This window comes from Taudactylus pleione, unplaced genomic scaffold, assembly GCF_031769625.1.
Source record: "Taudactylus pleione unplaced genomic scaffold, aTauple2 ptg000019l, whole genome shotgun sequence".
Lineage (NCBI taxonomy): Eukaryota > Metazoa > Chordata > Amphibia > Anura > Myobatrachidae > Taudactylus > Taudactylus pleione.
In genome coordinates this window covers 18,598,782-18,718,298 of record NW_028284421.1, presented here as the reverse complement: position 1 = coordinate 18,718,298, position 119,517 = coordinate 18,598,782, and the positions used below count along the sequence as shown (strand labels likewise).

Below are 119,517 nucleotides of genomic sequence, written 5' to 3'. Positions count from 1 at the left end.
CCCTGGGGAGATTAGGGTTAGGCACCCCCAGGGGAGAGAAGGGTGAGGTTAGGGTACTTACTCACCGCTGTCGAGATTCTGCACCAGGCAGCCTTCCAGTATCGGGATTTCAGCCAGCGGCATTCCCACTAGGGTTCATCTTTTTAAAAGCCTATCATGCCAGTATGTTTTTGGATTGTGAGCGTGAATCAAAGTGCCTGGAAGAATCACAGGGAGAGCATGCAAACTCCACATAAATAGGGCCCTGGTTAGAATCAAACCCATGAACCCAGAGCTGTGAGACAGAGTAACTGTGCTGCCACATCACACTGTAATATCCACTACCTGCGCAGCTAGTGCTGGTATCACTTTGGTTGGAAGTGGCATGTCATTACTTTTTTTTGTTATTATTTGTTTAAAACTTAAAAAAAAAAAAAGTAAATATTTATGCTGCTGATTATGTAGAGCACCCACAACATATACACCTCCTCATAGATGTGTTTGTGTGGCTGTCTCTACCTACAGTGTAATTAAAGTGCACGTACGAGAACAAGCATTTACTAGAATTTGCCTACGTTAACAAGCCACTTCACACAAATGATAATTGTGTCTATAGTCCATATTTAACACCTAAACATAACATATAAATCACCATAGAATTTGGTAGCAAGTTTGTTCGCGATGGTAAAATACAACACAATATAATGTCTGATTTCATGTCTCCAAAAACTAAGAAGAGTCTCCAAACAGAACACAGTATTCAAAGTTTACCCTATGTGTACAATGCAGTGACATACAGCAATGGTGTAGGATTTCAATATCACGATGAATGCCATGCACACCAGACACGTTCTCGGAATTGAAAAATTAGAACCATTTATCTCGGATTTCATTCAATTTAATTAGGCTGTTGCTTTATACAGTTTAAAAAGCCTCTAAACCTAATATAAGTGTGTTAGTATGGAAATGCATCTTGACATTCACAAATATACTTGATGCGCACAAAACCCCTTACTACAATAGGAGTTAGGATTTTTGATCTTTTTATTAAGTTTATTGAAAAATAAAGAATATTACACAAATATTGGCTGGTACAGATTTAGCTAAAAAGAATATAATAACAGCACACGTACAGCAAAGATAATGCATTATGAATATACATGGGTAATCTTGCAAGCTCTCATTTTAAAAGAGTCACGTGAAGAAATTGGAAATGGAGTGTGCAGGAACCACGGCTTTGTGTGTGTGTGTCTGTGTGTGTGTGTGTTCATCCAAGTAATGGCATTTCTCAAGTGGAATGAAGAAACCAAGGATCCCAACACATATTAAACATGAGCTTTTATAATGCAGATAATAAACTCCATCCTATATACACCAAATAGCCATGCCATTAAAACCACTAACAGGTCAAGTGAGTAACACTTATTATCTCATTACAATGGTATCTGCCAAGGGGTGGGGTATATTAGGCAGCAAGTGAACACAGTTCTTGAAGTTGATGAGTTGGAAGGAAAAATGGGCAAGCGTAAGAATCTGAGCGACTTTGACAGGGGCCAAATTCTGATGACTGGATCAGAGTATCTCCAAAATGGCAGTTCTTGTGAGGTGTTTCCGGTATGCAGTTGTTAGTACCTATCAAAAGTGGTCCAGAAAAGGACAACTGGTAAACCGGCAATATGGGCACCCAAGGCTCAGTGATGTGCGTGAGAAGTGGGCTAGCCGGACTTGTTCTATCCCACAGAAGAGCTACTGTAGCACAAATTTCTGAAACAGTTAATGCTGGCCGGGCGCATATGCATTGTTTACCTGGGGAAGAGATGGCACCAGGATGCACTATGGGAAGAAGCCAAGCTGGTAGAGGCAGTGTGATGCTCTGCTGGATAAGCTTGAGTCCTGACATTCGTGTGGCTGTTACTTTGACACGTACCATATACCAAACATTGTTACAAACCAAGTACACCCCCTCATGGCAGTGGCCTCTTTCTGCAGGATAATGCACCTTGCCACACAGCAAAAAATGTTCAAGAACGGTTTGAGGAATATGACAAAGAGTTCAAGCTGTTAACTTGGCCTCCAAATTCCCCAGATCTCCATCCAATCGAGCATCTGTGGTATGTGCTGGAAAAACAAGTCCGAGCCTTGGCGTCCCAACCTCTCAACTTACAGGACTTAAAGGATCTGCTACTAACATCATGGTACCAGATACTACAGGACACCTTCAGAGATCTTGTGAAGTCCATGCCTCAATGGGTCACAGCTGTTTTGGCAGCATGAGGGGGACCTACACAATATTAGTCAGGTGGTTTTAATCTTATGTCTGATCGGTGTACATGCCCAGGCTTTTTGAAGACATCCAGCTGGCAATTGCAGCAGAGGCAATGGGTCTAATAAAATTATTAACTTAAAGAAACACAGTCAGAAAAATACCCCAACCCGCTGCTGTAAGCAAGTGAAAAAATCTGCCATAACATATATTTCAAATATGTGATAGCCTGCTCACTTCACAAAGCTTTTGCTAGCTGTAAACAATGTGAGTATATTTGGTCATATATTCTTATTAAATTGAGTACTAATTTACCAAGAGATATTCGAAGACCCTCAAAATGTAATACAAGCACTCCCTGTCAGCTACAGTACTGACCCTGTACATGTCTAACAGAAAATGATACACTAAATGGAAGTTGATCAATATATAAGTGATAGTTGGTGCTATAAAAGGAAGGGTTATTTAGAAAATAAACAGAAAAATCTCCCCGCACACTGCTGTAATGGAGCATAGACACGGTCAGATTTGTCAGATCTGTAGGATGAACGATTTTTGACTGCATTAAAATGAATGGAATCGTCCAAGTCTGACTGCAAACACATCAGATGTCAGATATCGTTATCTGACCATCTGGAACGCGCATCGTTCAAATTGTTCATCTGACAGATATGTCAGATTTTCCTTCAGATATGAACGATTGAACGATTTTTTAAATTGTTATCATTCAGATCTGAAGAAAAATCTGACCGTGTGTATGCTCCATTAGTCAGTAAAAAAGCTGCCATTCTGTGCTAGCAGTTTGTGTGCACCTGGGCTGGTAGAAGAAAGCATTTGGGTGAATGGGGAGGTCAATCTGTAAGAAGGTGCCTATCAAGGGGCTGGTAACGAGCTGAAAGTAAAATGGAAGTACATTAGCAGATTAGAGAAACGTTGCCTGGTCTGATGAATCTTAGTTTCTGCTATGACAAATAGCAATATAAATATTTTGTGTAAAAACCATGAATCAATGGATCCATCTTGCTTTTTATCTATGGATCAGATTGGTGATGGTGTAATGATGTTGGGAATATTTTCTTGGCACAAATTATAAATAAACAGCAATAATAATAATACTGTAATAATAATAATCCCCTAAATACCAATTGAACATTATTTAAATTTCTCATCCTACAAGAGCATGTAATATCGCAAAGCAAACATTACCTCAGGCTTGTTTTATGAACATGACAATGAGTTCAGTGTACTCCAATGGTCCACACAGTCACCAGACCTCAGTGCAATGGAGCACCCTTGGGATGTGGTGGAATGGGAGAGTCGCTGATGAATCTGCAGCCAATAAATTTGCACCAGCTGTGTGTAGCTGTCATATTAACATGGACCAGAACCTCAAAGGAATGTCTCCAGCACCTTGTTGAATCCCTTCCCCCCAAAAATCAGGCTTTCTGGGGTCCTAAGTTATACTATGAAGGCGTACCGAATAAATTGGCCCCTGAGTGTAACTTTTAAAACACCAATCCCTGACTGCTGATGACAGGTTCTCTTTGCAAGTAAGCCTGTGAACTGGTATGTAATTTGGGTTATTTGGGGCTCTGTATGGTGTTCTATCTGTATAATATAGAAGAAACAATCCGCACAGATCAAAAATTAGTAATTGGTATATTGTCCCTTCCCTATCAAATTCAATATGGAATATTACTCCAATACCAGTAGGGAGGTGCACCCAGGAATAATTATAACATATGGAAAGAAGAAAGAAGAAGTATTCCTGTATTGAGGCACTCACAGACTCATATTAACTCACTAAATGTAAAAAAATGGAATTATTTATTAATGTCCCATTATTCACAATAAATGTAAATTAAAATATAACTTTCAATGTTTCCTCTAAAAATAAAATATTTTAGCGAAATATTTTTTATGTTCTTTTTGTATGTTTATTTATTTCAATAAAAACAATTCTTGTGTTACTATTAATATAATGTCTGTTATATCAATGTAATAGTTATCTCATAACATTGTATATTATATATATCTGAAACTGGTAGGTGTCTGCAGAACAAGGACAACCAGTACCAATTTATTAAAATTTAATATATATCCTATATTTCAGGATCTGATGTTATGTCACTGCTATCGGGTATTTATAAAATATCACAGCCCTGGTAACTGAAATTCACTATTTTAGAGCGTCATTCACTCACTCTCAATATCTTAAGTTACTAAATAATTTCTCTTAATGAACATGATTTATTACATAAAAGTATGCCAAGAGCACTTAGGGATTAAATTGATCCCATATTTTCCCATATCTCCAATTGTCATAGATAGATCATAATGTACACGACTCTAATAATCTGTGGTTAATAACCCACATATAACGTACCATCGGGTTCACTCATTAGGAATCACGATAGATCCCATAAATAATGTCTTAGATAGAGCCCAAATTATCATGAGTTAAATCTCACATACATATCCTCATTAATAAATTGACAGCCAGGTTTATTATATCATCCCTTTAGGAATTACTGTGAATCCCATACATAGTACATAGGGTGAAACCTGTATGCACAATATCTGATGGATTACTTATTTTATTATTAGGAATCACAGCAGATCCCATATGTTACATTGAACCCGAGTTGTCTAGGTAATATCAGGAATAATCTGTGGTTAATAACCCACATATAAAGTGCTATCGGGTGCACTCAATAGGAATCACGGTAGATCCCATAAATAATGTCTTAAATAGAGCCCAAATTATGATTAGTTAAATCTCACATACATATCCTCATTAATCAGCGACCCCTAGGACAGAAGGATCTGTTCTGCATATGTGATCACTTTACTTGTCACCAGGGACGGTGATCGGAGCCTCTGTCCCGGCGACTCAGTAATGGTACATTTTAGGTTCCTTATTGAGGCAATAAGGGATCTTAATTTTTTGGTATTGACTGCAAAAAATAAATTAATATGCCCCATAATGTAAATTGAGGGTAATGTAATGACAAAATCTCTCCTTGAAAATAAACTTTGTGTGGGGTAGTTGGCGGTGCATTCTTGGGGCCTGTAGGGAGGTTAAAATTTTTGCTTACAGTACTGTTTTTTTCATTATTTCTCTCAGACTATTTTAGATTTTTAGCCACAACTTACATTATGATTGGACTCAGAAATAGTAAAATAGGAACCTGTTATAGATGTACCCAGTAAACCGGAATCCACAGAAAGTTTTACCTGGAATAATGTCAGCAGGCAAGGAAGGGGTTACTACTGAGGACTGAGTCTGGAAGCAAAGGTATACAATGGCAGGATTCTGGACACAGGAACAAAGGTTCAGGAGCAAGGAACTGTACAGCGTGCAGCGACCACGTGAACATCCACTAGGTGCAGAAACTTAGTAATATCACCGGCAGGCAGTAACTGACTTGAATCCCTCATGAAGGGAGATGTCTCCTGTGATTGGTCCATCAGGCTGAGGTCAGGTAAGTAGACTTTCCAACAGGTGAGTAGCTGCACGTAGCAGCCAGAGTCCAGGTAGTTAGGATAACAACTGAGAGCCAATCAGGCAGAGAGCTGCAGCGGCACATGCAACAGAACCAAAATTTCTTACATAATGGGTAACTGGGACGGGATATAGTCAGGATCCCGGCAATGGCCATCCCGACGGTCACAATACCAGCAGCAGAATCCCGACGGTGAGTATTAGGATTAGTTCTAGAGTTTGGGTTAGGCACTAGTGGGAGGGTTAGGCTGTGTTAGGGGACAGTTAGGGTTAGGCTGCCATAGGGGGAAGCTTAGTGTTAGGCTGCTAAAGGCGATGCTTAGGGTTAGGCTGCAGGAGGGGTGTGTTAGGGTTGCAATACTCATTAAAATTCTTCAGGATTTTGATTGTTGGGATTTCGCTGCTGGTATTGTGACCGTCTGGATGGTCACCGCCAGGATATTATACCCAACCCCCTAGGACCCACATACTTTTCAACTCCGTACGATCACTGGTGGCAATAGTTATTTACATACTCTCTTTCTCCAGAGTAGGCACATCCTCTGACAACCTAAAAGATAGGGGCTAAGGACAAACAGAACAATACATTACACCTAAACATCATTCTCTTTATACTTACAGATATGCCCTCATACACTGTGGCTTCAGACGCTCTAAACGTCTAAACAGAGCCTCTCAGCACACCAGGTCCTGGGCGACTCAGCCGTGCATCTTATTCGCCCAAAATGCGCGGCTTATATGCAAAATAAAACAGCTGCAAGTGACAGTCTGAATCTGTGTATGACGTGCTATGATGCAGCAGCTGTGACTTTTTCTCACGCCACGTACCATTGTGCTTCATCTGTGACCTTGTACGTGTGTTTAACACTAATTCCTGTGCAGTTAAAGTCGCAGTACAGCATCTCTGAAACACTGTGAGTGGTGTTTTGCTGCATCTGTGATGCAAATAGGATACAAAATTGAAAGAAAAATTTGCTATGCTTCGCCGCTCAGTGGGGTTCAATTCTGTCGACGTCTCGCGACATATGGCGTATTGAGGCTGATTACCTGCTCAATAACCATAAACACCTTGCCTGCTATTGTGTAAGGTACCTAAAAATATCTATTGCATTATTGTTTGTACAAATACAATTATTTAAACTTACATTTTAGGAATAAACAGAGACACCATTTAAAAATCCATCACAATTTCTTAAATTGACCTGAAAACAGATTTTACTGACTAGTTTGACATGTTGTTTTATAGTCTGGACTCCATCATGTATCATTTTAGTACAGTGCTAAAATATATTACTCATCTTCGTTGTCATTTTCTTCCCCAACATTTTCAGGTAAATATTTTTCTTCTTTTTTAGAAATATCGTCAGAGGTTTTTATGTTTTCTGAAATCAGTTTCCCAGGTTTTACATTTACATTCAAAGATTTTCCTCTGATCTCTTTTTATTTGAGTTCTTATCTTCTAACAAAGTAAAGTTTTTTGTTGTTTCATCAGCAACTTTTACAGATGTGCTCCTGTTAGATGTTTTGTTGTTTTTGTTAATTAGTTGTAGACTTCCATTTTTTAATGCCGTCACTTTACTGTCACTGAAGTTTTGTACTTCGCTGCCTTTTCCAAGCTTAGTTTGGTTTGTTTTCAAAGTCTGAGCCAAATCTGGGATCTTTTCTTGCTTTTCAGGGTTTTTAGTCAGTTGTTGGCTGGATTGTTTTTGACCTTTTCCTGTATTATTTTGAAGTAATGTTTCTATTATCAGTGATTTCTTACTGGCAATGTGGTCATCATCCTCATCTCCTTGTGAGTCCTTCTTTTGTGATTCAGGAACATTCTTCTCTGCTGGGCTGGGTATATTCTCCTGTAATATTTCATCCTCTTCTTCATCATAATCTTCTTCATAATCTTGACCATCCTCAGTACTTGTAGTGTTCTTGCCTTCATACCTTAGTGCTGGTAGTTCCTGCTTTAACTTTATGCTGCTTTGTTTGTCATCTAAAAGTATATACATTAAAAAATCATTACTAGTTTGTGCCTGCTTCAAGAATCAGTGTAAGAGTTACTGTTTTCACCTATGGTTAGCAATATTCATATATTTTACTAGCGTAAGAGCTGTTCTCTGTGTATACCTACATTGATTAATCTAAAATGAACACACTTGATTGGATTTTCCATTTTTCCGTGGGGAGTCTACACTACTGTGTTGGATTCCCCTCTTCAATTTGGAAAACCTTCTTTATATATCATTGGACTTTAGACTTGTTTACCGATGAGTTTTCACAAGTCATTATGAATGTAGCCCTTGTATTTAATCACATTCCATAATGTCAAGCCTGACATGATCGTACTGCTCACGTGGATATCCATGTTGTTCGGAACATCCAAAAGGGATTAGATTCCCATTCTCTATCCGCTCACTTTAAAGATGCACACATTGTTCCGTAGAGGGTATTAAAAACTTTTATGGTATAAAAGCTGTAAAAAATTTGATAAAACATGAAAAAAAATATCCAATCTTTTTTAGCAAAAGAGGAGATGAAGTATATCTTCAACTACAAAACACTAAAACCTTCAGGGCTAACTCAAGATTTTGAAGTAAAATGGTTCCTTTAAAGATTTTTGATATTGTGACTATTTTATTTGCTTATTTTAGACCAATGAGGGGATTTTATATATGTCCTAGATTTTCTAGTTTTATAAATATGCTGATTTTTTAAGTAACGTAGATATAGGATATCTTGTTTTCTTATTATATTTTTTGTTATATGTAACCTGTATTATATGTCTTATTATGTAGGTATGCTTCCGTTGGCCACTCAAGTTTGAATTATACACCGGATGATCACTGTATGGGAAAAAAGAAACCTATATACACTTCATACAACCTGGCACTGAGTGAGTGGGTTAAGCTGTACACCTAAAGCATTTTTGAATATATTTTGGGACTATAAAAGACTATTGGTCATTACAGACTTTCATATTGTCACTTTTTCTATATTGTGAACCACCATCCATATGACTGGAGACTGATATCGAAGTGTTTCTCATCAAGGATATCCTCATTGGGATCATTTTAAAAATCGAAGTATTTTAACCAGCGCCATCTTATGTTCTATTTTTTATATTATAAAATGTGAAATGTTTTTACATTTTGTCAATATAGATGTAAAATGTGAACTTTCATTTGGTCAGTATAGAGGTAATACTATATATATATGGGTGTGGCTCACAAGCCAGCACCAGTTTAGATGTGTCCCTCTGTATCTGGGAGGTGAGTACATTTACCTGCAATGGAATGGTGTGCTGGGAATATATGCTAGTGTAAAGCCCTGCAGAAAAATAGGGGTCCCTTACCTCTGGGCTGCAGGCTCATATGCTTTGATCAAACCATGATAAAATCCTCTTGGTTTTATTTTCTGCACATTGCAGTGTATTATTGTTAGTGCTGATAGCAAAAGTTTATCTGTTCTGTACACATTTATGGAATTAATATTGTCACATTCCTAGCACCATGTATAGTATGGGTAAAACCGAGCACAGACATTTTTCTTTTCATATAAAGATATGCAAGGAAAGCGCACAACAGGAAAATGTTATATAACAGGTGCTGGGCCAAAGTAATCAATATTTCAAACCGTCCACTTGTAGAGTAATCCACCAGGGGCTCAAACAGAGATGAGGCCAGCACTCAAACTTCAATGATAACAGTATATAAATACACATACCTATTAATGAAAGAAAAATGCTCACCTTTATGGCCATCAATGGAGAATGCGCCAAACAAGCATGAAGCTGCGATGAACACCGTCACCTGTCAGTGACGCTGGTTGGAATCCCTACCAGACACCACTCGCGACCACATGACACAGCAGCCGCACAACAAGCCGGACGGCCAGGAAGCCGCTCAACATCCCCATGGTGACCATCCAAACAAAACAACAAAAATTAGTGCAACAACAATAGACAGCTAACTGATATCAAATATTTACAGGCTGTCACAAATAATGCTCATAGACCACCACACAGGATCATCCAGTCCCCAAAAAAAGTTACAGACAAGAACAATCATATGCTGTAATAATCAAATGAAAACATTGGTAAGGAGTTATCCAAAAGAACATCAAAAATCATACATAAATAAGTTGGCATATGATGGGGCCATATTAGACCCCATCGCGGTGCCAACTAGTGGTGGTGACAGGAGTAGAACATTACTCAAACAGGAGTGCCGATGGATTTACCAACTTGCATGTATGGCACCGGTGGTACTCAATGAAGAGATATCTTTTTCGTCCTATCTGTAGTGTATTGAGGTATTATATGGTATATACCTTATGTATTATGGTGGTCAGTGACACTATGTTTCCGCGTTGGTCCTTTTTAATTGTGTATTTTGTACTATATTGTTCACATGTTTTTTCTCCTCTTTTGATGTTACTTTGGATAACTCCTTACCAATGTTTTCATTTGATTATTACAGCATATGATTGTTCTTGTCTCTAACTTTTTTGGGGAACTGGATGATCCTGTGTGGTGGTCTATGAGTGTACAGCATTATTTATGACAGCCTGTAAATATTTGACATCAGTTAGCTGTCTATTGTTGTTGCACTCATGTTTGTTGTTTTGTTTGGATGGTCACCATGGGGATGTTGAGTGGATTCCTGGCCATCCAGCTTGTTGTGCAGCTGCTGTGTCACGTGGTTGCGAGTGACATCTGGTTGGGATTCCAACCAGCGTCACTGACAAGCGACGGTGTTCATCGCAGCTGCACGCTTGTTTGGGCAGCTGGTTTGATGCATTCTCCATTGATGGCCATACAGGTGAGCATTTTTTTTTCATTAATAGGTATGTGTATTTGTATGCTGCACTTTGCACTTTGTTTTTGCTATCCCATGACTATGGTTGAGACCGAAACAGCTGTTGGGATTAGGCACTTGGAGATGGACCCCAGCTATGCTGACGCTCATGACATTTGTAATGTATGATATGCTGAAGATGCCCTACATACTGCTTACATCAGTGTCGCTATGAATTCTACCATTGGATTAAAACTTGTTGATGTTATCATTGAAGTTTGAGTGCTGGCCTCGTCTCTGTTTGAGCCCCTGGTGGATTACTCTACAAGTGGACAGTTTGAAATATATATATTATCATAATGGATCACTGTAGATTTTGCTTCCTGTTACATTGCTGGCTGCAAAAACTAGTGACCTAATGAAGCCATCATGGTTTTCTCAATAGAATATTTCTTTTTATAATTATTATGTGTTTCACAAAATGTGCAAAAATTCAGCTCTTACCTGACTCTAAAATGCTGCTGCCTGCAGTCTGAAGTGTAGCAGAGCGCTCAGTGCCAGATTTCTGATTTGCTTTAGAAATATTTTCACGATTTGAATTTAGAGAAATTTCTTCAGTTTTATTTTTTCTAGTTTCTGATATATTACCAGCCATATTATCTTCTTTTTCACTTTCTTCAGACTTTTCCTTTTGTGATTTAAGTTCTTTCTCCTCTGCAGGTCTGTCTACTTTGTCCTGTGTTGTAACCTTCTCCTGATTATCACCAGTGCTCGTAGTGTTCTTGGCTTCATGCCCCAATGCTTGTAGTTCCTGTTTGTCAATCTGGCTGCTTTGTTTGTCATCTAAAAGTATATAAATGAAAGAATTATAATAGTTCTTACTTGTTGCAAAAATCATGGTTATAGTTACGGTTTTCCGTAATATCTATCTATGTTACTTGTGTAAAATCTATTCTCTGCGTATAGTTACACAGTAAGTTATTCTAAAGCAGTGTTTCCCAACTACAGCCCTCAGGGACCCCTAACAGTGTGTAGTTAACAGATTGCCTAGTTGGTGCAAGGTATATTAATTACTGGCTGACACTTGTGATACCGAGGAAACCTGTAAAACATGCACTGTTAGGACCGGAGTTGGGAAACGCTGGTATAAAGTAAGCACAGTTACTGTGTAAGAGTTTCTCTAGTTTTCGGTGGGGAGTTTGCACTACATACAGATGTGTTCTCATTCACTATTGCTGCAGTAGCGCCAAAAAGCCCTTATTGGTGCACCAGGTCCCATGCGACGCCTCTTTTGTCAAACGTCTTTTTTATTTCTTTTTCACACAGAAATGCGTTTTAAGCTGGCCATACACCAGACCAGTCCTCCAATCATCAAACTAGTTGGTTGGTTGGTTGGTTGGTTGGTTGGTTGGAATGAAAATCTGGTAATGCATGGAAGCAAATGACAATCAGCCATTTGCTCCCAAACATCAAATAGATTTAACCAACTTGCCTGAATGAACCTTTTTGAGTTTTTGTTAGTGACAGCTGTTATCTTAATGGGAAGTCCCGCAACAGCCTTGAGGGCTGGAATACTTGGCTTCTGTTATGGATAGAAGTTCCTCCATGAATTAGTCCCGCAACAGTCATGAGGGCTGGATAACTTGGCTAGCTGCAGCCATGTAGCAGCCTTGAGGGCTGGTGAATCTTGACTAGTTGTGGCCAGTGGGCCATAGAACAAGATGCGGCCTTTGGCCCATGAAGCAGCCTTGAGCACTGGTAAGCCTTGGCTAGTTGTGGCCTGTGGGCCGTAGAACTAGATGTGGCCTTTGGGCCATGAAGCAGCCTTGAGGGCTGGTAAGTCTTGACTAATTGTGGCTGATGTGTGGCTTGTGCCGCCGGGTTGACAGAAATGGTAGTATGCTGGATTGCGTACTCTGGATGCTGGAGTGTGGCCTGTGCCTCCGGGTTGATGCAAGCAGCTGGACGCTTGATTGTGCACTCTGTGTTGCCTGGATGACACAAATGGCAGGAAGGTGGTATGCAGACCGTGCCGCCTGGTTCACACTAATGGCAGGAAGTGGTATGCGGACCGTGCCGCCTGGGTGATACAAACGGCAGGAAAACAAAACTGACAGGAGAACTGGGTACTCGACTGAACAAACAAGAGACTGAGCCAGAACTGGAAACACGTGAAACGCTGTCACCAGAGCAGCCTTCTCACCAGAAGGAAATAGCCGCAGGAGCCAATCAGAACAACTCAGGGATGATGGACAGTTGGTAGGAGGAGTTTCAGCGAACGATCCCCCAGCATTCACATCAGCGGCTTGTGACAGTTTCCAATGTTTGGGAGCAAGTGGATGATTGTCATTTGCTCCCATACATTACTGGATTTTCATTCTAACGAACGAACTAATTGGATGGTTGAAGGAAAATTGTTCTGGTGTATGGGCAGCTTTAGTTGCAATCATGATGAGACAAACTGTTTCACGAGACTTCACTGATTAATTTAGTATGCAACACTTGTATATCTGGGTGTGGCTGAGTCTGTATATGAAGAGCAATGTTGTAGCAGCTGCTGCTTTCTTCACACCAAGTTCCGTTGTGCTTTGTATACAGACTCAGAAGCACAAAGATATACAAGTGTTTCATATCACACTAATCAGTGCAGTCTCGTGAAACAGTTTGTTACAACCAGTTGTGACTAATGCTGGGTACACACTAGACGATGTGTACCTGAATGATATGGTGGTCGACAGGCAGACATATCGTAACCGTGGTACACATGAGAAAGCTGTAATGAAGGACGGAATGATCCCTCATTCTATCTTTCATTATGTTGCTGGCTGGATTGTTTTCGACCTTCTGCTGTATTATTTTGAAGTATTAATGGTTCTTTTATCAGTGCTTTCTTACTAGCAATGTGGTCATCATCCTTACCTCCTTGTGAGTCCTTCTTTTGTGATTCAGGAACATTCTTCTCTGCTGGGCTGGGTATATTCTCCTGTGATGTTTCATCCTCTTCTTCATCATAATCTTCATCATCCCCAGTATTTGTAGTGTTCTTGCCTTCATACCTTAATGCTTGTAGTTCCTGCTTTACCTTTTGGCTGCTTTGTTTGTCATCTAAAAGTATATACATGAAATAATCATTACTAGTTTGTGCTTGTTTCAAGAATAAGTGTAGTGCTGGGTACTCACTAGGATGAAGTCGGCCTGATATGTCGTTTCCAGCCAAATCGGAATGACATATCGTCCGGATTGTCCAGTGTGTATGGACTACCTGCGCGCTCCCATGGTTGCATGCGATATTGTTGCAGGTAATGGAGAACAGAACAAGGGATCATTCCATTGTTCAGTACATCGCTCAATGTGTACCTGCGGCCCATCGGGCCAACATATCGTCACACATCGCTAAGTGTGTACCCAGTTTAGTAGTTAATGTTTTTCGCTATTGATAGCAATACTCCTCTATTTTATTAGAGTAAAAGTTAAATTGTGTATAGCTACATTGATTAATTTAAAATGAAGTCACTTGATCTAGTTTCCATTTTCCAGTGGGAAACCTACACAACACTCTCTTGCCTCTAAGTACTGCATTTGTGTTGCACCCCAGCTGTTTTGGCAATAATATAGTGTTCCCTGTACTCACTTGTACTGTTGTTGTTCCTGATAAATGCTGATGGGACTACTGCAAAATATAGAGGGGAGATCCAAAGCACTAAACTTAATTATAGCAGGTTCCACACTGGAATAGTTGTCAACGAGCTGTCTTTCAGATAAGCTACTGTGTCGGATTCCCCTCTTCAATTTGGAAAATCTTCTTTATATATCATTAGACTTTAGACTTGTTTGCTGATGAGTTTTCACAAGTAATGTATGACTGTAGCCCCTGTATTTAATCATATTCCACAATGTCTAAGCCTAATGCTGCATACAGTACACACATAAAGATTTTCTGTTCAACCATCCAACTAGTTGATTGGTTGGAATGAAAATCTGGTAAGGTATGAAAGCAAATTACAATCAGCAATTTGCTCCCAAACGCTGGAAAATGGACAAAAACTGTTGTTTGAACAAATCGTTTAGATCAAACATTTAACAAACTTGTCTAAGGACCATTTTCATCAGTTTTTTTGGCATTTTGGAGTAAATTGCTGATCATCATTTACTCCCACACGTTACCAGATTTTCATTCCAACCAATCAACTAGTTGGATGGTTGAACAGAAAATCTTTAGGTGTGTATGCATCTTAAGGGTGGAAGTCAATTGCAGGTGAAGGGTGCGAATTGCCCTTGACATGGCGTTTAAATGCTAGAAACGGCAGCCTGTCTCGCACCCTTCTCCCGGCAGGAGAAGGCCCGATTGCTCAAAAGTACTTGCTACCCTATGGTGAGCGAACAAATTTCTTCATTTTGTGGCCCTTATGGGCATGGAACCGCACTTCTGCCCTCACCTGATGTCACTTCCTGGTCCTTGCAATGAAGAGCAACTAAGCAACATAGAGGTACTGTAATTACTGCTCACTGTACCTTCCTGAGTCTCCTCCCCTTCCCTTTCGTATGCTACTGAGGCTTCTATCTCCCTGTCCACATGCCTATGCTTCTGCAGTACCCTAAGGTGTGGAGACCACACACAGCCACTTCCTGCTCGCAGAGGTAAGTACCTGGGGAGGGTTGGCTGCTAGGCTGGGGTTGGGTTGTACATTAATATTATTAGGGGGTGAGGTAATAAGATATTCATGTTTTCTAGGTGGTCGGATTGTGTATTAATAGTATGGAGTAGGGGCTGTATTAACTTTATGGAGTTATACATTTATATATAATTTGTGAACATGATTTCATAGTGGATCAACTTTGATTTTGCTTCCTGTTACATTGCTGGCTGCAAACACAAGTGACCTTATGAAGCCATCATGGCTTTTCTGGAAAATTGCTGATGTGCATGTACTGTATCCAACCTTGAGAGTAATCAATAGAATTGTTCTCATTATTATGTGTTTCACAAAAGTAGCAAAAACGTAGCTTTTACCTGACTCTAAAATGATGCTGCCTGTAGTCTGAAGTGTACAGCCGTGGCCAAAAGTTTTGAGAATGAGACAAGTATTGGTTTTCACAAAGTTTGCTGCTGCAGTGTTTTTAGACCTTTTTGTCAGATGTTACTATGGTATACTGAAGTAAAATGACAAGCATTTCATAAGTGTCAAAGGCTTTTATTGAGAACTTATGGTCAATCCTCAAGAGGCGGGTGGACAAACAAAAACCCACAAATTCCAACAAACTCCAAGCATTGATTAGGTAAGAATGGGCGGCCATCAGTCAGTATGTGGCCTAGAATTTGATTGACAGCATTCCAGGGCGAATTGCAGAGGTCTTGAAAAAGAAGGGTCAGCACTGCAAATATTGAATCTTTGCATAAACTTAATGTAATTGTCAAAAAAAACCTTTGACACTTCTGAAATGCTTGTAATTTTACCTCAGTATATCATAGTAACATCTGACAAAAAGGTCTAAAAACTTTGTGAAAACCAATACTTGTGTCATTCTCAAAACTTTTGGCCACAGCTGTAATTAAGCGCTCAGTGCCAGATTTCTGATTTGCTTTAGAAATGTCTTCAGGATCTGAATTTGGAGAAATATCTTCAGTTTTATTTTTTCCAGTAACTGATATATTACCAGCCATCTTATCATCTTTTTCACTTTCTTCAGACTTTTCCTTTTGTGATTTAAGTTCTTTCTCCTCTGCAGGTCTATCTACTTTGTCCTGTGTTGTAACCTTCTTCTGATCATTCTCAGTGTTCGTAGTGTTCTTGGCTTCATGCCCCAATGCTTGTAGTTCCTGTTTGACAATCTGGCTGCTTTGTTTGTCATCTAAAAGTATATAAATGAAAGTATAATAATAGTTTTTACATGTTGCAAATATCACAGTTAAGCTGGGCATCCACTATACAATTTTCTGTCAGATATCTGTCCAATCTGGCTGGTACGAATGAAAACATGGTAATGTATGGGAGCAAATGACAGTTGATCATATGGTATTAAACACTGAAAAAAGGACAAAAAAAATTGTTCAAATTGGTTACATTTGTGTGTTTTAACCAATTTGTCTGAACAACCATTTTTTGTCTGTTTTCCAGTATTTGTGAGCAAATGGACGATTGTCATCTGCTCCCATACATTCCCAGGTTTACATTCCAACCAGCCAGATTGGACAGATATCTGACAGATAATTGTATAGTGGATGCCCAGCTTTAGAGTTACTGTTCTCAGTAATATTTATCTGTGATACTAGTGCAAAAGATATTCTCTGTGTTTATTTATATTTGCATATTCTAAAGCAGTGTTTCCCAACCCGTAACAGTGTGTAGTTTACAGATCTCTTAGTTGGTGCAAGGTGTATTAATTACTGGCTGAAATATTTTACATGTTACTGTGTAAGGGTTTCTCTAGTTTTCAGTGGGGAGTTTGCCCAACATAGATGTGTTGTCATACACTATTGCTTCAGTCGCGAAACACAGCCCTTCTCGCGTCAAGGCTTGTGCGATTTGGCTTGCACCTTTTTTGTGTCTTTTTTGACAAAAATGCATCTTAGTTGCAATCGAAAATGACAAATCACTTCACAAGACTGCAATGATTAATATGCTAAACTTGTATATCTGTGTGGACTGAGGGCCTGATTCAGAGTTGGGTATAGAGAGAGAGATAGCACTTTACTGTGTACCTGGACAAACCATGTTGCAATGCAAGGGGTGTAAATAGATACTTTGTTTTTCGCATGTAGGGTAAATACTGGCTGCTTTTACATGTATCCCACAAATACTGCACAGCTTTATTATTACTCTACAATTTAGATCTCAGTTTGGACACCTCCCTCCCAAATCTAAATCTCTCTGCACATTATAAATCTGCCCCCACCTGCAGTGCAGCATGGTTTCACCAAGATGATCAGTTGAGAGAGATATCTCACTCTATTCTAGGGGTGAGCGGGTTCGGATTTCTGAAATCCGAACCCCCCCGAGCCCCCCCGATCCGAGGCAGATCCGAGTCAGGCTCGACTTTTCCTGCCTGACTCGGATCTGAAATCGAGGCAAAACGTCATCATCCCGCCTTCCGGGTCTCGCGGGTTTTGGATCCTATATAAGGTACCCACGTCGGCGCCATTTTCTCACTCGGCTGTGGACAGTGAAGAGGGAGGGTAGGAGTTAGGGCTGGCTGGTCTGTGTAGTGTAGTGTTGTAGTGTAGTGTAGTGCAGTGCAGTGTAGTGTTGTGCTATGCTGTGCTGCTGTTGTCCATAGGGGCTGTGTCCACTACTTCAAAGTCCATAGGGCCTGGCTGGACTGTGTTGTGCAGTCAGTTGTCCATAGGGGCTGTGTCCACTCCAAAGTCCTGTGCAGTGTCCCAGTCAGGGCCGGATTGAGGGCCACATGGGCCTGGAGCTGAAAAGGACCAAGGGCCTATTATGAGAAGCAGAGGAGGTGTGACCAGTGCTGTATAGGTGTGGCCAGTGCCATGTGGGCATGTACACCCCTATACCCAATGTTTCCCTAAATATGTAAAAAAAAAAAGGTTAATTTTGTGATGTAAATAGAAATTCAATTTTACTACTTATGATTTATGGCTGACCGTGTGGATAGCAGATGGCCGCTCAACATCATGTTCTCATGACAATGGGCCTATTTTTATGTGGAGGCCTGGAGCTGTAGCTCCATCCGCCCCATTGTTAATCTGGCCCTGGTCCCAGTCCTAAAGGGGTGCTGTAGTGTTGTCCAGGGGGTGCTCTGTCCATCAGGGGTGCTCCCCCCAAGTGCTAAAAAAAAATATTTTTCTGTGTTTGTGAATTGTGTGCACTGTGGCTGCACGTGCATCAACAAAGGAGCAGCGCCAAGTGTGCGCCTGTGTCCCATAAGTAAAAGGCCGACTGGCTTGTCCGTTAAAGGGTGCTGTAACCCCCAAAGGGCACTCCAAACAAAATAAAAAAATATATTTTTTTGTGTTTGTGAATTGTGCGCGCAGTAGCCGCACGTGCATCAACAAAGTAGTGCCAAGCGTGCGCCTGTGTCATAAGTAAAGGGCCAGCTGGCTTGTCCGTTAAAGGGTGCTGTAACCCCCAAAGTACACTCCAAACAAAATAAAAAAATATTTTCTGTGTTTGTGAATTGTGTGCGCAGTAGCCGCATGTGCATCAACAAAGTAGTGCCAAGCGTGCGCCTGTGTCCCATAAATAAAGGGCCGGCTGGATTGACCGCTAAAGGGTGCTGTAACCCCCAAAGGGCACTCCAAACAAAATAAAAAAATATATTTTTCTGTGTTTGTGAATTGTGTGCACTGTGGCTGCACGTGCATCAACGAAGGAGCAGCGCCAAGCATGCGCCTGTGTCCCATAAGTAAAAGGCCGGCTGGCTTGTCTGTTATAGGGTGCTGTAACCCCCAAAGGGCACTCCAAACAAAATAAAAAAATATATTTTTCTGTGTTTGTGAATTGTGTGCACTGTGGCTGCACGTGCATCAACGAAGGAGCAGCGCCAAGCGTGCGCCTGTGTCCCATAAGTAAAAGGCCGGCTGGCTTGTCCATTAAAGGGTGCTGTAACCACCAAAGGGCACTCCAAACAAAATAAAAAAATATATTTTTCTGTGTTTGTGAATTGTGTGCACTGTGGCTGCACGTGCATCAACGAAGGAGCAGTGCCAAGCGTGCGCCTGTGTCCCATAAGTAAAAGGCCGGCTGGCTTGTCCGTTAAAGGGTGCTGTAACCCCCAAAGGGCACTCCAAACAAAATAAAAAAATATATTTTTCTGTGTTTGTGAATTGTGTGCACTGTGGCTGCACGTGCATCAACGAAGGAGCAGCGCCAAGCGTGCGCCTGTGTCCCATAAGTAAAAGGCCGGCTGGCTTGTCCGTTAAAGGGTGCTTTAACCCCCAAAGGGCACTCCAAACAAAATAAAAATATATATTTTTTTGTGTTTGTGAATTGTGTGCGCAGTAGCCGCACGTGCATCAACAAAGTAGTGCCAAGCGTGTGCCTGTGTCCCATAGGTAAAAGGCCAGCTGGATTGACCGCTAAAGGGTGCTGTAACCCCCAAAGGGCAGTCCAAACAAAATAAAAAAAAATGTTCTGTGTTTGTGAATTGTGTGCACTGTGGCTGCACGTGCATCAACAAAGGAGCAGCGCCAAGCGTGCGCCTGTGTCCCATAAGTAAAGGGCCGGCTGGCTCATTTCTTAAAGGGTGGTGTAACCCACAAAGTGCACTAGTCTCCAACAAATATAAAAAATTATTTTCTGTGTTTGTGTGCGCCTTAGCCGCACGTATATATCAATATAACATAAATGGAGGACCAAACTTTCTCCAATAAAAATAAAATAGGGAAAGATCAAGAACCACTTCCTCCTAGTGCTGAAGCTGCTGCCACTAGTCATGACATAGACGATAACATGCCATCAACGTCGTCTGCCAAGGCTGATGCCCAATGCCATAGTAGAGGCCACATACAATCCCAAATGACAACGTTCAGGAAAATTACCTTGAAAAAAACATTTAAATCATCTGAAGAGAAACGTAAACTTGCCAATATGCCATTTACGATCAAAAGAGTTAAGCTGGCAAAAGCACAGCAAAGAACTGTGCGTTCTAAAAAGATATCACAAATCCCCAAGGAGAGTCCGTGTGGTGGCGGTTGCGATGCCTGACCTTCCCAACACTGGATGGGAAGAGGTGGCTCTTTCCACCATTTGCACGCCCCCTGCAAGTGCTGAAAGGAGCACCCACAGTCCACTTGCTGATATGCAAATTGAAGATGTCACTGTTGAAGTACAACAGGATGAGGATACTGGTGTAGCTGGCACTGAGGAGGAAGTTGGCGAGGAGGATTCTGATGGTGATGTGGTTTGTTTAAATCAGGCTCCGGGGGAGACAGCTGTTGTCCGTGGGATGAAAAAGCCCATCACGGTCATGCCTGGGCAGAAGACCAAACATTCCACCTCTTTGGTCTGGCAATATTTCTATCCAAATCCAGACAACAACTGTCTTGCCATATGTACCATATGTAAAGGTGAAATAAGTAGGGGTAGGGACTTTAACCACCTAGGAACATCCTCCCTTATACGGCACCTGCAGCGCGTTCATAAAAAGTTACTGTCAAGTTCAGAAGCTTTGGCTAAGACCGTAAGCAGTCCAGGGACACCTAAATCCATTTTTCCTGTTTTATCCAAGGAATCGGTGGATGAGGAGGATGAGGACGACATCTTGCCTCCGTAGAGCCAGTTTGTGCAGGGACACATTAATTGCCAGCTTGTTTTGTGGGGGCCCAAACGAACTAATCATTTCAGCCACAGTCATGTGGCAGACCCTGGCGCTGAAATGCTGAAATGATTGGTTTGTTAAAGTGTGCATGTCCTATTTATACAACATAAGGGTGGGTGGGAGGGCCCAAGGACAATTCCATCTTGCACCTCTTTTTTTTCTTTGCAGTATGTACTGTTTGGGGCCTAGTTTTTCAAACTGCCATCCTGTCTGCCACTGCAGTGTCACTCCTAGATGGGCCACGTGTTTGTGCCGCCCACTCGTGTTGCTTAGCATAGTCATCCAGCTACCTCGGTGCAATCTTTTGGCCATAAAAACAATATTGTGAGGTGTTCACAATAGACTGGAAATGAGTGGAAATGAAGGTTATTGAGGTTAATAATTGCATAGGAGCAGAAAAACCCACAAATTCTGTAATTTAAGCTGTTTTTATGCTTTTTTAAAAAAAAATACAGATCCAAAACACAAAACCCAGAACCCAAAACACTGAAGGGTGGTTTTGGCAAAACCAATCCAGATCCAAAACACGAAGAAAGATCCAGATCCAAAACCAAAACACAAAACACGAAAAGTGGCCGGTGCACACCCCTACTCTATTCCCAACTCTGAATCAGGCCCTGAGTCTTTTTTTTTATACAAAGTGTCATGATGCAACAGCTGCTGCTTTTTACATGCCCAGTTCTGTTGTGCTTAGTATACAGTCTCAGTTGAATTGGAGCTAAACAATGCAATATGATTTGTTATATATTGGAGAAAAGCTATGATAAACAATAAATTGACTTCTAAGCAGTGCAGCCATGCAACTCCCCTCCCTAGTACCCCTACCATTTTGGCAATATAGCTCTTCCAGCTCTCACTTGTACCAATTAATCCTGATAAAGTGCTTTTGTGACTACCACTGGAGATCCAATATAGAGACTGTTCCTGTTTCTACGAGTCCTGCAGGTACATACTCAGCGGCTGGCTGTCAATGAGCCACTATGTCAGACACTCTCACTCCCCAAAGTTGGAAACCTATCATTATATATGACTGGACTTTTGACTTTTTTGTGATCACATTTGACAATCAGTCACATGTACAATATTAACCAGGGATGTAGTTATGTGACCGAGGGCAGAATGCCATCTAGGGATTCATGATAGGCGTCAAAATACCAGTGTCTATCATAATCCTGATGCTGGAATCCAGGACGACGCGTGCCCGAACGAGGTAAGTCCGGGGCACCCGTTCTGTTAACCGCGATGGGGAGGGTTAGGTTTAGGATACTTAGCGGGGTTAGCATTAGGTTTTGGGGGGGTAATGGTTAGGGATAGGCAACACTAGGGGAGAGGGTTAGGCACCCCCAAGGAGATGTAAGGGTTAGGCACCCCCCTGGAGGGTTAGGTTTAGGGAACAGTAAGGAGAGTTAGGGTTAAGCACTCCTGGGGGGAGGTTAGGGACCTCTAAAGGAGGGTTAGGGGGAGGCAGGAAAGGTTAGGATACTTACCTGCCTCTGTCAGAATTTTCATCCTGTAGGGCAGCTGCTGTCGGTATTTGAACCGGCGGCTAAACAGCTGCCGTCATTTCAATCCCATTCCATTAACAATTGTATTTAGTAACACCAATTACCAGTTAGATTTTTCAGTCACTTTAGGTGAATGATGGGACAGAAGTATACTTCTAGTAGCTTTATGTATAATCTACAAGTTATCTGTGGGTTATCGGAAAAATTCACAAAATATATATATATGCACTTGTTTATTTGTCTTCTTGGAATGAAAGATGGATGTGATACTGTAAAACACTTTATTTACTAATGGTTCAATTATGCAAATCTTCATTGTCACCATAGCAGCCACTCAGACATTAGCATTATCTGTCATATGCAAGTTGTACTGATTGTCTTATTCATCGCTGTAAGATTTGAACAATGTTGATAAATCACATCTATAATATGTACTCCTATGTATGTGACATTTTGTTTTCCTTTGTACTCCAGAATTCTTGTTAGTTAATTCAATAATAAAAAGCATTGCAGGAACCCAGTGGCTTAACTGATAAACATTTAGAGTTTGTTCAGTGTAGTGTAACTTATCAACATATATTTGTGCAGGTTATAAGACATGTTTTCATATCACATCAACCAGTACTGTACCAGGGAACTCGGCACCCTACACAGGCTCCATGGCCCCACCACACATCACTTGTGCTGCAAAGAGGGTCCGGGAGCAGTAAGGTGCATGCTTCCAGCACCCCGCAAGATGGAAACAGGTGCCGCCAGGGCAGCACTGCACTGTCCATTATGTGGTGACACATGTTACACCGCCCTTGTTATGGCCCTTATATAAACATAAGGCTGGGTACACACCAATGCGACACTCAGTGGTGCCAATGAACGATATATCAGGCGGTCAGTACACTGCACGATCCTGTGAACGACCGCCCGATATATATATTTCACCGGAGCGATTGACTTTGCCAGGGTCGGCAGTTGGGTCGCTCCATTGGCCGTACATACAGGCCTGTAGAATGACCCTGATGAACGACCCACAGGAGCACACATAGTGGGTACACACTAGATGATATGTTGACCCGATACGCAGGATTGGATGACATATCGACTAGTGTGTTCCCAGCTTTAGTTTAGTACTCTGTTGCATTGCTGGCCTACAAAATACCAGTGACTATTTGAAATCATGGCTGGTCTGGAGAACCATTGATTGAGCATCTAACTGACCTAGACAATAAGTGATAATTATACAGTATGAGTTTCAAATATATTTGTTAAAATACATTTCTTACCTGACCTTAAGATAGGGCTAGCTGTGGTCTGAAACCGAACAGAGTGTTCCATGTCGTATATTTGGTTTGTTTTTAAAATATCTTTTTGTGGATCTAGAGATATATCTTCAGTTTCATTTGTTAAAGTATCATTTTTCTTCGTGAGTGCTGGAATTTTTTGAAGGTTGTCTTTTTCCTTTTTACATAGTTCACTCATCATGCTAATAACATTCATACACTGTGTCCTTTAAAGAAAAGATAATAATTGAGTTAAACTAAAGTAAATGATATACGAAGAGGGACATTAAATACCTTAAGATGAAGAAGGGAAAATACAAAACAATTAAACATGGGCATTCTGCCAAATAAACATATATATGTATTATACAGCTTATTTGACATTGCAAATTTGAATACTAAAATGTAGTGCTTCTTTGATGCAATTACTGTGTAGGAGCTTAATTCTAAGCTCCAACACATTCACCACTACAATCAATGTAACATTAAAATAAAAAAAATAAAAAACATTATTGAACATATCATGTTCCAGATTAACTGGTGCATGTTTCAGACTCAGGTGCACTGAAGTGAGATTCTTCCTTGATGCTGCCGCTATACAATTTTCAGTTTTATTTTCCAACTTACGATTGGGTGGAAAATTTTTCCAGAAGTCTTGACTGATTATTTTCAAACTGCCCCATAACTGAGCTAAGATGCTCAAAACGTTGCTTCATTTCTTTATACTGATCTAAAGATATATGAATCATAATATATTATTATTATTATTATTATTATTATTATTATTATTATTATTATTATAAAGACAATATATTAATGCATTGAATTATCTAATATTTACTACCCAATGTACATTCTAATGTTTTAAATTTCCTAACAAGCGAAATTATAACTTCACACAAGAACTTTACCTTACATTTTCAATTGGAAAAGCAGCCTGTATATATTTCTATGGGGACTACTAAATTATAAAATATTCCACCCATGAAAAGCTACGCTTTTCAGAGTTTTGGTTCTGATTCAGAGATGTTTGCTAATGTCACTGCTGCTGCCAATTTGTGTACAGCGACTGTGCGAAAATATGCAAATGTTGCAGCTGCCAGGATCTGTGTTGAGACGCCCACCAGCGGTGACTTTGCAAATCCAAATGACTACTAAAAAGACGCAGATCAGTCAGTTATCAGAGTTCTGCATAATCCTATGATTACTCAGAATGGTTACCGAAGCTGAGACAGCGGAGCCATTTTTATTGTGTACAAGATAACAGTCCCTGGCTGAGACACGCCTTAAAAATGGTGGCGACAAGTCTTTGTTTTAGTCTCCACCCCTCGTTGCTGCCCATAAATGGTCCCTGCCTCTCAATCACCAGGGGCGTATTTATAATGGGTGCAGGGTGTGCGGGGAACACGGGCCCCTGGGTCCAGGGGGTCCCCGCACCACACACCCTGCATCCATAATATTACTTACCTCTCCGAAGTCCCACATCGGCGTGGGGGTCCGGTGCTTTAAAACGACTGTAAAATGAGCCCGGCGGCCATTTTCCCATCGTTTGCACATGCGTAGTACAGGGAAAATGGCCAACGCGGCCATTTTCCTGGTGACCTGTGCATACACTATAGACTTTGTGCACACTTTAGTGCCCAGAGTCTATAACTCCGGCGCTGGCCACGCACAGCTCAGTGCGCTGCCGGCAGCCGGGCAGAGAGGAGGGGGCCCATGTCGGATACTGCACACGGGCCCCCTCCTCTCTAGAAACGCCCCTGTCAATCACTTTACTAATAAATCTTCACTGCGAGCGACAGTAATGATGAAGCTTCATGGATGCACAGTGTGCATGCTCAGATTAGCAATAATCGCTCAACTGCGTAAATAAACATCGGCATTGTGTCTATCACTGAATCAGACCCTTTGACCTGATAGCTAACACCATATTTAGTGGTCAATCCAATAAGGTGCGAATTATGAGTAGAAAGTTTGTTTCATGAAACTCGCAGACTTCGCACAAATACGCGCACCTGAGAATCTCCAATCCAATTCAAAATGCCTATTCGCGGAACTCGCAGTGGAGGTTTGTGAACTGACTGCCAAATGCGATATGAGAGAAGTGCATGAAAAAATGGGGAGTCAAATGGCTGATTTGTGGGGGTTTTATATGCAAGAAAATGATGAAAAGCAAACGCTTTTCGTTTAATCTAAAACAAATTAACCAAAAAATGTGAAAAAAAAACTAGGAAAAAAGGTAATTTTGGGTTACTTTGAGGGCACTTTGAAAAATAAAAAAAAAATGATAAAAAACTATTATTTTTCAATTGATAAAATACTGTAAGTACATTTGGGGTGTCTAAACTAAAAAAAAAGTTGATTTTCTGGTAATTTTAGGCCTTTTTTTAACCCCAGAAAATGACATGTAATTATTGGACTAGTAAACTAATTGTAAACTTCCATTTGCCTAATTAGTCATTGGTGGCGGTGTCCAAGGGGTTCAGCACAGTGTCCCAACATTTTAACCTTAAAATAAAAATGTTCCCTTCCTTCTCTCGCGAATGGAAAAATGCTAATTTACTTTGACTGGTTCGGAGCGAGCTGCTAATTGGATTGGAAGATGAAACTGCTGTGCGAATTTGCAGAGAAAACAGCAACTTGCACCTCGCAATTCTCACCTAATTGAATTGACCCCTTAGTGTTTTGTTATTCAAAGCATTGCCGTTTTTAAATTTTAGGCTTAAATACACTGGGATGCTGTGGATTGTAAAATAAACCCCTGCATATGTAAATACTCTATTAACAAAGTAGTGAAAAGCCCTGCTTCACTGATAACAGTGCTTTTCACCTTTTCGTCCCAGTTTGCCAGTGGTGGCCATGATTAGAGCAAAAATCGCTTCTCCATACAATAGTGTAGAGGGAGTGATTCAGAGAAGAACAAAAAGTTTTGCTTCTTCATTTCATCTGGAGATAGTAGAATGTGCTGAAATGTACATAGCTGGGGGGAGATGTGCAGTGAAGTTCACTGTTCCTTCATCTGCTGCTCCACTCCTTGTGTCCAGTGTCCTCCCAGTGATGTTAGTGGATTGTGGCGCGCAAGGCACTGCTGACACATGCACAGTCTGCACAAGACTTACCGGACTCACAATAATTTATTGTCCACACAGCTTGCTGGGATCGTGGAAGGGGCTGCTTATCCGAGGTCTTCATAAGACAGGTAAGTATTACTGAATGGCTATATAGCACTACCATATATCGAATCAATATAATACTGCCATTACACCTAAATTCCGGGTCTGACGCGGAGGTTGGAACAGGGTTCCCAACCGGATCAGACCCGGAATTTAGCTGGCGCCGACCCAGGATATTCCCAAACGGCGCCGTTCACACCGGAGCCGGGTCTGCAGTGACCTGGCTCTTGCTGCGTGGAAGTGGACTCTTGAAGATGACGTAATTTCCAAGCGCCACTGAAGCCGGCTAATAGGCCGGCTTGCGGCGCACTCCAGGTCATCGTGACCCAGGTCACGCCGTTTACACTGCAGGGTTTCGTGGGTCATTCCCATGTTAAACCCTGAAAGTTACCTGTGTTAGATTGCCAGGTCACTCCACCCAGGACTCCAGCCCTGTCCCCTTTTACACCAAGGAGCTACCCGGGTTTTAGCTCTGGTGTAAAAGGGGTATTAATGTTCTACATGAATAGGGCCCTATGTGTTAAGCTTTACTTTATTCTTACAAAAATAATGTGCCCTTGGTGCAGACCACTGTGAGAAAATACTTTGTGTTATTTGGAATACTTTCCCTCATACAGTACTAAACATTCTTGTCTGTATTTTGATTGCAGTCACATAATTGTTTGTCAAAGTCCTGTGTCCTGTAATGCCTTTTTATAGTGTGTGTATATGTATATATATATATTATATATATATATATATATATATATATATTTATATACTGTAAACAGTAATTGTATGGAAGTAGGCGGTCACCTTACAAGTAATGCACCCAACACGGCCAGCAAAGCGTTAATGCATTATGACATACTGTAGGACATGTCCATTTATGGGCTAACAAGCACAAAACCAGCAGCTGGGTAAATACACACTCAGGTCAGCAAGGACAGGCTTTTAGTCTAAAAAAGACATAATTTGCTCCCAAGCACAAATATAGTAACAAAAATAGAAATAAATGTTATCTATCATCAAAAACAGTCTGCTGAGTTTAGACAATGCAATGTTTACATTGGATCTATAGACAGGCTGCTACTGAACCTGCAGTATATTGCCATTTAGAGTATACAGAGAGTCATACTCCATGTTTCTCTGTCCTCTATAAGTAGTTTAGTATTATGTTTGCTTTAATGCATTTTGTGTGACATTTAGAATTAAAACCCATAGACCATTAATCCCTTCCTTCTTCATATTCTCATTCTATACAAACCCAAAGGGGTTACAGAGCGCATTTATCTGTTTACTTGTTGTTATGGTTACTTGCAGAAGGTCAGACACCCTGCTCCATAAGTGCAGCCCACCCCACCCATTTATGTGCGCAATTATCCCACTCTATCGTCATCGTCAGGTCGGCCCTACATGCAACTCAACCTGACGATGTGACTGACGATCCCATGCAGCAGGATACGGCAGGGGTCGGCATATTGGGAGGTCGGGCACCAAATGGTCTAATGTGTACCCGCCGCCCGATATGTTGGGAGGGGGTCATCACTCACATCGCTGGGTACACACATTGTTTAGTGTGTAACCAGCTTAAAATCCTTTTTTTTTAATTCAAATCTGTGTTTATATTTTACACACTCACAGGTCTTAAATCAAAAATGAGCTTTAATCCACAAGTATCAGCTAGTGACCTTCTTTTGTGTTTGTGGTGTTCAGTCATGACTCCCAGGACGGCAGGATACCCTCTTGGATCCGGCCCACTTCCCTTTTTCCATTATGCCATTGGGGTGATGCAGGTTTCAAAAGTTAACAATTATGCAGCCCACCCAATCTGCTTGTTTTACTACAATAATTGTATGTCTGCAAGGTTGCCAGCTTTGTGTCCATTGGTGTCATCCTAAAATTAAAAAGCAAACGCACAATAAAAAATTATGGGCTCATTTAGTAAAAGTTCTTTACTGTAAGGGTGGTTAACCTGTGGTACTCCTAACCTCATGATTCCAAATTCACTATCAATTTCTAAATGGTTTGGATGTCTTTTAATAAGAAATAGCTATAACTAAAACTAGGTACACACTATACAGTTTTTGGGCCAACATGACAGATATTGGGTCATTGGCCCGATAATTGTTTAATATGTACTCTGCACCAGCGCCTGACGGTCGGTCCAAAACTCTTTGGATCGGCTCCTGGTTTAGCATGTGCTGCACACGCTATGTCGTTCACATCATTATGGTATCGTTCCGAAAGTGCATTGTGTATGGACCTCGGCTGACGTCTGCTAATTAATTAATATTCTTGATGATTTGGGAGTGATGGAAGCATTTAGAACTAAACAATTATTGGGAAGTGTGTATGCTGTACATCGGAATCATTTTGGTCGGTCAAAATCGGTCTAGTAGTTTCCATCGATTTGCAAAACCGGTCTGACCGGGAGTTTTGTTTTTCGTTCCTTTGTGTTAATATTTAATAATATTAAAATGTAACTGTGTAATATCAGTAATTAAGCCTGAACCATGCCTCACATGTGGCATCTATGCTAGGCCCCCTGATTTGTGTAGGGAACAGTGGGGCTGCTACTGTAGTATGGCTTCCTATGTAAGAGGTTCAGTATCTTTATACGCAGCCGCTTCCATTGACTCACCTGCGACGCTCCCATAAGACACAACATCTGTATACATCTTTTTAGCCATCCCCCTGTTACCTTCCAGTCACCAACTAGGAACGCACTTTGCATTTCTGATACCGTGCATCCAAATCTGTACTACAACTCAGGACTCATGTGCAGCACGACATCGCTGCACTGCATCCCACTCAGAATCAGGCCCTGTATGTTATTTTCACGGGTACTCATATAAACATCTGATGTGTCAAGATCAAACATCTCTACTTTCCACTCATGTCCCTGCTCAGGTAATGTCCAACTCACACTGCTGTCACGGCACAGTCCACACATAGTTATAGCACATGAGGAATGAGGGAGGATGACAGAGCAGGTATGAAGAGTCATATTGTGGCAAAATGGGCAGCATGGAAGTACATTGATTAGCTTGGCTGCTTCACAGCACTAGAATTATGGGCTAGACCCCATCTGTGAGGAGTTTGTGTGTTCTTGCAGTGTTTGTATGGATTTCCCCCTCATTCCTCCAACACTCCAAAGACATGCTGATAGGTTATTTGGATGTCAACATAATAAACCTTAGTATGTGTAAATATGGTATGAAATAGGGGTGAGCGGGTTCGGATTTCTGAAATCCGAACCCCCCCGAGCCCCCCCGATCCGAGTCCGATCCGAGTCAGGCTCGACTTTTCCCGCCTGACTCGGATTCTGAAATCGAGGCAAAACGTCATCTTCCCGCCTTCCGAGTCTCGCGGGTTTTAGATCCTATATAAGTACCCGCGTCGGCGCCATTTTCTCACTCAGCTGTGGACAGTGAAGAGGGAGGGTGGGAGTTAGGGCTGGCTGGGCTGTGTAGTGTAGTGTAGTGTAGTGCAGAGTAGTGTTGTGTTGTGCTGTGCTGCGCTGTGCTGCTGTTGTCCACTACTTCAAAGTCCATAGGGGCTGGCTGTGTTGTGCTGTGCTGCTGTTGTTAATAGGGGCTGTGTCCACTACTTCAAAGTCCATAGGGGCTGGCTGGACTGTGTTGTGCAGTCAGTTGTCCATAGGGGCTGTGTCCACTCCAAAGTCCTGTGCAGTGTCCCAGTCCTAAAGGCATGCTGTAGTGTTGTCCAGGGGGTGCTCTGTCCATCAGGGGTGCTCCCTCCAAGTGCTAAAAAAATAATATTTTTTTTGTGTTTGTGAATTGTGTGTGCAGTAGCCGCACGTGCATCAACAAAGTAGTGCCAAGCGTGCGCCTGTGTCATAAGTAAAGGGCCGGCTGGCTTGACCGTTAAAGGGTGCTGTAACCCCCAAAGTACACTCCAGTCCAAACCAAAAAAAAAATAATTTTCTGTGTTTGTGAATTGTGTGCGCAGTAGTCGCACGTGCATCAACAAAGTAGTGGCAAGCGTGCGCCTGTGTCATAAGTAAAGGGCCGGCTGGCTTGACCGTTAAAGGGTGCTGTAACCCCCAAAGAACACTCCAGTCCAAACCAAAAAAAAAATTATTTTCTGTGTTTGTGAATTGTGTGCGCAGTAGCCGCACGTGCATCAACAAAGTAGTGCCAAGCGTGCGCCTGTGTCATAAGTAAAGGGCCGGCTGGCTTGACCGTTAAAGGGTGCTGTAACCCCCATAGTACACTCCAGTCCAAACCAAAAAAAAAATTATTTTCTGTGTTTGTGAATTGTGTGCGCAGTAGCCGCACGTGCATCAACAAAGTAGTGCCAAGCGTGCGCCTGTGTCATAAGTAAAGGGCCGGCTGGCTTGACCGTTAAAGGGTGCTGTAACCCCCAAAGTACACTCCAAACCAAAAAAATATATATTTTCTGTGTTTGTGACTTGTGTGCACTGTGGCTGCACGTGCAGCGCCAAACGTGCGCCTGTGTCCCATAAGTAAAGAGCCGGCTGGCTCATTTCTTAAAGGGTGGTGTAACCCACAAAGTGCACTACTCTCCAGCAAAAATAAAAAAATATTTTCTGTGTTTGTGTGCGCTTTAGCCGCACGTATATATCAATATAACATAAATGGAGGACCAACAGTCATCCTGAAGCAAAACGTATAACTGAGGCCTTGACTGCTATGTTGGTGTTAGACGTGCATCCGGTATCCGCCATTAGTGCAGTGGGATTTAGACAATTGATGGAGGTAGTGTGTCCCCGGTTCCAAATCCCATCTAGATTCCACCTGCATCCTCAAAGCAGCAGCGACAAGCGTGCGTCTGTCTGTTAAAGGGTGGTGACACCCTCAAAGTGTGCTACACAAACAATAAAAATATTGTTCTTTTTTTTTCGGTCTTTGTGAATTGTGTGGGCTGTAGCCGCACCTGCATCCTTAAAGCAGCAGCGACAAGCGTGCGTCTGTCTGTTAAAGGGTGGTGACACCCTCAAAGTGTGCTCCACAAACAATAAAAATATTCTTTTTTTTTTTCTGTCTTTGTGAATTGTGTGGGCTGTAGCCGCACTTGCATCCTCAAAGCAGCAGCGACAAGCGTGCGTCTGTCTGTTAAAGGATTACATCGGTGACAGCATCCAAGTAGGCATGAGAAGCAATTTGGAGGTCCCTGTACAAACTGGCTCTATTTTACCTGAGTTGCCCCCCTCCAGTGTGTACTCCGAAAGAGTGTTTAGTGCAGCCGGGAACCTTGTCAGCGAAAGGCGTAGGAGGTTGCTTCCACAAAATGTGGAGAAGATGATGTTCATAAAATGAATTATCAACTCTTCCAGGGAGACCAGCCTCCAGAACGTACAGAGGGACCTGTGGTTCCAGCGGGGACGAATTAATACTCTGTGAGGATGAGGATGTACACACTGAAGAGGGTGAGGAATCGGTGGATGAGGAGGATGAGGATGACATCTTGCCTCCGTAGAGCCAGTTTGTGCAGGGACAGATTAATTGCCAGCTTGTTTTGTGGGGGCCCAAACGAACCAATCATTTCAGCCACAGTTGTGTGGCAGACCCTGGCGCTGAAATGATTGGTTTGTTAAAGTGTGCATGTCCTGTTTATACAACATAAGGGTGGGTGGGAGGGCCCAAGGACAATTCCATCTTGCACCTCTTTTTTTTCTTTGCATTATGTATGTTTGGGGCCTAGTTTTTCAAACTGCCATCCTGTCTGCCACTGCAGTTTCACGCCTAGATGGGTCACGTGTTTGTGCCGCCCACTCGTGTTGCTTAGCATAGTCATCCAGCTACCTCGGTGCAACCTTTTGGACATAAAAACACTATTGTGAGGTGTGAGGTGTTCAGAATAGACTGGAAATGAGTGGAAATTAAGGTTATTGAGGTTAATAATAGCATAGGAGCAGAAAAACCTACAAATTCTGTGATTTTTAGCTGTTTTTATGCTTTTTATCAAAAAAATACAGATCCAAAACACAAAACCCAGAACCCAAAACACGGAAGGGTGGTTTTGGCAAAACCAATCCAGATCCAAAACACGAAGAAAGATCCAGATCCAAAACCAAAACACGAAAAGTGGCCGGTGCACACCCCTAGTATGAAATATAGATTGTGAGCTCTATTGGGGCTGAAACTGGTGCGAATGATCAAATAGTTTTTGTAAAGTGCTTCATACATATCTCCCAATTTTGAAGGTCTCGATGGCGGAAAAAAGGTGCGTACCCGTGCCCTTGGTGAGCTTTTAAAAGAAATAAAAAATATTTTTTATGCCACGCTGCGACAGCTCCCAACCCTCCCCCCCATAATTCAGGAAAAACGTCCTGATCGCAGGACCCCAACCAATATAGTTTTTCATACTAGGGATTGTCTTGAAAAACTATACAAGTGTTACTAATTGAATAAACTTGTGTTATCACTTCTCACAGTGTAATGTAGTGAAAGGGGGGCATCAACCTAAAAACAAAACACTTGTTGAATTTTAATGAAGCAATATCCAGGTACAGATGTGCCCACATACTGTACATCTAGCCTCCTTGCACGTTAAACAGCCCTTCTGGTCGCGCCATGCTGTGGTGTGACTCAGTAGCGCCATGCATCTTTTCATGCAACTTTTTACCTTCAATAGCGTCTTATTCACAGATTGGCGTGAATAGGAGGAACAAGCAGATTCTGCTGATTAAAGTGATATGGGACATGCCTATGTTCTGTGTGCGACTGCGGCTGTATCTGCATGCAAAAGTGTCACTGCAACATATCATTTTAGTTAGCCGAAGTTGCTTGTGCATACTATTCACATCTCTCTGTGAATAAGATGCATTTGAAGGTAAAAAGTCACATGAAAAGATGCTCGGCACCACTGAGGCACACAGCGCTTACCCATTCTTTTTAACGTGACTTGGAGCGCACATCGATATATGAGAATTGTGGACACTACATAGTATCTCTCATTTCTATTGGAAATCTTATCTTGCATTCTGGAGATGTTGATGACTACATGCCTCTGGTTTCCACTGCATGGCAAGCAAAGATTGACCCCGCTATTAACCCCACTAGCCTGTTTGTTCAGCTTGCAGACATAACACTCATGTGAATGAGCTGCTTACAGACAAGATATTTGGAGAGTAATTGACTTATGACTTTCAGTGTAAAAATACTCTCAGGAGAAATAAATGTATATGTCAGTAATTATAATTATTGTGATACAGCAGCTGCTGCACATTTTTTTAGGTATACTACAGAGGAATTTCTGTTCTGATTCATTGTACCCAATACACCCGTAAGTCAGGAGAAAGTGGATTAGCATCTTTCCCCTACACCACCACCGGGTTGTTGCAAAGTGGAGATATGGTTTCGTAGATAATACACATTGGGGGTCAGTCAGACCCACTCGCGAGCGGCAGTACGCTCGCAAGTGGGTCGATGTTCCCCACTGCGCATGCGCACGACGGAGGGAGCTCCGTCGTGCACATGCGCGAGACCCGGCGAGCGAAGGACTTTCCTTCGCTCGGAGTCTCGCATCAAAGAGGGTGTGCTGTCGATGTTGATTGAGGCGTGCCTTCCAGACGGAGGCGTTCCTATGGAAACGCCTACCGTCTGAAGCCGGCCCCACTGACATCACTAGTGATGTCAGTGGGAGTGATTTTGGTTCTGATAGAGCCAAAATCACTCCTGGCCTTGCGGTTGAGAAACCCGACCACAGGGTTTCCCTCGCAAGTCCGATGGTCGCGATGGTCAAGATCTTGTTGGACGCTCGTATATGCTGTGGGTGGTGACCCACAGCTATACGAGCGTCCAGGAGGACGCTCCATTTTAATGGAGGTGGGCCCTGATTCAGAGCGAGCACTCTGGTCAGAGCGTCCGGCTCTGAATCAGGGCCATTGTGTACTGTTTTTATCTTTATATATGCTTGAATAATCTGGATTTGGTGGAAACAAAAAGAAACACCACGCAGAACATCTATGGTACCAAGAAAAATATGACATACCACATTGGGAGATAAGTATATTTCTTTTGTACTCCATAAAAGGCAACGTCGTTTTTCTCCACACTTCACCACAATCTATCCAGTATGTTATCTGAGTCTGCTACAGGCCTTTGAAGAAATTACAAACATTCTGTCTATCCACACACAGGGCCGTAGACAGCCGTCCCGTGCCCCATTACTATTGAGGGGGCATGGCCTAATTGCGGGAGGTGTGGCAACGCCCCCTGCAGATAACACCTATTTGCAATGCTGCTTGATCGCAGCCTAACAAAAGGATGCGCCAATTCCCCTAACTCACATCCGTATGCATGAACAACATAGCAAAATAATCAGTAACACATCGGACCCATACGCACAGTTAAGGCAGATCAGACCTCACTCAGGAACTGGTAACTTCAGCGCATGCTATGAGGTCTCAGGCTGCATATGGTATCTCAATGGCTAATTTATGCACGCCCCTGCAACACTGTCCCAACGCACTGGCACGCCTGCGTTCACCTGACCACCAACCCCGTCACCACCCACAAACGGCACTTCCTGTCAATCACTCTGCCATGAGTCTGCGTATCCTCTGCGATCGCAGACCCGATCACAATTGCTAGTTTGCGCATGTGCACTGCGATGCATGCGCAGGATGCAACAATAAGCCGATTGCATGCGGATAAGCAACTGCGATCCTTGCTGAATTAGGCCCATAGAATATTGCTACACCAAGGACTGTCTTTCATCTTTTAGCAGCAGTGAAAGTTCGCCTGATTGGCCCAGTGTTTGCAGCTGCCAGAGAAGGCATGCCTTGCACTAGACTAGCCCCGACCCTCCTCTCCATTCTCTCTGTACATACAGAAAGCACCATTGTTTGGAGCAATGTGAAGCAGGACATATCTCTTACTATTCATGGTTTCAGGACAAGGTATACAGTATATACCTAATAGCGAATGCATATTTCACAAGCAAATGCATTCTCAAAAAGCAAAAATATTTAGCATGTATTAAATGTTACGAACAGAGAAGTAGAACGAGGTAGGAAAGGGACGTTCTTACGTAAGTAATGATCAGTAAACGCGTGTATACACAAATTCAGCCCATACACACCAACAAGTAAGTGCATATATGCCTCTTATCTATTGCACCTGCTACAGTGCAGATACCAGTACACACTGATGATAATGACATGTAGTATACTGACAATGGAGAGATGTAAGCAGAGCTGCATACAAGTATGTGTGGAAATACACTTAAATGATCTCAGATATGTCAATTTCCTTAATAAACTGTCAATTCCACTGGAATACATATCATTAAGGAGATCACTTGGAGCTCTGGGATACATTAATTCCAAGCACTAAGATGTTTTTGAGAACTGTAACAGACTGCATGGACCTCATTCTCTTAGATTAGACATGTCAAACTCAGAATACCAACCGGGCCGAAAATTCAAGGTCTAAGAGTGAGGGGGCTGCAAGAAAAAAAAAGTCTTATATGCAATTTTTAAATGGTTATTATAGACCAATGCAGTGCCCCCTGTAGTAGTGCTACTTATGCAATGCCCCCTGTTTTAGAACCCGTTATGCAATGCCATTGTAGTTATGCCCATTATCCATAGCCCCCTGTATAAGAGCCCCTTACGCAGTGCCCCCAGTAGTGTCAATTATGTAGTGCCCCTTATGCAGTGCCCCTTATGCAATGCTCTCTGTATTAGAGCCTTTTACGCAGTGCCCCCAGTAGTGTACATTATGCAGTGCCCCTTATGCAGTGCCCACTGTAATACCCCTAATGCAGTGCTCCCAGTAGTGCCCCTTATGCAATGCCTCCTGTACTAGAGACCCTTATGCAGTGCCCCCAGAAGTGTACATTATGCAGTGCCCCCAGTAGTGCACATTATGCTGTGCCCCCAGTAATGCCCCTAGTAGTGCCCCTTATGTTATGCCCCTAGTAGTGCCCCATATGCTGTGCCCCCTCCCCGTATAGAACAGGTTTCACTTTCCTGTGCAACACTTACCTCTCTTTTACTTACCTCTTTTCATGCTGGCCGCTGGGCACCGCTCCCGCATAAACGCTGCTGCTGAATGGATCTACTGTAATTACATCCAGCAGGGCAGGCTCCTCTCATCGCGGGTGATGCGGGTGACGTCACTGGGAACGCTAACCTCTGAAGCGATCAGAGGTTTCTTTAGTCTCTGATAGCTTCAGAGACCAGGGTTCCAAATTTTAAATAGAGTAAACACAAATATTATGTTTGAGGCTTTATAGGGTGGGGATGGGATGGATCAGGGTGGAGTTGGAGAAGATTGGGGGCATGGTTTATTTTATCCTTATTTGGCATTTGTAAATGTTGGAAGATACAGTACATATTATTGTTTTTTTTAAAAGGCTGTTGTTAACAAACCAATGTTTATACTATGAAGCAGCCCCTTTGTCCCTTTGTACAAATAAATGTATATAGCTGACTGGAGACAGTCTGATGGGATGGTTCCCAAGGTTCAGTCTAAGTTGGAGGACAGACAGGGGCTGGCATCGGTATCAGCAGACCAGAAAAGACCTACTGTACGTTTGCTTTGATTCCTGCCAGTAGTAGCCATACTAACACTCAGGCATTTAGGTTACAGAGGACAGTCAGCCATCCTGAACTTACTGTACTGTACTATCAAGTGCAATTGTGACTCAAGTAAATATGCACCTGGAGAAACCATGTTACGATGCAAAGGGTTGCATAAAGGTATAAAATATTTTCTATCACATCACAATTAATGTTTATTTGTTCTTTGTATCTGCAGATTATGCCTATCATTACTATTTTTAATAGATATCTCCTAATATGTAAGGCTTCAACTATGTCACCTTGATCATCAAGTTAACTGCACTTTTGAAATGCTGCCTCTTCATCATCTATCTGTTTAAAGTTCAGACTTTCCAATAAATAACACTGGCCGCGATTCAATTCAAAGTGATGCTGAATAGTCTCGGAAGGGAGCTCCCGGAGCTATTTTGTTAAGGAGAATGCCGGTTCTCGCGACTTAATCTGGGCGTTTAGTCGCGAGAACCGTCATTATCTAACTAAAGTATCAGCCGCGAGGCTGTTACCGCAGCGCTATGCTGGCAAACAGCTGCGCGGCCGACACTTTAGGTGTATTTCTCCTCGCACCCTCAGGAGGTTGCGAGAAAAATCCTGTAGTCGGACCAAACAGCACTCAGAATTGAATAGCTCCGGGAGCTCCCTCCTGGGACTTCTCAGCATCGCTTTGAATTTAATCACGGCCACAGTCCTATGAAGTTGGAGTTCTGAGACAGTATTAATAGTGCACAATTTGATACTCATAACATTGCAGCGGTTATATAATATACAAGGGTAATATGATACACCTTTGAAAAGTTTAATCTCTGGATCAATAAAATTTTACCATTTTACTCTACATTGTACCAACTACTGCACACAACTGATGAATGTGTTTACTAAGGGATATAGCTGGTATTTTTCATCTGGCTTTTACTTCATATAGTGTCACTTATTTTTTTGCCATGTTTATATAATGATATTGGTACTGTATTATCATACGGGATGCCGGTGCTCGGGATCCTGATGGTCAAAATCTTGTTGCCGGCATTCCCGACGGGGTTAGGATACCGACACCTGTCGGTAGGTATCCTAACCCTTCCCCTCTCCATACCCTAACTTTAAACCTTTTTCCCCGGTGCTTGAACCTAACCTCCCTCCCTAGTGCCCCAGTGCCTGAACCTAACCTCCTCCCCTAGTGCTTTTTCTTTTAGGTACTAGGGGGGAGGTTAGGTTCAGGCACCGGGGAGAAAGGGTTAAAGTTAGGTTATGGAGAGGGGGAGGGGTAGGATACCTACTGACAGGTGTAATAAATCACATAAATACTTGGAAAGCTGGTGTCAGCATTTTGACCGAGGAGAGATCCGACTAAAGTGCCGGCCGCGCGACTGTTTGCCAGCTTAGCACTGCGCTAACAGCCTCGCGCCCGGCACTTTCGTCAGAGAATGCTGGTTCTTACAACTAAATACCCAGGTTGCATTCTCCTTAACAGCACGCTGAATTGAATAGCTTCGTGGAGCTCCCTCCGAGGCTATTCAGCATCACTTTGAATTGAATCGCGGCCAGTGTTATTTATTGGAAAGTCTAAACTTTAAGTAGATAGATGATGAAGAGGCAGCATTTCAAAAGTACAGTTAACTTGATGTATAACAGATGTGAACAAGCCAATAAATGAAACGTACATCTAGTGCCAGCCCCTTCCGTTAGACAGGATTTCCTGTCACAGAGCGCCATGAGTCCCCTGGCTCCAACTGCTGTTATTTGGCTGAATTGTTTCATATCCAGTAAGAGTGACTGCAAGAGCGTGCATAACTGGACATTGCCAAAAGCACACACCTGCATAGTAGCCTCCAGCAGGTTGTCTCGGTGACTGGTGCGAACATACTATTATGGTCACAGTACCCATAACTTTAATTTCTAAGGTTTTATTTAAGTACTTATGTGATTTATTGCACTGCTCAAATATCTTGCAAGTATATTTGATATAGGATATACACCATGTTTGTCTATCTCTATATACAATTTTCTGATGCTCTCTCATCTGGAAAGGTGTGATATACAGTTCCTGCAATGCACTTGATGTAATAGGCTCTACTCACTCCCAGTACGGACAATGGGCCTGATTCTGTGATATTCGTAATTGCAAAGCTGCACTCAGGTAGCTGTGCAATTGCGATCCTTTGCAGATATGGTAATGCACAGGAGGCATCGCGCACCCTGTGCATTACTTAACCAAGCTGCATTGTTCATCGTCCGGCTGTGGTGACCGATAGGGTTCCGCAGCTGGCCGCCGCAGTTTAGAGGAAGAGGCCAGAAAATCTCCGCCACCTGACGGAGATCCTAGCCTCTTCCCTCCCCCCCAAAGGTGGCGACACACCTCTGTTTCGGGTAACTGAGACTGTTGCCGCCCCCAAACGGCAGCAGACTGTCAATCACTGCCAGTCTGTTGCCAGTCTGCAAGTTGACTCGCAGACCCGTTCTGCACTTGCGCAGAATGGGTCTGGTGCCTACGCAGACTCCCAAACATCGGGAATCTGAGTTCAGCAGTGCACTAGCATGCACTGATGAATCAGGCCCAGTATTTCCTCCCAGGCTTGTACAGGAATTGCTCTCTCATCTGTGGTTCCATGCTTGCATTATCCTCGTAAACCATTGACAGCAGAAGTGATATGTGCACAGTTCAAAATCCTGGTTCTACTCTAAACATCTCAGTAAAAAGTTGATGACCAATACCAATTCTGGAATGAGGTGCAATAGTAATTTATGAATATATGTGGAGTTTGTATGTGCAGCTCCAACACATGTGAACATCAGATAAATGTACCCATCTGCAATATTTGTTTGGTTTGTTTATATTGTTGCTAAGTACCAGGGCCAGACTACCCATCTGGCACTTCCGGCAAATGCAAGGGCTGATGGCCAGATGGGCCCATCCTGCTGCAAAACCCGGCCTTGCAGCTCCATCTCCCAGCGCTCTGCTTGGCCGGGACACTGAAAGAGGGGGGTTTGCAGCGAGACCACACCCCTGTGACTTGTGGCATGCCCAGTGAGGCTTGATTAAGCCCCTATGTCGGGGGACTAAAAGGGCTGCTGAGCAGACCCAGTCAGGCCCACCAAGAGCCGCGGCGGGCTGCTCAGCAGCCACGAGCAGTCTCCCACTGCAGCTCAGCACACGCTGTGTGCTCTGCTGCTGTGAGGGAGGGGGGGGCGCCGGGCCCCTCTGGAAGCCCGGGTAATCTGTACCCCCCCCTCTTGGCGCCCCTGGCCCCAGTCCGCCCCTGCTGAGTACTGTAAATGGAATACTACTATATGCACAATGACAGTTCATGAGTGTGTAGAGTCTATTGGTCCAAATGTAATAGGGCAAGAGTTTAGAAAATTTTAGAGTTTAGCAGTAAATTTGTCGAGTTTTATTTTCAAAATGGGAAAACATCTGGATGAGAGTTTAAATCGTGAGAGTATTTTCAATCTAATAATATGTGAGTTTCTCGTACTCTATTACACTGGCTGTGTTTAAAAAGTGTCTGAGTTTACTGCTAAATGCTCGCATTTTCTAAACTCTCACCCTATTACATTTGGCCCTATATGTTCAATTGTGTAAAAAAAAAATTGAAATTGTCAAAAGCATGCTGCTGAACATCAGCTAAAGTTTACTACATGCTAAATTGAGAGTATTAATGACAGTCTATAATTCATCAATCTGTGTTGAGTTTACATTTGCATGCTGACTATCAAGCATAGATATTAATCCATTCTGGGTCTAGGCCATTAAATTTGTTTATACTATTGCTGAATACTGTTCATGAACTGCTACATCCCTATTGTTGGAATTAACGTGTGTAATGACAGTTCATGACCTATTAATCTGTGTAGAGTTTATATGTGCAATTTAATAAAAAATCTGACCATGCTGTTGTACATCAGCTAAAGTATATGACATGCTAAATTGAGTAGATTAAGCTATGTATTGATAGTCCAGTATTTATCAATTAGTGGGTAGTTTGCATGTACACACTGACTATTAAGCATAGATAGTAATCCATTTTTTGGATCAGACCATTCAATTTGTTCATACTATTGCTGAATACTGTCCATGAAGTACTATGTGCCAAATTGTGGAATTAATTTGTGAAATTATACTTTATGGTCTACTAATCTGTGTAGAGTTTAAATGTGCAATTGTGTAAAAAATCTTAAAATTGCCTAAAGCATGCTGTTGAACATCAGCTAAAGTTTACTATTTACAATATGCTTAACCAAGTGTATCAACTCATATAATGACATTCCAGGATTCAACAATCTATGTGGAGTTCATACATAGGGCCTGATTCAGAGAGTTACGTAATGCCGATATTTACACAGATCAAACGATTGTTTGCCAGTGTGCAGCAATCACATTGCGATTAAGGATGCACAGTGGATTCGCTCTAAGTGAGTGACAGGTAGTCCATGTTTGGAAGAGGTAACGAGGGGGTGGTTAGCAAACTGCAGGCAGTGTCTAATAGTTTAACCGCCGTTACATGGGCGTGCATAAATTAACCCTTGCGGTCTCCTACGCAGCATGAGAACCCTCTGCGTGTCGTCAGACCTGCTACAAGGGCAAGATGGCCGCTGGATGTATGTCGGTGTTACTGATATGTACACAGATAAGCAAGTTGTACGCATATGAGAAGGCAGCAGTGGGCGTCTTTATTGCCGGCTGTGCTTTGGCATGCATTAGCATATTTTTGCAGCTGTGTTCTGTGCGAAATCGCAGCTGCAATCGCATTAGCGTCCATCTCTGAATCAGCCCCATAGATATTAATCTCTATGGGACCAGACTATTAGGAGGTTTGTTTAATAATATTTTGGGACCATAGCTCTTGTGACGCCTTTCATCCCATGAGAAATATATGGAATCACCATTTAATTATGTATCAAGGCATGATTATATTTTCACCATAATTTGTATTAATACGTTATTGCATATACATATATATATATGCGGTTTTAGGGTAAATCAATAAGTTATATAATTCTGATACCTTGACATTTAATCAGGAAGAGTCTTTTTTTGTCTTTCTGTTTGTGCAAACCTTTGTAGGGCTGTATAACGTATCCGTTGACCTTGATGAATAGGTCCCACAGTTACATATTGATCCCTTAGAGATCATGTACATATTGTTTCATATTGGGAAAAACATTTTTTCCTAGCCCTTTTTAAATAATTTTTAAAAACCGTAAAAAATCTTACATCGAATATCTATGACTTCATCTTCCTTTGACGAAAGAGTATCTAGTAGGTCGTTCTGTAAAAAAAAAAAAAGAAGTATAATACATTTAAACCTGGCTAGAATGGTAAAGTAAAGAAATATAATATCGAACACTTGACAGTTGCAATGTTCAAATAATATATACATCTGATAATATAGTATTAGCCAGTGCATTGCAGTCTTAAATCCAGCAGATGTCACTTCTAGGCAATGCATGGATAACTTATTGGTCTGTACAAATGATTCTTGATGATTACAATTGACTGAAATTGTAAAAAAAATGTGTTCCTCAATAGCAAATAAATGATTTTATATTGTAATAGTATTACAGTCACATACTGGTAGCTGATCTGTGGTAGTCCATGGAATAGTTGGAAAGAATAATATTGCTGATCCTGTTTATACAGATTTGTTTCTGCTTATAATAAAAAATGTCCTGTATAGACTTAAACCAATATTTATAGTTATTTTAAGTAGCTGTATTCTATCTGGCCTGGATTGATTAAGATGATTTTGATAAACAAATCCAACTGCATATAAAACACAAGCAAAATGCACCTTATATTTGGGCTCTAACTCTGTGGAAATTGAAACCTATGGGGCTTATTTAAAGTTTAACTTTTTTTGTAATGCACATGTGCAGCTGCATATACATATGCTCAGAGTTTTATTTTTTTGTGTGTATCGCTTAATTGCATTCTTTTACCCCTGAAAATGAGCGTAATGGGGGCCGGAATGCATATGTTGAATACAGTAAGAAAATGTTCATGTAATTACCACATACAGTAAAGGCGGGTATCCACTAGAGAATATATGTGACAATTAGAACCATAATGCACGTTCCTACGGGTCTTTCATCGCCTGAACTTGCAGGGCAACCTGACGATATTGTCAGGTTCTGCAAGTATGGGGATGAGGGAGGGTGACGGCACTGAACGATATCATTAATGATATTGTTCAGTGTGGATGCAAACTGTCATTAACAACATTGAGCCTGGCACTGCAGGACAAACACTAGACTATATCGCTCATGGAGAATATTGTCTAGTGGATACCGCCTTAAGTTGTCAGTAGTCATGGATGGGATAGGTACGTGATGCTGGTGCCCGTGATCCCGGCAGTCAGAATCCAGACGCCGGCATCTCGACATGGTTAGGATACCGACACCAGTCTGTAGGTATCCTAACCCTCCCCCTCTTCCTACCCTAACCCTCCATCCCCGGTGTCTGACCCCAACCTCCCCCCCTAGTGCCTGAACCTAACCTCTCGCTCCTCGCATCCTAAACCTAACCCTCACCCTAGTGCCTAACGCTAATCCTCCCCCTCACCCTGCTACTTATCTTAGGGATTCCGGCGGCCGGAATGCCGGCGCCAGGATTCTGACAAGTGTCGGGAGTCTGGAGCCGGCATTCTTAGTGCCGGAATCCCTGCGGTCGGGATATTGACCGCATCCCATAATAGATGCATCCCCAAATACACCCCCTAGGAGGGCTAGTGCTAAGATACATACTGAGGATTATCACAATGACTATCAGCAGCCATGACCAGCCACTTCAATTGGCTGTTTGCGTAATGACTTCTCCAGCTAATAGTCCTTAATTTATACAGTACATGCCATGGCCATCTATTTGCATTACTTAATTGACATTTCCATTTGCAGGAAAGAAGGTTGCCATTTAATTTTAAGGAGGTTAAAAAATAGATGTACAGATGTTAGTATTTAATTACATTTTATATTCAAAATATGACTTTCACTACAGTTGAGAGTATATATGACAGCTTATTACATTTTTATATTGTATATAATTTGGATAATATATATATATATTAGGGGTGAGCGGGTTCGGATTTCTGAAATCCGAACCCCCCCGAGCCCCCCCGATCCGAGTCAGGCTCGACTTTTCCCGCCTGACTCGGATCTGAAATCGAGGCAAAACGTCATCATCCCGCCTTCCGAGTCTCGCGGGTTTTGGATCCTATATAAGGTACCCGCGTCGGCGCCATTTTCTCACTCGGCTGTGGACAGTGAAGAGGGAGGGTGGGAGTTAGGGCTGTGTAGTGTAGTGTAGTGTAGTGCTGCTGTTGTCCACTACTTCAAAGTCCATAGGGGCTGGCTGTGTTGTGCTGTGCTGCTGTTGTTAATAGGGGCTGTGTCCACTACTTCAAAGTCCATAGGGGCTGGCTGGACTGTGTTGTGCAGTCAGTTCTCCATAGGGGCTGTGTCAATCCAAAGTCCTGTGCAGTGTCCCAGTCCTAAAGGGGTGCTGTAGTGTTGTCCAGGGGGTGCTCTGTCCATCAGGGGTGCTCCCCCCAAGTGCTAAAAAAATGATATATTTTCTGTGTTTGTGAATTGTGTGCGCAGTAGCCGCACGTGCATCAACAAAGTAGTGCCAAGCGTGCGCCTGTGTCATAAGTAAAGGGCCGGCTGGCTTGACCGTTAAAGGGTGCTGTAACCCCCAAAGTACACTCCAGTCCAAACCAAAAAAAAAATTATTTTCTGTGTTTGTGAATTGTGTGCGCAGTAGCCGCACGTGCATCAACAAAGTAGTGCCAAGCGTGCGCCTGTGTCATAAGTAAAGGGCCGGCTGGCTTGACCATTAAAGGGTGCTGTAACCCCCGAAAGTACACTCCAATCCAAACCCCAAAAAAATAATTTTCTGTGTTTGTGAATTGTGTGCGCAGTAGCCGCACGTGCATCAACAAAGTAGTGCCAAGCGTGCACCTGTGTCATAAGTAAAGGGCTGGCTGGCTTGACCGTTAAGGGTGCTGTAACCCCCGAAAGTACACTCCAGTCCAAACCAAAAAAAAAATGATTTTCTGTGTTTGTGAATTGTGTGCGCAGTAGCCGCACGTGCATCAACAAAGTAGTGGCAAGCGTGCGCCTGTGTCATAAGTAAAGGGCCGGCTGGCTTGACCGTTAAGGGTGCTGTAACCCCCGAAAGTACACTCCAGTCCAAACCAAAAAAAAAATTATTTTCTGTGTTTGTGAATTGTGTGCGCAGTAGCCGCACGTGCATCAACAAAGTAGTGCCAAGCGTGCGCCTGTGTCATAAGTAAAGGGCTGGCTGGCTTGACCGTTAAAGGGTGCTGTAACCCCCAAAGTACACTCCAGTCCAAACCAAAAAAAAAATTATTTTCTGTGTTTGTGAATTGTGTGCGCAGTAGCCGCACGTGCATCAACAAAGTAGTGCCAAGCGTGCGCCTGTGTCATAAGTAAAGGGCCGGCTGGCTTGACCGTTAAGGGTGCTGTAACCCCCGAAAGTACACTCCAGTCCAAACCAAAAAAAAAATTATTTTCTGTGTTTGTGAATTGTGTGCGCAGTAGCCGCACGTGCATCAACAAAGTAGTGCCAAGCGTGCGCCTGTGTCATAAGTAAAGGGCCGGCTGGCTTGACCGTTAAAGGGTGCTGTAACCCCCAAAGTACACTCCAGTCCAAACCAAAAAAAAAATTATTTTCTGTATTTGTGAATTGTGTGCGCAGTAGCCGCACGTGCATCAACAAAGTAGTGCCAAGCGTGCGCCTGTGTCATAAGTAAAGGGCCGGCTGGCTTGACCGTTAAAGGGTGCTGTAACCCCCAAAGTACACTCCAGTCCAAACCAAAAAAAAAATAATTTTCTGTGTTTGTGAATTGTGTGCGCAGTAGCCGCACGTGCATCAACAAAGTAGTGCCAAGCGTGCGCCTGTGTCATAAGTAAAGGGCCGGCTGGCTTGACCGTTAAAGGGTGCTGTAACCCCCGAAAGTACACTCCAATCCAAACAAAAAAAAAATTATTTTCTGTGTTTGTGAATTGTGTGCGCAGTAGCCGCACGTGCATCAACAAAGTAGTGCCAAGCGTGCGCCTGTGTCATAAGTAAAGGGACGGCTGGCTTGACCGTTAAGGGTGCTGTAACCCCCGAAAGTACACTCCAGTCCAAACCAAAAAAAAAATTATTTTCTGTGTTTGTGAATTGTGTGCGCAGTAGCCGCACGTGCATCAACAAAGTAGTGCCAAGCGTGCGCCTGTGTCATAAGTAAAGGGCCAGCTGGCTTGACCGTTAAGGGTGCTGTAACCCCCGAAAGTACACTCCAGTCCAAACCAAAAAAAAAATTATTTTCTGTGTTTGTGAATTGTGTGCGCAGTAGCCGCACGTGCATCAACAAAGTAGTGCCAAGCGTGCGCCTGTGTCATAAGTAAAGGGCCGACTGGCTTGACCGTTAAAGGGTGCTGTAACCCCCGAAAGTACACTCCAGTCCAAACCAAAAAAAAATTATTTTCTGTGTTTGTGAATTGTGTGCGCAGTAGCCGCACGTGTATCAACAAAGTAGTGCCAAGCGTGCGCCTGTGTCATAAGTAAAGGGCCGGCTGGCTTGACCGTTAAAGGGTGCTGTAACCCCCGAAAGTACACTCCAGTCCAAACCAAAAAAAATTATTTTCTGTGTTTGTGAATTGTGTGCGCAGTAGCCGCACGTGCATCAACAAAGTAGTGCCAAGCGTGCGCCTGTGTCATAAGTAAAGGGCCGGCTGGCTTGACCGCTAAGGGTGCTGTAACCCTCGAAAGTACACTCCAGTCCAAACCAAAAAAAAAATTATTTTCTGTGTTTGTGAATTGTGTGCGCAGTAGCCGCACGTGCATCAACAAAGTAGTGCCAATCGTGCGCCTGTGTCATAAGTAAAGGGCCGGCTGGCTTGACCGTTAAAGGGTGCTGTAACCCCCAAAGTACACTCCAGTCCAAACCAAAAAAAAAATTATTTTCTGTGTTTGTGAATTGTGTGCGCAGTAGCCGCACGTGCATCAACAAAGTAGTGCCAAGCGTGCGCCTGTGTCATAAGTAAAGGGCCGGCTGGCTTGACCGTTAAAGGGTGCTGTAACCCCCGAAAGTACACTCCAATCCAAACCAAAAAAAAATTATTTTCTGTGTTTGTGAATTGTGTGCGCAGTAGCCGCACGTGCATCAACAAAGTAGTGCCAAGCGTGCGCCTGTGTCATAAGTAAAGGGCCGGCTGGCTTGACCGTTAAAGGGTGCTGTAACCCCCAAAGTACACTCCAGTCCAAACCAAAAAAAAAAATTATTTTCTGTGTTTGTGAATTGTGTGCGCAGTAGCCGCACGTGCATCAACAAAGTAGTGCCAAGCGTGCACCTGTGTCATAAGTAAAGGGCCGGCTGGCTTGACCGTTAAAGGGTGCTGTAACCCCCAAAGTACACTCCAGTCCAAACCAAAAAAAAAATTATTTTCTGTGTTTGTGAATTGTGTGCGCAGTAGCCGCACGTGCATCAACAAAGTAGTGCCAAGCGTGCGCCTGTGTCATAAGTAAAGGGCCGGCTGGCTTGACCGTTAAAGGGTGCTGTAACCCCCGAAAGTACACTCCAATCCAAACCAAAAAAAAATTATTTTCTGTGTTTGTGAATTGTGTGCGCAGTAGCCGCACGTGCATCAACAAAGTAGTGCCAAGCGTGCGCCTGTGTCATAAGTAAAGGGCCAGCTGGCTTGACCGTTAAGGGTGCTGTAACCCCCGAAAGTACACTCCAGTCCAAACCAAAAAAAAAATTATTTTCTGTGTTTGTGAATTGTGTGCGCAGTAGCCGCACGTGCATCAACAAAGTAGTGCCAAGCGTGCGCCTGTGTCATAAGTAAAGGGCCGGCTGGCTTGACCGTTAAAGGGTGCTGTAACCCCCAAAGTACACTCCAGTCCAAACAAAAAAAAAATTATTTTCTGTGTTTAGCCGCACGTATATATCAAATCAATATAACATAAATGGAGGACCAAACTTTCTCCGATAAAAATAAAATAGAGAAAGATCAAGAACCACTTCCTCCTAGTGCTGAAGCTGCTGCCACTAGTCATGACATAGACGATAACATGCCATCAACGTCGTCTGCCAAGGCCGATGCCCAATGTCATAGTAGAGGGCACATACAATCCCAAATGGCAAAGTTCAGGAAAATGACCTTGAAAAAGACATTTAAATCAGCTGAAGAGAAACGTAAACTTGCCAATATGCCATTTACGACACGGAGTAGCAAGGAACGGCTAAGGTCGATCCCTAGTATGTTCATGACTAGTGGTTCAGCTTCACATGACGATGGAAGCCCTCCTCCCACTAAAAAAATCAAAAGAGTTAAGCTGGCAAAAGCACAGCGAAGAACTGTGCTTTCTAAGAAGATATCACAAATCCCCAAGGAGAGTCCAAGTGTGGTGGTGGTTGCGATGCCTGACCTTCCCAACACTGGACGGGAAGAGGTGGCTCTTTCCACCATTTGCACGCCCCCTGCAAGTGCTGAAAGGAGCACCCACAGTCCACTTGCTGATATGCAAATTGAAGATGTCACTGTTGAGGATACTGGTGTAACTGGCGCTGAGGAGGAAGTTGGCGAGGAGGATTCTGATGGTGATGTGGTTTGTTTAAATCAGGCTCCGGGGGAGACAGTTGTTGTCCGTGGGATGAAAAAGCCCATCACGGTCATGCCTGGGCAGAAGACCAAACATTCCACCTCTTTGGTCTGGCAATATTTCTATCCAAATCCGGACAACAACTGTCTTGCCATATGTACCATATGTAAAGGTGAAATAAGTAGGGGTAGGGACGTCAACCACCTAGGAACATCCTCCCTTATACGGCACCTGCAGCGCGTTCATAAAAAGTTACTGTCAAGTTCAGAAACTTTGGCTAAGACCGTAAGCAGTCCAGGGACACCTAAATCCCGTTGTCCTGTTGTATCCAAGCGCCTGCAAACCACACCGTCAACTCCCTCATCGTCAATTTCCTCCTTAGTCAGGATCGGAAGTAGTCCTGCAGGCCATGTCACTGGCATGACTGACTCTCCTATCCGGGATCCTGCAGTGCTACGCCTACTGCTGCCGCTGCTGCTGTTGCTGCTGCTGGGAGTCGTTCATCATCCCAGAGAGGAAGTAGGAACACCACTACTTTTACTAAACAATTGACCCTCCAACAGTCCTTAGCGAGGAGGATGAAGTACGACAGCAGTCATCCTGAAGCAAAACGTATAACTGAGGCCTTGACTGCTATGTTGGTGTTAGACGTGCGTCCGGTATCCGCCATTAGTGCAGTGGGGTTTAGACAATTGATGGAGGTAGTGTGTCCCCGGTTCCAAATCCCGTCTAGATTCCACTTCACTAGGCAGGCGATACCGAGACTGTACAGAAACGTCAGAAAAAGTGTCCTCAGTGTCCTGAAAAATGCCGTTGTACACAATGTCCACTTAACCACGGACATGTGGACAAGTGGAACAGGGCAGACTAAGGACTATATGACTGTGACAGCCCACTGGGTAGATGTATCACCTTACGCAGCAACAGCAGCAGCGTCACCAGTAGCAGCATCTCAGAAACGCCAGCTCGTTCCAAGGCAGGCTACGCTGTGTATCACCGGTTTCAGTAAGAGGCACACCGCCGACAACCTGTTAGAGAAACTGAGGGAAATCATCGCCCAGTGGCTTACCCCACTTAGACTCTCCTGGGGATTTGTGATATCTGACAACGCCACCAATATTGTGCGGGCATTACATCTGGGCAAATTCCAGCACATCCCATGTTTTGCTCACACAATAAACTTGGTGGTGCAGAATTTTCTGAAAAGCGACAGGGGCGTGCAGGAGACGCTTTGGGTGGCCCGAAAAATTTCTGGCCACTTTCGCCATTCAGCGACTGCGTGCCGAAGACTGGAGCGCCAGCAAACACTCTTGAACCTGCCCCGCCATCACCTGAAGCAAGAGGTTGTGACGCGGTGGAACTCAACCCTCTATATGCTTCAGAGGATGGAGGAGCAGCAAAAGGCCATACAAGCCTATACATCCACCTATGACATAGGCAAAGGAGGGGGGTATGCACCTGACTCAAGCGCAGTGGAGAATGATTTCCGTGTTGTGCAAGGTTCTCCAGCCCTTCGAACTTGCCACACGTGAAGTCAGTTCAGACACAGCCAGCTTGAGTCAGGTCATTCCCCTCATCATGCTTTTGCAGAAGCAGCTGGAGAAAGTGAAGGAGGAGCTAAGACGGAGCGATTCCACTCGGCATGTGGGACTTGTGGATGAAGCCCTTCATTCGCTTTGCCAGGATTCCAGTGTGGTCAATCTGTTGAAATCAGACCACTACATTTTGGCCACCGTGCTTGATCCTAGGTTTAAAGCCTATGTGGTGTCTCTCTTTCCGGCCGACACAAGCCTGCAGAGGTGCAAAGACCTGCTGGTGAACACACTGTCAGCTGAAGCGGAACGTGACACGTCAACGGCTCCTTCTTAATTTTCTCCCGCAACTGGGGCTGCCAGGAAAAAACTTAGGTATCCTAAGCAACCCGCTGGCGGTGATGCAGGGCAGGCAGGACCAAGTTTGGACATCTGGTCCGGACTGAAGGACCTGGCAACAATTTCTGACATGTCTACTGTCACTGCATATGATACTGTCACCATTGACAGAATGGTGGAGGATTACATCGGTGACAGCATCCAAGTAGGCATGTCAGACAGTCCATACCTGTACTGGCAGGAAAAAGAGGCAATTTGGAGGCCCCTGTACAAACTGGCTCTATTTTACCTGAGTTGCCCCCCCTCCAGTGTGTACTCCGAAAGAGTGTTTAGTGCAGCCGGGAACCTTGTCAGCGAAAGGCGTAGGAGGTTGCTTCCACAGAATGTGGAGAAGATGATGTTCATCAAAATGAATTATCAGCTCTTCCAGGGAGACCAGCCTCCAGAAGGTACAGAGGGACCTGTGGTGGTGGATTCAAGTGGGGACGAGTTAATACTTTGTGAGGATGAGGATGTACACACTGAAGAGGGTGAGGAATCGGTGGATGAGGAGGATGAGGATGACATCTTGCCTCCGTAGAGCCAGTTTGTGCAGGGACACATTAATTGCCAGCTTGTTTTGTGGGGGCCCAAACGAACCAATCATTTCAGCCACAGTTGTGTGGCAGACCCTGGCGCTGAAATGATTGATTTGTTAAAGTGTGCATGTCCTGTTTATACAACATAAGGGTGGGTGGGAGGGCCCAAGGACAATTCCATCTTGCACTTCTTTTTTTTCTTTGCATTATGTACAGTTTGGGGCCTAGTTTTTCTAACTGCCATCCTGTCTGCCACTGCAGTGTCACTCCTAGATGGGTCACGTGTTTGTGCCGCCCACTCGTGTCGCTTAGCATAGTCATCCAGCTATCTCGGTGCAACCTTTTGGACATAAAAACACTATTGTGAGGTGTGAGGTGTTCAGAATAGACTGGAAATGAGTGGAAATTAAGGTTATTGAGGTTAATAATAGCATAGGAGCAGAAAAACCTACAAATTCTGTGATTTTAGCTGTTTTTATGCTTTTTTAAAAAAAAATACAGATCCAAAACACAAAACCCAGAACCCAAAACACGGAAGGGTGGTTTTGGCAAAACCAATCCAGATCCAAAACACGAAGAAAGATCCAGATCCAAAACCAAAAACACAAAACACGAAAAGTGGCCGGTGCACACCCCTAATATATATATATATATATATATATATATATATAATATTTAGCACTCACTGCTAACACATCTCTGCTATTGTTAGGATTACATATTCATACTTTTAAAGTTGACATATGCCTAGCTGGACACATTTTGAGATATGCCTGACACAACTCACAAATGTAAGTACCCCATTCTGGGTATGTCATTTGTCTGCATGTAATCTTAGCGAAAAAGCCTCCAGCTTTGAATCAGCCACTTTATTTGAATCATATGACTCGATTATATTTCATATCTGCACATGACAATAACAAAGTATGAAACTTAAGAGATAAGTTAATATTGTTAAGAGATAAGTCAACATAGTACTCTGTGTCTTGTTAAAACAGGGAACATAGGGCTGGTTGGACGAATGTACTTAAGAAGTGACATAAAAGATCACATATTTACGTGCTATATAAATTCTGACACATCTCAAGATATATTATTTGTGCTAGTTGTACATCAGACACACAAGTATGTATACTCATGGCCAAAGATAGTGTAGAGAAGGCATACTAATTAAGTCTTGTATACTAATGAGAGAAAAATGTATTGATAGTGTTATTAATATTGAATTTTCAATATAGCTGGAGTGGTCACACAGTCAGTCAGTCAGAAGTGACAAGATAGTCATCGTTATCATTGTGTTTCATTTCACCTACTGTGTACTCCAGCACCCACAAGAAATACAGGAGTCTATGTAAAAGTGGATGGAGATAAAGTACCAACCAATCAGCTCCTTACTGTCACTTTACAGGCTGAAGTTTAAAAAATTACAGGAGCTGATTGGTTGGTACTTTTTAATTCCACTTTATCTCTTTCCAAAGCTTAGTACATAGATCCCACAGTATGCCTCCTAAAAGTTATATCTAAGGATGCATTTATGTCTGATTGTGTTGCTGGTACATGAAAACATCTTGACTGTATGCTTATGCTTGCACATCCTGTGCCACCTCTCCCAGCATAAGGGGACACAAGCCAATGCTACACATAATGTACAAGTATATGAACTCCCGTGTAAGAATGTTTGGTGTGTGTGCAGCACGGAAATGCCTTTATTGTCATTTGGATTGATAATATTTACACTTAAATCTTAGCAATTAATTTATTTTTATTATTTTGCTTAATAAATAAAAAAGCAGATACAGTAAAAGTAATATAGACAATATCAGATTAAATGGTCCTTTAGTTGGTGATTGAGAAATTCATTAGCGATACTACCAACATCTGCTTTCCTTAAAAACAGAGGCGGAACTCCCGGAGACAATGGAGTCATTTGCCTCCAGGTGCGGGCGCCGGGGACAGACGGAAGCAGGCACTGGAGCGGGGTTTAAGGTAAGTGTTGTGTTGTGTGTGTGTGCGCGTGCGTTCGGGAGGGGAGGCTTACTACTGGGGGCACTACAGGGGGCATTACAGGGGCCTTACTACTGGGGGCATCCTATGGGGGCACTACAGCGGCCTTATTATTGGGGGCATCATATGGGTGCACTACAGGGGCCTTACTACTGGGGGCACTATTGGGAGTACTACAATGGGGGGCACTACAGGGGCCCTTGCTACTGGGGGCACTTCAAGGGGAATTACTACTGGGGCACTGCAGGGAGCATTACTACCTGGGGCATAACAAGGGCATTACAACTGGGGGCACTACAGGGGCCCTTACTACTGGGGGCACTGCAGGGGGCATTACTATAGGGGGCATTACTTTTAGGGGCATTATTACCAGGGGCATTACTACAGGGGGCACTGCAAGGGCATTACAACTGGTGGCACTACAGGGGCCCTTACTACTGGGGGCACTTCAAGGTGCATTACTACTGGGGCACTGCAGGGAGCATTACTACCTGGGGCATAACAAGGGCATTACAACTGGGGGCACTACAGGGGCCCTTACTACTGGGGGCACTGCAGGGGGCATTACTATAGGGGGCATTACTTTTAGGGGCATTATTACCAGGGGCATTACTACAGGGGGCATTATTACTACTGGAGGCACTGCATAGGGGGACCACTACTGGGGGCACTGCATAGGGGGACCACTACTGGGGGCACTGCATAGGGGGACCACTAGTGGGGGCACTGTATAAGAGGCACTACTGGGGGCACTGCATAGGGAGACCACTACTGAGGGCACTGTATATGGGGACTGCATAGGGGGACCACTACTGGGGGTACTCTATAAAGGGCACTTCTGGAGGCACTGCATAGGTGGACCACTACTGGGGGCACTGCATTTGGGGACCACTACAGGAGGTACTGCATAGGGGGACCACTACTGGAGGCACTGCATAGGGGGACCATTACTGGGGGGCACAACACAGATGGGCACTGCATAGGGGGACCACTACTGGGGGCACTGTATAAGAGGCACTACTGGGGGCACTGTGCATAGGGAGACCACTACTGAGGGCACTGTATATGGGGCACTGCATAGGGGGACAACTACTGGGGGTACTGTATAAGGGGCACTTCTGGAAGCACTGCATAGGGGGACCACTACTGGGGGCACTGCATTTGGGGACCACTACAGGAGGTACTGCATAGGGGGACCACTACTGGAGGCACTGCATAGGGGGACCATTACTGGGGGGCACTACATAGACGGGCACTGCATAGGGGGACCTCTACTGGGGGCACTGTATAAAAGGAACTGTACAGTGGGGCGGCGGCAGCTGGTGCTGGCACAGGTGCTGGGGGGTGGTAAATTTTAATTTGGGGGTTGGCACCAACATTTATCTTTCCTCCGGGCACCTGGGATGAAGTTACGCCACTGCTTAAAAATAAATACTAATTTTAAGTTAGAATCAGGAAATTTATAAGTAAAAACATGAAGAAAATAGATGATTTACTTACCTTTTCTTTTTCAAAGTTTTCAGTCTGCTGCCCCATTTGGAGTTCTTGTACGTCTTTCATCCTCTCTATTTCTACATTCGCATCATCTAGTTGTCTCTGTAATTGGGCTGCTTTGTGTTGTAGATTTAATCTCTCAGCTAAAACCTGTTGTGCTTGTCTTTTAACAATCATCATATCTTCCTAAAGAATAGGAAAATAAATTATATAGATTTCAAGTGTAAGTGACATGTAGTTTATACATTTCTGAGCTACAGTAGAAGCTTTGCTTTCACATAGGTTTACATTAAATAAATGTTGCCTTCCATGATATTTTTATGATTCCAAGCCTCATTATAAAACTCAATCTTGTGATTCTCACAGATTTTGTTTCTGAGTCTCCTGCACCTGAGCCTCTTTCCCTTAAGCTTGGTACACACCATATGGGTGCGACCTAGAGACGGTGCGATGCATTGTAACGATGTCAAGCTAGGTAGCAATAGTGAGCCATGGATTCTGTGTGGGGCTGGAGGGATCCGCCCACACAGGGAACAAAAAGGAGGTGGGACTGTACAGACAAGAGCCCAAGGTGCCTGGAGGCCAGTGGGGGCTAGAAAGCCAGTGTCCAGACCTGCGGGGCAGGGGGGCCATAAAAACTTTGAGACTGTATCTGGGAAGGTTTGGCAGTCAAGCCAGGCCAAAAGGTCTGTGGCCAGACCTGTGAGAGACAGAAGTGAGACTTTTGAGAGACTTTTTGCATGCAGACTAGCTGCCCGTTATAGATAGGGCTTGTCATGATCAGGGTTTCTCGGCATGGCGGTCGGCGGGTGATACCTGTGAGGACGCTATGGCGAGGGGCATCTGGCGGTGGAGCTGGTGCCTGGCGGGGAGCATTGGCTGTGCGTGGTTCTGTGTGGGCATACTGTCACTCTGGTCTGGTTAGGCCTGGTGGTGCTTCTGTTCTGTTCTGGCATGGGCGCCGCCATCTTGCCTCTGGACATGTGACCTAGTTGCCCTATCCTGGTGTGTCACATGCTCCTCTCTGACCAGTCACGGCTGAGCACTGGGGATTTAAGGGAGTTCAGAGCTCCCTTGCATTGCCAGTGCAACGTGTTTCTCAGCGAGAGCTGAGAGAGAGAGTTCCTGTGCTTTCACCTGTCTGTTGTATTCATTGCCTAAGCCTGCTTCACCTGACCTGCTCCAACCCTGCTGGATTCCCCTGCCTCCTCCAATTACCTTCCCTATTGCCTGAGCACCTGTGTCAGCTAGACTTACCCTGCACCCTCCATTTACATTTTCCCCTGCCTGAGTACCTGAACCTGCTGTTTCCCTGCACCTTGCTTCCACTTACACCCAGCTGGACTTCATTACCTCTGCCTGCATTCTGTTACAGCTCACCATACCTGCATACTGGACTGTTCCTGCCTGTCACTATCTGGACATTCTCCCGTTTACCCAACTACAGTTATCAATTGCACTTTAGTGCTATACCTGGACTTTTTCGTTTGCCAGTCCCATGTCCTCTAAGTCACTTATTAAAAACTCCACTTTTTCATTTAAATCTGCTTCTGTGTTTGCTCCTATCACCCCCCCCCCCCCCCCCCGGTCCACAACAAAATCAGAACCTCACAGGGCTCAAGCGGTGACCTGAGTGAGGGCTAGGTTGTTTTTGTTTTCCATTTCACGCTGTAAGCTGACAATAAAGCTCAATTTATTTCATTTTTACTATGGAAGCTGTGTATGGACCTTGATTAAGCACCTAGACACCGCACCACTGCACCCCATACCGAGTTAATTATCCCAGAAGGTCACTATATATATAAATGCTATCTGTGTTGTGTAATGGTCATTATGATGCTCTTTGTCACCGGAATGATCTCTATATTTTATATTGCTCTTTGTAAAGCTTTTTGTATTGTGTAATGTTCATAAATTTGCTCTCTATATTCTGTATGAATCACTAGAATCTCTATATATTTTATAACTAGACTGCTGTACTTATGTATTGATCAATAAGATACTTTCTGTGTCACATAGAGGTATGTATTAGTCTGTAAAGGTCACTAGATTGTTCCCTGTATTGTGTATTGTTCACTAGAATAGTCTTGCTATCAAATCTTATATATATGGGTCACACTGCTTTTAAATATAGATATTTGAAATTTATTTTTTCATATGTTTTGGGGATATGGAATACCATGCCCACAAGTTGTTTTACATTATTTTTCATTTATTCTGACCTTTGAACATGCAGTTATAAAAATCTATTTACAGTTATGAACTTCCCAGTAAAACTCTATAGTAACAGTTTTATGATTTAATCTTTTTATGGCCTTCATTCAGTCACAAGCTGCCTAGGTACAGTACTTTAACTATGTAGGTCTAATCAGATGCACACAGGGAGGAGGCAGGTACAGATTACCCGGACCCAAATGTGTCTCGGGGCCCAGGCCTGTCAGAATTTCCTCTTATTCCGCCAAACAGCATAGGCTTATTGAAAAAGATACTGTAGCACTATTTACAGAGGAGCAGAAGTCTCAAGATTAATTCAGACCATAAATAAGACTGAACTGAGCAGAAATTTAAATAAAATTGAAACATTTATTAAAAGGTTGGTTTCTAATTGGTATTGGGAGCTCAATCAGACCCGCTCACTCGATGTGCATGTAAATTTGAGAAGGCAGGCGATCTCACGGCAAGGCATATAACTGAATAAGGGGGTGCCACATCGTGCATTAAAAGTATAACAGTTTTATTTTAGCACACACATCAGGAACTGAAAAATAGCATGCGTACCAACAATGGCGGTTAGTCCACCGCAGGTTAACAAGTATAATGGATTTTTCCAGCAAAGCACCAAGGCCCTCATTCAGACCCAGTCGTTAGATGCAAGCGGTCGCTCTGAATTAGGGCGGCCGCTTGCATCTTGAAGTGCGGCCTCCTGGTTGCTAGCTAAGCTGTGGGTTACCACCCACAGCTTAGCGACCGACCAGGGTGATGGTCGCGATGGTCAAGACCATCGCGACCATCGGGGCTTGCGACGAGACCCTAAGGTCTTCGATCGAGCAGGAAGCTCCCCACTGACATCATTGCTGATGTCAGTGGGACCGCCCTCAAATGGCAAGTATTCCGTCAGGAACGCTTCCGTTTGACCGGCCACCCCCCCTGCCAGCCTCCCAAATGGGGCGAGCTGTCATTCAACATCGACAGCTCACCCCCTTTGATGCGAGACCCGTAACGACGGAGTGCCCATCGCTAGCCGGGTCTCGCGCATGCGCACGTCGGAGCCGGCTCCGACGTGCGCATGCCCAGTGGGTCAACATCAACCTGGTTGCGAGCGCTCAGCGCTTGTGACCGGGTCTGAATGAGACTCCAAGTTCCTCCACAGGGTCTCAGAGACCAGAAACATCACCATGTCAAAGTGACGTTCCTGCATATTCCATATATATATATATATATATATATATATATATATTGCCTGTGTAATACTTGCCCCTTTTTAATATTTTGACTGTTCCTGATTGATCTGGAAATAATACTTTTGGATCCCTTTTGCTAATATATTTGCATGTCTAAAAACACTCTGAAGTCATGGAAAATCAGGAAGGGTATGTCCTAACCTATCCAACTCCAACCAGCTGTGCCCGCCAGCAACAGGAAATATTTTCTTGTCCTGCAAAACAAACCATTGTAGAAAATAGTCTGCACGTAGCAAACTGTTCAATATATAGCAAATACGGTGCCTCTGCACTGTTACGGAAGCCTGTGGTTTCAGATTCGTATCAGGACACTTGGGCCTAGCTGAGGCAGGGACGAAGTGAAAACTAGGAGTTTTTATGAGCTTCCTGTGCACGAAACCACCAGTTCTGGAATAGCACTAGGAGAACGGATGGATTTGCTGAACAGATATCGAGCAAGAGCATGAACTGAAAACAGTAGCAATAAGGACTGGAACCGATGTTGGTGAACTCAACCCCAGTCATTGAATTCGGGGACCCAGAGCTTGCATCAACTACTGGGAACTCCTCAGAAGATATAACTACTATGAAAATCAGAAAAGCCATAAGTTAGACTGGAAACAGGAACAGAAGACTCAGCGCTGATACTAGAAATGAGAAACTCAGGCCCTGTGAACGGAACCTGGCACACAGACCTGGAACTCGCACACTTATACACAGAACTGTGAATGGAACCTGAGTAATGTGAGCACTGTCTCTGAAATCCGGTTTGGCTAGGCTGATCACCTGGTGAAATCCAACATGGCCGCGCCCATGCTGCCAGATAACACAATAATGGAGATGCGGTGTTCAGGTACACTGTGGATGACCAAATGATGTGAGAGCATCTCTCAGATGGCACCGCCAGACACGATAAGTAGTTCTAAGATCCAGAGGCGTTTTAAGACTGGAGGGGGCCCTCCGTTTGAGCCCCCTCCTCTATGTCAGAGCACTTAGCGCGGTAGATTCTGGCTTCATGCCAGAATGTACTGCGCATGTGCGAGTCTCTGGGAAAATGGTGCCGACACCTTTTTCCAGGGACATCTTTTCTCTGCATGTGCAGTTCACTGGGAAATTGCCAGCCACCATTTTCCCAGTGATTTTTTGCTGATCTGCACTGCCACTCCGGCACTGTGGCGCAGCACAGCAGAATCTACGGAAAGGAAAGTATTATTAACTATGGGTGCGGGGTGTGCGGTGTGAGCCACCCTGCACTGCACACCTTGCTCCCATTATAAAGACGCCTAGACCCCAATGTGTGACATGCACACCTACCACTTACAGAAAGAAAAGCATGATAAGAATAAAAAGCTAAGCGCACAAAATAGAAGAAGCACAAACCTCAACAGCAATAGTAGCGATATGATGCTGTTATCAAACAAATGCAGAAAAATTGTGGTGTCAAATGCACCTCTATAGGAAATTAAGTTAATACATCCAACTTGTTCCTTCATGAGTAGAACTACATGGGTCTGATTCAGTTCAGCAGGATATGCCGCTGGACATCGCCATGCATCTTGGCTCTCAATTATCTGTCATATATGGTACCCTCAATGTCGGGTGCAAAGAAAAACTAGCGATGTTTCTGCCCACTATGTGCCAATCCGTAATGGCACATCGCGATAGTTGCATTTATTTGAACATCTCCTGATTTTCTAATAGCTTTTTTTTTGCAGAAAAAAACAGTCAATGGGAAATTCATGAGATGTCCAGCATTTAACAGCTCATAAGTTAGGATTACTATTGTGTGTAAGTGTGTGCCCCTATTGTTTAGTCACCACAAGCAATGATGAGTTATGAGGCTACATGAGAGATGGCCTGGTATGGTGATACTCTCAAAAAGATAGTCCTATGATCAATGCTAGGATGGGACACTTCTGGGGTGAGCAATTTCCCATGGACTGTGGAAATTTAGAGAGAGCAGATCAGGGTTCTGTGTTGGCAGGAGTGGCTGGGGGGGACAAAATTTATCTCAACTGACATTATCCAGCATCACAACAGGTTCTGCTCTAAGTACTTGTATTAAGTCAAACATGTATTTAGTGTGTTACTGTTCTGTGCACAGTGCATTTATAGCAGCAAGTGAAATCTGAAATAAATCTACGTCTTACCTGAAATTGGATTCTTTGATTCATCTCATTCAAGTAGTTGAACCCAAGTATCACTGAACTGGCTGTCAGTACAAGAAATAGCAAATGCCCAGGTCTGAGAGAGTAGTCTGTCCCCAATAGTCCCATGTTATAAGGAGGTGCTCTGCTTACAGGGAACAAGAAGAGCAAATTCAGGTAGAGGTTGTGCACTTTTATTAACATTCATTGTATCACAATCACCAGACTTCTTACAGCCACTGATAATAACACATGGTTGCATTGTAGCAAAAGCTCTTGATGTTAACATGCTCTGTAGTAAATACAGTTGGTCCTGTTATTTTTTTTAGGACTCATGAAATTTTTCTTATGTTGAAAAGGAGTGGAGAGTGGGCACTTAAGATTGCAGGACATTGGCACATCATTGGCCAGTCAGAACTAGTCCCAAATATAATGTGTATTATCTCTTTATCCATAATCTGATTTAGGATAATAAATACTACAAGAAAAAGTGATTTTGAAAAACTTTTTAGGTACATAAATGGCCCACAAAGTAACAACACCTCTGGAGTGGCATTATCTGCTTGTTTCAACTACTTTGTTTCATCTAGGTCAGTGCATAACATATAGAACTACAATGATTGCACAATAAAGTTGCCCACACACATACCGATGTCCTCATGATACGATTTTATGGCCAATTTCCTCATGAACTTTCACAGGAGCTCCCTTGCCGTCGTGATCACGATTTGGAGTTAAAAATGTCCAATCTGATTAAAGATCCATCTTGTAGCCAATGCATTGTATCCCAGATTGGCTAATCTGCCCTACAGCACGGCAGATCAGAAGATGCGATGTACGACGAGCGGGACGCGCATCGGCATCGTGCTCGTGAGTATAAACTCACGATTTGTACTTTTTTTTACCCGATTCGTCGTCACGATTCGTCGAAATCGTCCAGATCGTGTAAAATGTCGCTATATGTGTGGGCACCTTAAGTCTATGCAGATGAAATTTGAGATTCATTTATGGAATGTACTGTATGTCTATTAATGTGCAGCATATTAAAATGCTGTAGATGGAGTTTTGTATAAAAAAAAATTCTATTTTTTTAGACACCAGCTTTTAATAACAGAGAGTAGGGAAATATTTTTGACCCATTTAATGCTGGAACGCAAACGTGCACTTCAATATGACTGTTCAAAGTAGTCTTTAAATGCTTGTCAAACTTTAGCAGTTTGTTTCACTTGTTGCAAGGGGAAACCAGTTGCTTTGAGAAGGCAGTGCTGACTGTCCCACCTCTCCACTTCATTATTTACAACATTACTGGATTCTACTGTAGTACATAGCGTCCTTAATAGTACAGTATTTGAGCTTAATCTTTGGCGCAGAGTAGCACCATGTCTATTACATATAAAGTAGCTCTACTCCTAAATGGTGCAGAAGTGATGGATATTAATATCTTCATTATACATGTGCTCCCTAGCTATGTCCCAACCATTTATCCAGTCATATTCCCAACAGATAGCTTTTTAAAGCCTACAGGCAAAGATACATGTGATGGAAGGATAGGAATGAGTTTCTCTGATCTCTTTATTTGCCTTGATACATAGAACCCTAAATACAAATAGATTTTAATGCTGTTAGTATAAAACCCTGTGGAATTGGGTGCATTACATTTAGAATGAAGTGGGGGTGACATAAGGAGCTGGATAACAGTGGATCCCAGGATTCTAGGTGGGATACAATGTGGTTATGTATTTGGGATTCATTGCTATTTACAACTCAAAAGTTTACAGAAAGTAAAATCCCTAAATAGAGAGATCATCCAAAAACATCACTGTGTACCTTTAAGAAATTGAATTGGGACTAATGTCAGCACTTTCACAATAATAAGAGCAATGTCTAATAGCACATTAACACATTATAATTTGTGGCTAAATGTTTGACACAATTATATTTATGCTATTTTGTAACTCGTAATGCAGATATAATGTCAAATAATTATTAATAACATACCCCGCAGGTCTGCAGCGCTGCTCCTCTTTCATTTACTGGCAAACTACAGTGGCTGAGAAGTGTTTTAAGTTAGAAAATGTGGCACAACCTGTTTGTTGAACTCTAAAAACTTCAGCAGCAGGTTGTGCAGGTTTGTTCTATGGAAATTCTGTGCAGTATAATGGCCAGAACACAATGCAGATATGGGTTGAGTGAACGTTTTTATAAATAGAACCTTTTTTTTGTATATTCTTAGTATTATTAAGAGAAATGTCAACAGAGTCATGCATGTGGCTTAAGTGCTTCTTGTTTCATGTTTTAGGTAATTTTTTTGCATAAAGTATATAAAAAAGTAAATAAAATAGAATGCAGATACAATGTATACAGTCACTATGTCGACAGTGACTACAATAAGCCGGCGCAGGGATCCTGACGCTGATAAAATGCTACTTATAGCATTTTATCCTTGAGAACATTGTGGGCCAAATATACCGTAAATACTCGAGTATAAGTCGACCCGAATATAAGCCGAGGTACCTAATTTTACCACAAAAAACTGGGAAAACTTATTGACTCAAGAATAAGCCTAGGGTGGGAAATGCAGCAGCTACTGGTAGTAATCCCCCCCTGGTACTGCCCCCAGTAGTAATATTCCCCCTATGGTAGTGCCCCCAGTAGTAATACTCCCCCTGGTAGTGCCCCCAGTAGCAATATCCCCCCTTGGTAGTGCCCCCAGTATTAATCCCCCCCTGGTAGTGCCCCCAGTATTAATCCCGCCCTGGTACTGCCCCAAGTAGTAGCCCCCCCAGTAGAGAGAGGTGTAATAAAAAAAATAAAAAAACACTTACCTGAAACCCCGCTCCTGGTCCCGACGCTGCTACTGGCTCCTCTGACAGACTCTCATCGGCTGCTGGTTACAACAAACACACAGCTGCCGGCTCCTGCGGCTGTGTGTTTGGCAGTGTGTTGTGCTGACCGAACTCCGTCCGGTCAGCGCTACACACGCGGTGCAGCTGTGTCACAGAGACACAGTTTGCACCGCAGCCGGCATGGTACGCTACTCAGCTGCGTACCATGCGGGCATGACTCGAGTATAAGCCGAGGGGGGGCTTTTTCAGCACAAAAAATGTGCTGAAAAACTAGGCTTATACTCGAATATATACGGTAATAGGGTGAGAGTTTAGAAAATGTGAGAGTTTACCAGTAAAACTCTCATACTATTACACTGGTCGAGTTGTATTTTCAAAATGGGAAAACATCTGGATGAGAATTTAAATTGTGAGAGTTTTTTGAGTTTGAAAAATCTGCGAGTTTGCATGTTTCTGGACTCTTATTACATTGGCTGAGTTTAAAAAGTATCAGAGTTTACTGCTAAACTCCCACATTTTTCTAAACTCTCACCCTATTACATTTTGACCTTGTAACTTTTAAGCAGCATTTTTATAATGTCCAGATGGTTAAAATGAAATAAGTAGAATTTTAACCATGCCGTGATCCCAGCCCAGACTTTCTCCTGTCTATACAGTCCCTGTGGATACAATGATTGTAGACTTTCAAATGTATTACAGTAAAACAACCGGAAAAATACTTATTGCTGAAAGACTAGTACAGTATTTTAGAAGCAATTACAGCAAATAACACAAAATGTAAAAAAAAATAATCTAGCACACACATACATATTATCCAATTATCTCCCATATGACAGTTTCAAAAGAAGTAACACTTCTCAGATTTCTTTTTGTGTGAACTGTGTTGCCGTGAACCTAAAAACACTACTTAAGTGACAGCCTTTAGGCAATAGGACGACATCTGAAACAGAAAATAACTACAACAAAAACAGCTACAATAAAGCCATAGAAAGAAAATCCACAGAAACAACTATTGAGAGATACCAGCCTAAACCTTACACCAGGCACTTAATACACATACACACATGGAGTAACACTATCCATTGCCAGGGAATGTGAGAAACAATCAAATGGAAAACAATATCAATTACCAAATCTAAAGATGTGTACTAAATTTATTTAGTACACTGTGGCCAAATGTAATAGGGTGAGAGGTTAGAAAATTTGAGAATTTTGCAGTAACCTCTCATATTGGTCGAGTTTTATATTCAAAATGGGAAAACATCTGGATGAGAGAGAAAATTGTGAGGTATAAATCACCAACCAATCAGCTTCTAACTTACATTTTATAGACTGTGTTTGAAAAATGACAGTTAGGAGCTGATTGGTTAATGCTTTTTCTCTCACAATGTTATCTCTCATCAAGCTTTAATACATAGGCCCCTAAATCTTGAGAGTTTTTTTAGTCTAAAAACATGCGAGTTTACATCTCGGCCTCTCGGTTTACATTGGTCGAGTTTAAAAAGTGTGAGAGTTTACTCTCACCCTATTACATTTGGCCCCCTATGTCTACCTATCTGTCTGTCTGTCTATCTATGTTTACAGTATAATATGTTTAAGCATAAAATATTATGCATATAAAGTTCTACATATTTTAATATGTTACCATAAGTGATAACTACTCCCCATGTGAATAAACCAAAAAATGGCCAAGCAGAGCACAGTGCTCATACTACAGTACCTTCTATCCTAGAATGTTCAGGAGGCTTCTAAGTTTAGAAGATAATTGAAACAAAATATACCGTATGTGTGAATAAAATTCAGATACTCAATGTATTATTTTAATCTGAGGAAATGATTAGAAATAAAACAAGTTCTGTAAAAGTGGTGGATGGTTTGTTCTGCAGACATTGATTTAATCTAACATATGAGTAATTGAAAGTATGCTGCTTCAGTAACTGCAGAATATACAGTCACTTGAGTGGCAAAATGACAACAGGACATACTGTAAGATTATTTGCTTAGGATGGTTGGATGACCGGTCAGTTCCTAGTGCTCATTATAGAATATGGAATAAATGTATTACTATGGAAACATTGTGGGGACAAGTCAATTGTGTACACCCATGGCTGCATATGTCGGGTGACCAACGAAGCAATTCAATTGTAGCTCTGTACGGGCGCATACAGCCATTGAAGCACACATTGCAGCTCGCAGTCCTCGGGGCTGCAAACAAAAATGTGCAGTAAGTCGCCACTTTGGGTACCCAAACGGGGGTTTGGGCGCCCAAAGCAGGACTTTAGATGGGTTTAGCCACTTTGTGCGGCTAAACACCTGTCTATTTGGGCGCAATATGCATGGGCGCCCAAACACAATTGAATATCGCACCCTGATCTCCCATCACTTTAGACGGGAGATAGGGGGTGATATAACAATTGAATTGTCCCCTTTCTGCTTGCAGTACAAACATGGGATGGGATTTTTGTAGCATGGAAATTATTATAAGATAAGAAAGGGTGGAGATCAGGGCCGCAACTAGGGGTATGCCATAGGTGCAGCCTCACAGAGAGCAGTGCTCTGTGGCTGCACCGTCACCACCCCGCGTCCCTGCCTCTGGCTGCAGGGTGCCTGGAATGGCTCCCTGCAGCCAGTATAGTTACGGCTGTGCTGCCTGTGACACCCTTCCATAATTACAGCTTGAAGATGCCCTGGGCACTGCTGCAGTTCCAGATGCTGGCGGACCCGCACCCTCATGTGCGACAGCTTGACGTCATGCGCAACAGGGGGAGGGGTGACACAGGGCACTCAGAGCCCATGTTACAGCTCTGGTGGAGATTGACCATATTTGGGCATAGAGCTCCTGATTTTTCAGGTAACCCCCTGCACCTCCAGAAGAGTAGGCATATCTCCCACATCCTGCCCACTTCCTAGTGAAGTAAGCAGTATGGGGAGATTTTGCATGGAAATTTGGGCCATAGGGCATGGGCGGGGCTAAATAGCACAAATTGCGTCATTTAACCCCGCTCTCTCCTCACGGCAAATCACGGGGGCTACATGTAAAGGGGTGGGGCCTAATAACGATTGTAGTCTGCCCCCCCCCGAAGTTGAAAGCAGCTGCTCCCGGAAAGGTGCCCGGCAATGTCCATAAGTGTGGCATAGAGACTTTTTTGAACCATGCAAAACTTCTTACTGGTTACAGGACCTAAGATAGTCTTTCCATTCAGATGCCTACTGATTTGTCATTTTAATAGAGGAAAAAAAATTAAAATTTGAAAGGATGCTATTTAAAACAAAGACAATCCTTAGTACCTATTATATAATGCTGCTATTATCCATAGAGCAGACTCAGTCAAAAGCTGCAGGAAGGACCCATCCCATTTCTGATCTCACAGCTCTAAGTGGCTGTCTGCTAGCCACAGCCTCATTTCTTCCCTAGCCAGCACTGTCACTGCCTGTATCTGACACCTCCCCTCATGATCCAAACCATGGGCCCCTGTGAATGCTTTCCCTCCTGCTCATGTGATCACCCCCTACTTGCATTTCCTGCAATTGCCCCTCCCCTATTTGTAGGCCTCCACAATTACCCTATCACACATGGGTCTTTGTGATTGCCCTATACTCATGGGCCCCCTCAGTCACCCCTCCTCTTATGGGCCCCCCATGAAAGGAGGGAAAAATTAGCTGTTACATGGCTCTGCAGCTCAGGGGGCCCATAGGCTCCCACCATCCAAACTGCAGTCAAGATACATAGATGTACACTACAGCTACTTGTAATTGTTAGCTGTACTTCTCCAGTCGCTGTTCCTCACTAATTTAACCTAGCCCATAATGTCCTGGCACTGAGGTGTAATGATGGTGGACACCAGTGGCATCCCTCCCCACTATTGCACCCGGTGTGGGGAGGGTAATGTCTAAATCCCTTTCATGGAGCGGACTCTGACGTCATCAGTTAGTGTCCAACGTCATTCCCTACCATCCAAGTGGGCATAGAGGGGCAATATAACCTTGTGGCGAGCGTAGCGAGCCACCGAGCCTGAAGCATAGCGAGCAAACGAGCCCGCAAGTGGACAAATTTCTTCTTTAGGTGGCCTTAATGGGCATGGAACTGCACTTCTGCCCTCACTCTCGTCACTTCCAGGTCCCTAGCATGAAAGGGAAATAAGCTCAACCATGCGGGGAGGGCTTTAGTGCAGGAAAAAAAGGGGAGTGGCCTCACAGAAGAGGTATGGCCTCATAGGGGGCGTGGCTTTGCTTCCCAAACCCCGTAACAACTGGGGATCTCCGGTGGAGATGGGGGGTCACGGAGTTGCGGACTGCACCCGGGGACCACTCTGCGGGCAGTGCCGGCTCCCTCACTTTGTCAGGAGCCGAGTGCTGCACTTAATTTTACAGTGCAGTACCCAGCTTCTTTCACTGAGGGGGAGTCGGCACTTTGGTCCACCCCTAGGCGGGTGACACCAGAGTGTGGCCACCCCTAGGCGGGTGACACCACCTTGTGATGCCACTGTGAGCACCCAAGTACAACTTTTCCCCTCCAGTATTACCCTGCTGTGGTGTTCAGTGGCTGTTCACCACATTGAATGATGAGGTGCAAGTGTCCCTCCATAGAAACATAGAGGGTCCCTGCAACATTTTGCAGTGGGGTTTCTGATCACAACAGTATTCCAGCTGAAGCAATTTTTTTTTTAAATATCAAAACAAATGTACTGAGAAATTCTTAATTTAATTGTAAAATATTAAAGCACCAGTTAATATTTTGCAGTAAAGATATTTTTCTTTTAATATAACATTTATACTTAACAAATTAAAGATTGTTGCGAATGGAGAATATTTAAAGAAATTAATGGTGATATCTATATATAATTTAGTGTGTGAGGCATATTTTAGAGGTGTGAGAGCACTATAATTATCAAAGGTGTAGTAACCTAAGTATGATTTCAAAATAGAAAATGAATCTGGTTTATCCTGATATCATGCTGAGCATAGAAACCAATATGATGAGTCACTCAGGGCATAATTATCTGGTAAAGCCATAATAAGTTTCTTTGGCTGTTTTCTGTTGCTTATGTATAGTACAGTATTTATGAGGCCAAGCATATGTATATTTTTGGAACAGAGGATATCTGTTTACATTTTTTTTGTGAATAAATTATCAAAATCTTTTTAACATCAAATACATTTTTTTTTTACCATGAACCTTAGTGCCTAACCCTAACCTTCCCCCTAGTGCGTAACTCTAAACCCTAACCCTCCCCCTAACTCTGCTACTTACCTTCAGGATCCCAGCGGTCGGGATTCCGGCATTGGCATTCTGAACTCCGGAATCCTCACTGTCGGGATTCTAAACATATCTCATCCTCAGGCCTACAGGAGAGTGCCTGGCACCTATATGGCTCAATTTCTGCACGACCGCACCGGCAGCCCCCACTCCTGAGCTCCAAAGGCCATATCTTCCAGAGGGGCTGGCTGTGGTTTGGGAAAGTCACGGATACCTCCTCCAAAATGGGATATGGATAGGCCAATTCCACTATCTGGACCATTTCTTCATTAGTGAGGGTTCCCGTTATAATAATGTTGGCGCTGAGAAGAGAATAGGGGGGATCACTGAGAGAGAGAGGAGAATGTGGGGGATTGCTGTAATAGAGAGAGGCGAATGTTGGGATGTAAAAAGTGTGTGTGTGTGTGTGGCAAGTCACTGAGAGACAGACGGGAATGTGGGGGGGATAACTAAGATCAGAGGGTAATGTGTGAGGGGGATCACAGAGACAGGGGAATGTGAAGGGGTCACTGAGAGACAGAGGGGACTGGGGGGGGTCAATAAGAGACGGGATATGGGGAGGGTCACAGGAGAAAGGGAGGGACACAGAGACAGGTGGAAATTTAGAAAGTATTGATTTGACTGCAGAACCCCTTTATATAGTGTGTAAACAAAACTACATATCAGTACAAAGTAAGATGCAAAATTACTTGTGAAATGTAACAATTTTGAAAATACATTTTAGTATTACAGTAGAATCACATAATATATTCTAGCAAAGTCCAGTATTAGGAAGAAAATCCCTACGGGAGAAAATTAAATGAAATGAAAGCTTGATAAATGTAATATTTTTTTTATAACTACAAGTAATTACTGCACAATTAATTTACAAATATATTTGCAGTTAGCAAATATGAGGCTGCTATTTATGCTGGATATACTGGTAGAGTCCTATGAAATGTAATAATAGAGAGTTGCACCAGGGCAATCATAGAACAGCCTGACCTAATATTAGCCTTAATTTTAAGTAATGTAGGATAGGTTTGAATGAGTTCCAACAAAGCAATTTGCAAATGACATTACTCTTCACCCAATTATAAGCACTGTGGGGTTCCCATTCCTGTTTTCTGTTTAATTTGACTGGCTTCTAGTTGTCAAAGCTGAAAATAAAGTTGTTACTGAGGGCAATGTGACCATTGCTGCTGGTAGCTTTTGAAATGCTTGGATAGGCAACTGACTATGTGTAGAGCTTATTGCTCCTGTGGTCCTCCTTGCAGTGCTCATGACATTATGATACATCACATTACAGTTGCACTGGTAGTGGGAGTCTGCCCAATATGACCAAGTGCTCTGGTATAGCACTGGTTGTTATAATGCATGTTGCATGTGTGTTTGTTGTGGGGTCCACGCAGGGGATTTTACAGTTCTGCTAGTTGGAGATGGAATATTTTTTAGGTGAAATTAACCTTTAAAATTACATAGAAGTGTGCCCATATTATTTAGCTAATCCGTTAACTGTGTATCAGGACTTTCATATAACATGGCAAAATAACTTGCGAGATGTAACATTGACTGCAATAAAATTGTGATCATTTTAATCAATCTTCATGGCCAGAATGCTGACATCTCCATCCAAATGCATTGATAAAAACTTAAGAGGACAGCTCCTTCGATATCAAGATGTCCCTGCGAAGTCCTCACTTTCGGGTTTAGGACCCTCAAGATGTAATGCGCATGTGTAGCCATCAGACTGCTCATATGCAAGCAGCAAGTAACAGACAAGGGTCCATAGGACCCCTAATTGAAAATGTTTGCAATGCTGTAGCCAAACCCAATAGTCCAGTGCTTCCCAAACTGTGCGCAGTGGAACCCTGGGGTGCCTTGGGACACTTACAGGGGTGCCTCAGGTTGGTGGTCCAGCACCAAATCAAATTATTTATGATAAATATACTGTTAATATGTGGACAAACAGAAGCGCAAACCTGTCCACCACCACATAGCTAACCCTAAGGATTACTGGTAATCACAATTTACTTCACTTTACTACATTTCTGAATTTCTCAATAACAAATTTTTGACTTAGGGGTGCCATAAAAACAATGCTGATACTCTAGGGCACCATAGTTCAATAAAGTTTGGGAACCACAAGAGAGTAATCCAATGATCTGGCATCAGCTCTGAAAAACTTAGGTTTTCAGACCTTATTTAATAAAGGTAAATAGCAGTCCCCATAGAAACCTATGGGAACTGCCCTGCGGATTGAAAACAGAGGGACCACTGATCATACATATGGGGAAACCTTAACACAGGTATAAATTTTCCAAAAATGTTTTCAGAGTATTTACCAAAAGTCAATGTTAAAACATGTAACCCTCAGTGGTTATATGTTCATTAATGTGCATTCATGCACATAAATTAATTTATAGGGGGGTATTCAATTGTTTTTATAGTGTCTGTAACTAATGGGTGCAGTTCAATTGTTACTGTGACCAGGTGAGAGTGCCACAGGCATCCATTATTTCTGCTCGCACCCTCCTGAGGTAGTGGCGAAAAATCCATCTTTTAGGTGCCCAAACATCATTTTCTTTGTCGTACCCAGTTCTTAAACAGGCTTAGCCGCTTTACAACAAGCGCGATAAGTAATGGGCGCTTGTGGCAGTTACACCCATTGGCATAACAATTGAATACCAGACAATGAGCACCCATTACTTACAAGTGCCCAAAAACAACTGAATTGCCCCCATAGAGGTTAACCTCAACATTGCACTTAAAGTATCTGACTAACCTCCTGAAAATAAATGCTCAAATACCATAACTGCAAATGTACAAATTGATGTTAGTTCTCACAGTATTATTAACCTCAACAACATTAATTTTCACTCATTTCCAGTCAATTTTGATGACCTCACAGCTCGCAATATAGTTTTCATTCAGTTTAGGCCCAAAAATTGCACCAAGCTAGCCGGCTGACTAAGCTAAGTAGCAGCAGTGGGCAGCACAAACACGTGGCAGTAAAGCACCCAACATGGCATATATTTTAATTAATCAAGATGTCTGAGGGAGATGGAGTATGTTTGTAGTTGAAGGCAGGGAAAGGAAGGGTTGATTGGTAGTAAATTTCTTTTAATTTTCTGATTCCAAAAGAAGTGGACAGCATGGGTGAACAATATGTACCTTGTTTTACCCACAAAATCAACTTGGTGGTTGGTTCAGAATATTTTTTTAAAATTAAAGGGGCTTGGAGGAGATGCTATCTGTGACCATAAACATTTTTGGAAAATTTCGACATTCAGAATAACCACATGTGAAAGATTGCAGCAGCTGTGGCAGTTCAACTTCCTACATGGCACATCAGGAAACAAATGTTTTTTATTATTCAAAAGGCCTGAAGGAGTTGGAGTATGTATGTATTTGAAGGCAGGGTAAGGAAGGTTTGATTGGTAGTAAATTTAATTATTTTTTTTGTTTTAGAAGCAAATGTATGAGGGAGGAGGGGAGGGGAGCAGGGGAGGCATTTACAAAAAATAGAAAAAATATTGAAATCATTCACATCAGTCCTTGCCTCTGAAGAATCCTTGAATGCTATGCCTGCTGCTGGGAGTGGATCTTCTTCCCAGAAGGGGATCAGGAAGTATACTAGTAGTAGTTTAAAAAAAACAATTAACTGTTAAACAATCCTTTGCAACAGGGAGCAAGTATAACAGCAATCACCCAGTTGCACAGCAGATCACTAATGCAATAACATCTACAGTATGCTGGTATTAGATGTGCATCCAATATCTGCCAATATGCAGTGGGTTTTAGACAGTTAATTAAGGTCCTGTGTCCCTGCACCCAAATCCCATCTAGATTCCACTGACTAGAAAAGCAATTCTCAGCCTGCACAGGAACATTAAAAAAACTTAATTAGTGTCCTTCAAAATACTGTTGTACCCATTGTCCACTTAACCACAGATATGTGGACAAGCGATACAGAGCAAATGAAAGGTTGAATGCCTGTAACAGCCCACTGGGTGGGTGTATTGCCTTCAGCGCCACCAACAGCAGCAGCAGTATCTAAGAAACAGCAGCTCATTCAGAGGCAGGCTTCTCTGTGTATCACCAGTTTCACTAAGAGGCATACTGCTGACAACCTTTTAGAAAAACTCAGGAAAGTCATTGCAAAATGGCTTAATCCATTTGGACTCTCCTCAGGATTTGTGATTTCTAACAACGCCACCTTTATTGTGAGAGCATTATAGCTGGGTTAATTCCAAAACATCCTATGTTTTTCTCACCTAATCAACTTGGTGGTTCCAATTTTGTAAAAAATTACAGGGCCGTGTAGGAGATGCTCCTTGTGGGCCGAAAAATTTCTGGACATTTTCGCCATTCAGCAGGAGCATGTAGAAGATTGCAGCACCTGCAAGAAATGTTGAATTTGCCCTGCCACCAGTGGAAGCAAGAGGTAGTTACAAGGTAGAACTCCACCCTTTATATGCTTCAGCGGATGGAGGAGCAGCAAAAATCCATTTAAAGCTACACAGCGGACTCTGACATAGGAAAAGGAGGGGGAATGCACCTTACTCAAGCTCAGTGGAATATACTTTCCATGTTGTGCAAAGTGCTGAAAGCCTGAAACCCTTCTAAGTAGTCATCTGTGAAGTGAGTTCAGATACTGGCAGCTTGAGTCAGGTAATTCCCTTAATTTGACTGTTGGAATGGCAACTTGAGAAACTGAAGGAGGAGCTGAAATAAAGCAATTCCGCAAAGTACGTTGCACTTGTAGATCAAGTCCTATATTCGCTTCACCAGGAACCAAAGGTTGTGAAGACCTGCCAATCGGATCAATACATTTTGGCGATCATGCTCGATCCTAGGATTAAGTCATACATTGTGTCTTTCCTCCCCATGGCACAGATCTGAAGAGATGCAAATACCTGTTGGAAAGCATTTTCAGTTTCTCCAGCAAGTGTGGCTGCTAAGGAAAAAATAAACTTTCCCAAAAGACCCACTGGTGATGCAGATGGGTGAACACAACCAAGTTTTGACATTGGTTGGGTCTAAAAGAACTGCCTACAATTAAATTAATGAGACCTCTACCATGACTCCATCTGATACGGTCACCATTCAAAGAATGGTTGAGGACTATTTTTAATGATAGCATCCAAATAGACATGTCAGACAGTCTGTTTGACTACTAGCAGGAAAAAAGGCAATTTGGAGACCCTTGCACAAACTGGCTTTGGTTTACTTGAGCTGTCCCCCCTCCGGTGTGTACTCCGAAAGAGTTTTCAGCAGAGCAGGGAACCTGGTCAGTGATCAGTGTAGGAAGATACTTCCTCAAAATGTGGAAAAGATAATGTTCATCAAAATGAACTACAAATTCCATGAGGAAGACCTTTACCACCAATTATGTTAAAAAATTACAGAGCCACCTGTAATGGTGGATTCCAGCGGGGATGAATTAATATTGTGTGAAGAAAGATGATGTAGACAATCTTAAGGGGAAAAATTGGATGATGATGGCGACAACATCTTGCCTCTGGAAAGCAAGTTTGTGCATGCAGAGATCATTGCCAGCAATGTCAGCTGCCCATTGGTTGCTTGTCTTCTGGGGGCCCAAACAAACCAATCACTTCATGATTGAGGATATTGTTGATGAAGGTGTTGGTTGTGAAGATGGCAGGTGCTTGGATCTAGCAGAGAGAAGGGAGCTAGCTGATGCTGGACTGCTTGTTGTTACTTTTTTAGCCAAATTTTAGCCTGAATTTTACAAACACTTTTTGGATGGATGCTCTGCAGATGACGTAACAGGGAGAAGGTTCTTAGATGTTTAAGCTCTCTACCTCTACTTACTCTGGCTTTAGAAAAGGGTACAGATGGCTTGACAATTGTTATGTGGATTTGGGTACAAATAATTCCACCCATACTGTAAGAAGAAGTGGATTTTTTGTTTTATGCCCAGACATGACTATGGGCTTTTCCTTATCATGTGCAACAACTGTTTCTTCCACTGGTGCTTGATTTACGCAAACAACATCCTCATCAAAAACATCGTCATTATCAACATCCTTATTAGCGTCAGGTACACAAATATCCTCCTCATCACTTGTGCTTACATAATCATAAGAGGCAGAAAAGATATGACCAGTCATAAATAAAGGCCAAGGCCTTAGACTTTCCTTGCGACTTCGTGTGGTGAAATGCATATTGCCGATTTTATGTCTTTCCCTTTGATGTTTTTTTCTTTACCAAAGTAAAAGATTGCTTCTTTGATTTTAGATGCCCTGACTTAAGCCCTGTATGCCCTTGGGCATCGGCTTTAGTAGCTGATGTAGACGGACTAGTATCATCATGACTGGTGGCACTGGCAGCAGCTCCAGCACTAGTATGTGGTTCCTGCTCTCCTCTCAACTGATCGTTCTCCATATCAACAAACACGAATGAATTGGGGTTCCAATTTTAAATATTACACTGTGGTATCAATGACCTATCATATCACAATTCATGTTAAATATTACACTGCGTTTCCACTTACAGTTTCACAATAATTTTTATAAATAATACACTGCGCTACCACTTTCAGTGTCACAATATTTTTTATGAGTAAAAGACTGCGCTACCACTTACAGTGTCACATTTTTTATGAATAAAACACTGCGTTTCCACTTAGTGTCACAATATTTTTATGAAAAAAATACTGCACTACCACTTACAGTATCCCAATTTTTTTATGAGTAAAACACTATGCTACTACTTACAGTGTCACAATACGCGTTGAATATTACACTGTGTTTCCACTGACATTGTCACAATATTTTTTAGGAATAAAAGACTGTGCTACCAGTTAGTGTCACAATATTTTTTATTGATATATATATCACTGCGGTATTACTGGCTGACAGCGTCACTCACAATACTTTTTTAATTATACACTGCAGTATGATGAACCTACAGCATCACTCACAATATGGCCAACAGCATCACACAATTTTGAATACACTGGGGGGGGGGGTACGGCATGCAGCATCACGGTGTGAGGTACAGCACACAAAATATATTTAATTTGAACTTTTTTTTAACTTATATTTTTTTATTATGTTTTTTTTTTCAACTCTTAGTTACTTTTTTTTTTACAGCCCGTGGATGGACAGCACACTGGATGGACAGCACAACCCTGGATAGCACAACCCTTGATGGACAGCACAGCACTCCCGTGGCTTAGCACAGCAATGATAAATAACACAGACCCTGGACATAGCAGAGCCGTAACTAGGGTAGTGCGACCAGTGCCATGGCACAGGGCACCACAGGGAAGGGGGCACTGTTTGGGCCTGTCAATATTCCTGTTTATTATCATTCTCACTTGTAGCTTCCTCTTATTTTATCTCCAGCATCTCCTGGCCTCCTTTATCTCTTCCCTGGCCCTTCCCCAAGAGGCCATGGCCCTTTTTCAGGTGCACTTTCTTATGTCCAAAAAATGGGTGGCGTCAATGCTCTCTCTAGCACAGGGCACCAAAAAATCTAGTTACGGCTCTGGGATATAGCACAGCACACCTTGCCTGGATTGGACAACACAGCCCAGCACAGCACACCCTGCCTGGATTGGACAACACAGCCCAGCATAGCACACCCCTGTATTGGACAACACAGCCCAGCACACCCCTGTATTAGGACAAAGTACAGCCTGACAGCCCGGATTTATATACAATCCAAAACCCGTAAGAATCTGACAGCAGGATGATGAAGTTTTGCCTCGATTTGGGATCAGAGTCAGGCGAGAAAACCCAAGCCGGACTCTGATCCCACTCGGATCCCTTATATTCGGGTGGGTCCGGTTTATGGAGAAGGCGGGGCCAATCTGATGCAATTTTTTCCCCATACACATATACAGAAAGTCCTACTTGCCCCTGAAATAGATATCAATAATAGATATGTTATACTGAGAATAGGGATATAATGTAGAACACTTCTAGCCCTTTAAGAAACTGTGCATTCAAATACAGGCTTTGTTGTGAAGTTTTCCCTGCTCAATAGGTTCAAAATGCATATTTTTAAGTGAAATTAAACTATTTACTAGTTACCGTAGTATCTAGTTTACTGGCTTGACAACACTCAGATAGAAAGTGAGCCAAATATCTGTCACCAGGACAATGTGCATGAAATGATTATGAATAATATTTGTCAAAGCTCTATAATATTAAGAATACACTTTAAAGTTACAAGTAAAATATAATAATATTTGTTTTACCTCAGCTGTTTCTCTGATATAATGGCGCGTACAACGGATACCTGTTCTGGAAGATCGCATGGGGAACATGACTTGAAAGTGTATAATGTTTCTGTAGAAGGAAATTAATTTCACATTTCACCTGCAAGGAGGCAGACTATGCGACAGCTACCAGGAAGTTGGTTAAAATGTGCTCTGTGTTATGTAAATAGTCAATCTCATAAAACAATACTGAAATGTTAATCTGTTCAGTAGATCAATTGTCGGTTACAAATGCATTAACTAATTGTAAAGGTTCTTGATAAACATGGTTGGTGTATTATAAAAATGTTTTTTTAGAAAAATAGATGAAGCTGAACGGACTTCTTCGAAACCATAATATTATCAGGTGCTCTGATTATAAATCCTGAGGTTGTGGCAAGGAATTCTTCTGAATGCCATTTTAAACAGTAGAAATAAAAATATATTACTATGCATTGAGTGCTTAGAATGTTTGTTTTCTGACATTTTCTGTCACTACTAATCTCTGATAATTTATTTTACATAAGATCAGTAGGGAGTTGTAAAGTAGTTACCACTATGACACAAAAAAAAGATTATCTTCTCTTATTTCTTTTAAACCTGCATTAGGCTGTACTTAATTTTGAAAATATTTTTTACATACAAAATAAAAATGAATCTATAATATGAACTCATAGCTCTAAAGAGTATAATTGATGGCTGAAGTATTTCAGAATCTTTAAGTCAAAATTTGCAATATTTCTTTAGCCACTGAGGGCCTGATTCAGAGCCGGACGCTATTTGCGGATGCTCGTCCAGAAAAAGGGGCTGGCTATTTAAATTGAGCGCTCGCTCTTTGCGGTCTCTTGACGCCTCTATGTCTGAGCGAGCGAATGAAACATGTGCTCGCTATTTTGTAAAGACGCCCCTTGGCCGCTCGCATCATACGTCATCTCCACTATTTATTTGATTAATCGAGTACATCGAAAGGCGTATGAACTGCTCGCTATTCTTGTGGTAGCATTTTCCTACCACAATCATGCGAGCAGTTCAGGCTAAAAGACAACCAAGTGACGTGGTCGATGACGCTGCTTTGTTAATTATCCACACCCTTAAAACGCCCGTTTTGACCGTTTGGCACGCCTGCGTTCGGATCTCCACTCCCCGTTTTCAAGGACCTTCCCCTGTTACCACCCACAAACGCCTCATTCTGTCACTCAAATTAGCAGGCATTCGCTATTTTGCGAACACACGATTTCCGACCGCACTGACTGGTTGGCGCATGCGCATTATGAAATGGACGATGAACTACAAACTACAAACGGGAGCGCGCATGAATGATTATCGTTCATCATTATAAATTAGAAACGGAACAATTTTTTTAACGATAACGACGCCGTTAACGACAAATCGTTAAAAAAATCATTGCGTGTGTATGCACCTTTAGGCAGGTCACATTCCAACATCAATATCAGTAATGTTTTTATACCTGGGTTTTTTTTCAGCAGACTTTGAATTTTCAGAAAATACCCTTAATTTTCTTATACTGTACCTCCTCACGCAGCAAATAACTGTACCCAAAATGACCAAAAAAGTGTTGTTTTTTTCTTTAATGGCAATAAACTGAACTAAATGAATTATTTTCGTTTCCTTTTAGAAGCCCCAGAAATAAATATTTTATAATTCTAGTTTTAGTATAATCCACAGGCGCGCACGCAGGGGGGGTTTCCGAATACCTAGAAACCCCCCCCCCTGCCCGCCGATCCATTACCGCGCAGCTTAATAAAGCACCGAGCAGTAAACTTGGGCACTAACGCCGGTCGCGCGAGCCAATCACGGCTCGCGGACCGGCATCCAATCAGGAGCAGCCACGTGACTGCTCCTAATTGGCTGTTGGTCCGCGCGGCCGGCAGCCAATCATGAGCGGCATGTGGCCGCTCCTAATTGGCTGTTGGTCCGCGTGGCCAGCGTATTATTCTAATCTAAAATTCCACCTGGCCGGAATCCTGAAGGGAAGAGTGCAGCACTCTGCATTACACCACTGCGGCGAAACGAGTGCTGAGGGGGCGGGGCTATGTTAAGAAGAGTGTGTACAGAGATGCCGGTAAGGTAAAGATTAGTGTGTGTATGCAGAGGCTGTGTGTACTGTGTGTATGCAGAGGCTGTGTGTGCTGTGTGTATGCAGAGGCTGTGTGTACTGTGTGTATGCAGAGGCTGTGTGTACTGTGTGTATGCAGAGGCTGTGTGTATGCAGAGGCTGTATGTGCTGTGTGTATGCAGAGGCTGTGTGCTGTGTGTATGCAGATGATGAAGGGGCTGTGTGTATGCAGAGGCTGTGTGTGCTGTGTGTATGCAGAGGCTGTGTGTGCTGTGTGTAGGCAGAGGCTGTGTGTGCTGTGTGTATGCAGAGGCTGTGTGTATGCAGAGGCTGTATGTGCTGTGTGTATACAGAGGCTGTGTGTGCTGTGTGTATGCAGATGATGAAGGGGCTGTGTGTATGCAGAGGCTGTGTGCACTGTGTGTATGCAGATGCATACTTGCCTACTTTTGAAAAAGCATTTCAGGGAGATTGTGAAAGTAATACCTATGAGCGCGGCGGTAAAGTGGGCGTGTACTGCTATATCTGAGAGGCGTGTCATAAAATTGATTTACATCCACATGTAAATGAGCCCCAAAGCAGTTAGTATGATCTACTTGTTGATGAAAACACACTGTTACTTCTCAGAAAATACATGTACCCATAGGAATCATTGTACCTTATAACCAACGCAGGGAAATTATACTAATGATCCCATTTGAATGTATATATCTCTGTTTTTTCTTTTCTAGAACAGTGTCATAATGGGGGTAAGGTGAAATGAGGGAGATTGGTAGACTCTTCAGGGAGACAGGGAGATTGCTGCTATTTCAGGGAGTCTCCCTGACAATGAGGGAGAGTTGGCAAGTATGTGCAGATGGTGTGGGGCTATGTGTACTGTGTATGCAGAATGGTGTGGGGCTGTGTGTAGTAATGGTGAGGGGCTGTGTTTACAGATCTTGGGGGGCTGTGTGTATAAATAAGGGGAACATAGTGCTGTGGAGATTGCTGAGGGGAGGGGTGGCGTGAGTGGAAGTGAGTGCTGCAGTGAGGTGAGTGGTGAGGGGAGAAGTGAGTGCTGCAGTGAGGTGAGAGGTGAGTGGTCATGTGAGGAGAGGTGTGCTGCTGTGAGGGTAAGGTAGGTGTGAGGAGAAGTGAGTGCTGTGGGGAAGGGGGAGGTGTGAGGACAGGTAAGTGAGGACAGGTAAGTGGGGAGGGGAGGTGTGAGGAAGGGGAGTGCTGTGGGGAGGGGAGGTGTGAGGACAGGGGAATGCTGTGGGGAGGGGAGGTGTGAGGACAGGTGAGTGCTGTGGGTAGGTGAGGTGTGAGGAGAAGTGAGTGCTGAGGTGAGTGCTGTGAGGAGGGGAGGTGTGAGAAGAGGTTAGTGCTGTCGGGAGGGGAGGTGTGAGAAGAGGTGAGTGCTGTGGGTAGATGAGGTGTGAGGAGAGGTGAGTGCTGTGGGGAGGGGAGGTATGAGGAGAGGTGTGTGTTGCAGTGCGGAGAGGTGTGTGTTGCAGTGCGGTGAGGTGTGTGCTGCAGTGAGGAGAGGTGTGAGGAGAGGTGAGTGCTGTGGTGAGGGGAGGTGTGAGGAGAGGTGAGTGCTATGGTGAGGGGAGAGATGAGTGCTGTGGGGAGGGTAGGTGTGAGCATGAATAGAGGTGTGGGCTGCAGTGAGGAAAGGTGTGCTGCTGCAAAGGGAGAGGAGCAGAGAGGGAGGAAAGAAGACTTCCAGAAGAAAAGAAGAAGGAAGAGCCGGCCAAGAATTGGAGGCGCCAGGATGGACCTACAGCAAGAAGCTGAGGAACAAGAAGCTGGGGACTGGAGAGTGCTGCAGTGGTGGAAAGGAAAAGACCTAAACGAATCTCACACTGCAGCCTCTCCCAGTGCCATGGTAGGCGGCTTCGCCCACTTTAATTTATTTAATCCTCCCTAGACCACCGGGGTTGTTGGACACTAGGCCCATGGGCCTAGTCAGTCCTCAGGTCTTTGGTGCTTGTTTAGCAGGCAAAGAGCCCGTGCCCTTGGGAAGTGAACCTGGGCATTAGGCCCAGGTCACTGCCCTTATTTTGAAGTGGGGGTATGGAAATATCAGGGGGGTTCAAGATTTGGGCCTGCCTAAGCAAAGCCCCACTGATATTTCCATACCCCCACTTCAAAATTTCCACTTCGACCACTGTATAAGTGTATATATATAGATTCAACAGACTGGGTGCTAATCCTAAAATCTAAGCATAGCTCAGTCTCATACAATCAGATACAGACAGCGATCTCCTCGGGTACTCAATAATCCAAGCTTATTAATCCATTTCTGTGCCACGTTTCAGTTGCATTTATTACATATTTTGTCAAGGCATCTGAAAAGTTGCACAGTAATGGCTTAACAAGCTTGGATTATTGAGGAAGAGAAGGAGGTGTGCTGCCTGTATGTGTTTAGATTTTTTGCCATTGGTTTTGTAACCAAGTATTGGAAACCCCCCTTTCAAAATCCTGCGTTTGCCACTGATCCAATTTTCCAAAACAAATAGAAGACGGATTCTACATGTAGTAAAATTTGCATTTAAAAATGATAATGCATTAATGCATTATGTCTTAAACCAGTTTTAGGCAACCTGTGTCGCCTCTGTGGAACTACATATCTCAGCATGCACATCCACAGTTTTAGCATGATCTTAGATCAAAATTGTGTCAGGGCATGCTTGGATGTATTATTCCACAGTAGCTGGAATGCCACACATTGCCTACCCATGTCTTAATTTAAATGCATATAATGTGTAGAAAAATCCGGTAGCCAACTTAGATTTTTTTTCCCAAAAATGTTAACTCTAAAACCCTATAGTTTGTAAGGTTGTGTGAGCAGGGCCCTCTACCCAATGCTCTCTGTATTATGCTAACTGCACACTGTAATTATGTATTTATGTGAACATGTTTTTTTTACTGGTCTGTACTCATGTAAACATCGATCGCATGAAATGAGGGTGGACCTGTGTTTTTTTTAAAACTTAGTCTGGCAGCCCCCCACCACAACCACTTCTGTAAAAAAAATGTTTCATGCAGTGTTGGGTGTCAAATCCTTGTGGTCACCAAAAAAAATAACAACTAACGGAGTATAACATTGTAAGAAGGGTATTTATCTCTTTCAAATGAGGGTGCCCCCCCATGTGTGCAGGGGCTAATATGGAGGAGATAGAGCACATTTAGTGCCCTCCCCATCTATTAAACATGTAATGTTTTCCATAGCAACAGGTGACATGGTTTGGGGATCACCAGAGAGCAACTATTTCAAAGATGGGACTCCCCTCTTTCAAGATTTATTTTTCATTTATTTAATTTCTTGAGAGCAGATGACTAGTGAATTGGGTACATTATTTTTTTTATATACCAAGCATTTAGTTTAGGTATAAATTGGCATTCTTCCACATGCTGAAATGTTATTTGCATTAAGTGCTAGGTGATGCTGGATTGTGCATTCCCAATTATATAATCTGACCAATTCATTGTTATATGATGAACAATATATTTAACAAATTTCTTATCAGCTAAGTCTTCTCAATCACTAGAACATTGGACAAGGCATCTTGGGGACCTTAGCTACATCAGCCATCTTAGAGACCTCTGACAAAGTAGTCATCCTGGAGAACTAGGGACATATAATTGTCTTAGGCAAGGCAAATGTCTTAGGGATCACGGGCAAAGACCTTGGTCAAAGCAGTTGTCTTTGAAAATTTAGGATATAAGGCGGTCATCTCTGGACCTTTGGCACAAAAGTCATTTCTGGGATCTCAGGACATATGGCTGTCATCTCTGGGACCTCATGCATTAACCTGTCATCTCATGGACCTCAGGGAAGGTAGTGAGTAGAACCTCTAGCAAGGCAATCATCTTGGAGACCATGGGTAAAGCACTGACTGGAATATCGGGTGACTGGAATCTTGGACAGGGCAATGACTGGAATACTGGTAAAGGCGATTGTCACAACTCATGGATGGATAGTAGATGCTAGCTTGTACTTCGGGATTGGCGAGACCCAGCACTGAGATGTGGAGCCTAATGTGCCAGCGGTATTCACCAAGGACCCCCACAAGGAGATTTGGACTTAACTTCGTCCGACAAACAGACTTGGTTTCCTAGTGTACTCAGGATTGTAGGGTGTACAGATAGGTGTACTCTAGGGGAGTATGATGAAGGCATACAAATGTAATCGACAAGACGGGCCAGAACCAAATGGATAAGACAGTACCAGGATCAGTCCTAAACAGGTCACAGAGAATAGCAGAGGGCAAATCAGGAATACCAAGTGCAGTACTAGGAAGGAGACAAAATCAGGTTACAAGCAAGCCAAGGTCAGGAACAAGCTGTAGGAATCACTAGGAATGCTGGTGTATGGTTGGAAGCCTATACTCTGGCACAGGAGTGCACCCAGGGACTTCCTTATATAGAGGGAGGCTTGAATTTGGTGCCTCCTGTGACGTCACCTAGGGGTGTGTTTGGACCTTTAAATTTTACTCAGGTTGGCTTGTGCGCCAACAGGGGAGCCTTGCCGGTGGATGCTGGGAGAAGAAGCTGGACTACACATCAGAGGGCACCGGGGACTCCCTGTCTTGCTGCTGACCAGCGCTACCAGACCTGATTAGTGTGTGCTGGTGTCCGGCGCACTGTGACAATACCTCCTCCTCTAGGGTTGGGCACCGAACACCCCACAAATGGATTGTAAGGGAACTTCTGGTGGATTTCCCGAAGAAGTTGAGGTACGTGAATGTCCAAGGTCTTGACCCAACAGCGTTCTTCAGGGCCATATCTTTTCCAGTCCATCAGGAATTGAACCATATATCGAGAGCTTCTAGAGTCCAAAATTTGTTTTACCTCATATTCCTCTTGGTGATCTACTGGAATAGCCGCAGGAAGATTACCAGGTGTCAAAAACCGATTCATGACCTAGGTTTGAGAAGAGAAATGTGGAACACACTAGGTATCCTGAGAGTGCCAGGAAGTTTCAACCGGTATGCCACTGGGTTAATCACTAGGAGGATCTGAAAGGGACCAATGAGCCTGGGAGTGAATTTCATAGTGGGTACTTTTAGGCACAGATGTTTGGTTGATAACTAGACTCTATCACCAGGACTCAATAAAAGAACCTTATTCCACTTCTTATCAGCAGAACATTTGTACCGTTACTTTATACAAAACAGTAGTCTTGGAGGCAGCATGGTTGTGCTCAGGCCCTGATTCATGGGTAAATGTTTGTCCTCAGGGCCAAAGGCAAGGCAAAAAGTTTGTTCTTAGGCCCAGAAAACAGGACACATGAATTGTATTGAGGCCTGGAGTCCAAGGTACTGTATATGGTTTCTCCTTGGATCTAAAGGCCATAGCAGAAGGTATGTCCTCATGCAAGAGGCTAGGGCAGATGGTTTGTCTCCAGATCTGGATCAGTTGTTAAATCCTCAGGCCTGGTTGTGAGGCAGAAGGTTTATCCTTAGCCCTGGAGGCCAAAGGAGAAGTATTATTTTCAAGCCTGGAGGCCAGGGCAGAAAGGGCCCTGAGGCTATGGTAGAAATTTGGTCCTCAGGCCTAAGGCCAGGGCAGAATTTTAGTTTCAATCCTGAAGGCCAGGACAGAAAGTTTGTTTTCAGTCCTGAAGGCCACGGTAAAAAACTTTGTCCTCAGTCCTGATGGCCAGAGTAGAAAGTTTGTGCTGTGCCATGAAGCCAGCATAGAAAGTTTATCCTCAAGACCTGAGACTAGGGCAAAAGATTTGTCTTCTTACCAGGGTGCCAAGGAAGAAGGTATGTCCTCTGTGCTGGTAGCCTAGGCAGAATGTTTATCTTCAGCAACAGAGACTAAGGAAGCAGGTCTTCAGGACTGGCGGCCAGGGCACAAATTTTGGTCTCATGTCCTAAGACTATCTCACAAACGTTGTCCTCAGTCCCAGAGGCCAGTGCAGTAAGCTTCCCCTTAAGACAGGGTAGAAAGTTTGTTTTACAGCTTGGAAGTCATGGCAGAAGGTTTTTCCTATGGTCCAGAAGTCAGTTTAGTTGTATCACTGACCTGAACTGGACAGATATCTCAGGGACCTAGGACTGGGCAGTAATCTCAGGGACCTCAGAATGGGCAGTTATCTCAGGAACCTCGGACAGACTGTCATCTCAGTGACCTTGTATCAGGCTGCTGTCTTAGGGAATCAATGCAATCTTCCAGTTTTCCAGGAGTTTCTTGGACATTCTGGAAGAGTAGGAAACTATGACATTTATGCATCACCAATACATACTTTATCCTGTGATAAATGTAGGTTTCATAAGAATAAAAGTCTTCTGGATATGCAGCAAAACAATTACTGGATTGCTTAAAAAAATTCTGATTTGCTTACTGTTCCCATAAAATTGCCTGGACTTGCTGCTCTGTGTCTTGCACCTCATTGTTGACTTTTTGTGTGGCCAAAACAATATTAAAGGTCTGACACAACAGGAAATAGTGACACAATAGGAAATATGAACAGAAGATTTTTATTGTATGTGCCAGAAAAAAAGTAGATGAATCAATAAGCAACAGGGAAAGCATGGAGCAATACACCATGCAAGTGATGTGTTAAACATAACAAAGTAAAAGGATCTAGATCTGAACAGAAGAAAGTATTCATGTGGCAAGTTGGAAGTCAAAGACACACCAAAAACAAGACCAGATATCAAATAGCAATGCAAGAATAAACCTTGGACCTGAGCAGGGCTGGCTCTATAATTAGGCAACTTTAAGCAGCTGCCTTAGGCGACGGGATCTGAGGGGCGCCACTGAGTCACAGTTGTACTTAATGCAGGCGGTGGCTGTGGAACTTATAAAACTTCGTCTCAGTGAGGAGTGGGAAGTTGGAATTTGTGGTGGTGGGGGTGCAGTAGGTGGAAGTTTTGCCTAGGGTGCTGAAAATCCTTGCGTGGGCCCTGGACCTGGGAGAAGCCAGGATGAAGCATCCTGGCTGAGACTGCACAGAATGATTGGGCATTTTCAGTCAGAGTCTGATTCAGAGTCACACAAAAGAGGGTGCCCCTGTAATTGTATCACACTGCTCATGTGTCCAAGACGAACATGCATCTATGTGAATCTTCAGAATAGCACTGAAGTCAGCATGATCTACACAGCTAAATGGGTGTAACTGGCCGGCAACTGGGCATTCACACATAAGTTTGCTGTTGGTGAAACCCAAATATCCTTTGATTTCAAATGGATATTTTGCACCACAGATATGGCTGTACCAAATGAGTTCTGATAGTGATGATGGTTGCTCTCACTAACAGATATATAGAGGCAGTGTAGGCACATAGATACAACCAACTCTGAATACAGGCAGAAATCCACAGATATTTTAATGCAGACAATGTGGCTGAAGATGTTGTCACTCCAGGTACATCTCTGAATCAACCATAGTGTGGAACAGGAACAACTGCAGTTGTGTATAAAGTACTTTAGCTTACTGCCCTTTTGGAAGGCTTCCAGAGGGTTAGTCTGGTCTACATCCATATGCCACTCATTTACAGTTTGTACCAGTTAATATGGCCCTCTTTCTAAGTGGTCCATGCTAACTGCCCGGAGACTGAGAAAGAGTCCTACTCACCAATACCAGATATTGCAAATGTGATATGAACATGTACTGTATAGCAGTGCCTGTTGCTATGTGTGTCTTTTGCTTTCCCACCTTCTTACAGGATTAAAGTATGCCCAGTTTAGAAATCCTCAGCTACTGTAGGTAATGGTTTAACTTCTATCTTGCATGCAAAATACCCAAACTTTGATCCAGCTTTTGCTCTAACTTCTGTCAGTAAGATTACCGCAAGTGCACCAGTCCATAGACTGTACTCAGACTGCATGTTTGCCTAATACCTTATACATAAGATTACCCACAATTGTTTTTCAGCTGTGCCAATTGTTTGCCTGATACTCATTAAACATGCTCTGCAGAAGTAGCCTGGCTGTACATGCTGCTTCAGTGTATGGGTTACTGTTGGCTCTACCTTTGACTAGTTCATATTAGGGATGTGTGCCGACTCCCATGTTTTAGTTTTGTTTTTGGATCTGTATACCCCTGCTTTTGAATCTGGATTAGTTTTGCCAAAACCTCCCCTCGTGTTTTGTTTTTTGGTTTTGGTTTTGGTTTTGGATCTGGATTTTTTTTCTTTAAAAATCATAAAAACAGCTAATGTCACATAAAATGGGCCTGTTTTTGTTCCTACAGTATTTTTAACCTCAATAACATTTATTTCCACTAGTTTCCAGACAATTTTGACCACTTCACAGCACATCCAATTTAGGCCAAAAATTTGCACCAAGCTAGCTGGCTGACTAAGTTAAGTGGCAGCAGTGGGCAGCACAAACATGTGGCAGTTCAACTTCCAACATGGTACATCAGAAAACAAATGTTTTTATTATTCAAGAGAGGCCTGAGGGAGTTGGAGTATATATGTATTTGAAGGCAGGGACAGGAAGGGTTGATTGGTAGTAAATTTTATTTAATTTTTTGATTCCAAAGTAAATTTATGAGGGAGAAGGGGAAGGGAGGATGCATTTACAAAAATATTTTACTCATTCACATCAATCCTTGCCCCAGAAGAATCCTTGAGCCTGCTGCTGCTGGGAGTGGATTTTGTCATCCAGAAGGGGACCAGGAAGAGTGCTTTCCACATGAAAAGCATTTCCCAACCTGTACAGGGAAAAAAACATAGTTAGTTAGTGGCCTCCAAACTGCCACTTAACCAGCACAAATATATTAAGGGGCAAATTTAATTGACTAAAGTGTGAGTTTTTACAAGTGCGTTTTAGAAGTGATGTTGCCCATAGCAACCAATCAGATTCTACTTAACATAATTAACCTAGCACTTTCTAGAAGATAATAGCTAGAATATGATTATTCGCTATGGGCAAGCAACATCACTTCTAAAACTCGCTTCTAAAAACTCTCACTTTAATAAATTAAATTTACCTCTTAAGGCCTTACATTGTGTCTTTCTTGAGAATCCTGCACCTGCTTCTGCGGATAGGAAGAGTGCTTTCCAAAAACAATTTACTGTTAAATAATCCCTTGCAAACCTTCCGAAAAAGCATTTCTCAACCTGTACAGGGACATAAAAAAACATAGGGCCTGATTCAGACCCACTCGCGAGCGGCTGTCCGCTCGCAAGTGGGTCGATGGTCTGCACTGAGCATGCGCACGACGGAGGGAGCTCCGTCGTGCGCATGCGCCAGACGCGACGAGCGAAGGACTTTCCTTCGCTCGTTGTGTCTGATCAAAGGGGGCGTGCTGTCGATGTTGATTGACAGCACGCCCCCTTTGGTGGGCGTGCCGGGGGCGTGCCTCCCTGACGGGGGCGTTCCCAAGGGAACGCCTACCGTCAGAAGCCGGCCCACTGACATCACTAGTGATGTCAGTGGGAGTGATTTTGGCTCTGATAGAGCCAAAATCACTCCGGGCCTTGCGGTTGAAAACCTCAACCGCAGGCTCCGGCTCACAGTGGCGATGGTCCCGATGGTCACGACCATCGCGGCCATCAAACTGCACGCACGTATAGGCTGTGGGTGGTGACCCACAGCTATACGAGCGTACAGGAGGACGCTCCATAATTATGGAGGGCGGCCCTCATTCAGAGCGTGCGCTCTGCTCAGAGCGTACGGCTCTGAATGAGGGCCATAGTTAGTTAGTGGCCTTTAGTTCAAACTAAAGTGGAATTTTATCCCAAAGGGCACAGATTTGAAGAGAAAGAGATACATGTAAATAAATACTGGCAGGAAAAAGAGGCAATTTGGAGGCCCATACACAAAACTGCCTTTGCTTTACTTGAGCTGGCAACCTTCCAGTGTGTACTCAGAAAGAGTTTTCAGCACAGCCGGGAACCTTGTCAGTGATCGGACTGAGACTACTTGCCTAAAATGATGATGTCCATCAAAATGAAAATACAAATTCTACGAGAAAGACTTTTACCATCAATTACGTGCAAAAATTACAGAGCCACCTGTAATGGTGGATTCCATCGGGGACAAATTAATATTGTGTGAAAAAGATAATGTATACATCACCCCAGATTTATACCATCACCCAAGCCTATATCGTCATCCCATCCTGTGTTGTGTATAAAATACAGTTGCGCTCCCTGTTAGATTGGGGATTCATTGTCCACTTTAGTGGATGTGAGCTCCATTTTAATCCATATCATCACCACACTCCCTACACATCTTCTGACCTGGGCTAAAGGAAGAGCAGCTGCACTCTGGTAAACAGTTGCATGGATTTGCCCCTCTGACTTGCTGAACTTCAGGTAGAGGGGCCATGGTTAGGGACTGGGAGTAGGGACACTATAATCAGAGAATGCAGGTTTAGCTGCTTTAGTTTATTCTATTTTTTAAACCATATCCTCTATTTTCACCTTTTGAAAATGTTTATACAAATCTCAGCTGAGGCGTTTGTGATGTCATGGCTAATGTGCACACACAGACAGAAAACAAAACACATTGATTGATGAATTAATTAACATTTTTGGGCACTTGGGAGGGGGAGCACCCATGAACGAGGCAGCAGCCTCTTGATAAATGACACAGGCAGCACCCCTGTGCACCTACATTGCTGATAAGGAATGAGGAGGAGGAATGATGAGATGGAGGAATGAGGAGGAGGAACGATGAAAAGAAGGAATGAGGAGGAGGAATGATGAGATGGAGGAATGAGGAAAAGGAATGATGAGAAGGAGGAATGAGGAGGAGGAATGAGGAGGAGGAATGAGGAGGAGGAATGAGGAGGAGGAATGAGGAGGAGGAATGATGAGAAGGAGGAATGAGGTGGAGAGGCATTACCATGGCATAATGTGTATAAGGGGCTCTACTGTGGCGTAACATGTATAAGCGGCTTTACTGTGGTTTATCTGTATCGTGTATAAGGGGCTCGGCTCTACTGTGATGTAACATGTATAAGGGGCTCTACTGTCATGTCGCGTATATATACTGTAAGGGGCTTTACTGTGGTGTAAGGTATATAAAGGGCTCTACTGTGGCATAAGTTTTGTATAAATGGCTCTACTGTGTGGCTTAATGTGTATAAGTGGCTCTACTGTGTGGCTTAATGTGTAAAATGGGCTCTCCTGTGGCATAACATGTACTGTATAAGTGGCTCTACTGTCGTGTAACATGTATAAGGGGCTTTACTGTGACAGAACTTTTGTATAAATGGCTCTACTGTGGTGTAAAATGCATAAGCAGCTATACTGTGGCATAATGTTTGTATAAATGGCTCTACTGTGGTGTAAAGTATATAAGTGACATAATGTGTATAAGTGGCACTACTGTGTGGCATAAAGTGTATAAGGGGTACTAATGTGTGGCGTAAAACATGTAAAATGGGCACTACTGTGTGGCATAATGTGTATAAGGGGTACTACTGTGTGGTGTAATGTGGAAAACGGACACTACTATGTGGTGGTATGTGACTAAGGGGTCTATTTACTAAGCAGTGTTAGGAGACAGAGTGAAAAGTGATAAGGTGCCAGCCAATCAGCTCCCAACTGTCATTTTTCAAACACAGCCTGTGAGATGGCAGTTGGGAGCTGATTGGCTGGCACCTTATCACTTTTCACTCTGTCTCCTACTTAGTAAATAGACCCCTTAAGAACACTACTGTGCGATGTAATGTAAATTGGTACTATTCTGTGTCCACAAACCTTCCCCATGAAGCCACACCACTATATTTTTGGCACACGCCTTTGTCGCACACTGGGTCTCATTCAGACCCGCTCACGAGCGCTGTACGCTCGCAAGAGGGTTGATGTTACCCAAATGCGCATGTGCACGATGGAGGCGCCTCCGTCGTGCGCATGCGCGAGACCTGGTGAGCGACGGGGAAGCCGTCGCTCGGGATCTCGCACCAAAGGGGGCATGCTGTCGATGGTGAGTGACAGCACGCCCCCTTTGGTGGGCGTGCCGGGGGCATGGCTGCCCAGACCGAGGCGTTCCCACGGGAACACCTACCGTCTGGGTCCAGCCCCACTGACATCACTAGTGATGTCAGTGGGAGTGTTTTTGGCTCTGATAGAGCCAAAAGCACTCCGGGCTTGCAGCAGACGAGACCCTACCACAAGGGTCTCGTCGCAAGCCCGATGGTCGCGATGGTCTTGACCATCGCGACCATCTTTTTGGCCGCTCGCATAAGCTGTGGGTGGTCACCCACAGCTATGCGAGCGGCCAGGTTAAAGCTAGGCCATTTTAAGCTAGGCCGGCCCTGATTCAGAGCGAGCGCTCTGGTCAGAGCGTCCGGCTCTGAATCAGGCCCTGTCCCTATTTTGTACAGGGGTGAGCACCAATTCTCTTTCTGGCACAGGGCACTAAAATGTCTAGTTGCAGCCCTGTATATATATCATCCAAAAGAAAGTAACAGAGTGCACTCGCCAGAGACTTTTATAAACAGTCTTTATTCTTCAAAGTGGTATAACATCATAGTGCAATTGACCATTACCTGGCCTTCCTCACGACATAGCCCACATCAAATAAGTGGCATCTTATAGCTTTCTTTTGGATTATAATTGTGGAACCCCAAGGGGTGGCTCTGTGTTTAGCATTAAAACTGTTGTTGCTGTGTGTGTCCCAACCTACTGTGAGTCATATACTGTATACATACATACATATATATATATATATATATATATATATCGATATATATATATATATATATTGTGATAGGATCACTGGTAAAGTGGTCTGTGGCAGGGACATTTATCCCAGGTTCCTGTCCTATGTGTTTAAAATCCCCAGGAGAAAGTCTGCAGTGTAGCAGGCTTGAGTTTCGGCTTTTTGAAAAGCCGGTTTGGGACCTGGGGGTTGTGGGTGAGAGGAGAGGGAGGGCTCCACCCACGGCCACTCCAGGTTTTGGTTCTCGCAGCCTGGTAACAGGTTGTTAGGGTTTCCACCTGAGAGTGGCCAATATAAGCCTAGTGTGTTGAGGGCTGATTGTCTCATCTGGGAGAGCAGACAGGGAGTTTGCTCAGAGACACTTGAAAACCTAAACTGTAAGTGTTGTGCTGTGCTTTTGTTGCTGGTGAGGACACTAGGCCCTGCCAGGTTCTGGTAGTGAGGGAACTACCTGTGAAGTTAGTGCCCCGACAGGGCTAGGATTTATGTTTATGTTTTCTTTATGTTATTTCTGACATTGTACAATAAAGACTGGCGCCGACCAGCTTGTACTTGCATCCAGACGGGTGTGCTGCTTCCCTGCTGCTGTGTGTGTGTGTAAGGAAGGAGTCCTCTACCCAGGAGAGGTACCCCCTAACCTAACTGCGTCACAATATGGTGGAGAATGCGGGCAACCACACACACTGAAGTTGCAGCAAGAGAAAAACTTTCCGTTTAAAAATTAAAGGGACAGACACCCAGTTTGTGAGTGTGGAAATAACACTGTGTCCTTGGAGTCCCATAGAGGAGGCGTCAGCCAATGCTCAGAGAGGCAAGGTTCAGCTTCCAACCTACACCCCAGGACAAAATGGAGGACATGATTAAGGCCTTGCTCCAAGCTACAGCAGCTCAGCAGGAATCTACCAGAGCTCAGCAGGAGACGAACAAACTTCAGCAGGAATCTACCTGGGCACAGCAGGAATCCACCAGGGTGCAACTGTTGACCTGGAGACAGGCCTGCCAGGCCAGGAAGGTTCTTGCCCCGTAAACGACTAGACATTAATATGATTCAGTGTTTCCGGTGTGGTGACTTCGGCCATATTTCCACTAATTGTTCACTTACAACTGAACCTATGCAATGTGATACTGCTCATGTCTACCGCAGGGGGTCTTTCTTTGCACAGACAGCCTGTACGGCTGACCGGCAGGCTGAGACTGATAAGCACATGTGTGTACTCACTATAGATCGCAACCGAGTAGAGGCACTGTTAGACTCTGGTAGCTTGGTGACACTTATAAAAGCTGAGCTGGTGAACCCCTTGAGGCATAAGGGGAAAACTGTTGATGTGACCTGCATACATGGGGATAATCGATATTATGTTACTGCCGAGGTGAACATCGAGACACCATGTGGCTCTGCTATAGTTTCTGTGGGTTTGGTGCCTTGTCTGGTGTACGATGCCATATTGGGGAGAGACTTTGTTCACTTCTGGAAATTGTGGGAAAGCCGTTTTGTTCCAGAAGTGAACAACCCCGGTCCACTTGAGAAGGTTGTCGATATAGTGGAGGAGGGAGTTTCTTCTGAGTCAGAGTTATTCCCTTTTCCTACTATGGTTGGCGAACTAGAGAATGCGGAGCGTGATGGTGGCCCGCCAACTGATGTGCCTCCCATTGAGGTGGGAAGTGTTGTTGGGCCAGTGGATCATCTGCCTGATTTAGAGGTCAGAAGAGAAGTCTTTGCCGTGGAGCAGTTGAATGACCCTACTTTGGTAAAAGCCAGGGAGAATGTAAAAGTAGTTGATGGTAAACCCATAGACCCTGATAGTCCTTTGTCCTATCCCCACATGGCAATGTGTCAGGATTGGTTATATCAGGTGACTAAAAAGGGGGAAGATGTTGTGGAACAACTAATAGTTCCCAAAGCCTACAGAAGAACAGTGTTGGATCTGGCCCATGGTCGTATAACGGCAGGTCATCTAGGGGTAGAGAAAACCACTGAGCGAATAATGCAGAGGTTTTTCTGGCCCGGCCTTCATAAAGAGGTATTTGACTTTTGCGCATCCTGCCCTGAGTTTCAGTATCATGCTCCCAGACCACGTTTTAAGGGACCACTAGTTCCATTGCCTATTATAGAGGTGCCGATAGTGAGAGAGCACCTGAAACAAGCTCAACAGGCACAGCAGAGGGTATACAACCGCAATGCTCGGTTACGCAGCTTTGCTCCTGGGGACAGAGTGTTAGTGTTGGTTCCCACTGTGGAAAATAAACTTTTGGCTAAATGGCAAGGGCCCTTTGAAATCTTAGAAAGAGTGGGACAGGTCAATTACAAAGTTTACCAGCCGGGGAAAAGAAAGCCGGAACAGATATACCATATAAATCTGTTAAAGCCCTGGAAAGATAGAACGGTACTGTCGGCCGTCCGAGCCCCTCCAGTAAGTCCAGGGCCCTTAGTTCCCAAAGTGACAGTGGCAAAAACCCTTTCGGCAATTCAACAACGAGAGGTCAAGGAGTTTCTGGTTAGAAATAGGGTGCTGTTCTCTGACGTACCTGGGAAAACCTTGGTCGTTAAACATGACATCATCACTGACCCAGGGGTTAAAGTTAATCTAAAGCCCTATAGGTTACCAGAAGCACCAAGAGCATCGGTGTCGAAAGAAATTAAAAATATGCTAGAGTTAGGGGTTATTGAAGTATCACATAGTGAATGGTCAAGTCCCATTGTGTTGATTCCAAAGCCCGACGGGAGTGTGCGTTTCTGCAGTGACTTCCGAAAGTTGAACAGTGTTTCAAAATTCGATGCCTACCCGGTGCCACAGTGGAGATGGAGGCGTTGGCCATAAAGTGGTCATTAGAGGCTCTCAGGTACTACTTGGTTGGTAGAAAGTTCAAATTGATCACTGACCATGCCCTTTGAAGTGGATGTCCGAAAATAAGGACAGTAATGCGAGAATTACGAGATGGTTCTTGGCGTTACAAACTTTTAAATTTTCAGTGGAACACAGGCCAGGGGGCCTGTTGTTTAAAGCAGACGCGTTGTCACGCGTTCATTGTTTGGGGGCTTCAGTTGTTCCGCCCCATAGGTCGAAACAAAGGGGGGGGATATGTGATAGGATCACTGGTAAAGTGGTCTGTGGCAGGGACATTTATCCCAGATTCCTGTCCTATGTGTTTAAAATCCCCAGGAGAAAGTCTGTAGTGTAGCAGGCTTGAGTTTCGGCTTTTTGAAAAGCCGGTTTGGGACCTGGGGGTTGTGGGTGAGAGGAGAGGGAGGGCTCCACCCACGGCCACTCCAGGTTTTGGTTCTCGCAGCCTGGTAACAGGTTGTTAGGGTTTCCACCTGAGAGTGGCCAATATAAGCCTAGTGTGTTGAGGGCTGATTGTCTCACCTGGGAGAGCAGACAGGGAGTTTGCTCAGAGACACTTGAAAACCTAAACTGTAAGTGTTGTGCTGTGCTTTTGTTGCTGGTGAGGGCACTAGGCCCTGCCAGGTTCTGGTAGTGAGGGAACTACCTGTGAATTTAGTGCCCCGACAGGGCTAGGATTTACGTTTATGTTTTCTTTATGTTATTTCTGACATTGTACAATAAAGACTGGCGCCGACCAGCTTGTACTTGCATCCAGACTGGTGTGCTGCTTCCCTGCTGCTGTGTGTGTGTGTGTAAGGAAGGAGTCCTCTACCCAGGAGAGGGACCCCCTAACCTAACTGCATCACAATATATATATATATATATATATATAGTCCAAATGGGTCCACACTCTCGTCTTCAATAATAAATTGCTGGGGTGACACACCCATATGGGATCACAATAATCCTCTTCATGCAAAAGTAGAAAAAAAGGGGGGTAGCACTCACCAGTCTTCTTAAAAACATCTCTTTATTGCATCTCAGTAAAAATGTTACAACATTTCAAAATCCAACGTTTCGGTCCTGTGCATGGACCTTTGACAAAGGTCCATGCACAGGCCCGAAACGTCGAATATATATGTGTTTTGTGTGTACTAAATAAAATTACACCTTACCTATATGGTGGTTTCTCTGCAACAGACATGTTAAGGATGATGCATGTTAGTGCAGGAATGTAACCAATCTCATCATGCAACAGACTTGTACCCCCTATGTCACCTCCTGCCCCATGTCCCCTCCAGGCTCCTGCCCCCTAGCATTCCAGCCTCTTGCCCCATAACTCCAGCTTTCTACTCCCTGTCACTCCTGCCCCCTTTCACTCCATCCTCCTGCCCCCTGTCACTCCAGCCCCCTGCCCTGCCCCATCACTCCAGCCCCTTTCCCCTGTCACTCAACCCTCCTGCCCCATCACTACAGCCTCCTGCCCCCTGTCACTCCATTAATTTACACAGACAGGGCCTTCCCTCATTCAAACAATACCTGTCTGTCCCTGCTTTCCGAGGTGCAAGAAGATGCAAGTCTGAACGACACACAAAGAGCTGCATATATACAGATATATGTGTAAGTATGTTTGGTGCCCTTGCACAGTACAAAAATGCATATCTAAAAACAGACATAGATTCCGCTGCAGACTCCATAAAGGTGGTTGCACTACCGTCAGGTATACCAAGTATACCAGGTAAATGGTTAAAGCAAAAAAATAATTCTGTAACATCACTTTTGCTCACATGTTGTATTTATTTTTCTAACTACTGTATACTTCCTTTACCACCAATTCTCACAAACACCACATATCTTCCAATCGATACATTTACATAGTTCTCAACATGAAGCCCATGGGCAGTTCAACCTTTGCCCTGCTTGTCACCAAATTGAAGTAGGGTTTATCATATCCTCTTTTATTAGTATCATAATGATTTCAGACTCTCTGAGCCCAGAGCTTTAAGCTGCCTACACACTTGGCGATATTTTACCCGATCTGGCCGATTTTGATGCATGGGAACGACAGATCGTGTAAAATATGCCCAAATCATGAGTCCCCCACTCATGATCACGATGCGATGCGCGTCCCCGCTGGTCACACATTGCATCTTCAGATCTGCCGTGCTGTAGGGCAAATCTGCCAATCTGAGACACAATGCACTGGAAAAACTCTGGATGCACAATAGATCGTTTATAAATTGGACACTTTAAACACCAAATCGTGTGCAGAGCTGCCGGGGAGGAGTTTCAAGGGAAATCGTACACATCATGCGATCGTGTGCAGATCGCCAAGTGTGTAGGCACCTTAAGATTGTAATTTACAGTACTCATGAACAAGGAATCAACAGAAGAGACATAGGATACCACAAGTGCACAATCCATGTTAAAAAGAGTATTAAGCACCGAAATCATGTTGATATTTGTATTCATTTAGACAGTGTTGAAAAGGGGGATTATCAACAAAATTGTAGTTTGTCACTGTATATTTAGTATTTTTGTTTAGACTTTGGGGGAAAGTGTAAATTTGCTAGGTACACAGGTATGTAAGTCTAGGCTGCAATAATAATTTTAAGTAAGAGGGAGGGTGTGATCGATATGACATTGTGGATTCTGACTGGTGCTCTTGCACGCACCATCTTCCTGCAGCACAGTAGTAAATGTTTGAATTAATGGCCTGATTCAGAGCCGGACGCTCTATCAGAGCTGGACACTCGCTCTGAATCAGGGCGGCATTTTATTTTTGAACCGGCCTCCTGGCCGCTTGCTAAGCTGTGGGTGACCAGCCACAACTTTTGCGAACGGCCTGGGGATGGTCGCGATGGTCGCGATCATCGGGCTTGCGATGGACAAGGCCCTACCACAAGGGTCTCGTGGCAAGCCCGATGGTCGCGACCATCGCCAACATCACCAGGCTGTTCGCAAAAGCTGTGGGTGGTCACCCACAGCTTAGCGAGCGGCCAGGAGGAGCTAATAGAGCAGGAAGCTCACAACTGAGGCCGCCCCCAAACGGCAGGCGTTCCTTTGGGAATGCCTCCATTTGGCCAGCCACCCCCCTGCCCGCCTCCTAAACGGGGCTAGCTGTCAATCACAATCGACAGCTGCCCTGTTTTGGTGCGAGACATGTAGCAACGGAGCGCCCGTCGCTAGCCGGGTCTCGTGCATGTGAGACCCGGCCAGCGAGCGAGCGGGTCTGAATCAGGCCCTAAGATTCTGTTATTGGATGAGAAAACTTGTGAATATCAGGAGCAGATTATTGTAACAGTAATAATGGTTCAGGGTGGAATCCATGCATGAAATTTCAAATACAACACTGTTAATGAGCAACAAGCAGTATGCACAATATAACTGTATCTTTCAATTAAATAATAATTTAATAATAATATAAAAAGATAACTTGTCATTTAACAGATAAATTATTACTTTCTTCACAAAATAATGTACAGTACTGTCATGATTCAACTAATTCTGTCTCTTGCTAATCAAGGTCAACAAATTGGTTTGTCTGATAAAAATACCCTTGTTATAATCTGTAACATTGTTTTCAGTGATGTTACACTCCTATTATGTTTTCTTTGTATTCAGTCACAGGACATCTAATTTAATATATCTCCTGGTGACAAATTAGGATTTATCTGATAACAACAACAGTGTGTTCCTTGGGGAGATATCCAGAGTACTTCTCTGTGCATGTGTCACCCAGCATTTGTGTAATGCTAATTGAAGTAAATCAGAGAATGTCTCTAAGGATTTATTATAACAGTCACTGAAGCTGAGGAAAAACAAATCTGATGATTATTTGTGTTTAGACGCTGCCTTCTTATTATTGTAAGTGCCTATAGGAATAAAATACAAATATCAGTATGTAGTTGTTTTTCATTTGTGTCAAAGAAAATTTAGTTTCTCATGTATTTAATTTGTGTTGTGATGCATTTCTCATTTTAGCATTTTGGGTAGTATGTAGGTAATACTGTTTTAATCTGCTTTCCATGAAAAGGTTGGGAATAGAGTTAGGTCCCCATACATGGTGCGATATAGCAGCCGATCCGGCGGATTGGAACGATATCGCTGCTATATCATTCCGTGTGTGGCTATGATATCGGGCAGTGCACACTCCAGTGGGATCGTACATCATTCCTCCAGATCTTACATGCTGCACAAGAGATCTGGTGATGTACGATCCCATGCAGCACTTTGCGAGGGGAGGGTGGTGTCAGCATATCGGGCGGCTGGGCAACGTATCGTATCGCATATGTCGGCTGTCGGATCTGCCGGGGCATCGCAAGGTGCATATCGCACCATGTATGGGTGACTTAAGAAAGAACAGATAACTGCATTTTGGTAAAACCATGCTGTATTGAAGGTGGGCTAGATTTAGATTAGGGAGGGGCAAGTGAAAACTGAAATCTAAATTGCAGTTTAAAAATTAAGCTGTCTGTCATTTGTGGGCTATATGCAAAAGCAGACAGTATTTGCCCGGCATGCAAAAAAATGTACTGTATGTATTTGCACACCTTGCATTACAACATAGTTTGTCCAGGTACACAATTACTTCCTCTATCTTACTCTATTCCCATCTCTGAATCAGGCCCATAGCCAATAATCCAGTCATTCGGTGGTTTAGCTGAAATAATAAAATGCATGCATATGGTTTGGTCATATATTTTGGGGGAAATGTATTAGAGCCCGAGTATCAACTCACAGAGAGTATGACATAAGTTTGTTCTCAAACTCGTACTATGTAATATTGTAGTGTTCAAGTGTGTAAGAAATGCTAGTCCATGCAAGTTTTTCTGTGTGAAAACTCGCCTGCACAGATCAGTGATATTCATGCAGACTTCAGTGTGTTAAAAGTGTAGAAAAATGATTAAAAAAATTACGTGTGGTCCCCTCCCAAAAGCACAAACAATACCGGTCTGTGTGAGCCAGTCCTGGTTGTTTAAATACGGGGGGGGAGATGTAGTGGTGACCCATATTTTCATCAACCAGCACCAGGCTCTGTGAACCAGTCCTGTTGTGGAAATACGGGAAATAAAATGAGTAGGGGTTCCCCGTAATATCCACAACCAGCACCGGGCTCTAACTAGTGGCGGTGTAATGTCGCAGCTGGGATGCACACTTCACAGGGGGCCTCAAGCCAAAGCATTCAGCACCCCACTTTAGTCAGCCCAGGCTGGGAATCCCTGGGGAGGTGGGGACCCCCAATAATGGGGTGTCCCCTCTCCAGGGTACCACATGGCATTTCAGCCAATAAGCGCTTCCTCCATATACTCCAATGGTGGGAACGAGCTTGAATAACCCCACAGCTCCCACCATTGAAGTCTATGGGGGAAGCATTTATAGGCTGAGAGAGCTGGGGTCTTGCCTCTCAGCCAATGAACAGACAATCTATACATTTCTATGGGAAATGTTGCGGCTGACCCTTCATTCGGTAACTAATGTCCTTAGAGGACAGTACTGTGTCCGTGGACTCCGTGTATCCATTTTTTTATTTTACCAAGACCCTGGATGGAATGGGATTGAAATGCCAGTGGCACGTAAGTAACCCAACCCTTCCCTCTCCCCCCCTAACCCTCCCTTAGGGGTGCCTAACCCTAACCTCCCCCTTAGTGCTTAAACCTAATCTCCCCCCAGGGGTGCCTAAACCTAACCCTCCCTCCCCGCACCATAAACCTAACCCTCCCTGGGGGGTGCCTAACCCTAACCTCCCCCCAGTGGTGCCTAACCCCCCCTTCACCTAGCCTAACCCTAACCCTCCCTGGGAGGTGCTTAACCCTAAGTCCCCACAGGGCTCCAGCCACATAACTACATACCCCCTGGATGCCTACATGGACTGAAGAGGACTTGAACCAAGGGGTGGGTGAGTATGTTTTTTTGCTGGTATTTGTGGTTCTCCAAGTACCGTCATGCGGAGGAGGCTTGGTGGGACCTCTAGTCCTCCTATAAAAAACAATATTACTTCAGATCTCTAATCAACCCTGCATCCACTGGCCATAGATACGAGGGATGACCTCAGGCTTTAGCTTCAGCCTGGGGTACCCTGGAGAGGGGGACCCCTTTATTGGAGTGTCCCCACTGCCCTAGGGGTCTCCTGCATGGACTGATTAATGTGGCATGCTGAATGCTTTGGCTGGGAGACCCAGTGAAGCATGTCCCCCGGCTGCAGCATTACACCCCCACTAGATAGTGCCTGGTTGTGGATAATACAGAGGACCTCTACTCATTTTGTCCCCCACATTTGCACAAACAGGACTGGCTCACAGTCTGGTGCTGGTGGTGGATGAAAATACAAGGGACCCCTACGTCTCTTTTCCCCCATAGGATGGAAATATGCAGAACTGTGTAAATTAATTTTTGTGCATGCGTTGTATGCAAAACACGCCATTTGTGTCTGTGCTAAGAGATCCGTCTTACTCAGATTCAGGCTCTACATGTCACACTGATGTTTTCATAATGCTAGTAGTCAGCCACAAAATGTTTAAGATTTTATTACTGAAAATACAATGCATGGATACTTATAACATTAAAAAGCAGCATCATAACTTAATATTCTACTCTGTAGTTAAATTTTCTGCTTGAAAACATTATTCTGCTGGTCATAGTCTATACTGCCTTTCTCTAACACAAACATATGTAATAGGCAGGTACTGTCCTGACACCTGTCTTTATCCAAAGTCAGGGCTATAGGTAGCCCAAATGTTTTTTTTTCTGTCTGTTTTTTTTAACTAATGCTGTCTGTCATTGGAGAGTGTGGGCTCCATCTGCAGGAAACTTCCTAAAGCTGTAGACTCTGATACAGTGCAAGCGTCTACTCTGCAACTGTGCTGGAGAGAGAGGGCAGGCCCGCACAGAGGCTGCATATGGGCTCCCACCTCTCTTAAATGCCCTTGTGTACATGCCACTATACACATCAGAGGTAAGTATATGGCTGGGGGAACATGATTTGACTGGTGAATATGATATGGCTGGGGCATGATGAGGATAGAGGCCAAGATAAGGCATGATCTCTGTTTTGTTTGTGGTCACAAGAATTATTTATGTACTGTATTTTTGGGGACAGTCACAGGGATGCTTTCTGTATGGCATGGCAGTCACAAGGGGAAGGGGTATAATTAATGTTACCTGTAGAGTAATATGAATGAATGGCATAATATGAATACGGAGGCACTGTGGGGCATAATGTGAGCTGGGGGCACTACAATGTGGCACAATGTGAACTCAAATCATGCAATAGAATATAGCATAACATGAACTGGGGGCATTGCAGCATAATGTAATCCAGTGGCACTCCAATGTGGCATAATGTAAATTTGGGCCACTACAATGTAGCATAATATGGACTGGAGGCACTATGTGGCATAATGTGAACTGGGAGCACTAGTATTGGGTATAAAATTAAGTAAGGCACTATTGTGGGACATAAAATGAAAATAGAGCACTTCTGTAGTGCTTACATTGAATTAGGGCACTACTATGGGGCATAAAATGAAAAGCCATTTTGGAAAGGAATATCTCTCTAGAAGATTAGAGGAGGAATAGAACTTGCTAACAGTGAACACAACCCTGGACTTTTGTCTGCAGCCTAATGGCCTTACATACAGAACTTTCATCTTTCCACAGATCTACTTTTCAGGAGATAATACTTTAGAAGAGCACTTTGTGTTATAATAAAACAATACCTCAACTTCCCAGGGACCAGCCACATGGCAACAAAGTTCAAATATAGATAATAGAAAATGACAAGTAGTTAAAACTTCAAGGACATTTAATAGAGAACAGCACAGTATGTCTTTGTTGATAATGTCATGTTATTTTATTGATGTTTTGAAATTGTACATAGCTGATTCTGCTTACTTGTTTGTTAGATACTAATGCAATAGACTTCTGTCTGCTTTACTGTGACTCTGATGACCATTACATTGTGCATTAGCCTCACCTATTCCCAATGTGGCTAGGGAAAATGGTTTGCTAACCACACCATCATCTGTATTATTCCCACCTACAGCTAATTTGGTCGTTCTACCCAAAAATGACCTCTTTCAGATTTATATTCCCATTGTGCACTTGCATACAGTGCATCCAGAAAGTATTCACAACGCTTGACTTTTTCCACATATTGTTACGGTACAGTCTTATTCCAAAATGGGATAAATTAATTTTTGTCCTCAAAATTCTACACACAATACCCCATAATGACAATGTGTAAAAAGTTTTTTTGTGATTTTTTGCAAATTCAATTAAAAAAAAACAAGAAATCACACGTACATAAGTATTCACAACCTTTGCTCAATATTTTGTTGATGCACCTTTGGCAGCAATTACAGCCTCAAGTCTTTTTGAATATGATGACACAAGCTTGGCACACCTATCTTTGGGCAGTTTCGCCCATTCCTCTTTGCAGCACCTCTCAAGCTCCATCAGGTTGGATGGGAAGCGTCAGTGCACAGCCATTTTCAGATCTCTCCAGATATGTTCAATCAGATTCAAGTCTGGGCTCTAGCTGGGCCAATCAAGGATATTCACAGAGTTGTTCTGAAGCCACTCCTTTGATATCTTGGCTGTGTGCTTAGGGTCGTTGTCCTGCTGAAAGATGAACCGTCCCTCCAGTCGGAGGTCAAGAGCGCTCTGGAGCAGGTTTTCATCCAGGATGTCTCTGTACATTGCTGCATTCATCTTTCCCTCTATCCTGACTAGTCTCCCAGGCTCGGCCACTGAAAAACATCCCCACAGCATGGTGCTGCTACCAGCATGCTTCACTGTAGGGATGGTATTGGCCTGGTGATGAGCGGTGCCTGGTTTCTGCCAAACATAATGCCTGGCATTCACGCCAAAGAGTTCAATCTTTGTCTCATCAGACCAGAGAGTCCTTCAGGTGCATTTTGGCAAACTCCAGGTGGGCTGCCATGTGCTTATTACTAAGAAGTGGCTTCCGTCTGGCCACTCTAATGTACAGGCCTGATTGCTGGATTGCTGCAGATATGGTTGTCCTTCTGGAAGGTTCTCCTCTCTCCACTCTGACAGAGTGATCATCGGGTTCTTGGTCATCTCCCTGACTAGGGCCCTTCTCCCCCGATCGCTCAATTTATCCGGCTGGCCAACTCTAGGAAGAGTCCTGGTTGTTACGAACTTCTTCCATTTACGGATGATGGAGTCCACTGTGCTCATTGGGACCTTCAAAGCAGCACTTATTTTTCTGTACCCTTCCCCAGATTTGTGCCTCGAGACAATCCTGTATCGGAGGTCTACAGACAATTCCTTGGACTTCATGCTTGGTTTGTGCTCTGACATGCACTGTCAAGTGTGGGACCTTATATAGACAGGTGTATGCCTTTCAAAATCATGTCCAATCAACTGAATTTACCACAGGTGGACTCCAATTAAACTGTAGGAACACCTCAAGGATGATCAGTGGAAACAGGATGCACCACAGCATAAATTTTGAGCTTCATGGCAAATGCCATGAATACTTATGTACATGTGATTTCTTAGTGGGTTTTTTTAATTAAATTTCCAAAAATCTCAAAAAAACTTTTTACACGTTGTCATTATACGGTATTGTGTGTAGAATTTTGAGGACAAAAATGAATTTATTCCAGTTTGGAATAAGGCTGTAACATAACAAAATGTGGAAAAAGTGAATACTTTCCGAATGCACTGTATAATAGGGATATGAACTTATTTCACAGAACAGGAATTCCAGATATAGCATACTGATGTCAGAAAATACGTATTTGTGGAGAAATGTAGAATTTATGGATTACACAGTCAATGGATACCTTGATCTTTACAATACAATATTATTGGCAATCTTACAATAGTAGCAACTTGTCTTCTAAACACCCCACAGTGCCATAATGTCAGCAATTTAACATTTTAACACTGCTTAACCCCAGAATGGTAGAAACTTGAACATTTTCCAATTTCCTTTCACATGGTCAACTTATATAATGTCCTTGTTAGAGGTTGATGGTTACAGTTTCCAACCCTATTCCAAAAGGACTGCTGCTGTCTCACACACAGCCGGGTGGCTTTGAGGTGTTCAGGCCCATCTGAAAGGAGAACGCAGTAAAGCTGCATACTAGGGATGAGCGGGTATGGATTTCTGAAATCCAAGCCCCCCCGATCCAAGTCGGGAACCGAGTCCGGCTCGGGTTTTCCCGCTGGACTCGGCACTGAAATCGAGGCAAAACGTCATCATCCCGCCTTCCGGATCTCGCGGGTTTTGGATTCTATAAAAGGTCCCCACATCGGCGCCATTTCTCACTCCGGCTGTGTACAGTGAAGAGAGAGGGTGGCAGTTAGGGCTGGCTGGGCTGTGTTGTGTGTTGCTGTGCTGCTGTTGTCCATAGGGGCTGTGTCCACTCCTCCAAAGTCCATAGGGGCTGACTGGGCTGTGTTGTGCTGCTGTTGTCCATAGGGGCTGGCTGGACTGTGTTGTGCTGCTGTTGTCCATAGGGGCTGGCTGGGCTGTGTTGTGCAGTCAGTTGTCCATAGGGGCTGTGTCCATTCCAACAGTCTATAGGGGCTGGCTGGGTTATGTTGTGCAGTGTCTCATAAAGGCTGTAGTCCTAAAGGGGTGCTGTAGTGTTGTCCAGGGGGTGATCTGTTCATCAGGGGTGCTCCCCCCAAGTGCAAAAAAAAACATTTATTTCTGTGTTTGTGAATTGTGTGCACTGTAGCTGCACGTGCATCAACAAAGGAGCAGCGCCAAGCGTGCGCCTGTCATAAGTAAAGGGCCGGCTGGCTCGTCTCTTAAAGGGTGGTGTAACCCCCAAAGTGCACTTCAAAAAAATAAAAAGTTATTTTCTGTGTTGTGAATAGTGTGCACTGTAGCCGCACGTGCATCAACAAAGGAGCAGCGCCAAGCATGCACCTGTATCATAAGTCTGTTAAAGGGTGGTGTAACTCCCAAAGTGCACTCCCCAAAAAATAAAAAATTCTTCTTTTCTGTGTTGTGAATTGTGTGCGCTGTAGCTGCACGTGCATCAACAAAGGAGCAGCGCCAAGCATGCGCCTGTATCATAAGTCTGTTAAAGGGTGGTGTAACCCCCAAAGTGCGCTCCAGAAAAAATAAACAATTCTTTTTTTCTGTGTTGTGAATTGTGTGCGCTGTAGCTGCATGTGCATCAACAAAGGAGCAGCGCTAAGCGTGCGCCTGTGTCATAAGTCTGTTAAAGGGTGGGGTGACCCCCAAAGTGTGCTCCACAAAAAATAAACAATTCTACTTTTTTTCTGTGTTTGTGTGTGAAATGTATGCGCAGTTGCAGCACGTACATCAACAAAGGAGCAGCGCCAAGCGTGCACCTGTGTCATAAGTAAAGGGCCGGCTGGCTCGTCTGTTAAAGGGTGGTGTAACCCCCAAAGTGCACTCCAAAAAAAATAAAAATTCTTCTTTTCTGTGTTTGTGTGCGCTTTAGCCGCACGTATATATCAATATCACATAAATGGAGGACAAAACTTTGTCCGATAAAAATAAAATAGGAAAAGATCAAGAACCACCTCCTCCTAGTGCTGAAGCCGCTGCCACTAGTCATGATATAGACGTTAAAATGCCATCAACGTCGTCTGCCAAGGTCGATGCCCAATGTCATAGTAGAGGGCATATAAAATCCCAAATGACAAAGTTCAGGAAAATGACCTTAAAAAAAACATTTAAATCATCTGAGGAGAAACGTAAATTTGCAATATGTCATTTACAACACGGAGTGGCAAGGAACGGCTAAGATCTTTCCCTATGTTCATAACTAGTGGTTCAGCTTCACATGACGATGGAAGCCCTCCTCCCCCTCCCACAAAAATCAAATGAGTTAAGCTGGCAAAAGCACAGCGGAGAACTGTGCATTCTAAGAAGATATCACAAATCCCCAAGAAGCGTCCAAGTGTGGTGGCAGTTGCGATGCCAGACCTGCCCAGCACTGGACGGGAAGAGGTGGCTCTTTCTACCATTTGCACACCCTCTGCAAGTGCTGGAAGGAGCACCCACAGTCCACTTGCTGATATGCAAATTGAAGATGTCACTGCTGAAGTACAACAGGATGATGATACTGGTGTAGTTGGCGCTGAGGAGGAAGTTGGCGAGGAGGATTCTGATGGTGATGTGGTTTGTTTAAATCAAGCTCTGGGGGATGAAAAAACCCATCATGGTCATGCCTGGGCAGAAGACCAAACATTCCACCTCTTTGGTCTGGCAATATTTCTATCCAAATCCGGACAACAACTGTCTTGCCATATGTACCATATGTAAAGGTGAAATAAGTAGGGGTAGGGACGTTAACCACCTAGGAACATCCTCCCTTATACGTCACCTGCAGCGCGTTCATAAAAAGTTACTGTCAAGTTCAGAAACTTTGGCTAAGACCATAAGCAGTCCAGAGACACCTAAATCCCATTGTCCTGTTGTATCCAAGCGCCTGCAAACCACACCGTCAACTCCCTCCTCGTCAATTTCCTCCTTAGTCAGGATCGGAAGTACAGTAGTCCTGCAGGCCATTTCAATGGCATGACTGACTCTCCTATCCGGGATTCCTCCGGAGGATCCTGCATTGCTACGCCTACTGCTGCCGCTGCTGCTGTTGCTGCTGGGATTCGTTCATCATCCCAGAAAGGAAGTAGGAACACCACTAACTTGTACTAAACAATTGACCCTCCAACAGTCCTTAGTGAGGAGGATGAAGTACGACAGCAGTCATCCTGAAGTAAAACGAATGACTGAGGCCTTGACTGCTATGTTGGTGTTAGACGTGCGTCCGGTATCCGCCATTAGTGCAGTGGTATTTAGACAAATGATGGAGGTAGTGTTTCCCCGGTACCAAATCCCATCTAGATTCCACTTCACTAGGCAGGCGATACCAAGACTGTACAGAAACGTCACAAAAAGTGCCCTCAGTGTCCTAAAAAATGCGGTTGTACCCAATGTCCACTTAACCACGGACATGTGAACAAGTGGAACAGAGAAGACTAAGGACTATATGACTGTGACAGCCCACTGGGTAGATGTATCACCTTACGCAGCAACAACTGCAGCTTCCCCAGTAGCAGCATCTCAGAAACGCCAGCTCGTTCCAAGGCAGGCTACACTGTGTATCACCATTTTCAGTAAGAAGCACACTGCCAACAACCTCTTAGAGAAACTGAAGGAAATCACCACCCAGTGGCTTACCCCACTTAGACTCTCCTGGGGATTTATGATATCTGACAACGCCACCAATATTGTGCAGGCATTACATCTGGGCAAATTCCAGCATGTCTCATGTTTTGCTCACACAATAAATTTGGTGGTGCAGAATTTTCTGAAAAACGACAGGGGCGTGCAGGAGACGCTTTGGGTGGCCTGAAAAATTTCTGGCCACTTTCGTCATTCAGCGACTGCGTGCCGAAGACTGGAGCACCAGCAAACACTCTTGAACCTGCCCCGCCATCACCTGAGGCAAGAGGTTGTGACGCGGTGGAACTCAACCCTCTATATGCTTCAGAGGATGGAGGAGCAGCAAAAGGCCATTCAAGCCTATACATCCACCTATGACATTGGCAAAGGAGGGGGTATGCACCTGACTCAAGCACAGTGGAGAATGTTGTGCAAGGTTCTCCAGCCCTTCGAACTTGCCACACGTGAAGTCAGTTCAGACACTGCCAGCTTGAGTCAGGTCATTCCCCTTATCAGGCTTTTGCAGAAGCAGCTGGAGAAATTGAAGGAGGAGCTAAGATGGAGCGATTCCGCTCGGCATGTGGGACTTGTGGATGAAGCCCTTCATTCGCTTTGCCAGGATTCCAGTGTGGTCAATCTGTTGAAATCAGACCACTACATTTTGGCCACCGTGCTCGATTCTAGGTTTAAAGCCTACGTGGTGTCTCTCTTTCCGGCCGACATAAGCCTGCAGAGGTACAAAGACCTGCTGGTGAAAACACTGTCAGCTGAAGCGGAACGTGACCCGTCGACAGATCCTTCTTCATTTTCTCCCGCAACTGGGGCTGCCAGGGAACAACTTAGGCATCCTAAGCAACCCGCTGGCGGTGATGCAGGGCAGGCAGGACCAAGTTTGGACATCTGGTCCAGACTGAAGGACCTGGCAACAATTTCTGACATGTCTGCTGTCACTGCATATGATACCGTCACCATTGACAGAATGGTAGAGGATTACATCGGTGACAGCATCCAAGTAAGCATGTCAGACAGTCCGTACCTGTACTGGCAGGAAAAAGAGGCAATTTGGAGGCCCCTGTCCAAACTGGCCCTATTTTATCCGAGTTACCCCCCCCTCCAGTGTGTACTCTGAAAGAGTGTTTAGTGCAGCCGGGAACCTTGTCAGCGAAAGGCGTAGGAGGTTGCTTCCACAAAATGTGGAGAAGATGATGTTCATCAAAATGAATTATCAACTCTTCCAGGGAGACCAGCCTCCAGAACGTACAGAGGTACCTGTGGTGATGGATTCCAGAGGGGACGAATTAATACTCTGTGAGGATGAGGATGTACACAACACTGAAGAGGATGAGGAATCGGTGGATGAGGAGGATGAGGACGACAACTTGCCTCCTTAGAGCCAGTTTGTGCAGATTAATTGCAGATTAATTGCCAGCTTGTTTTGTGGGGGCCCAAACGAACTAATCATTTCAGCCACAGTCGTGTGGCAAACCCTGGCGCTGTTAAAGTGTGCATGTCCTGTTTATACAATATAAGAGTGGGTGGGAGGGCCCAAGGACAATTCCATCTTGCACCTCTTTTTTTCTTTGCATTATGTACTGTTTGGGGCCTCATTTTTCAAACTACCATCCTGTCTGCCACTGCAGTGTCACTCCTAGATGGGCCACGTGTTTGTGCCGCCCACTTGTGTTGCTTAGCATAGTCATCCAGCTACCTCGGTGCAACCTTGTGGCCTAAAAACAATATTGTGAGGTGTGAGGTGTTCAGAATAGACTGTAAATGAGTGGAAATTAAGGTTATTGAGGTTAATAATAGCATAGGAGCAAAAAAAACCACAAAATTCTGTGATTTTAGTAGTTTTTATGCTTTTTTAAAAAAAAAATACAGATCCAAAACACAAAACACAGAACCCAAAACACGGAAGAGTGGTTTTGGCAAAACCAATCCAGATCCAAAACACGAAGAAAGATCCAGATCCAAAACCAAAACACGAAAAGTGGCCGGTGCACACCCCTACTGCATACACACGGTATGATCTGTACCACCAATGACTTGAAAGATATCTTTCAGTGAAGTCATCTTGCCACATCTCTGCACAGGCAAAGTTGACAATATCGTGCAAGTTGGCCTGCATGTATGGATGATAGATATCGTTATCGTTCATGCGGGAACGTGCATCGTTGATTGTTCACTGCATTGAATTGAACAATATATCATTGAACGATATCGTTACCGTTCATATCGTTCATAGATACTGTGTGTAGTCAGCTTTACTCATGTCCTTGTCAGATATCCTACCTCATTGTAAATCTGCACTATACAAACACATAGTACAGGACAGTAATAGGGCTTGTCTGATTATATGTGCAGTAACTGTCTTGGGCAAGACACAGTAGGCGCATTTTATCTTATGATTAGGAGTGTGTGTGGGTGTTGGGCCCTCACCTAATATCTAATGTGCCAATTGTGATTTAGATAGTGTTGCATACTTTTCAATCTCATGGGATTTGTGTGGAACTGAGACTGCTCCTGTGCAGATCCCACGTCATTTTTCAAGCTAAAAAATCAGGCAAAAAACTGTGAAAATCAAAACAGTGACTGTGGTGCCTGATTCTGAGGTGGACGCAGTCTGGGTCGGTGCTGCATCTTCGTACGCAGCAGAGTAGAGAAGTTATGTTAATGCTAAAGGTGGTGTCTTATGTAATGAGACGCCCGCCTCTGACTTTTTTGATATACTGCATTTGAAGACGCAGCATTGGATCAACATCGTGACCATCGGAGGCACCATCGGAGTGTCCACTGTAGTTAAGGTGCCAAGGCCAGTGAACCTGCTTCAGAATAAGCAGTCTCTGGCTTAGCGCTCCCTAAAAATGGAACCAACACATCTCCATTTTTAAAAATTAATCCTGTTCCGGCCCCCACATGTCTGCAGCCTGTCTATCAGGCTGCGGATAACCCTACACTGCGACCAGAGCCTCAGCACTATCGCAGCACATGAGCATTGCGGCACCGGCATGCTTAGTAGACACACAGAGATGGTCAGTCTTATGGAGGTGTTATGGGAGTGTAACAGGCGTGTGATGAAGTGGTTGCATATAGAGACGCTGAACCACTCACATAGGAGGCCACACTCAGATGGAGAAACTGCACCTGCCATAGGGTTTGTGCTCGTTTTTATGGTGTGACCGATAGTGCATCTAAAGACACACCAATTAGTATTTCAGCATCTACGGAGGCTGACAGTGGGCGACTCAGTCCTGGAATGTCCGTACGCACTCTGTACACCATGGAAGGGCTTTGTAGCAACATTTGTATATAGTCACAGATGTGACAGGCAAAATATGCCGGCACGGTATAAAGTGGTATATGTAATAGCCTGTAAGCTGCTGGCAACCACAAGAGGTCTGCCATTACTGTAGCCAGTGCCTTCAGATTTAAAGCGACAAGTAAACAAGTAATAACTATGTGAAAATATTAACTTAATATGTTCTGACAACAATGTTCTCCCATCATTGTTAAATGCAATTTGTCGTATGACTCTAAAACAAATGTATCCGATACTGAATAAATTAAGTAGTTGAAGTATATGTGTGGGACATTTATGTCAATTGAAAAAGATCAACAATTATTTGTAACCATTCTGCTTTTTTCTTCACCTAGATATAATGAATTCTAAACCAAACAGTAGAACAAGAACACATTAGTTAGTTTAATTATTACCAATATTTGTGGTTGTAAATTGTTCTGTATAACATATAGTGGTATAATAAAGTGCAGTGCAAGGGTTTATAGTGACATCTGCTGGTTACTAGAGTACTGTTGTATAGCTCTTGGTATTTTCTTTTCCTTTATTTCCCTTAGCATGATTTTAATGCTTACAGAATTATAGAAGGTAGAGAACAATGAATACTGCTCTGTTGCAAAATGTATATTTTTATTTAAAGTCAATCACATAAGTGAATGTGAAGGTATATTACTAGAGATGCACAGTTCGGTTTACCTGTAAAACAAACACACCCAAACCTTGGGATTTCCGAATCAAATTGAGTCCCAGCTCGGATCAATTTTGGCGTTCCGAGTAGAATTAAGTCCCAGCTCAGGTCTGCTGTAAGTTGGGATCTCAGATCTAAAAACCGAATCTCGGGTTTTGATTTGCATGTAAACAGGTCCAAATTACATGATTTTAGCTGTTTTTCCAAATCCAGATCTGAAGAAAATCCAAACCAAAACACTTGAGGATGGTTTTACCAAAACCCAAACCCAAACCGTAACATTTGAGGGTGATTTGCCATAACCAAAACACGGGGGTCTGCGCACATCTCTAATTATAACCCACTGATTACAAACTGTGTGGTGTGGCATTTGGACCCATATCAAATGATTTGGGCTGCCAAGTGTATAAGCTGTGCCGCATGGTGCCTGCAGCAAAGTGTGGCCATATTACAGGATGCACATCTTCATCCCTACCCTCTACATTCTCTTCCTCTGCACACAGAGGGCCTAATTCAGACCCGCTCGCGAGCACTGAGCGCTCGCAAGCGGGTCGATGTCGGCCATTGTTATGGGTATCGCACCAAAGGGGGCGTGCTGTCGATGGTGAGTGACAGCACGCCCCCTTTGGTGGGCGTGCCGGGGGCGTGGCTGGCCAGACGGAGGCGTTCCCATGGGAACGCCTACCGTCTGGGGCCGGCCCCACTGAAATCACAAGTGATGTCAGTGGGAGTCCTTTTGGCTCTGATAGAGCCAAAAGCACTCCAGGGCTTGCGGCAACGAGACCCTACCACAAGGGTCTCGTCGCAAGCCCGATGGTCATGATGGTCTTGACCATCGCGACCAACATTTTGGCCGCTCGCTATAGCTGTGGGTGGTCACCCACAGCTATGCTAGCGGCCAGGAGGCCGCTCTTAAATTCAGTGGGACGGCCCTGATTCAGAGCGAGCGCTCTGTCAGAGCGTCCGGCTCTGAATCAGGGCCAGAGTTCTGGCAGAGATATACAGCATACCCCACTCCTCCTCTGTCTGTCAAAGCATGACAATATTTATATAAAAGGCAGAAAGGATGACAGAGGTGAAGTAGCAAGATTTAATACATGGTGATGGGGTGAAAGTTGATAAAGGTTAAAGGTAATATTAATAAATAACATAGAAACAGCAGTTTTTTCATAATTTACCTATGTCAAAAGTAGAAAGTATCTCTTGCCGTTCAAGGTTTAAAGATCTAAAGTGTCTAGAATGATATCCTGTCAAAAGATCAACACCAGATGGTCGACATGCAAATGGTCGACAGGGTCTAATAAATGTGTAAAGGTCTACATGGATTAAGGTTGATGGGGTAAAATAGTAAAAATGTTGACACATGGTTTTTCATTATTTTACCTCAAGGTTAGGATGAGGGTTGGGGTTAGGCATTTGGCAGAGGATTAGGGTTAGGCTGAAGAAGGGAATGGTTAGGGTTAGGCACTAGGGGGAAGGTTAGGGTGAGGATTAGTGTGTTGACCTCCATGTCAACCATTTAACAGTAGATCCTGTCGACCATTTGACCCTATTGATCTATTGCCTTTCTTACCATGTGGTGTCGATCTTTTGACTGTCTACTTAAATAATGTATATCTTTCAAACCACACCTAATTCTTGCATTTAGCACTCAAACTGCAGCATAACAATGTCCCCATACAATGTATGTGGATGTTGCAGTAGTGCAATTTAACAAGCTCTGAAAGCCAAAAACTTTTGGAACTTGTCTACACGAGGAAACACCATCTTAACATAATGTTAAACTGCTTATAGATTTGGAGCAGCCCATCTGGAGAGGGATCTGTCCCTGGTGGGCTGTAATTGAACATGATGCCCATGACATCTACTATACACTGCACATACCAGATTGTCTTACATGCAGAGGCGTCACTAGGGTTGGTGTCACACGGTGCTGTGCTGCACGGTGACACCCCCCCCATCCAAAATAAAAATTCTGGACCAAGGTGATGATGCCACGCCCGATATTCTGGGTAGCAGTGCTTAAAGTGGACCTAGAGACGTGGTGGAACAACCCCCCCATTCCTCAGCGATTTATCAATAAAAGGACAGCATGCGCCTTAGGCGTGTGGTGCAAAAAAGGGGCGTGATCTCGAAAGAAAGGGGCATTGTCATACAATACTATCCCAAATTCAAATTACTCCACACAGTAGCACAATCTTATCCACATTACACCGCACATAGTGCCCCTGATTCACATTACACCATAAAGTAGTGTCCCGTATTTATGTTCTGGCACACAGTAGTGCCCATTTTACACAATGACCACATTATTGAACCTTATACACAATGCCCACAGTACTGCCCCTTATACAATGCCCACAGTAGTAGTGCGCCTTATTCAATGCCACCTGTGGTAGTGCCCCTTATGCAATGCCCCAGTAGTAGTGCCCCTTATGCAATGCCCCCTGTAGCTGTGCCCATTATGCAGTTACCCCTTTAGTAGTGCCCCTTTGTGCACTGCCCCCTATATTATACCCCTTTATGCAATGCCCCTGTATTATAGCCCTTTATGAAATGCCTCCTGTATTAAAGTCCCTTACACTGTGCTCCTTATGCAGTGCCCCCAGTAGTGCTCCTCATACAATACCCCCAGGAGCTCCTCTTATGCAGTGCCCCCAGTAGTGCCTCCAGACAGTAGTGCCCTTATACTGTACCCCCAGTAGAGCTCTTATGCAGTGCCACTTTTACAATACCCCCAGGAGCTCCCCTTATGCAGTGTCCCCAGTAGTGCCCTTATACAGTACCCCCAGTATTGCTCTTATGCAATGCCCCCAGTAGTGACCCTTATACAATGCCCGGCCCCAAGAGCTCCCCTTATGCAGTGCCCCCAGACAGTAGTGCCCTTATACTGTGTCTTCATACAGTACCCCCAGTGGTGCCCCTATGCAGTGTCCTTATACTGTGCCCCCATACAGTACCCCCAGTAGTGCCCCCAGACAGTAGTGCCCTTATACTGTGCCACCAGTAATGCCCCTTATGCTGTGCCCCCTCCCCTGTGCAATAGTACTTACCTCTATTCACGATGTCCAGGCGCGCATCTTCTTCTCCTTCTCCTCCGGCGTGCCGCATGCGTGATGACGTCACCGCGGCCGGCAGGGCTGCCTTCAGGAATTGTGGGGCCCAGTACAGATGAAACAGGCAGGGCCCCCAGCTTCCAAATCGTTTGACTCAGATATTTAATGGAGTGCAGGCACCTGGAGCAAGAACATGCACCTCATAGCAGGGTTATAGACAACCCTTTAAAGGGGGAGAAAAAGCCTGTAATTTATGTGGCAATGATCAAGGTCATGCTTCCATTTGTCTGGGCTACTTCTGATCGCAGCCACCAGTCTTGGGGAGGGGGGGGGGGGAAGTACTTTTTGGGATGAGGGTGGCAGCAAGGTCAGAAAAAGGGAGGTGGTGATAGAAGTACCTGGGGAAGGGTGGAGCAGAGACCCACTTGGTGTGGGGTTGGGGAGGGGGCAGAGGCTCACTTGGGGTGGGGTGGGGGCGGAGGCACACTTGGGGTGGGGAGGGGGCAGAGGTTCACTTGGTGTGGGGTGGGGGCGGAGGCACACTTGGGGAAGGAAGCAAAGAGCACACTGTGTAGAAGCCCCATGTCACGTAGTGGGGAGCTGTATAGAGGCACTAACTATGTAGAATCACCTCATTACAATACTCAATAGGAACATAGCATTTAAGGGCCCCCCTATGTATCACTAGTAAGGGCAATCAGGGCCTCCTTTCTCAGTAAGTCTGTGGTTATATCCAGGTGCCCATTTATTACAGAGTTTACAGTTTGAGTAGCTGCACAATGACTGATGCTGCTATTACACAGAGCCTCAACCCCTCCATGTACAGCGCTGTGTAATAGTAGTATATAGTAATATATAGTCCCCCCTTCCTGCCATGTTATAATAATGAACTGCGTGAACAGGCTCAGTCAGTGGCGACCCGGTATGGAGGTACTGGTACCTGATAGCAGCAGTCCGTCTCAGGTATCCCTCTTCCCTCCATGTTCCCGGCTGGGAGGAGCTGCAGACATGAAAAGCTGCTCCTTCCACATAGATTGGTGAGAAGGCGGTGTGAGGATGAGAGATGAGAGGAGCAGGTAACACTGACACCGTGTGCGGAGTTTCCCTAGAGCAGGGGAGGAGGAGTTGGGGGTGGGCAACAGGACGAGCCTGACAGTCAGCCGAGATAACAACATCCTATTGGTGGTTACCTAGGGTGTCCCGGGGCATGCAACTACCGTGCTCCTAGTCCCTTCTGCCCTGAGTGTATGAGTGACAAGGGGCCCGCAGCGCTGCTAATTGTAGCAGGAAACTGCTTCCTACTCAATGTATGTGCGGTGCGGGCCCCCACCTAGCCCAGTACATCAGTACTGGCTCTCCCCCCCTGATGGCGTCCGGCATCCAGAGCCACACACAGGCCGCTCTGTGTCTGTGTGTGGCGCTGTACGCGGTGAGTGACTCCAGGCAGCGGCGAGGTGCGGTGGTGCCGGGAAAGGGAGTGTGGATGGGGTGCGGCCCGCTGGTGTGTGCGCGCTGCTCTTTGGTGTCACCCCCTTGAAGGGTGACAGCCGATGCGGGTCGCACCCCCTGCACCCCCTTGTGACGCGACTGCTTGCATGATTAGTTGTGCTGTAGTGAATAGGGAATGTTTGGGCGGTGCTCTATAAGATATCCTTACTCCTGCAACCTAAGGAGAGAAAAGGGATTTCCATTCAACGCCATAGCATAGCAGGAAAAAATAGGAATATCTCTGGTGCTGGAGGAGGGTATATCAATAATTTTGGTTATAACCTGATAAAATGTGTCTGTGAAACAGTGCTGTGATTGGACTGCCCCTTACTCTCCTAAAAGGAGTGTTCTGGGACTGTTCTGATAATTGTCTCAGCTTCAACCATTTTATTCACATGTGAGCTATATTATAAAGTAAGAATAACCAAAAGAAAGTATAACTAGAAATAAATAGTACATTTGTATTTATTAATGACAAAAAACATAAAAGTACTATTTTTGATAAACAAAAAACGAGTTACACGTACCAAATCGGACATGTAAAGATACATGTGTTACCACATATATCTCTACCTGGGTAAATGTCAGAGACCAGGAGGATTCTGTCATTCTCCAGGCCTGCCAGCCAATCAGAGGCTGCTCTACAGTTAGAGGCCGCTGATTGGCTATGACCCACATCACTGTGTTACCGGGGTAGAGATGTATGTGTTATCACATACATCTCTACATGTCCGAGGGGTACGCGTAACTCGTGTATTTGTTTTGCCAAGTCCCAGGGAGCCCACTGGACAAGGGGACAGATGCTACACCAGGAGGTAGGTGAGTATTGGATTTTTTTCACAGGTAATCCATGGGAAATCTACAGGAGAAGTGGACAGAACATCTGGCAGAAGGTGAGTATGTGTGAGTGTGTTTTGTATGGAATAAAATTTTACTTTCAACGGAGTGTGTGTCATGTCGTTATTTTACAATTTTTTTGCAGTGGGGGTACGGGTGCCAGCTTCCTGCTGCCACTTGTAGTTCCACAAATGCTAAAAGGCAGGCACACTGGCACCTGTAGTTCCAGTATAAAAAACAACAGTACTTCTCTATGTTTCCCACTGTTACCCCTGCATCCACCGGCCAGGGGTGCAGGTAAGAGCCCCGGGCTTCAGCGTAAGCTTGCAGTTCTCAGGAGAGGGGGGAACCCTTTATTGGGGGGTTCCCACCTCCCCTGAGATCCCAGGCTTGGGCTGACTAGTTGGGGTGTTAATGCTTCGGCCGGGGTGACTCGGAGAAAGGGTTCCCTGGCTGTGGCATTACACCCTGGCTAGGTTTGAGTCCAGTGCTGGTTTTAGAAATAGGGGGAACCCCATGACATATTTTCCCCTATTTTTAAAACCAGGACTGGCTCTGGGAGCCCAGTGCTGGTTCTTAAAATACGGGGGAAGCCTACAAGGTTTTTATCCCGTATTTTTTGAACCAGGACTGGCTCAGGAGCCTGGGGCTGGTTATGTTTTGGGGGAGGGGACCTTGCATCATTTATAAAGAAAAAACATATATCTCTATTTTTCACATACAAGCAGCCAGCACGTATCTCACTGATATGTGCAGGCTGCATGTTGGTGTAAGTTTGGCTTCTGTCAGACTCACGGAACTCTGGGACAATCACTATCACATGCACCATCGAAAAATAAAATACGATTCTTTGTAAATTTGTGAGTTTCAGCAGGAAAAAGTCTTCCGAGTTTCAGCGATGCTGTGAGAGTTCAAACTCGGACCAGACGTGATTCTTAAGGTGTGTACACACGGTACGATAAAAATGCACGATATTATAGATAACGATATCGATCATATCGTTATCATTCATATTGTGTATTTTTTGGTGCCTTAAACCCACCAACGACCTGCGATGTGCTTGCATGTATGGACGATAAAGATATTGTCCATCGACCGTGCATGCAGGCCAACCTGGTCGATATCGACCAGGTTACTATAGGGACTTGCGGGTCGCTGACCATCGTTGGTGTGTTGGTGGTGTGCTGGATGATCGATATTGATCACACAGCACACCCGGGAGATCGTTCAGTGATATCGTTATCGCTGACGGTTGTCCCGTGTGTATGCACCATTAGTAAATTTACCCCTAAAGCTGGCCATCCACTATACAATTTTCTGTCAGATATCTGTCCAATCTGGCTGGTTGGAATGAAAATCTGGTAATGTATGGGAGCAATTGACAATCGTCCATTTGCTAACAAACACTGGAACATAGCCAAAAATGGTTGTTCGGACAAATTGGTTAAAACATACAAATGTAACCAATTTGAACAATTTTTTTGTCCCTTTTTCAGTGTTTGAAACCATATGATCGACTGTCATTTGCTCCCATACATTACCAGGTTTGCATTCCAACCAGCCAGATTGGACAGATATCTGACATAAAATTGTATAGTGGATGGCCAGCTTTAGTCTTTACATACATCCTGTGAACTAGTTTAATTTACTTAATCATGTTTATTTGCTCTGCAGTGTTAGTTTCCAAATAGCATGCCAGAAAGACCAGCATACAGACAATTAAATCACATATGAATGGAATAAATGCTTTTTCACTGATGCCACCTGATCCTATGTCTGCAATCAGATCCTTCTTGGCCTTCTATGTTATTGTGAAAACATCTTCATAACACCATTTGCTAATTTTCTCACAGACCCTAGCAGTTTCTTTCTACCTGTCTACTGTGCTCACATGACTGTCTCCTCCTATCCCTTGCAAGAACGCCCTATTTAGGACTGCACCTGCCACTAGCACATTGTCAAAACATGTAGGTCATGTTAATGTAGGTCATTAAATCTCTGTATGCTCACTCACCAGTGTGTATCTGCTACCTCCTTCCCGCTGCCTGAACCTGTGCTGCTGTCTGCTGGATTTCTGCAAGCTGCTGTTGCTCCATCTACTCTGCAATCATGCGCTGTGATCAGACTCCAGTCTGCACCTTTACCAGCCTGTTTTCAAGCTGCTGCTATCCAGTTCAAGCCTCTGGTTTCACTCAAGTTTTGTTGCTGCTAACACCAGTCCCAGTCCGGTTCCACTCCGGTTCAATTGCTGTTACCTCCAGTCCCAGGGCCTCATTCTGAGATTTACGCAAGTGCAATTGCAACTGCATACTCTCACGGATCGCAGTTGCTAAAATATGCTAATGCCTTCCAAAGCATAGCCGAGCATTGGGGCGCCCACTGCTGCCTTCTCATATCCATCCAATGACATGCAACAGTGTAAACATCGGTTCCATTGATGCACATTGGACAGTCATCCAGCATGCAAGTGAAGTCTGACCAGCCGCAAACACTGCAGCTCTCCTGACTTGCAGAGAGCTCTCATACTCCAAAGGCGATTGCAATGGCTAATTTATGCACAATAGCAAAAGATTGCTCGTTCTGCATTGATTCCATCTCTGAATAAGGCCCCCAGTCCAGTTGTAGACTCCAGTTCCATTCCATTTTTACTACTGTAATCTCTGGTCCCAATACAATCCTGCTTGTTGTG

General features: G+C 43.8%; 1 protein-coding gene across 1 annotated transcript; it reads right to left on the bottom strand.

The window, feature by feature from the left end:
* Positions 1–6,944: 6,944 nt before the first annotated feature.
* LOC148540372 (uncharacterized) lies at positions 6,945–76,830 on the bottom strand. Its single transcript, XM_088445762.1, is given in 11 exon segments — positions 6,945–7,187; positions 7,190–7,731; positions 11,039–11,377; positions 13,454–13,639; positions 16,190–16,384; positions 23,595–23,818; positions 24,219–24,321; positions 42,511–42,565; positions 54,857–55,036; positions 60,441–60,582; positions 76,753–76,830. Coding segments are annotated over 10 exon segments (2,100 nt in total). The 5' UTR covers positions 60,567–60,582; positions 76,753–76,830; the 3' UTR covers positions 6,945–7,037.
* Between the last annotated feature and the right edge of the window lie 42,687 nt (positions 76,831–119,517).